We start from the raw sequence: 144,179 nt of genomic DNA, 5'->3' as shown, positions 1-144,179 counted from the left end.
AACGAAGTGTCTGCATCCAAATCAAGGCTCAATAGCTCTCAAATAGCATATCCGGGTATAAACCATGATGACCAAGCATCTTACATCTAACATGACACCCGAATGTCAACAAAGAGCATTATGCATAAGCCATCCTTGATAAAACCTTCATGCTGCCCAAACAATGTACATCAATAAATCCCTACATAAATTGAGCTACGGAAGCTCAAACCAAGTCTCAAAGCATCTCAAAACATTGGGCAAACATCCCCAAAGCATCTCGGCATCAAAAATCAAGCCTCGGGAGCATCACATAAGCTAAGAGCATGACATTTTCTTACTGTAAATCAACTCATATCTATTGCAGAAAATTTTAAGATCAAAACTTGGCAAATTTGACATCGCCTCGCGTCCGGATCGTGCCAAAACCCCAAGCTAGACTCTTATCTTACCTAAATCGGGTTCCGGATACCGAGATATGAGAAAAAAATGGGATTTTTGAGCCAGATTTTGAAACATGCGCAAAAAAAAACGTGAGTTGCTACTGTAGGGCCTGCTAGTTATGCTAAGGATAAGGGGGAAAATGGGGGTATATAAGGTGCTCAATGAAGTCAAGGAACACCTGCAAAGAGCCTATGAGGGCCGAGGAGAGGCGGAGATGAAATCTTACCTCGGGGGGAAGAAGCCATGGCATGGCTAGCATTGAAGCTCCAAGCTCTAGGTCTTCAATCCGGACTAGAAGTAATGCCGGGCCAAGCTCCATGATCAAGCTCTAATTCAAAGATCCAATACCAGTTGAAAGGTGAGAAGGATTGAAGCTTGCTTGGAAGTGAGCTATGGCAGAGAGCAAGAGCAAGAAGAGAGAGAGACACAAATGGGAACTCCAACAATCACAATGTGTGATCGGGCCTTCCTTTATTCAAACTGTCACTAAAAGAATAAAGAATAAAGTGATGGTGACGCGCGCCCGTCACCTATAGTGTGTAGTGATAGGTACTGTCAGTGTAATAATACATGGGCAGCTAAGCAGAGGTGCCTTTACCCCCAACAAGTACTTGAATAATTTCTATGCCTAATTTATGTGCACACTTTAGATAAATAAAAGAATAAGTAACTCTGCAATCTATTAAAACTTGGAAGGGTTTACCTTGATAGTTTGTTGGCATCTAAATCAACAAGAATCACTACTTCTTATCAAGAGCCTCCTTAACCATACTACTTCACATGCATATGGCATATGGGTCCATAATAACTCCCATGTTGAAAGATATGACAAATGATGTATGCTCTAGGAAGAGATGCTCAGTATCCCATAAGGACAATGAGGAGAGTGGAACAACCCAAAGGTTACATAACCATGTAGTTGGTTCTTATTTCAATGCAATGTCATTGTATTTTTTGTCCCTTCAATCAATGTCATTGTCTACACACAAGATTGTGTTTATAAGTCCAAGCTTCCATCTTGGAACCTAATTCACTTGTGTGACATTCAGTCCTTCTTGTTTATGTTATCATTGTTGAGAGTGGAAAAAGACTGAAATTTTGAGTGATTTTTGTTGTTTTTGAGGTTTGAATGATTGATTTTTGATGGATTTAGAGTGATGTATAGTTGTTAAAGGAAGTATTTGAGAATGTTTTGGATGATATTGATTATGTTTTGGAAGTTCATGATGTTTCTTAGTGGAGATATGAAGCTCTGTGATGTTCTGGTAGGTTCTGTTAAGCTTCTGATTGGTTCTGTATAACTTCTGTTTTGTTCTGATTTTCTTCTATATGAAGCGTGGATTGATGTTTGATGAAGATTGAGATATTTTGGAAGCCTCTTGAATAGTTTTTGATAGTTTGGAATGGTTTGAGTATGAGTTATGAGGTTCTGATAACCTTCTGTAACCCTCTATAGAGCCTCTGTCTCTGCTCTGTCTCTGTACTGTAACTGTACTGTAACTGTTCTGGTACTGTACTGTAATTGTTCTGTAGACCTTTTGTAAGTGTTTTATAGAATGTATGTGTGACTTTGAGAAATTTTTCTAACCTTTGGAAAGGATGAATCTAAGCTTAAAAGAGTTAAAACAAGTGGAAGAAGCAGCTGTTGAAGACTAAAGCGTTAGAACAAGTCCAGAGGTACGTGAGAAGAGAGAAGGCAAAAATCAAAGCTGAGAACGACTTTGCAGCAGAAGCCTCCTTTGACGCCCTAAAAGCACTCTTTACAAAAGTCCCCATGGTGACTCAAAGTCCCCTTTCTAGTCAGATTCGTCCTGGAAATATTGATGATAGGCTAGCAAATGTAGTCCCATTGCCAGTCTTTAAGGGAGAGTACAATGAAGACCCTGATCTTCATGTAGCAGAGTTTATGGTAGCATGTGTGGCTAACAATGCCAGAACCCCTGAGCATTGGTTAGCAATCTTCCCCGCCACTTTCAAGGGCGTGGCATTTCAGTGGTATGAGAGACAAGGAATCCAAAAAGGAGTGTTTCTCAGGGGCCTACAACCAGAAGTTTGCAAGTTCGTGGAATTGAGAAGACCAATCAATCTGCAAGCTACAATGGAAGGTGCAAGATTATACGACGAAGTTGAAGCAAGGCTGTCAATGACTCCAGGAAGAGGAGTCTTACCTTCTCCCATCCTTGGAATGGCATACCCACCAAATGCAGTCCCAGGGACAGTTCCCTACCCCTATCCCCAGATGCAAATAGTACCGCAGTATAATGCACCTAATCCAATGTGGTCACCGCAGATAACAGTGCCTCAAATGATGGTTCAACCACAACAACAATGGCCTCAAACAGTTCCTCCAATGGCGACTCAACAACAGTGGAATCCTACCAACTGGAATCAACAACCCCAAGTCTCAACAAGAGCTCTGAATCAGAGTCAGAACATAGGACCTTTTGGATCGACCCAACTAGTTTATGCAATAATTACCGAAGCTTCCCAAAACCCTACTACAAGTACTTCAGGAGGTGAAAATCTGAAGGACTACTTATCTAACTCAGTTGCAAGTATCAAGAAAGAGCTTCTGGATGTGATTACAGAGAAGCTACAGACGCTGAAGGTGAATACTACCAATATATCCACTCCTGTGGGAGCTGGAAGAGATGTAATGCACTCTAATACATGGTGCAGAAAGTGTCATCAAGCGGGACATCTAGCCACTGAATATACCCAAAAACCAACCATTCCTAGAGCCTTCTATTCCTACTATTTGTGGAAGAACCATACAGAGGATATTTGCTCTCTGAAAGAGATGCATGAGCAAAGATAGAAGGATGAAAATGCAAGATTCAACTTGCTGGAATCCAAAATGACAACACAGGATATTGGACCAAAGCCTAGGGAATTTGGTCCTAATTTTGGTATGAGAAGGTTTCCCTCTCAAAGTTATAGAGGACGATAGTGTGGCGGTGGTCAGAGATCAGAGGTGGAATGTGGGAGCTTTCGCTCAACCGCCAAGACCCACGGACTGCTTATTGTTTCAAGCGTTCCAAGCGAGCTCTAATGGCTATCTCTCACCTAGCCGACGCACCGTCGATCCTACGAGTGTAGTGAGCTTACCTTGATGCTCGATCGAGTACCCTCCTCTCTCTTACACTCCAGTAGCTCCATGATTCTTGATGCTAGCTCAAGCATCCTCAAGCCTCCTCCATCTCCAAGCTCCATCCTCCATGGCTGCGCGCGCAAGAGAAGAGAAGAGAAGAGAAGAGAAGAAGAGAAGAGGAGATGGTGAAGAGCTTCACCCTCTTGATCCCTCACTCTTACACACACTCACTCCCTCACACTCTCACACTCCCACTCTCAAGAGCACACACAAGCAAGAAGGAGAGAAGAAGAGAGGAAGAAGAAGACTCTTTTTGCCATACACCAAAAGAATGAGCTTCTCATTCACTTTTCAACTTTATATACAAAGCCCTAAATCCTTTTTGGGTGGTCATCCCCTTTTCCCTCTTTTACATGGCCGGCCGTAGCCTATGCCCTTTTTCCCATTTCCAACCATTCTAATTTATCCTATTCCCAACTAATGCGTACACTTTGCACAGGAGCAAGCCTGGCACTCTTTTACAAAGATTTGGCGGGCACTTCCGCATTTTAATTATTTTGTTGCCTCGGGCCGACACCGAAGCTTCCTGAGGGTTGTGCCCGAACATTTGAATTTTTCAAGGGCTGATTCCCGGTCAAGGTGCCTTTTTCTGCTTTTATCCTGCGCCTTTTTTGCTATTTTTATTTTTTCCATTTTTCGCTCCTCTGTGCTGCGGAATAACTTTTTCTGCTTTTATCTTGCACCTTTTTTGCTATTTCCATTTTTTCCATTTTTCGCTCCTTTGTCCTGCGGAAACGCGGTAACATTACCCCCCTCCTAGCCAAGTGCCAGTCCCATGGCACTGCGGTGGGACGGAGTAGCTAGTTAGGTTGGCTGCTTGCCGGAGCAGGTAGGTGGGTGGTTGGGGGAATGATAGGTGATGGAGGTTGGGGACGATGACCAGGAAAGATTCCGGTGTGCTTTAGGCTCCATGAAGATACTTGGCATCTTGCACACTGTTGTGGCACCCCTTATGTAGCCGGTCGTCTTTTGAGTATCAGAAATGCTAGAAGCAATAAGCAATCCCTTAGGAGGATGGTATTGGAGGGATTTATTCTGAGAAACCCCCCGAACGTTGTTTGTCTTGAAAACCCGTGGCTTTGATTGAAGATCCTTGTCTTTGAGTTGAAAGTCTTCAGGCTTGTGGAATCAATAAGCAATCCGTGGATCTTGAGGCCTTGGGCACAGATCTTTGGACGATGAGGTTCCAAGATCTATGCCAATGGCAGTTCCACCTTGCCTTGGTTCGATCATGGTGGCCATCAGTAGGCAGATGGTTGGAGGCCGACGCGTATGAAAAGAAGTTTGGGTCATTAAAGGGTGCCGTGGGTGATCTTCTTCTGCGGGTAGCCATTTCTTGAGAGTCGAACATAACCTGCAAGAAAAGTTGTGCACTCCCTAAGGGGTGTGTCTGCTCCCCGTGTAGCATGTGATGCTCGTGGCAATGGAACTGGGAGATGGGTCTAACCTTGGGTAAGCCCTTGGTAACGGCCCACACTTGAGGACCCAGTTCGTGCTTCATTGGAGGTGCGGTGCGAGTCTTAGGGTGACAGGTCTGAAAGTCCTGCCGTTGATGTGCCCTAAGCGTGAAGTGGGGGGGGGGGGGGCTAGGGAGAACCCTAGGTGCAATGACTGTGCTTCTCTTTTCTTTTCTTTATCTTTTTTTTTAATAATAATACATAGGCCTAATTGTCTTGATCGGAATGAGGAGGAGAAGGGGGTCGTAGAGACTTGCTCAAAAATTGGTGATAATCCTTCAGATTCATGCGTACATGAAGGGAGGTGGTGGAGAGGAAGGGGTGGTTGCATCTAGTGAATTGGTTATCATTCATGTCTTCTAGGAGGGCTAGGCAAAAAGAGGGAAGGAGACTAGCCCTCATCATGAGATGAGCCATGATGCATTTATCTATAGTGTTGGGGTCAAAGAATAGGGGAGGCAGGCCGCGCTCTTGTGGAGTTGGGTCCTGCTTAAGAAGTAGCCTAAGTAAACTAAGATAATTACAAGTGGTTATAAAAACGGGGTCAGGACATGAGGAGAAGTCCGCAAGGAAGCGCATCATAGACTCGTCTAGGCTTTCTGCGGTAAAAAGAAGGGCGTGCTCAAAGGAGACTACAGTGGAGTTATAAATCATGGGAAAGTCATACCGCCCGTGGAGGGTGGCATCAAAATCTACCCCTACCCTTCGAGGGTACGCCATGTAGGTAGGGTCCTTCCACTCGAATGGTAGGGTATTACAAAATGCCATCCAGGCGAGCATGCTTATGTCGCATACTCGTCTCCTCCACAAGGGTTGGCTCTTGTAGTTTTGTACAGTGCGGGGGATTTCAAAAACCTTATCTTGCCAGTAGTCAGCCCCTTCCGTGCCCCAAGAGGTTGGGGTCTTTTCCCGCTCTTCCAGCCATTTTTTCCCCAACCGGCCACCGACCGTGATCACCTCATCCATCACTTTGAGAGGCAGGACCCTCCGCAAACTTGGGTAGGAGGAAACTGAAGGGGAATGGATCCTTTCCTAGTTCTCGTACCTCCCACACCACCAGTTCTGCGTGGAATCCTACGGGAAGATCATCTGGGCATGGAGGGAGAGGTGCCGATGGTAGCACAGCTGGCTTGGCTCTCAGTTTCTGTCTGGCCTCCTCCACCAGCTTTTTGCGTCTTTCTTTAGAGATGGCTTTTCTTTCTGTAGCTGGGTCTTCTTGTGGCGGGTCTTGGGTCTGTGGCGAGGGGGGTTGTGGGACTACGTCTTCCCTGAATCGGTTCACATCGATTTCCAGCTCTGCTTCTTCCCCCTGCCGTTCTGCGTGTGTTGCTTCTTCCTCGAATCCAAGGGCGTCTATCTCCTGGGGGGTTAGGTCGGCCAACATTAGGTATTTTTGATGTTCATCCAAACTCAGCCTAACCTCTGCAAGTAATGGTGGCATCTGTAGTCCAGCGTGTAGGGCTCTTCTTGCCATGCCGAGCTTTCTTTGCATTGCCTCCAGTGGCTCTCCTTGCACTGCGTGCATGGTGTCCAGGATAGTGTCGAGGAAGGACTTCTGTTGAGTGTTGAAGGCCACTTGGGCTGCCTCCGCCTTCCTCTCCGCAATGATTTTCTCCTTTTTTGTCAGAGCAAGGTGCCGCACCAGCATCTTCACCCTCTTGTCGTTGTGCGTAGCCCACTCCTCTGCCCTTTTGTTCATTACTTCCAAGCCCTCTCCTATCTTAAGGTCAGCATCATGATTTTCTGCTCATAATCCTCTAGTTCCCTGACTAGCCTCTCTTGTTCTCCTCTTTCAGAGGTCAGCTGATCTGTTAGGCGCTTGAGTTGGCATTCAGCTCCGTCACGAGTGCATCAATCTGAGCAGATTGCGCAGCAAGCTCTTGGTATTGCACTATTAAGAGCTTGTGCTCCCTTTGCATGTTTACTAACTCTTGAGTCTCGTTTTCGAGCAGCTACCTCCAGTGTTCCTCCCTCTCATCCCTAGCCTTCAGTTCTTGTCTTAGATCTACAATCTCGCACTGCTGCAAGGCTATCATTCTTGTCTTGTCCAGCTGGAAGGCAGCCATTGTTTCCTTCTCGGCTACCAACTCAGCGGCTATCTTGCATTCCTCTGCTCTCTCCAATTGGAAGAGCAGTTCAACGACGTAGTCGTCATAATTAGCTGGTAGCGTCATCGTTGTGTGAATGGGCGAGGTTGAGGCTTCGACTTTTTGCTTTTTGGGCTCTTGCCTGGACTCTGCATCTGTGGCTGGCCTCTTCTGTCCTGTGGCCGTAGTCTCCGTGCTTTGCCCCTGGCCCATCTCCTTGTTGATGAAATACTGCATCCACGCCACGAAGTTTGACACATCTGCGCTAGTCGGGATGCTGGGGGTGATGGTGGTGAGTTCCACGGAAGGCACCAGGAGGGTAGGGATCGGATGGAATGGGGCCTTGCCCTTGCCTTTAGGGACTGGAGGTGGCACAAACTTTGGCACCTGCGTGCTAGACCCTGGCTCCTCTTCTCTGTGCGGGCTCAGGTTCCTTAGTTCATATGCTCAGCACTGTTGTTCAATGGACCGGCAGGTGGCCTCCGGCAGGTCCTCTTCCTCCTTTCTTTGTAGCTCCTCCTCTTCATCATCCACTTTTCTCTTCCTTTCCTCCTCTCTTTTTTTCTGCTCCTCCTTCTTTTTCCCTTTCTGTTCTCTTTCCCTCCTTTTCTCCTCTTCAGCTTCTTGTTTTGATGCCTCCTTTGCTTTCTGTAACTCCTCTTTTTCCCTCTCCTCCTCCTGTCTCTTTGTTCTCTCTCTCTTCTTTGCTTCTCTCAGGGATTCCTTCTTCGCCCTTTCCAAGTCTTCCTTTTCCTTCTTCCTGCCTTCGTCATTCTTCTTCTTCCTCTGTGTCGCTTTCTTCTTCGTTGTCCTAATTGTCTTTTTGCTAGTCTGCCCCTCCCCTTCTTCTTCTGTTTCCGTTCTGTCAGTGGACCTGTCTTTATCCTGGCGAGGAGGCGACCTCTCCGGCGTTTCTCCTTCTCCCTCCTCCGCCTCCTGTGCTTCCTTTACTGCCTCTTGGATGAGTGCAGTCAGAACTCCTCCGTATCCGATGAAGGAGGCCTTGGAGGAGGCTTTCTTCCTTTCCGTAACTTTAGAAGCCGGAGATTCTCCTCCTGTTGGTGCACTTCCTAGGGCTAGCGCTTTGGCCACTTGATCAATCATTTTCCTCACGTAACCATTCCAATCTACCTCGTCCAGGGTGTGAGCTGCTACGTTCTCCAGCATTGGCATGCTAATTCGATGCACTAAGGAATTGTAACGTTGGCTGGAGAAGAGCACGTGCACCAACTTGGCCTGCAACCTCGCTTCTATGTCAGGGATGCCCTGGATGCTTATGCCGTCGTTCATAAGCACCTCTTCCTTCTTCATTTTTAGCAAGGCATAAACATCCCTTTTTTATCTCCTTTCTGTCCTTGGTACCAATCCCAAAGCCTTTTCCACCAAGGCTGGATCCAACCGGACTTGCACCTGCTTTGCACCCTCTCCTCGGCCCACTGTTACAATGCCACCTTCTTGGTTCGGATTGTATGTTCTGAGGAATTCTACGCATTTTAGGTGATCCGGCTCCTGCGAGAATTTTTCAATATACTTTGTAAGGTTGCATTGTTCCACTACCCTCCTGGCTGCTTCCTCCTTGGCCACCATGGCTTCGATGTTGTGGATGGTTCGAAACTTGAGCTGGCCGAAGGCGCGGTTCTCTAGATTGATGCGATACTGCTCCCTTTCCTTGTCTGTGAATGGGAGTCGATGGGCGCGGTCTTGCTGCGATATTTTTTGCTCCTGCCATAATTCGTAACTTTCGTTAGCATTTTCCACATATCACTTTGATGTTTACATGAGAATAAAAACTCTTGAATGAATTTCACTACCTTTACTTTTTTGTACCCCCTTTTTATTCATTTCCTCTCTGATTCCTTTCACCTTCACCACATACCCACATACCCCCTTCCCTTCTAGCTTAGAAAAGAATCCTTCCTAGGATTGGGGGTTAAAAGATGAGGGCTTTGGGCCTGTTGGGGTAGGAGTTACATGTGAAGAAGCCACGTGTAGAATTTTGGATTGTATTCTAGTTGAGCATGACAATCAAGAGCAGACGGTTGGATGGAGACTTGGGAGATGTAGGTCAAGACATCGTGAAGGAGATCTCCAGTATTAAGGCGGCTGGCAACATGTAATTCCTCTTCCGTGAGGAATTGGTCAATGTAGGGGTGAGCGAGCACATGGTCGTCTAAATGTTGATTGCGAGTGATGGCCAAAACCCTAAACGAGATAGGTGCCACATAAGTAGGGTCATGTTCGATGGTTTTAACTGCCCTATGTTGTTCAGCATTGGTCATTATCCGGCAACCTTTTTTCTCCCATTGGATTCTCAGAGCAAACCATTGCTGCAAGAATGTGGAAGGCGAGCTTGCCATCTGTGTGAGCTCTTGCAACTCATGTTCAGGAACAAAACGAGGAGGCTTACGATATGAAGTGATTAGTCTTCTGAGGGCAGCTTGCTCCTTTGAGATTTCGTCGTTTGCTATCAGTTCGGCAACAATTTTGGGGAATTTAGTGGTCATAAGTTCGTATTCTTCCCAAGTGCATGGTAATGCACGAACATCCAAAGCAAGTGTTTTGTCAAGAAGGCCTAGGTCTAGCCTCTCATAACTTCTAGCGAATGTAGTGAAAGTTTCATCCAACATCTTGATGCAGGTTATTAAGTCATCCCCAGAAGTCGCGGCAAGGCCTTTAGCCAAGGAGAGGAAAGGTCGTACCACGTAGGAAGGTTTAAGACCTGCCGGTGGGGATGGTGCAGATGGACTGGATAGTGGTGATTCCATCATTGGTGTCACAAGTTGGGCTTTGCACTCCAAAGCACTTTGAGGTGTTGTAGGAAGCTCTGGGGGCATGGGAGTTGTGCTGGGTTCTCAGTGAGCAGTCATAGGGGTTTTTAAGTTCTCTGGATTAGGTAAGTTTAAGGCTTGTGGCATTTTCTTTGGTCAATAGATGAGCTGGGGCTTACTAGCCACAGTTGGCGATGGTTTGCTGACTATGCCCTAGGTACCACGTGTGCAAGCCTCCCTCACTGGGGTGAGATTGCTTGTAGATGAGCACCCAAATCCAGGGGTTGCCCTCGTAGTACCCTTGTGCTCGCAAGAGATCTTTGGGGATCCATCAAGGCGTGGTTGTGTGTCTACGTCGATAGCGTCTTGACTGCCTCTTAGGCCGTGATGGCTGATTATTTTGGCGTTTAGAATCACATTTGGGTGGTCTACCCGGATGTGGTCTTTGCCGTTTTGGCACCCATATAATCTTGCACTCCTTGGCCTTGTGAGCACTCTTGGTGGGTTTGGGCCTAGGGTCAAGAGCCTGACATGAGGCCTTAGTTTTCATCTGTTTAGACTCGGGCTAAAGCGTGGTCATAAGGGTTTCTACCGGTGGCTTCGTAATGTTGGAGGAGTCGGGACAGCCCTTGTTGAAAGTCGTCACTATACGCACATTGCCTATAGCAAGATGAATGCAGTTTAGGTTGTAATCCACATTACAGTTCGTTTGCTTCTTGAAAGTACGACCTAATAGTGACGTATTACTGGCTCCTTTAGTGTCAGGCAACACATGGAAGAAAGCTGGTAAACTTTCAGACTCGATAGAAACGACTACCTTGCACTTCCCTAGGAGTGAATAAGCATTATCCCCAAATGGGGTGAGTTTGGCATTAGTGGGCTGTAGTTTCGGTTGACCAATGCGTGTCCAATGGTCATGTGTCAAGATGTTGTAGTCGGCACCTTCATCAATCAAGGCATCGAAAGAATACGTCGCTCCTGCTGTGACTGTGATTCGTAGATACGCCCGTGCCACTGCTTCTTCGTCCTGATCTGTAAGGTTGGTTATAGTAGCCATGCAGACGTTTATTGGGGGTTCTAGCATGGGTGGCTCATGTAATGGATGGGAAGGAGGATAGTACTTCTTTATGCGGCTGCCATTAAAAAAGCCTATTCCTTCGCCTTCAAGTGTCTCTAACTCAACATTCCCTGTTCTACCAATCATGCGTACTCTGAAAGGCCCTAGCCCCCGAAACTTCATCTTCTGTTTATGTCCTTTTACAGAGTATAGCAGAACAAGGTCCCCTTGTTCAAAGTCTCGCTACTTGACATGCTTGTCAAACCACATCTTTCGTCGAGCCTTCTCACAAATCAAAGAGAGAGTGGCGAGGAGTCGGGTCTCCGTTAAGCACTCTAGCTCCACTAAGCGATTGGTCCAAGCCTCTCTTCCCTCCCAACGCTCCTAGACTACTATCCTTAAGCTAGGGATGAAGAATTCTAAGGGTAAAATTGCATCAGTTTCGTACATCAGCCTAAAAGGCATCTGTCCTACAGCCGTTTTACAAGCCGTGCGATAGGCCCACATGGCCGCCATTAGCTTGTTGTCCCAGTCACTTCTTGAAGTAGACACTACCTTTGTAAGCACGTTGACTAAGATTTTATTCGTGGATTTGGCTTGGCCATTAGCCTGAGCGTAATAGGGAGAGGACTTCCAATGAATTATTAGGAAGGTAGAGAGCAAGTGGGAAATCACCTCATTAATGAAGTGCATGCCTTGGTCGCTTACAAGTTCGATTGGACAGCCAAACTGCGAAATGAATTGCTCCTAAAGAACTTTGCAGTGGTTCTAGCATCATTTTTCCTCGAGGCTCGTGCCTCTGCCCACTTCATTAGATAATCGGTTGCCACTATGATGTAGCGAGCTTGGGAATATTGTGCCGCAGGACTAATAGGTCCAATAAAATCGATGCCCCATTTTTTCAAAGGGTTGTCGGGCTATGACAGGGGTCAACTCCATCTTGTCTTTCCGCACAGGCACTTTGGTCCTTTGGCACTCATCGCAGTGCTTTACGAATTTAGCTGCGTTGCGAAAAAGGGTGGGCCACCATAGTTGGGATTGTAGCACCTTTCGGGCTGTTGTGTCCCCACTAAAGTGTCCTCCAGCGATTCCGTCATGTGCTTCTTTCAATGCGTCGTGCATCTCGTGCTCACACATGCATCTACACAATAAACCATCTTGTCCCAACCTGTAGAGTTGGCCTGCTATTAGTTGGTATGGCTGAATTTTCAGGATAAGTCTTCTCAGCCTGGCCTTTTCAATGGGTCGCTCAGGTAGTCCGTTCTCTAGTACTTGCACTATGTCATCGGCCTAATACAGCGTCAGATCAGCTTTGAACAATTCTCTCTCGCTCAACAGGTTAAAGAGATGAGCATCCGGTAAATCGTCCGGTATGCCTTGTCCAGCGGCTTCTCCTGTGGGTATGCGGGACATGTGGTCAGCCATGTAATGCTGCTTTCCTTTGTGTACAACCGCAGAAAAGTCAAACTCCAGTAGAAGGAGTAACCATCTAGCTATGCGTCCCGTAGCGCAAGGCTTGTTCACAAGATATAGCAAGGCTTGATGGTCAACAAAGAAGACAAAGGGAGTGGCCAACAGGTAATGCCTGAATTTCTTTACCGCAAATACCATGGCCAACCCCTCCCTTTTTGTCGTGGAATAGTTCATCTCGGTCTCTGTGAGCTGCCTGCTGGCAAAACTGACCGGGTAATCTAAGTTATGTTCACCAAGCTGGCATAGCACGGCTCCAATAGCAAACTTAGAGGCGTCTATGTGTACATGAAACGTTATGTTCCAGTCTGGGGCTCGTAAGATTGATGCAGTAGTGAGATCCTTTTTCAACTCCTCATATGCGCGCTGGCATTCCTCAGTCCACTCGAACACTATCAACAGCTTGTACAATGGTCTAGCAATTAGTGCATAATTTAGTACAAAGCGTCGATAATATCCAGTGTGTCCTAAGAAGCACTGAACTCCCTTGTAGTTATCGGGTGGTGGTAAGTCAACAATGACTCTGACTTTAGAAAAGTCAGTGGAAATGCCGTTCTTTGACACTACGTGCCCTAAGATGCATCCGTGTTTCACCCAGAACTGGCACTTTAAGGGGTTCAAGGAGAGACGATATAAGCGGCACCATTCAAAGACTGCGCGGAGTTTGTCTAAGTGTTCTATCCAGGTCAAATGGACACACAGATCGTCGACAAAGACCTCTAACTCCTTGCGAATCATGTCTTTAAAGATGGTGCACATGAGGCATTGGAAAGTGGCAGGGGCATTGGTCAACCCGAAGGGCATGACTATGTATGCAAAGACACCCCACTCAGTGGCAAAGGCAGCCTTGTGCCTGCTGTCTACAGGATGCACTTGCACCTGGTTGTACCCTGAGAAGCCATCCAAAAAACTGTAGGCTTCCTTGCCTGCCACCCTCTCAAGCATGTGCTCGGTGTAGGCAAGGGATAGTTGTCTCTCTTTGTAGCAATGTTCACCTTCTTGTAATTGACGCACACTCGAATTTTGCTGTTCTTCTTTATCACAGTGACTATGGGTGATACCCAATCTATGTGCTCAATTTCGTAAATGAATCCAGCTCTCATCAGCTTGTCAATTTCCTATTTGACAGCATGAGCGTGTTTTGGATTCATGGGGTGCAGTCGCTGCTTGATCAGCACCAATGTTGCATCCGACGTCATGGGTATGTTGTGAGTCACAACACTCGGATCTACCCCCCGTAGCTCTTCTAAGGACCAAGCAAATACGTCTATGTACTCCCGCAAGAGAGCGACAAGACTCAACTCTTCTTCACCAGTCAAGTCATCGGCGATGAACACTGATCAGGGTATCTCCCCTTCCACGGCTAGGTTTACCTCCTTGACCTTGGCTGGTCCTTCAACTGGTTCGCTTGTCTGCCCTTGACGCTTGGCACCTAGCAGAACCACTACCCTATCCCCTTTTTTGAATTTAGTAAAGTGTTTAGGGAGGTCTTGCGGCTTTCACCGTTCTTCTGATCGTGCATCCCTGGGGTGCTTTGCCCCATCCTGCCTTGACCGTCTGCGCCTCAGGTGGATGGGTAAGTCCCCCTTGGTGCGTCTTGTCATAGGCGGCCTAGGGATCTCTAGGTCGCTATCCGAAGTAACTTCCGATTCAGAGTCAAACCCTCCATCTTCGCTAGAAGAGGTGGTCTCCCCTGGTGGCCGCAATTCGGATGGCGATTCGGTTCTAAGTATTGATGTCGTTCTTGATTGGGCTAGGCCTGCTTGCTCAAGGTCTATGGCTCCTATACATTCCAACCACGCACGATCACATTTCATGCGAATAACTCCTTGCTCCAGTCTAAGGGCCTGCCTTTTCTGCGACTTGGCGTCTGCTCGTATCTGCTCAATTTCTCGTCCTTCAGTGTCGTACTCTATGGTATCCACTTCACCCTCACTCTCATCACTGAAGGATTGGCAGTCTTCATATTCATCGCAGGAATCTTTGTCATTCGACTGCTCATCGTCTCTTAGGGCTTGGTATGCCCCGTGTCGTTGGTCAGGAACCAGGGCCCAGTTATACATGAGGTTCAGCTCGTGCACCCTGGTCCATTGCCACTTGGAATCCTCTAAGAGGTCCTGGAGTGGTTTGAAGTTGGCGGCTGGGTTGCCAGCTAGCTGGTCTGTTAGTATTCCAGTACCCCCTGGAGTTCCCTTTTGTTGGATGGCACTTGGAAGGTAACAGGCTTAGGCCTTCCATGGAGGCTTGCTGCCATCATGTAGACTGGTGTAGAGAGTGCTTCGTTTATCTTGCCGATCGTTTTGATGGCCTGCTCATATGCCTCATGGTCTGAGAATGGCAGGTCAATTGTAGCGAGAACATGCATCCAATCCCGCTCATCCTCTGGGCATGGGATATACTTGGTCAAGGACCCATAGGGCTTCCTGAACTGAGTGTTTCCTTTGAGCATATCAAAGATGGTGTCTAGGTCGACTGGTGAGGCCTTCCAAGTGTCCATCTCTATTCTTACGGCATCAGTTCTATTGCCAAGGAAGATCAAGCTGTTATCCCAATCTTCAATGACTCTAGCATTGCGCATCCAGGGTCGGCCTAATAGGACATCGTAGTGCACTCCCTTCACGACTATAAAGTCGACAGAGAACTGGACACCTGCGATCTTCACTGGCCAATTCTTCAGGACCCCGAATGGCTTCATTCAGCAGCTTCGACAGGCGGGTTTCCCCAAGTTTGTAGCACTGCGTGGCTAAGCACACTAACCTCGGTCCTGTGTCTACGATTCCCTTCCTTGTTCTGTCACCCAGGGCTAGGACTGGCAGGACTGCGTGGATCTCAGAGCCTTCCCAAAAGGCGTTGATGTGCAAAGATTTAGGCACGGAGTGCAGCGTTAGGCTTGGCAATTGTTTCTCCATCCTGGTCTCGAGGATCTGTTGTGACCTGCTCTTGTGATCTCTCGACCCACTGCTTAAGGCCTTGCCATAGGGCAGGATGCTGCTTAAGCAGATCCCCCAGGCTAAGTGTTACAGGGGTGGTCACTAGCGTGGGCAAAATATCGTTAGATACCCGTCCTTCTTTTAGCCTAGACTCGCTGGGCCAGTGGCAGCGGCTGATCTGCGGCTCTATTGCGTCTAGGCTTGGTCTCAGCGGCACTACTTGTGGCACAGTGGCTTAGTCCAACTTAGGTTGAGGTGGTGACATTGGCGTGCTTATGCTGGAGAGATCATCGATCTCGTCCTCTATGATGGGTTCAGCATATTTGAGATGCTGTTGAGCCTCCCTCACCCACTCCTTCACCTTTTCTATGGCCTCTAATTGTCGCTTTGGATGCAGGTATTCCCCTATCTTAGCGCTTCCCTTTTTGGCTACCTTAGGGGCTGAAGTCTCAGCCTCCGCGTCTGAGACTTTCTTCCCAGTAGGTAAAGACGTAGCACTCTAGGTCTTTAATGCAACCTTAGCTTCCGATCTCTTCTTTTTCCGCCAGCGGCTTTTCTTTCCTATTGAGGTTGCATCAAGATTGCTAGGTCCTGGCAGAGAGATGCCGGCCTGCTTCGTTTGGGCTCGGATCATAACTCGCAAGGGAATAGGTGTGGCCTCCCCATCGGGGTTTTCGACACCAAACAGCCCCAATGGGACGGATGGCAAATTAGCTGAGCTAGAGGACGGCTTCCGCTTTGGGCAGTCAATGAAAAGATGGGTGATTCCGCACTCTGCGCACCTTTGGTCAGCCTTGTCCTTGCTTTGTTGCTCTCTTTCAGGGCAGCGTGATGAGACATGACCGGGGTGTCCGCAAGTCCAACAAGTGACTGGATCCTGTGGCTGCCCTCCTAGGCCTCTACCCCATCCACATCCTAACGCCATCACCGGCACGGGTCGATAATCCATGAGGATTGCGTTGCCCTCATCTCATGCGAGACGTAAGGGTATATGTAGGTCTCTTCCTTATTTGGCTCCTCCACGTAGTGTACTGGAGTGTCGCTCGGTGGGTGGATCACATAAGGACCAGGCGGTCTAGGAATGCCTGTAGGATTTATGTCCATTCTAGGGACAGCTGGTTTCATATCGTTAGGCGCGGGTAGAGCCAATGGGGCTCCCCTTCTGAAGAATGGTTGTGGCCTGTTAGCTAGGTAAGGCTGGCTGTAGGGTTGCGAGTATGGAAGTCTTCGTGTGGTAGTCTGCAATGTGCGATATCGTGGCCGAATCTACCGTAGTTAGCGCAAGGTCTTGACCTAGGGTCTTGACACTCGGCCAACAAGTGGTTTCCGCCATAGTACACGCACTGGATATGCGGGCGCGTTGGTTGTCTCAACATGTCTTGTATCTTGGCTAATTCCATCTTGACCTCAGCCAAGCCTTGGTCTGTCTCGGTGACCTTCCCCTTATCTTGGCATGATGGGTTTGACCGCTCAATAGAGGCTGACGTTCTCTCTAAGCTTTGCGGGTTGGTCTCTTCTAGATTTGAGCTTCTAGAGCTCTGCTCTTTCAGCTGGTCATCGACTCTGATGGCTTCCTCAAAAACTCTAGCCAACACTACGTCCTGCTGCAAGCTTAAATTACCTGCCAATGCCTTATATAACTCCTCGTCTCTAATTCCACTGATGAATACAGTTGAAACTGCTCTGTCAGTCGGTCGCTCACCTAGAGAGATTCTCTTAAAGAGACTTCTCACATGGGTCACGTAGTCGCGGATGTCCTCCTTTTCTTTCTGCTTGACATTCATCAAGCGTACTAGCAGGTTATCAGAGTATCCGGGCTCGGCGAACCTCTTGACAAAGAGATCCTTGAGATTATTGAAGTTGGCTCATTCTACGGCATCTAGGCTTGTATACCACATCCTACCCTTATCACCTAAGCAAAGCCCGAATGCTTGCGAATGTTGAGTCTGGTCATTGAGGCCATTGGCTTCGCAGACTTGCTCAAACTGCTCAACAAAGCTGTATGGATCGTCATGCGGTTGGTACTTGTCGAGTTGCTTGGCAACAATCAGTATTTTGGCCTAGCTCTTTGAGCCCTGATTTGCCCCTAATCCTGCAAGCAGAGACGTCGCTAGTGCAGTGGCACTCTGCTCCACTGTGGTGTTATCAAGTAGCCGTTTCATGAGGAGCTCGCTCAGTGTCAAGTCTCCCTCTAGCGCTCTCTCATGGTCTGTTCAGTTTCGGCCAGCCAAGTTTAGCACTTGCTACACCTCATGCAGCTCCATTCTTTGCCTTTGGCTCCTAGCCTGTTGATCCCTATTATAATTAGCTATGCCTTGCAGGCTAGCCTTCTCTTCTTCTCTAGGTCTGCAATGATTGCATCTGCTGTCCTGCCGCGGTGCTCGTACCAGGCATGCACGTTGTAACTGCTCACCATCTGTTGTATAGCATCTGGGAATACACTCAAATCAAGCTCCTCATTAGACCGAAGGTCTGAGCTTTCTTCTGTCATGGTCGAATTCTTCCGCCCCGCTGTGCTGTCGATCAGGTTGAATAGTCGAGACAGATCCTCATCGTTGGCGCTCCTTGCTTGGTTCTACCCTGTGCTTCACGTATTTGTCTATGTCTTGGGTCCTCTCCTATTGGTGGGTTCCTTGAGTGATTTATCTCAGTGATTTCCTTTGATTATTGAATACAAACCTCAATTTATGGTCACTCGATGAGTGTGTTGTTTCTCGTGCACTTGTGCCCAATCAGGCTTTCAGCTTTCTTAAGTGTACTTCAAGTGCAGAAATTCAATGTGAGTGCACCAAGCAATTCCTTGGCGTCTTACTCACTCTCGCTCATTTCGGGCCTGATAGGCTTGTAGGTCCAATTTTCGGCCATTTCATCAGGGTTTAGGGCTTCCTTGCATGTTGCCTTGTTCGCTTCCGATCAATCAGGTTTTACGATTCAACGACTCGCGTCCAAGTCCTTGGGTCCCTCAACTATCTACTGCCAACCGCTAAGCGGCTGTGTACTACAATTTCTCTCATCACATGTGCCAGAATCAAGTTCTGAGCACCTGAAGGGTTTCGACAAGTTGTGCTAATGCGTATTTGCCGGGTCGGGTCAAATTTCTGATAGGTTTGATAAAAAGTTGCACTCGAACCAATTGGTCCGAATTGCAGGGTCCGAGTAGGTCACTCGAATGGGCTGAGCCACGGGATTGAGGGCCAAATTTCAAGACTTGACTCGAACGATTTTTATTCGGATGGGCCGAATGGCAGGTTTGGACAGGGTAATTTGGATGGGCTGAATGGCAAGTTTGGACAGGTTAATTCGGACAGGCCGAATCCCGAGTGTGGCTGAATCTTCGAATTTGGGATTCGGATTGGTCACTTGGACGGGCCGAATGGCAGATGTGCCACGTGGCAGAGAGCTTTGACTCAGATGGCCGAGTGAGTTAACTCGGACAGTTGCCTCGATCGGGCCAAGGGCCAACTAGGGTTTCGGGCCAAGTGGCCGAATGGTAAGGGGCCGAGGGCCGATTCTGGGACTCGGCCCAGAAGCGACCGCTCAGACGGGCCGAACGCGGCGCGACGGAAACAGCGCAATGTCGATCTCACTCGATTCTTGGGATTTACGCAATCATACCAAGCACAACCCTCCAGATCCTATCTAGGGGGATAGAGGGAGAGGTTTGTATACCTGAACGGGTCGGTAAGTGTGTCGGTGATGCGATCGAATCACACGGACTAGGGCGCTCTCTCTCTCTCTCTCTCTCACTGAAATGGCACAAATGAGCTCTCTATTGGCCTCTTGGCTCTTATATGCCTTCCCAAATGCAGCGTTGCCATTCCTAATCGCTCTTTTGTCGATCTTAGGCCTCATTTAAGAGCATTTTGCGCATTTTGCACGATTTTTTCCCTGTTTTGCCTTGATTTGAAACAGTAAACCCTACCCTTTTCCAGTTCGATTTCCTAACTCTAACCTACGCTAAATGCAACGAAGATCGAGGTAAAATACTGAAATAGATCCTCCATGCTTTCCAATCATTTGAATGTGTCCAAACATTTCTCAAGTACCTCATCAACAAAAAGAGATATGTATTGCCAAATGATATTCAACACTTCTTTATCTCAAAGAATATTACTACTTAGCAATCCTTGCAGGATGGGGCCAAAATGACAAGAATTTTATAGGTTATGAACGGGAATTTCTAGCAGTGTCTTGATGTTGAGGGAGAGAATTTTCAAGTCAGCTTTATAGCCTTGCCTTCATGTATTAATCAAATCGTGGAAATATGAAAAGGAGGGGCTACCTACAGAGGAAGAGTTCTTACAAATTCAGCAGAGACTTGGTATTCATGACATGGGTTATAAAGAGAAACTAAAGTCTCCATCGGAGGAGAAACCAAAAAGTTCAATAAATCTTTATGATGATAGTCTTATTGAAGAAGATGAAACTTTAAGGTATGGAAGATAATTCTAATATATCCTTTGTGGTTTATGCTAGAGTATGTTATGCATTATAGACAAATATTATTGGATAGTTATCTATTAACAACTTAAACTATTGTGGTTTATTTTGCAGATAGAAATTGAAGATGTAGACAACTTTCTTGGAAGAGCCAAGGGCTCAAGGCCATTGAAGCTTGGCAAAATTCAACACCTTGGTCATTATATTGGAAGCTTAAATAATCAAAGAGTTGCAATTTATCGCAATGGCAAATTGTCAACTTCTCCAAGCCTACCAATGATAGCTTTGAAAGCTCTCTCTAAGGTGATTGGATCCCAAGTTTTCAATAGAGGATCAAATAAGATAATTTTGTATGAGTACCCTACTTCGATGCTCGATATGAGGTGCGCAAGTGCTCAAGCTTGAATCCGTTGGTCCCAGCAATGGAACCAAAATGTGGGAGCTTTCGCTCAATCGCCAAAACCCATGGACCGCTTATTGTTTCAAGCGTTCCAAGCGAGCTCTAATGGCTATCTCTCACCTAGCCGACGCGCCGTCGATCCTATGAGTGTAGTGAGCTTACCTTGATGCTCGATCGAGTACCCTCCTCTCTCTTGCACTCCGATAGCTCCACGATTCTTGATACTAGCTCAAGCATCCTCAAGCCTCCTCCATCTCCAAGCTCCATCTTCCATGGCCGTGCGCGCAAGAGAAGAGAAGAGAAGAAGAGAAGAGGAGATGGTGAAGAGCTTCACCCTCTTGATCCCTCACTCTCACACACACTCACTCCCTCTCACACTGTCACACTCCCACTCTCAAGAGCACACACAAGCAAGAAGGAGAGAAGAAGAGAGGAAGAAGAAGACTCTTTTTGCCACACACCAAAAGAATGAGCTTCTCATTCACTTTTTAACTTTATATACAAAGCCCTAAATCCTTTTTGGGCGGTTATCCCCTTTTCCCTCTTTTACATAGCCGGCCGTAGCCTAAGCCCTTTTTCCCATTTCCCACCATTCTAATTTATCCTATTCCCAACTTATGCGTACACTTTGCACAAGAGCGAGCCTGGCACTCTTTTACAAAGATTCGGGGGGCACTTCCGCATTTTAATTCTTTTGTTGCCTCGAGCCAACATCGAAGCTTCCTGAGGGTCGTGCCTGAACATTTGAATTTTTCATGGGCTGGTTCCCGGTCAAGGCGCCTTTTTCTGCTTTTATCCTGTGCCTTTTTTGCTATTTCCATTTTTCGCTCCTCTGTGCTGCGGAAATACTTTTTCTACTTTTATCCTGCGCCTTTTTTGCTTTTTCCATTTTTTCCATTTTCCGCTCCTCTGTGCTGTGGAAATACTTTTTCTGCTTTTATCCTGTGCCTTTTTTGCTATTTTCATTTTTTTCATTTTCCGCTCCTCTGTGTTGCGGAAACACGATAATGTGGAATATTACAGGTGTGGAGAAAAGGGACATATCTCCCCGAATTGTCCAAACCCTAGACGACCTGTGGATTACAAGCCCTTATGCAGCCGATGCAAAGGAGAAGGCCACACTGCAAAGGATTGTCCCAGTCCAGCCCCTGTAAAGGCCAATGCCATTGATAGCCAACAGAAGGTACAAGAGTCTACCTCCAATTTGGTAGAGTTGGAAGTTGCCGCTGTTACGCGCACTAAGAAGAAGGAACCAGTTGTTCAAAACGAAAATGACTCTCCTACCAAGACTGTAAAGTTCAACCTACCTACAGAGGGACAGAGCAGTATAGAACAGAACAGTGCAGTACAGAGCACTACAGTGCCACAGAGAGTTACAGAGAGAGTCCTAGAGACAGGACCAGAGGCCCAGGAGATAGAAGATACAGAAGCACTTCCAGAGACAGAAGAAGTGCTGATGCCGCAATTGTTAGAAGAAAAAGAAAAGATGAAAATGGGTGCAGTCCCCTTCCCCAGCCGGCTGGAGAAGCCTATGGATCCTATCAAAGATTATGACTTGGTAAAAGACCTAGACACTTTTAAACCAAACTTAACATTCCGACAGTTGCTGATGCTGTCTCCCAGCTGCCGAAAGAGATTCAAAATCATCTTGACAAGAAGGCGTGGACTAAGGATCACTCCTTCAACAGCGACCAAGACCAATAAGGCCCCGGAGCCTGTAAAGGAAGTAGATGTGGCTAATGCCTTCCTAGATCCTAGAACCCCAAAGATTAGTGTATGGATAGAAGGATGCTTTATTTCAGATGCATTGATTGATGGAGGCTCATCAGTCAACATAATGAAGGTTTTAGGGTTGCAAGGAATTCAACCTACACAGTGGCTTATTAGATTGGCAAACCAAAGGGCATCCTCCCATACATAAAAACAACCCTTGCAGGAAGAGATTATTAGCTGACATATTTGGTGGTCAAACCAAATTCTTATTTGACCTCATACCGTCTGCTATTGGGAAGACCTTGGCTTTTTGAAGCAAGAGCCAGGATGGACTGGTTCAAAGGAACCCTAACCCTAGGCAGAGGACCCAACAAAGCGGTGTTAAAGTTGTATGGATCGCAAAAAGGCAATGGATTCACATCCATTAAAGTCATAACTGACTCCTCTAACGAGGTAACAGATGGTACATCAAGAGATGAAGAGACTGTTAAGCAAATCTTTCCTAAGAAAACAGAGGCATAATCCCTAACAGTGGGCACTATAAGCTAACTGCCACGGGATGTAAAATCCTTGTCCATGGGTGAATACCTCCTGCCTCAACTAGAATTAACTTCTGAAATCACCTCTGATAGTGAAATAGAAGTATGGATGTATTGTTCTCCCTATTACATGACAGAAGCAGAGACAGTACAAAGACAGTACAGTTACAGAGCAGAGACAGTACAGAGGCAAAGCAGATACAGAGCGGCTACAGAACAGAGACAAAGCGGATACAGAGACAGTTACAGAGACAGTAACAAATACAGAGCCAAAGCCAGATCCAAAGCTAAAAGTAGAGTCAGAAGCTCTAACAGGAGCAGAAGCAGATGCAGAGGCAAAAGATATGTTCTTCTCCTACAGAGCCTCTACAGAAACAGAGACAAAGCCTCCAGAGGAAGAGGATGAAAATGATGAGGAAGAAAATGAAGTAGATTATGAAAGTGCAGATGAAGAATTCTCTCTGATAGAGGATGATCTTATTGATGTCCCTACAGAGATCTCAGAGGTCGAAGATCTCGAGGTGCTGGAGGGAGTGACTATGGTTCCATTTGGGTTGACCACTAGACCACAAAGTATGCAGAATCTGTATAAGCAATGGATTAAAAGCATAAAAATTAAGTTCACCAGTGGCTCCTATCGCCCTGACTGTTCAGCCCAGAGAAAAGATGATGATGAGGCCCCTGCCAACAAAAGCCAAAGCCCTCCAAGCCACGGCCTCTAAAAGGTCCGTGCTATGTGACATTCCTAGATGCATCTTCTGAAGATGGATCCCTAAGTCCAGAAGAAATTACCACTTACACAAAAGCAAATAAAGCTCTGATACCCTTCCAGCAACCTAAATAGATGAATGAGTCATCTGTACAGAAGGAGGACACCGGTTCTAGTGGGACATCAGACGAGGATACTACTCTCTTGAAAGAGTCAGATCTCTATCCAGAAGCAATCCGTGGAACGTTTATCCGCAAAGTGGAAGGTGAAAGACAAGTAACGTTCTTGGATGCTGACGGTACTGAACATCACCTGAAAGTGGGTCTCAATCTTCCAGAAGAAGAACTAATGGTCCTACGAGAACTACTAAAGGAGAACTTAGATGTGTTTGCTTGGTCGTACAAAGACCTGAAGGGGATTGATCCCACAGTATGCCAACATCACATTGACCTAGAGCTCGATGCCAAACCTATAAGGCAAAGACAAAGATGGATGAATCCTAATTATTCTGCTCTGGTGAAGGCTGAATTATTGAAACTTCTTGAAGCAGAGTTCATCTATCCCGTGGCTAACAATGAATGGGTTTCGCCCATTGTGGTAGTACCCAAGAAGAACAGGAAACTTCAAATATGTGTCGACTTTCAAAAGCTCAATTTGAAGACGAAGAAGGATCATTTCCCTATCCCTTTTACAGACCAACTGTTGGACATAATGGCACGCCATGAGATGTATTCCCTCTTGGATGGGTTCAGTGGATATAACCAAGTCCAAATCGCAAAAGAGGACCAATCCAAAACGACCTTCACCACGGAATGGGAAACCTATGCCTACAGAGTGATACCATTCGGACTCTGTAATGCTCCTGCCACCTTCCAACGAGTAATGATGGCTGCCTTCCAGCATCATCTAGATGATTTCATAGAGGTGTATCTTGATGACTTCTGTGTCTATAGTTTGATCCGTGAGCACTAGGGACACCTAGAGCAATGTTTTGATAGATGCCGAGAGTAGGGATTTCTCTCAACCTCGACAAATGTGTCTTCGGCGTCTCCTCATGGTGCGCAGATCGGATGCTGTACGCTCGCGCAGTGAATGCTAAAAGGTCCCCAAGAACAAAAGAACTCTACTTTTTGCACAAAACTCAAAGTAAAAAGCATGCACGACATGAACAAGAGACCAATTGGGTGCAATCTCCCCCCATGCCTTGTGTGAGCGCTCCACAAAGCATATATTTTATGTATTAATTATCTTCAAGCTCAAATAATAGCCCAAATTACAAAATAGCAAGCTTTTAGCTTTTGAGTTTGCTTTAGCACAAATAGAAATAAAGCTAATGGGCGGTGCCCAAAGAGTCTGGCATGCCCAATACAATGTCCAAGTACAAATAACATAATCGTGCGCCCATGCGCATACAAAATAATAAATAAATATCCAACGCCTCAATAAATAGGCGTGACAAAATATAGGCGCCATGCCTAAGGTATGCGCCCATCAAAATATAAATGATAAATCGAATACTCGCTATCCTCCAATGCTTTCCTCCGCCACTGCTGCTATCTCTACACATCAACTAAAGCATTCACAATCGTTAGTAAAATAATACAATTAAACCGACAAAAGTAAATACCTAGCAGTGTTCAACTACATAAATAAATCAACTGGTTAGAAATCAATCCTAACCTTAATTTATTATGAGTGCACACTCTAAACTCATAAACGTTTATTAATTTAATATGCATTTTGCGGAATTACCCGCTATGGAATCATCCATGTACACACTAAATTAATGAAACACCCGAAAAGGATAGGCGTCCCCATCAACTTCTCGCACAAAGAATCCACTTTGTGTATGAGCCCCGGTCATCAAAGTTTACGAAATCCACCATAAAACCTCACGGAATCCACCGTGGCACGGAATCCACCGTGAAATATGCCTCCTGGCATCATACCCCCGGGGTGGGATAGCAATTGACCTCAATTGCTATTAGCTCAATTTGGAGCTAACAGAGTGGGGAAAGCATTTAAGTCTCTAGCATGCATCCATTGGGCTTCCTCTACATGATGGTTCTTAATTTTGACTAGATATCTAGAATATCTTCGGCCAGTTCTAGTGGTCATAAAATCAGTATCTATGATAGCTTCAGGTTCAAGTATTTCAGTCTCTTCCTCTAACAAAGGTGGGTTTTCATAAACAGGGTGTACAGGTAATTGGCATCTAAAGGGTCTTAATAAACTAATGTGAAATGTGTTGTGAATTTTTCAATGAGGTGGTAATTCTAACTTGAATGCATTGTCATTAATTTTATAAATGATCCTAAATGGTCCATAGAATCTAGGAGCTAATTTCACAACTGGGTGTCTATCTACACTTTGTAATCTACGTTTTTCTATTCTTAACCAAACATAGTCATCAACTTTGAAATTCATTGCTTGTCTTTTCTTATTGGCTTGTTTGGTATATGATTGCTGGGCTTTAGCAATCATGTCTTTAACCTCATCAAAAATAGTATTGTGCATACTAGCAATATCATCAGCACTCTGAATTCTATTTGACAAAGATGCAACAGGTGTAGACAATCTATAACCATAAATCACTTCAAACGGTGCTTTCTTTGTAGATGTGTGTGGTGTATTGTTATATGCAAAGTATAATAGATGCAAGTGTATGTCCCATGTCTGTGGTTTAGAAATAGTGTAAGCACGTAAAAGATCTAGTATAGTACTGTTAGTGGCTTCTGTTTGTCCATTAGTTTCAGGATGAAATGCAGATGAGAAATCAATCTTTGTGCCTAGGTTAGCAAACAAAGTAATCCAAAAGTTGTTACAAAATCTAGAATTACGATCAGAAATAATAACTTTTGGTAATCCATGGTTAGTGAAAACAGTTTTCAAAAACAATTGTGCTGCCTGTGATGCTGTTAAAGTTTTCTTACATGGAATGAAATATGCTTGTTTACTAAACCTGTTTACTACTATCCAAATCATATCATGGTTAGATTTAGTATTAGGTAAACCAGTAATAAAATCCATAGAAATTTGTTCCCATGGTCTTGATGGAATAGATAAAGGCATAAGTAACCCATACTGTTTACCATGATGTCTCTTAACTCTTTGACAAATCAAACATTCAGAAACAAAGTTAGATACATCAATGTCCATATGCGGCCAATAAAAATTTTCAGCTAATGTACGTAAAGTAGATATGATACCTCTATGACCTTGATATGGAGGACAATGAATCTCATTCAAAACAAAAGATCTGAATGGAACTGTAACACATAATCTCTTTTCATAAAACATGAATCCATCATTATAAGATAGTGAATCAATAGGAATCAAATTATTTTGAACTAATTTATTCCAATCAGCATGAAAAGTAATGTCCTGATGATAAGTATCTTTCATAGCAATCAAAGAATCAAATGATATAACAGAAATATTATGAATGGCAGGTCTTCTACTTAATGCATCGGCCACTACATTTTCTTTACCGAGTTGATATTGAATGATAGGATGAAAACTCTGAATAAAGGCTGCCCATTTGATATGTTGGTCAGATATTTGGGGTTGGCTAAGTAAATGTCTAATACTTTGTTGATCGGTCTTAATCATAAATTCAGAGCCCATTAAGTAGTGTTTCCACTGTCTTAAGGCTTGTACCACAGCTAATAATTCTTTGTCATATGTGGAATATTTCAGTTCAGAGGGTTTTAGCTTACAACTAGAATAGGCTATGGAATGATTGTACTGCATAAGTACGGCTCCTATTCCAGATCCACTAGCATCAATCACTACTAAAAAGAATGGTCTATTAAAATCGGGCAACTGTAGTACAGGAGCATGGGTTAATGCATGTTTCAATAAGTCAAAGGATTTCTGTTGATTATCGGACCAATGATAAACAATACCTTTCTTCAGAAGTTTGGTTAATGGTAAAGCAAGTAATGAAAAATTACGCACAAACTTCCTATAGAAACTAGCAAGACCTAGGAATGATCGTAACTCATGCGCATTTTTAGGTATAGGCCAGTTCAATATTGCTTCTATTTTCTTAGGGTCAACCTTAATTCCATCAGATGATACGATATGACCTAAATATTCAATTTTTGTTTTAAAGAACTCACTCTTTTCTGGATTGACATACAGTTGATTATCTTTTAATAACTGGAAAACCAATGACAAATGCTCATAATGTTCTTTCTCATTTTGACTAAACACCAAAATATCATCAAAGAATACAATAACACAATACTTATATTTCAAAAATATACGATTCATCATTCTACTAAATGTAGCAGGTGCATTAGTCAATCCGAAAGGCATCACTAAAAATTCATAATGACTGAATTGTGTCCTAAATGCAGTCTTGAATATGTCAGACTTATCTAGTCTCACCTAATGATAACCAGATTTAAGGTCTATTTTACTAAATATGGCGGAACCTTGCAGTTTATCCATAAGGTCATCGACTCTAGGAATTGGATACCTATTCTTTACAGTGATCTTATTTAAAGCTCGATAGTCAATGCACATACAATAGGTATTATTTTTCTTCTTTACTAACAGAACAGGTGCACCAAATGGAGAACTACTAGGTCTAATCAATCCTCTATTTAGTAATTCCTCAACTTGACTTTGAATTTCTTTTTGCTCTATCTGGTTATGCCTATATGGTGCTTTACAAGGTGGTTGTGTACCAGGAATCAAATCTATTTCATGGTCTTCTGGACGTAAAGGAGGTAAACCAGGTGGTAGATCTTCTGCAAAACAGTCTTTAAAGTGTGCAAGAAATTCTTTATGCCTAGGGTGCATATGGTTTTCTTTAACTTGCAGTTCATTCACCCAAATGAGATAAGATTTACTACTTTTGCGTAATGCACGTTTAGCTTGAGTATGTGAAAGCAGTGGAAAAGCATTAGATCCATGCATACCATACAATGTAATATGTTTTCCTTGAAATTGAATATTGATTGAATGTGTGGAATAATCTATATCAGGGTTATGCTGATGACGCCAAGGCATACCTAAAATAATATCATTGGACTGTAATGGTACAACTAGAAATTTTCTTCTTTCAATGTACTCACCAATTTGAATCTCTAAATCATGCACTTCCTGTGTACCATTATACCTAGTGTCTAAGAATGCTGCTTTGATGCGATAATGCATAGGTACAGTCTGTAACTTCAATTCTTTTACTAGCTTTGCAAAAATAAAATCATGAGTACTACCATCATCATGCAAAATAATATTTTCCTTTCCATGCACTAAATATTTCATTGTCAATAAAGAATGTGAAGTTGGCATACCAGGTAAAGTATCCAAAGGAGTAGTAATGTCATCTTCATCTTCCGTGAAATCAGGCATTTCTTCATGTTCTTCATCTTCCATTGCTCCAAGGTAGTTGATATGGACAGGTGGCTTCTTCGAATGGCAATTTGTTGCTAGATGTCCAGGTTGATGGCATTTATAACATACTATAGGCTTGGCTTTGGTTACGTTATTTGCAATGGCAGGAAGTCTAGGATATTAGGATTTGGCTGTGGAATGGGCTTAGGGTTGTGATTGGTATTGGATGGTAAAGCAGGTGGTTTTGCCCAATTTTTACGGAAAGATGATGAAGGAAAATGACCTTGATTAAATCTTCTAAAATTTGAGTTGAATTGCTTAGATCCATAGTTACCATTGGCTTGGAATTGCTGTGGACGCTTATCTCTTCCTCGCAGCTTGTCTTCAGTGTCATGAGCTAATGAAATTGCATCTTCAAGAGTTGCAGGCTTGAACATATTAACTTCAGCATAGTAATGCCCAAGTAGTCTAGGCATATACTTGCGCTTGTGTGTCGCTTCAGGTACGTCTTCAAGCATGCATAACTGGAGTAATGCGTTCCAAAAGCGCTCGGTGTACTGAGGAATAGGCTCACGATCTCGTTTCTGAAGAAGGTCCCATTGCTTTATGGCTTTTTCATGAAATTGTGGAGGAAGAAAATTCTGCATAAACTTCTTATTGAAATTCTCCTAGATAGTGGGACAATCTATACTTTTATGAACCACGGTCCACCAAAGAGATGCTCTATCCACTAAATGATTAGTGACACACTTGATTTTATCTTTTTCTGCATATGTTTCCTCATGAAAGTAGTCATCAAACTGGCTAATGAATGCAAGAACAGTTTTTCCTTCTCGAGTGCCATTGAAAGTACGGAATTTGAAATTTCTTTTACTTCTCTTTGTTTCCTTGCGGATGGATTGAGCTTCGAGAGTCGTATCGATGGTACGCCGGATAAGATCTTCAGATTGAGGTTCCTCTTTATCGGTAGTCGATCTTTGTAAATTAGCCAATTGAACTTGTAATGCTTGCCTAGCTCGTCGTTCTTCATCCAATTGCATTATAATTAAGTCCAACTTTTGCTCCATCGTAGGTTCAGGTAGATCGCCTTCAGCCATTAAATCATCCATATGTGGTTCCATCATCCTGCAAAACTCAAAAGACCTCTCACTCTCAAAATCAAGTTAGCAGGATGAGCGTAGCTCAAGATTGGGTATACAAGGCTTATATATTTTTGTGTGTGGCTTTCACAATCTTCGTCTTCGACTATTGCGGGATTCGCAATCTTTGAAAAATCTGCGTTTTATCCTTCTGCGTATGCTGAAAATGGTTCAGCAAACCTACGTATGCGAAGAATACCTTCAAATGAACAACTTTGCAGTTCGGAGTTTCTGCGCAGGAACAGCCCTTCTATGAGTTTTGAACAGAAGTCAATTTTGACTTCAGGTGACTTGTCTGACTTGCAGAGTTGCAGACTTATGTGACTTGCAGAGTTCCAAGACTTGCAGAACTTGGTTGATTTATCTGACTTGCAGAACTTGAACTTGGAAGACTTGCAGTACTTGTTGAGTTTGTGAGGCTTATGTGATTTAGAGCTTTGGAGACTTAGCTTGTGGCTTAAAGGGATCAAAAAAGGTGAATTTTTAGGGGGGGGCCGTTTTTTCAGCACGTCGAAAATCACGGGCTCCTCCTCTGTCACACAGTTAGAAGAGGAGGAGGCTGTTGAAACTCTAAAGAGGAAGCTAGAGATTGCCCGTAGAGCCATAAGTCATGGACTCTGTGTCCAACCATAAGGAGCGGGAACCAGCTTGAGCCAATAGGAGCAACAAGAGTATTTGTTAAGGACAGGGGATACAATTCAAGAGGTGGAACTGTTAGGCTTTAAGGAGGGAAAAGGACCATAAGAGCCAATGAGAGAGGAAGAGAATCAGGCATCACCACCAAAAGAGCGGCAATATTTTAAAGTAAGGCAACAAGATGAGAAAAAAGTCTCCCAACCACCCTCTCCAAGATCGGAAGCCCAATGGGAAGTGCCACATGAGGACACAACTACGGAAAGAAAAGAGGAGATCAAAAAAAGAAGGAAGAATATGCTAGAGCAAGCACACATAACACTGAGGGCATGACCCTTAGCAACCCCAGAAGCCCCCATTCTGCAAAGAGAAGAATGCTTTCCAGTCAACTGGAACCTAGAACTTGTAGTATGGGAACAATGGGAGAACAAGTGCAAGCCCTTCAAATTCAATATTCGATACCCATCCACACTAAGCGGGTATTATCCCCTAAAGCGGTGGAGGAAGTGATCAATATGGGCATAAGGCTTGGGAAGTGATGGAGCACAGAAAGAGAGACACATCCAACAAACACTGTGGGGGACAGAGGCACATGACTATTGGGAACACAAGGTCATGGAGGTACCCATGACTGTCAAAGGGTACGAATCATAGCCAAGATGGAGATGAAGAATCTGGGATGAGAATGTAGACACATGGATGTCATTTTTTGCAGCACCCTACCCTACAAAAGAAACAACCCAGTGTGCATGCCATATCCAAGAAGGGTAGGAGTGGACTTTAACCCCAACATCCATGGTCGCTACGACTTCCCTAAAATCTACAATGTAAATGCTACTAATCCTAGAGGAAGCTGTTGTATTCTTCGAAAAGGACCTAGTACCCTCCATCTCCCACTTCCTTAGTGAATTCTCCTCTTGCCCTGACATCCTTTATCACAACCTGTAACTACCTTAGGCTAATTAGGGTTTTGCTTAAGCAACCACCTACCTCTCAAGAGTATTGCCTACCACCCCTATTTTTTGATCTAAATGCCAGCATAGATAACAATGCCATGGCTAGGTTAATGATGTGAGCTGCCCTCCTTCCATCCTTTTGCAGGACCTTATTAGGAGACATGAATGAGAGCTGGTTCACTAAGTGTAGTCATCCATTTTTGGCAACAACTCCTCTGAATATACGCATGAACCTAAAGGACTATATGCAAAATAGGAACTTCCTTAGTAAATCGCTTGAGCCCCCAGCCTCCTCCTCCTCTCACGACCCATAATTTGAGGATTGGTTCCTCGCACACATTTTTATAAAAAAAGAAAGAGATAAAAATAAAAAAAGAGAAAAGGTAAATGAAGGAAAGAACAAGAAAACACAAAAAAAAAGAGAATGAAAAGAGAAAAAAGAAAAACAAGAGAATAAGGGAAAAGAAGATCAAATGGAAAATAGGAAAACGTACCTCACTTGATGAGTGCCACAATCATTACACCTAGAGGTCCTCAAGTTATGCACATCCGGTGGCCTTGCTGGTCGGTCCAACCCCCTAGCCCTTTTTGTTCCCCACTTCACGCTTAGGGCATATCAAGGGCAAGACATACCTAGGGAATTCATGCTCGTATGATTAGACCTGTCTCCCTGAGCTACACCCACCGCACCTCCCCTATACACAAACTGGGTCCTCAAGTATGGGACAACACCCTAGGCTTGCTTGTGGTTTACCCATCTCCTAGTTCCACTAGCATGGACATAATGCACCACATGATAAGGTAGACACAACCCCTAGGCAGTGCACTTTTCTTTTCCTTTTTAGGTAAATATGAATGCAATCAACCACCAACCTCTCAAAGGCCCTTGTCAACCACTCAATATACCCTCAATCTCCAAATCCTCGACCATTCTGACGTGTTTCTTTTCCACGTCAAATCTTTGCAAGAGCCCCATCATCAACTACATGAAAACCCTTCAATCACCAAGCCCTCACCAACAAACAAGTGCCATGGGACTGAAACTCAACTAGGAGGGGGTAATGTTAACCCTGCTGCAAGACAAGGAAAAAGAAAGTAGAAATAAGTCCAAGAAAATTCAGAAATGTGGACCCGATGGAGGAAACAAGAGAAGAAAAGGCAAAAGGCGCAAAGGCAACCTTAAAGAAGGTAAAGGGGAAAGACACATTTTAAAATGCAAAGGTGCCCCAAAATTTTATAAAAGAGGACCAATCTCCCTCATATGCAAATTGTAAAGAGTAGACGGGCATAGGTGAAAAGATAATGTAAATAGAAGGGAATAGGAAAAGAGGACCTTGGCAAGATGTCCGGTCATTTAAAAAGGGGATGGGTGCCCAAAGGGATAAGGGCATGTATAAAAACCAAAAAGTGAATGCAAGATCTCATTCTTGGTGTGTAGCTAAAGTGGCTCTTTTATTCTTTTCTCCTTGCTTTTGCTTGTGCTGTGCTTGTGTTTGAGAGAGGGAGTGAGTGTGTGAGGATGAGGGACTGTGATGGAGAAGCTCTACATCTTCTCCTCTCTTCTTCTCTTATCTTCTCTCCTCTTTTCAAGTGCGCATAGGGCTATGGAGGATGGAGCTTGAAGGTAGAGGATTGAGCTTCCTTGAACTCGCATCTCGGATCGTGGAGCTACCGGAGTGCTTGAGGGAGGATGATACTCAATCAAGCATCAAGGTAAGCTCACTACACTCATTGGATCAAGAGCATGTATGGCTAGGTGAGAGATAGCCATTGGTCGCTTGCTTAAAACACTTGAAACAATAAGCACTCCATGGGTCTTGGTGGTTGAGCGTGCGCTCCCACTTCAACGACAAGCTTTGATACATCAATGTGCACGAATGTTATGTTCCAATCTGGGGCCCATAGTATTGGTGCAATCATGAGAGCCTTTTTTAATTCCTCATAGGCGTATTGGCATTCTTCGATCCACTCAAATACAATCAACAATTTGTAAAGGGCCCTAACAATCAATGCATAGTTCAAAATGAATCACTGATAGTACCCTATGTGTTCTAGGAAGCATTGAGCTCCCTTATAGTTCATGGGTGGTGGTAAATCGGTAATGACTCTAACTTTGGAGAAGTTGGTGGCAATGCCATTCTTAGACACCACGTGCCCTAGGATACATCCATGTGTCACTTAGAACTTGCACTTTAGGGGGTTCAAGGAGAGACTATATAGCCTACACCACTCGACACAAAGTTTTTTTAGGTGTTCCCTCCAACTAGAGTGAATGCATAGATCGTCAACAAACATTTCCAATTCTTGCCTAAGTATGTCTTTGAAGTTGGTACACATGAGGTGTTGAAAGGTAGCAACTGCATTCGTTAGCCCGAATGGCATGACTATACAGGCAAACATGTCCCATTCCATTGCAATTTTATGCCTATGGCCAAGGTGTACCTACACCTGGTTGTAACCTGAGAAGAGGAAACTGTAGGACTCTCTTCCTGCTACTCTCTTGAACATGTGCTCAGTGTAAGGTAGTGGATAGTTATCTCTTTTTGTCACAGCATTGACTTTTCTATAGTTTACACACACTTGAATTTTTCCATTCTTCTTCAAGACAGTCACCATGGGAAATTTCCAGTCCGTGTGCTTGATTTCGTAGATGAATCTGTCTTTTAATAGCTTATCTATCTCCGCCTTGACGGCATGTGCATGCTTCATATTCATTGGGTATGGCCATTGCGTAACGAGTGTTGCATCAGGAGTCATCGGGATGTTATGGGTTATGACTCTCGGATCGAAGGACCAACAGAATGCATCTATGTACTCTCATAAAAGAGCAATGAGATCAACCTCCTCTTGCTCAATCAGATTGTCAACTATGAATACAGGTCGAGGCTTTTCCCCTTTCCCTACCAAGTTGGCTTCCTTGACCTTAGCAAGCCCTTCGATAGATTCATTTGCTTGTCCTTGCCTCTTAGCTCCTAACAAGGTCGCTACCCTATTACCCTTTTCGAACTTTGTGAAGTGCTTAGGAAGGTCCTGGGACTTCTGTTGCTCTTTGACTTCCAATCCCCTTGGCTGCTTCCTCTTGTCCTCCTTCAATTTCTAGCACCTTAGATGGATTGGGAGGTCCCCTTTAATGTGTTTGGCCTTAGGTGGTTGAGGCATTTCTGATTGCTTTCAAAGCTCACTTCTAACTCAGAGTCAAACTCGTAACCTTCGCTAGAAGGAGTTTCCCCTGGTGGTTGCAATTTTGAGTCGATTATGTTCTAAGGAGTGGTGCAGTACTTGGCTGAACTAATCCAACTTGCTCGTGGTCTATCACCCCTAGGTGGTCCAATCAAGTATGGCCACATTCTATTCTAAAGACTCCTCTTTCGATCCTAAGGACATTGGATTTCTGTGGCTTGGAGACTACTCATATCTATTTAAACACTTGGCCATCTATGTCATACTCTATTGTCTCAGCCTCTTTCTCACTTTCCTCATTTGTAGAGTAGCAGTCTTCATACTCATTGTCCGAATTGTTATCTTCTTAGTGCTCATCGTCTTGTAGGCTTCTAGCCTCAACCCTCTTCTCATCCATGTTCAGTGCCCAATTGTACATCAAATTCAAGTTGTGCACTCGTATCCACTGCCACTTTGGCTTATCCATGAGATCCTTGAGGGGTTTGAGATTGGCTATTGGATTACTTGTCAACCCTTTTGTTAAGTATTTAAGGATCCCCTAGAGTTTGAGTTTATTAGACAGAATGTGGAAAGGGATAGGTGCTAGTGGTTGTCTCCTAGGGCTCTTGGCCATCATGCAAAGTGGTATCAATGGCGAGGTCTTACCCTTCAGTAGAGCTGAGATGTTGTGGCCCTATGGGACTGAGTGGCTGTCCTTGTAGCATGCTTATAATCCTCTTCATCATGTGAGAATGACATGTTGATGGTAGCTAGCACATGTATCCAATCCTGCTCATCCTCCCCTCAAGGCAAGGGATATATTTCGTTAGTGGCCCGTAAGAATTCTTAACCTATGAGTCCCCTTTCAAGATAGCAGAGATGGCACCTAGATCGATCAGTGTGGTCTTTCAAGTATCCATAACTCTTGCAGCCTAAGAATATGAGACCTTTGCCACAATCTTCTATCACTCGTGCATTTCGCATCCAGGGTTGGCCTAGTAGAATGTCGTAGTCCACTCCCTTCATGACTATGAAATTCACTGAGAGTGGACTCCCACTATGTTCAAGGGTTAGTTCTTAAGTACTCCAAATGGTTTGACCTTCATTCCATTAGCCAATGTGACAACCTTGTGGTCTCCATGAGCGGTTTACCCCAAGCCTACAAGACTACATGGCTGAGCACACTAACTCGAACTCCCGTATCTACAATTCCCTTTCTTGTAGCATCTCCTAATGCATTGACAAGCAAGACTACCTGCATCTATGTGCCTTCCCAAAAGGCATTTATGTGCAAATACTTGGACATTGAGTTCAAGGTTAATCTTGGTATGTGTGTTACTACGTCATGGTCAGGCAAGTCAGTCACTCCAAGCTCGTCATGTCATTTTATCCACTGCTTCAACCCTTGCCATAGCATTGGGTTCTACCTAAGCAGTTCTCCCAAAGGTAGGGTCACAAGGGTCAATATCAACATCATGAGCAAGTTGCCAACTGCTTGCTTTTCATTAGGCTCTACACTCTTTTGCCAATGATCTTGGGCATTTTGCCCACCTATGACATCTAGGCTCTATCTATGCAGTGTTACATGGGGTGTACATGTGTCTTTTGATTTGAACTGAGTAGGCAAGACTGGTGTGCTCACGCTAGAGAGCTCATCGATCTCATCTTCCATGATGGGTTCTGCCTCCTTTAGGTGCGCTTGGGATTCTCTCACCCACTCCTTGACCTTATCAACCACTTCTAATTGGTGCCTCAGATCGGGATATTATTCTCCAAACTTGGCACTTCCCTTTTCTACTATCTTAGAAACAAATGTCTCTGCTTCTGTTTCTTTGACTTGCTTCCCCTTTGGTAATGTGGTGGCACTATTTGTCTTAAGCGTAATCTTTGTCTCAACCCTCTTTTTCCTTCTTCTATGACTTTTCTTCCCTATCGAAGATGCATCGAGGTTGCTAGGTCATGGTAATGAAATACTAGCTTGCTTAACCTATGCTCGAGTCATGACATTCAACGGAATTGACATGGCTTCCCCATCAAGTGTTTCAACTTCGAACAATCCCAATGGTACAGATGCACAATAGTTGAACTAGTGGAAGGTTTTCGCTTAGGGTGCTCGGCGCACAAGTGTATGATCCCACACTTAAGGCATCTCAAGTCAACCTTATCTCAATTGTCTTGCTTTCTTTTGGGGCATCGTGACGATGAGATGTGTCCTAGGTGACTACAAGTCCAACATACGATGGATTCCTGGTTCTGTCCTCCTAGATCTCTACCTCTTCCCCTACCCAACCCCATCGCTGGTACTAGTCTAAAATCCATCAAGATGGGATTGCCCTCTTTATCATATGAGATGTAAGGGTTTACATATGCTTTGTCCACATTCGGCTCCTCTACATAATGTATCAAAGCATCACTCGATGGATGGGTCATGATGGATCCAAGTGGCCTAGGTATCCCTATGGGCTCAATGTCTATCCTAGGGAATGGCTAGCTTTAAATTGTTGGGTGCTAGAAAAGTTAGTGGAGCCCCCTCCCAAACGGTTGCAATCTATTCCCTAAGTAGGAAGGCTGATTGTATGGCTGTGAGTATGGCAATTGCCTTAGTAATCAACAATGCATTGCATCATGGTCAAACCTACTACAATTGGCACAGGGTTTGGATCTAGGATCCATGCACTTAGTCGGAAGGTGGTTTGCTCCACAATGCATGCATTGCATGTGAGGTCATGCAGGCCTTCTCATCATCTCTTGAAGCTTATCCAACTCTATCTTCATGTCCACCAACTCCTGGCTCTAGTCGATAGTCTTTCCCTTAACAAGGGTGCTCTGATTAGATATTTCACTAACAATCATAGCTCTTTTTGAGCTTCTAGAGATAGTTTTGTCTCGGTTGTGGGTCTCGAGCTCCTCTCCTTGAGTAGGTCATCCACTCATATGGCTTCTTCGAAAACCCTAGCTAGCACATCCCTTTGCAGGGTTGAGTTGCTCACCAAGGCCTTGTAAAGCTCTTCACTTCCGATTCGACTTATGAACACATTGGAGATCCCTCGTTTGCTAGGTCACTCTATGACGGCTAGGATTCTCTTAAAGAGACTCCACACATGGGTGACATATAGCCTCACATATTCTCCTTATCCTTTTGACTAACGTTCATCATCCTAATGACGATGAGGTTGTCAGAGTATCTCACTCAGAGAATCTCTTGATGAAGAGACTCTTGAGGTTATTAAAGTCATTGTGTTCAACATTATCTAGACTAGTCACATCCATCCTTTGTCTCCTAGGCACTGTCCGAAAGCTTGTGCACATTGAGCAAGGTCCATGAGGCTATTAGCCTTGCACACTTGCTCAAACTGCTCCACAAAGCTATATGGGTCATTGTTGGGCTGCCACTTATTGAGTTGCTTGGCAACCACATGTATCTTGGTCTGGCTCCTAGAATTTGGGGTGATTCCTAGTCCTGCTAGCAACAAAGTTTCCAAGGCTGCTCCACTCTACTCTGCAACTATGTTGTCTAAGAGTCGCTTCATAAGAAGCTCACTCAATGTAAGATAGGCTTCTAGTGTTGTCTCTCTCTCAACATTTGGTCCTATCCTATTTTAGTTGATGAATGCTAAAACGCGTTGGACTCTACACATTTCTATGTCTTGCCTTTGCTTTTGAGCTCATTGCTTTTGGTGATAGGCAGATATGCTTAGCACCGCTTTCCTTGCCAACCCTCCTCTAGATTGGCTACGATGTCATGACCTGGTCTATCATGATGCTTCATTTTGGTTTGCGGGTCATAGTGGGTCATCAGTTTACTAGATGTCCACTGAGATTTCTCCCAAGTCAAGCTCGTCATTTTTCGGTTTGGTGCTTGCTCCTAACATATTTCTACTTTCTTGGGCAACTAGGGTATCAATTTGATTGGTCAAGTTAGGTAGAGTTGTGTCCCTAATTGTGCATGTTGCTCTTTCTCCCTAAGCAGCTTGACGATTCAAGTCTCTCAGTATTCGATGATTGGTGTCCTTGGCCACTATTCGATGCTTGGGGTCTCCTTATAGTGGGCTCATTCAGCTTATCTTATCTTACACAAATTCCTTGTTATTTAAAACAATCCTCAATGTTACAAGCACTCAGATGCTAGTGATGTGCTCCTCAAAGTGTCATGTGTGGAATCAGGCTTTCAGCTTTTCTGGTGTGCATCAAATGTTCACTCTTTTTTTTTTAATGATGGAAAGACGCAATCGGACTTTGTATTTTTTTTTTGTATGCCTATTTGTAAATTTGTATCACTTTTTAATTAAATAAATAGGGGTTTTTAAAAATAGAGTGTGATCAAGGAAAGTGTAGTTTCAATGGACTTTTGTTTTGTTTTTTTCATTAGGTGTCTTGTCAAATATGGCATGGGTATACTATTGTGTATTACCAAGTTTTGTATATTTTATATGATTCTCTCTTTTTCTTTTTAAAAAACTCAATGTATAAGGTTTTGTAGTATTTTTAAATGTCACAATAGGTTTTTCTTATTTATTTTTTCTATTTTATTATTAAAAATGTATATTTAACATGATTTTTCTACTTAGAATTTGATTTGAGTTTTTTTTTTTTGGTTGGCATATGAACATTCGTGTCGTGGCATAGTCAAGACCACAGCACGTTCCATATGTGAACAATAGTTCAAAAAACATGGTAATGAGCAAAAATGGAAACAATACATGAAAAACAACTCACAAGAATCTCAAGCCACCACATAACCCATCACACACGAATCCGACAAATGTGCAAAAAATGACTACAACACCCCACATGTGAACAACATGCATGAGCATGGTGAGGGAGGAGTGGAAGTTGCTACGAGTTAATGGTTGCTTAGGAGATGATGTGTTTTTTCTTTTGATTTTCAAGGTGGAAAGAGGGGGCTTGGGGGAGGGTGGCTTTGAAAAGTGGATTGAGGGGTGGGGGGGTTGTGGAAAGTAGTTTTTTGGGGAATGGTTTTGGATAACGTGGTTTAGGAGGAGAAGGTGGTATTTGGATAAGGTGGGTTAGGAGGAGGTGACAGGTGGAAATGAGGGAGGACAAGGGGGGTAGATGGTGGAAGAGGGGGAGGAGGGGAGAGATAGGACAATGAAGGGTGGCTAGGGCAGAGGGCAATCAATTGGCAAGGTGGTGCACTGGCTAAGGGGTGACATGGTCAATTGCAAGGAGTGGCAATGCTACAACAACAAAGTTGGAGGTATGCAAGATGAATAGCACCCATGGTGGCATGGCATGGCACTGAAACAATGGATAGGTTAGGAGATAAGATGGCAGCAGTGCAGGCAACAAATAAGAGTGGTGGTTGCTTGAGATGGCAATAGTTGATGGTGAGCAAGGCATGGCGATGAGCACTAGAATGGCGATGGCACAAGTGATGTCAATAGTGACGATAGCAAGGGTGGTGCTACCCAAGGTTGTAGTAGGTGGCAGAGGAGGAGGAAGAGGGTAGGTAGAGGAAAGGAAGAAGGGAGGAGGAAAATGGAAGAAAAGAAGATGGAGGAGGAGGAAGAAGAACAAGAACAAGAAGGAGAAGGGCAATGGGAGAAAAAGGATGAGGAAGAAGAAGAAGGAAGGAAAGAGAAGCAAAAAAATGGAGGAAGGAGAAGGTGGCCCATGGCAGGGAGGGGGGAACCAATGCATGATCGGGAAGGGTTTTCTTTATTTAGATTTTGATTTGTTTTCCTCTTTATTTTTAAATTTGAAATGGAACATGAACATAAGTACCTCCCCCTCCTGACTCATCCCATTAATGAGCTAGCACTAGGTGTCAGAGAGAGAACTAGGGAGAGAGAAAGAGGAGAGAGAAAGACTGCAGAGGAGAGAGAAAGACTGCAGGAAGAGAGAGAAATAGAGTGACGAGGAGAGAGAAAGACTAGAATTGGAGAGAGAAAGACAGGAAAGATGAAGAAGCCATGGAAGCTTGGAGCAAGAAGGGAGAGAAAGATTGTAATTGTATTGATATGTCAAAAAGATCTGGAAAATTACAACTTATCTCCTTATATACCAATGTCAGTGTGACATGGCATATTATCAACATTTTAACTATTTCCAACTTCTTACAATCCATCCCTTCCCAAAAGTTTTTTGTCCTCAAAAACAAACCTAGAAACAAGCTAAAAAGGAGATGGATAAAACAGAGTACTACTCTGTACAGCATTACAAGGGATAAAGGAAAATATTACCTAATACTCAATAGTAGTACTAATCTATACAGGAGGTCAAAATCATCCTGTAGCCTCCCGGATCAAAAGGAAAAGTTGTATCTTTGCCATGCATAGGATCAACTTTCATAAGATCGAAATCAAATACTCCTGGAAACACGATCATCATGATAGTACTCACTAATAAAGTCTCCATTGCATGATGGTCTTCCAAGTCCACACGCTGTCCATAATCTGCCTTCTTGAACTGAACTTCTTGTTGTTGAACTTCTTGTTGTGGACTCATACCAGAATGGTCTTCAACAAGATGTTCTTCATCATCTTCAACACGATGTTCTTCATCATTTACATCATAATATTCGAATAGCAAGATTATTTTGGCAGACCTTGCACTACATGTGGCTTGGTGGTTACAAAATAGTGGCTTAGCACAACGATAGCATAAGCCCGCAGCATGCAGTTCCCGTATTGTATCACTAGTAAGGTGTCTAACACGTTTAGATTTAGATAGCAATTTACACACCTGTTCATCACCATTAGTCAGCTCTATGATATTTTTGACATGCTGCTCATAGTCATCTTGCTGCTCATGCATAACAGATGGCTGTCCATGCTCATCATGTACAACAGATGGCTGTCCATGCTCATCATGTACAACAGATGGCTGTCCATACTCATAACCATATTGCTCATGCTGTCCATACTGCATATGGTGATAATAGTCCTGCTGCACATCAGAGGGACAATTAGGTTGAGCATATGCAGTTGTTTCCACTGCAGTTTGCTGCTCACATTCATAAGCATGTTGCCTTTGATCATTGATCCCACTGTATTGGTCATAATCACTTGCTTGCTGTTGATCAAAGCTAGAAGTGTACTGATAAGCATAACCATTTCTGTTACATCCATAAGAACTATGTTGCTGAAGAGATGGATGCTCATAAACATAAGCATGTTGACCATAATAACCATTCTGCTGCCAAGGTTCAATGGAATGATACTCTGCATTATGATATGGTACATCATATTTATAAGCATTAACATGCTGTCCAGATGTACTTGCATACTGGTCATATTCATTTGCATATTGTTGCTGTTCATATTCATAAGATGCATGTGGATCATAGTGTGTACCATCAGCATATAAATGCTGTCCATAAGCATGAACATTTGATTCAGGTCCTGCTGTTTTTCCCATAGGAGCAATACACTGTTGAATCGAAACTACAAGTTTGTCAATATTAGCTTTTGTTTGAAGCTGATCTTGTACAAGTTTGTCCATTTTAGCCTGTGTTTGAAGCCAACCTTGTCCAATTTTGTCCATTTTAGCCTGTGTTTGAAGCCAACCTTGTCCAAGTTTGTCCATTTTAGCATGTATTTGAAGCCAACGTTGTTCACTAGAGCTGGAGCTATTGTTCTTAGTTACTGCCATTGCAGTCAAGTTGAAGAGATATGCTGTTCCTTGAAAAATAGAAGTCCAAATAAGGTGTATGATAGCTTGACTCGAAGGTTAGGATGTCTAGTATCAAGTAGAAATCCTGGTTTGAATTTAGGAGTAGCAATACCCCTCTCTGTTTAAGAATTTCCAGAACTGTCCACAGTAAACTGCTAGTGAACTGCCAGTACCAAATAGGCTCTAACTCAAGAAATATATGTCCAAAAGAGACGTTTGATGGCTCCACTCGAAGCTTATGATAACTAGTATCACTTCCAGTTGTTCCTTTGTCGTTAGAATGATGCTACTAATTTCTGTAGCAACTTTTTCCAAATCTGTCCCTGTTTGGACTGCACCCTGTTTAGCACTGTAATGCCCCTATTTTGCCTCGTAATCATTACCTTTCATCTAGGGAAAGTTGTAAGGCACTTAAAATCAGTAAGAACACTGACTAGACATGCACAAACCCTGCAAATACATCCTTGATACATCCAAGAAGTGCTCTACAAATAGCCCAACTGATCCTTACTACATACTCTCAACCATTTGATCAAGCAGAACCCATAAGCATTGAGAACTCCAATAGTTGCTTCAAAATAGAGCTAACCAAGAAACAAACTCCAATATAGCTTGAGTTGGTTGTCTTCTATGGCATAAAACAGAATGCAGATTGTGCTGGGTATGCATTCGCACTTTCAATCGTGTGACAAAGCTTCCTTCTGAGTTTGTGCCTGGTATTTTAACTACCCTAACAGGCATGTCCAAAGTATCACATTTTGAAGAGAATTGTGCAATCATTAAATGTCCAGCAACAACTCGTGGTTGAGCACCCCAGAAATCTTGTCCTATTTTCTGACAGCAGCAACAGCAACAACATCAACAGGCACAACAATGCAACTACAACATTCTGGTGCTATCATGCAGGAGGGGCCTACTATACAGCAACCTGTTCAGCACCAGCAACAGCAGCCAATCTCACAATCAGTACAACTCCAGCAGCCTCAGCCACACCAATCTCTCTGCAACAGTTGCCACATCCACATCCACAACAATCACATGCCCAGCAACTTCAACATCTACAGGCACAGCCTCAGTCACATCAGCTTCAACAGCACCAGCAGCACCAACAGAGTGATGAAGAGGACGAAGAAGATATCGATTTCAATCCACTGTCACCCAGTAGTACAAGAGCACTCTTGAAATTTCTGCAACATGGAGTTCCTCCTGTTTTTCAGTTACTCCAGCATTACCAAGCCTTTTCTTACTTCAAAATCCTGAGCTACACATGCTTGCTGCTTGACATGAATTATATCTGTCCCAAATGCTTTTGGAAACTCTACATTTTCAAGCTGTGATCTTTCAGTATCTTCTGATCCATCCTGAAGACATGTCTTCTGGAAGAATTCTGCAATAAGCTCTTCTATAGCTCCCTTTCTAGTTCAATGCAAGGTGATCTTGAGTATACTCAGTCCATTAGTACAAGTCATTCTGAACTTCTGTCAAGCATTTCTTCTGCAACTGTAGCTCCTAATGTAAGCCTGAACTCAAGGCCAGCAAGGATGTGTTTATGTCTTGAATCTGAAATTGGAAAAGTCTGCTACGCTAGCATCACTTACATTCCGAGCAACAATCTGTCATCCAATAATGTATCTCCTCTTGATGGGCACAACATGAGTTGACACGGGTGGGAAGCTTAAGAGTCACTTAGATTGTTGTAGGCATGGAGAAGCCTCAAAAGGTTCATGAATAGCATCCTTAGATAGAAGCTCTATGTCATCGATGGAGTGCAGGTCCAATACTTCACTGCAGAGTGAGGATTTCTCCTGAAGGCCTGCTCCTGTCGATTGTTGGGAACTCCGGAGAAGACTACACCTACACCCTCGACACTAACAGTGAAGCCTTCTCATTGCGCCTCCAAAGCTCCTGCCGCTTCACGGAGTGCCTTTGCTATATCTTCCATGTGCCGGTGCATCAGGAAGTGGACGCACTGCAGTAGATGCAACATCAGTTCACGTATTGCAGGAGACGGATCCTGCATCTGGAATGCGACCCTCCTGTAATCCATGGAGATGTTAAACCGAGTAATGTGCTGCTAGATCAGAAATTTTCTGCATACATTGCCGAATTCGGACTTTGATAAAACTGGTATGTCTAGATTTGGAAGCTCTTCCATCTCCCAGCAGCAGGACTCCTTCCAATTCCCTGCAGCATCATCTGTAGTACCAGCGGCTGGCCCCATCAACCGCAACCCCAGCTACAAGAATGTGCAAACATCTACCATGTTATCTGATCATGATCGGTGCCAGAAATCCTCCAGCAGCGATGAATCCATGGGCCCACCCGAAAACAGTACCATGACTAACACCACTGCCATCAAATACAAAGCTCAAGTACGATGGACATGAAGCTGTACCTTCCAATGCAACGTTGTTGATTGAGATGGAACTAGTATCTTGGAAATCTGTTGAGACTGTGACAGATGACAAAAATAGTTGTGAAAAAGGTCCTTAAACCTGGGGAAGGATACAAAAAGCCTAATGATGGATCTCATGCACAGATTAGATATGTTGCCAAGCTTGCTGATGGAACAGTTTTTGAAAAGCAAGGTCACGGTGACTCTGGACTCTTTGAGTTTGTTACAGATGAAGAGCAAGTAATTTTAGGTTTGGACAAGGCTGTGGCCACCATGCATAAAGGGAAAATAGCACTTGTCACAATACCTCCTGAGTATGGTTTTGGCAATTTAGAAATAAAGAGAGAGCTTGGAGTTGTTCCACCTAATTCTACCCTTACCTATGAAGTTGAATTGGTCAATTTCAAAAAGGAGAAGGAATCATGGGATATGGACACACCTGAAAAACTTGAAGCTACTAGAAAGAAGAAAGAAGGAGTGCAACAAAGCACGGGCTAGGATATTCTGCAACATGAAGCTAACAGGCAGAGTTATGGAGGACAATGGGACTACTGATGTTCTTACTATCTCTAAGTCAGGAGACAAGATCACTGCAGATAATCTGTCTGAATTGTTAATCAGGAGCGCTTCTGTCTCGAATGGTGAAGGTAAAGGAAGGACAGATGATGAAGCCTAAGCAATGATCTGAACAGGAACTTCTCTCATCTGAGTGATTCTACGGATGTGAATATGCTTTTGGAAGATCTGATGAAGTTGAAAGAAGGAGACCCGGGAGGTGACAGCATGGAGGACTTGCAATATGGCCCTCCCTGCACATCCGATGAGAGAGAGATGGCGAAGGAGCTAACGGGTCTGCGTATGGAGACGATGAAGATGAGGATGAAGACGATGACTCAGAGTCTGACGAAGAGGAGCTTGATGAAATTCTTGTCCAGGAATCTCGCTCCAATGCGGTTTACAACTCCGTCGTCCTCCATGAAAAGCTTGAAGAGATCAGCTGGCCTGGTGACTTAGATTGATTGCAAACTCTAACAGTCACATACAGTGAGCCTGGTGACATCAACATTAACGACGACTTAGCCAGAGAGATGGCCTTCTACACGCAGGCCCTTGAAGGCACCCGCGAAGCTTACACGAAGCTGCAGAACCTCGGGATTCCCTCAACAAGCCCTTCGATCTCGAGGAGGATGACGGGGCTGTGGACGTTGCTGAAATGCTCGCCAACGAACCCTTCCCCCAAGCGAAGGAAGGAGAAGGAGAAGGAGTACGGAATGCTTGCCAGTAGAAAACGGAAGAGGAACTGCGAGGAGATCATCAGCAGAACGTTTTCTGCCCCGCCTATACGCCTTCGTCTATCACAGGAACACCTGCCAAGAACACAAACTCCCGGAGAATGAAACACTTCTTCAGGGGCATCAGGCACGCAGCGGCCATGGGGTAAATGGGCGGCGGAAATTCGAGATCCACAGAAAGGATCAAAAGTTTGGCTAGGCACATTTGGCACAGCAGAAGAAGCAGAACATTGAGTCGGTGAAGAAATGGAGGAAGATGAGACACTACAGCGATTTTGCTCTCTCTTCACCAAAATACCTCCAACCAGAGTTGTGTAAATTCCCAAAAAAAAACTGCCATTAATGCTCCTGCATGCAGTCCTTGTGGTCTAGAGGTGTAAACTCCCAAGAAAGCTGCCATTAATGCTTCTGCATGCAGTCCTTGTGGCCAGGAAGTGTAAACTCCCAAGAAAGCTGCCATTAATGCTTCTGCATGCAGCCCTTGTGGTCCAGAGATGCTTTGGAAACTCCCCTACTGTTCCTGTACTTGTGTACCTGTGACTCAATATTCCATGTAACTAGAAAGTTGTATCTAGGTGAAAATGAGGGACTAACTGGGACCAAGAACCAAGGCTCTGATACCACTTGTCAGAGAGAGAACTAGGGAGAGAGAAAGAGGAGAGAGAAAGACTGCAGAGGAGAGAGAAAGACTGCAGGAAGAGAGAGAAATAGAGTGACGAGGAGAGAGAAAGACTAGAATTGGAGAGAGAAAGACAGGAAAGATGAAGAAGCCATGGAAGCTTGGAGCAAGAAGGGAGAGAAAGATTGTAATTGTATTGATATGTCAAAAAGATCTGGAAAATTACAACTTATCTCCTTATATACCAATGTCAGTGTGACATGGCATATTATCAACATTTTAACTATTTCCAACTTCTTACACTAGGCAGGGGATAAAAAAAATTTGTCGTGATGGGAGGTGAAACTACATTGGCAGCACAAGAAGATACTGACTAGAAAGAGAATATGATGCTCAAAAAGATAAAAAGAGGCATTCATGTGAGAACACACTAACAAAATCTTAAAACAAGATGAATATTAATTCTAAGAAATCCATATGTGGGATTGCAACACCATAAAAGCAAATAAGGGATTATTTGAAGGGCCAAATAGGGTGGTCAAGTTGAAATTCAATTCCAACACCAAAAAGTTGCATTTGCATGTAAAACAGTCAAAAACCACAAGAAAAACATGTATGGTCAGAAAAAAATAATGGACAATCCACTAGTCAAAACAACAAGCACTAAAAATTAAAAACATTCAATTTGAAAAGGTGAACAAGACTATAATGGCAAAACCACCTTTCGTCGACAAGGAAACAACGTGTTCACATGAAAAGTTGTAAAAATATTTTTTAAAAACCTGTGAAATTGTTTGAGAACAAATTTAAAAAATGAGACGTAGCTTGGAATGAGGAGCAATAAAAAGGAAAAATGTTTGATCTAAAGGGACAAATTGGCTTGGAAGGTCAAACCTTAATTTTGATGCCAAATGGGCGTGTTCATATAGAAATATGTCAAAAGCACATAAAATATTACAAACATTAATATTGAATTATTTGTAGCTCATAACAAGATACATTTATATAAAACATGGAAAGATAACCAAATATCCATGGAAATACCTCACTTGGGAGAGCTAATGTGATAGTGAATAGGAAAGGGGGGACCCTAAAAGATATGAGAAAGTTCGAACACATGCCTTGTGAAAAGTCAAAGAGGGCATTTTTATGAAAAAATGCAAAGACATTGCCTAGGGACAAGTCCCCACATTTAAGACATAATGTGGTGGATGGCTAAGATAAATAGGGCCCTATAGACCTCTGACCCACACATCCTCACACTTAAGATGATAGTCCTATGCAAACATACGCTAAAGGTACGGTTAGAAACACTTGGACCATTTGAAAAGTATTTGTTTTGATTATGATTATTTGGTTGAAGAAGACTTTGAGAGGTGTTGTGGCTTGCCACAGTATGCATCAATCATGAAAGGGACCATGAGACAGCATTGAGGGAGGTAGGTTTTCTATTGGAGATCACCACATTGTTGGCAGAGAGAAGTGTGCATCACTCAACTTACCAATCACCTAGTTTATATTTATAGAACACATGTCACCCCAAATGCTTACACAACTCAAAGAAGAAAGATAAACCCTTGTTCCACACTTGTTTTAGAAAGTGAAAAGATGAAGGAATTTAGGAAATGATGCTAGCATGCACAATTGATGGCTCAACAATGTAACCCAACTGACTGGCTTCGGTGCTAGAAAGATGGCCATGGAGCCTTATAATGTAGTACATAGAATAGAGTGTCATATTGCATTGTATCTACAAAGATTCATCATGTATGTGCACAAGAAAATGAGAATGTACTTGTCTCCATTTGTTGTAGTGTCCCTCAATCATCGTCTCTCAATTGATCGAAATAAAATTGGTCACACTCAATCCCCCCACTATCTTGCACTCCATTGATAGATATTGAAGGGCCATTTGATTCCTAATGTCCATTGCTTGAATCCTTATACAGCCACTTGTGCAGGTTTTGTATGCCTTGCATACAATTGATGGTGGAGTCGTGCATTCCACCCTGTGTTGGTATACTATGAGAAATAGAAGGCCAAGGAGCCTTATAGTGTTGTGCACAAAATAATTATGCTTTGTGCATTGAGAGACCTAATCGTGCATGCAATACTCAAATTCATGCAGCTCACTTTCTTAGTTGATTAAAAGGGCAAAGGTTGGTCACTCGCCTCACCCCCTATCTCACACTCTATTGTTAGGTAGATTAATTACTAAGGATGAGGCATACTTAGGGAGATAGTCAATTAATCACAAACTTGTTGGTAATGTTAAAGAGCATATACTCTATAGGGTTCAGAGGTATAGGAGCTGTTAGATAAGGATGTTACAAAAGGAAGTATAGCAGAGATTCAGATGTACAAAGGAGTTGCAAGATATACTGCACCAAGGGAGATGGCTTCGGAACTACATTTTGGAAATATCAATTAACAATTCAGAAGGTCTAGATTGTGGGGTGTCACCAACCTCTCTGCATCTAGCTTTCCACCCCAAGGGTGTTGCCACATTTTCTTGGAATGAGGCCTATTATGATAGGGAATTTCTTCCTTTTCTCCATAATAATTTATGTTTTCTTCTCCTTTTTTCTTCCCTTTTTTCCTCCTATTGAGGACATTTCTACATTTTCTCAAGGAATAGAGTAGCATGGTAGGCACTGAAGTCCTTTTCTCCCATAGCATCCCCACCTCTCACCATGTCCTTTTATTCTTATTGTTGTTGACTTTTTTAAAAAAGATCCAACCCTACCATGTTTGTGGAACTAAAGGGAAAGACAATAGAACAATGGTGGGTGCTAGAGACAAGGGGACGTACGAATGGTACCACCATAATAGAAGGGAAATCATAGCTATCAATAGTAGGATTAACAATAGTAGGAAGCGATTCCTAAGAGGAAAAGGGACTTGCCACTATGATTGTCAAGATCCACACGGAAGGAAGTACTTCATTAGGCAATAGCCATTGATTAAAAAGTGATCATCTAAAGCATCAATAGCTTGTACTTGGACAAAGCCATTAGAATTCATTGCAAGTACCTTGTAGGGGGCCATCTAGTGTTGTTAGAGTTTTCTAAAAACTTTTCAAAGTGTGAATCACATGATAGAAAGAGATCTCCTTCTTTGAATTCTTTGTGCTTGATGAAGTTATCATGGTAAGCTTTGTGACAGACCTATGTGGCTTCTATATATAGTAAGGCCATTTGTCATACCTCATCCAAGCATTCCAAATGTAGAAGGCGGTGTTGTAGGGATTCATCATCACCTAGGTGGTCCTTGATGGCCACTCACAAAGAGGATAGTTTGAGCTTGATTAGAAAGACAACTTTTGTATCACATACCAATTGAAAGTGTGCTTGTCCTATTGTGACTTTGTAAGAGGTTCTATAAGCCCAAAGGGCATGTGTAAGTCGATCATCCCAATCATGAAAATGGGTACAATTAGACATTCTCAAGATCAAATAGAGAATGCAATTAGTGACTTCGACGTAGCCTTTGGCTTTGGGATAGTAGGGTATGGACATCCGATCTCAAATCTTGTAGATCTTGGTTAGCTCTTCCATGATCTTTTTTAGAAAGTGGGTATTGTGACACGAGCTCTAGGGGACCATCAAAGCAAGCAATAATATTTGTGTAGAATAACAAAGCCACACTATTTTCATCATCTCGTTCATGAGCTTTGGCTTCACATAATTTCATTACATAGTTAATACATACCAAGCTTTATCAATTCTACTTCCTTTTGGTGGGAGCATCAATAGGTTTGATGAAGTTGATGCCCCATTTCTCGAATGGCTTCAAGGGAAGGATAGGTTATAGAAACATGCACTAGTTTTGGTGGGCTTCACCATGCATTGGCATGCATCATGGCACTTACAATAGTCATAGGCATCTTTGTACAATATTGGCCACCAATATCCTACAACCATAACTTTTCTTGTAGTCACTTTGCATGAAAAGTGTTCGCCAGCATGGCAAGCTTTTTGGACAATCCCAATCTCATCTCCTATGACACATCTTTAATGCACTTCATCCTTACCTTTTTTATATAGCGCAATACCTAGCATGGTGTAGGGAGCAAATTTCAATAAAAGTTTCTTCTTTTCTTGACTAGAGATGCCAAGAGGGTATTGTTGTGTAGCCAAGATATTGACAACCTCTACATAGCCAGTGTTACAATTTTCCCTAAGAATAGGGAAGAATCAAGGAGATTAGGATCATCTTACTCATTCTCTTTGCCTTGAGGGATCTAAGATAGATTACCTAGTACATGGGAGTGACCAAGCTTTGTCACCACTTCAAAATCGAACTCCTAGAACAAGAATAGCCACCTCATCATGTGGCCTTTCACATTAACTTTATTAATCAAGAATGATAATGCTTCATGAACCACATAAAACTTGAAGTGAGTTTATAGAAGGTAATCCCAATACTTCTCTAGGGCAAAAACCATTGCCAAGCACTCTAGTTCGATCACTATATAGTTTCTTTCCCTATGAGTAATTTTGTGGCTTGTATAATAAATAGGTTGATTTAGCTTTGAGGAACCTTTTTGCCATAGGACTACACCTAACCGTTTGATTGATGCATTAGTGGCACATGGAATTTCTTCATCCAAACAAGAGGTCTGAAGGATAGATGTTGTAATAAGGGCGTGCTTCAAGATATTCAAAGCGTCTTCACAATCTAGCATCCAAATAAACTATGCATTCTTCTTAAGAAGCTTGTATAGAGGGGTTGCCTTTGGTGTGAAATGTGTAATGAACCTCCTATGGTAGCCCACATGGACAATAAAACCTTTTAACTGCTTGAGATTGTTTAGGGTTTAGGGTTGTTAGAGCTACTATCTTCTCAATCTATGCTAGATTTGTTGCTATTCCCTATGCGGAGATGATGTGGTCCAATAGAACTCTTGAAGAAACCCCGAATATGCGTTTGTGGGGGTTGAGGGAGATTCCATGCTCTTGGCATGAATTAAAGCACTATTGCAAGTATCCCCATTGCTTGTAGAGGAGGTTAAAGCTATGAAAGCCATCATGGAGATGGTTTTGAAAGGCAACTATCATCACTCGTTGAAAGGTGGTTCGGGCATTGCAAAGCACAAATAACATCATTCTATAGGCATAGATTCTCCAGTGGTAAAGATTAACTTAGACCGGTCTTCTTTTGCAATCTACACTTGATTGTAACCATTGAATCCATCTAATATGGAATATAGCTCATCTCTTGCCATTATGTCTAACGGTTGGTCTATAAAATAAATAGAAAAATGGTCAATGTTTGTCTTGGAATTCAGCTTTTGAAAGTCCACATATATTCATAGCTTTCCATTCAACCAATTCATTATTGGCCACTCAATAGATGAGCTCAATCTCTAAAAGCTTCTATAACTAAATCTTAATCAAGGCAAAATATTTAGAGTTTGTGTCCCTCTAAGGTTTCCATATAAGCTTGGCATCATGCTCCAAATCAATGTCGTATTGACATTCTAAGGGATCAATCCCCCTTTAGATCCTTATATGACCGAGCAAACACATCCAAGTTCTCCTTCACTAGGTTAGGGAGGACCAATAAGTCCTCGTTAGGAAGACTACTATCCACTTGGCGAGGATGTTCATTCCTATCTACGTTAGTAAAGGTCAATTGCTTTTCACCTTCCACTTCTCTGATGAAGGTTATTTGTGTTTTGAGAATACGTGAGTGCATCCAAGAAGCAAGCTTTTTAAGTGAACATTTCTGAGTAATCTCCATTTCTTGTTCCACATAGTCCACTTATTCTTCCTCTTCTCTTGAGCATATATCAAGTACCACTACTGCCCCACCACCACCACCATCTCTACCATCGCCTCCACTATTGTTGTCACTACCACCTCCACCACCACAAGCTCCATCGCTTCCAGTGCCACCATCCCCACCCATGTTTCCCCCCCCCATGTTAAGTACCTAAAGTACATGTCTCTCTCTCTCTCTCTCTCCCATCTCCCACTAGTTATTCTCTCTCTATTTTTCCTCCTCCTCCTCTCTCTCTCTCTATCTATCTATCTATCTATCTCTCCCAATCCCATGTAGCTCTCTCTCTCCTTGTGTGGCTCACAAAGTCATATACACACACATACACACTCTCTCTCTCTTGTTCTCCTTTCCTCCCCCCCCCTCTCTCTCTCTCTCTCTCTCTCTCTCTCTCTCTCTCTCTCTCTCTCTCTCTCTCTCTCTCTCTCTCTCTCTCTCTCTCTCTCTCTCTCTCTCTCTCTCTCTCTCTCTCTCTCTCTCTCTCTCTCTCTCTCTCTCTCTCTCTCTCTCTCTCTTGCATGGCTCGCAAAGTCATACTGTAATATTTCCACTCGAAATATTAAGTCGACTATAAAACTTGCACATCTTGCGCAAAAGTAGTACAAAATAATGCCCCCCCCCACATCGAATAATGTCGGTGGCTAAGTGTTCCCTCCGTGCACAATGTTAAAATCCAGCTCTGTGTCGCGCAAAAGAGGCCCGGGTTTAAAACTCGCAAGCCGCACGAGAAACACCCCTTACATAAAGGAAAATGGATAAATGATTAAAGTAGTGCAAATTTTTTTATTAATTACCCCTCCCCTCAGTCGATGCATGGCAAGGGGAGAGGGAGTGTGTGGAGGAGTGAGTTAAGTGGAGAGAGGGAGGAGTGTGGTGTGGGGATGCATGAGGGAGGGAGGGCATGAAAGCCCTCCATGTGGTGGATCTTCCCCTCCCCTTACACACTATAAAACCTCCCGCTTAAGCTTGGGGGGACACACAAAGGGAGAGCACCAAGCTGCCACCTGTCGTGGAGAAGCCGCCGAAATCACTGTCGCCCAAGCTGCCGCCTTGTCTCCACCTACACCACCATCATCAAGACCATCGTCAACGTCCTCTCCTTCATCCTCTCCTCTCAAATCATCCCCCTCCACGTAATCCTGTTCAGAAGCAGAAGCTTCTATAGTTAGGCTTCTATAAGCCTTGTTTCCACGAGCCTCCGTGGTTTTAGAAACTGGGCTCATAAGCCCAATTCGTGTGCAAGGGGAAAAGTAGTCAGATCTTGAAGTTGATAGCCAAGGGCTGGAGAAAGTTCATAGTTCAGTTAAGGCAAAAAAATGAGTTGCGGAGTCAAGAGTCTTCGAACAAGTGCCATAGAATGGATTAAGATAACAATAGTCTTATGACATTCGTCATGCACAAACTTCATTCATCGAAATTGTACCTAGAAAAGGTTGAATGTCATATTAAAGCCTGAAATTCAATTGCATTAAACAAAAGGTTGTAGGCATAGCTCCTTGATGTAAATCTATGTAGGTTTTATGCAAGTTATTTCCCAAATTGTCAATCATCATGATTTTAGCAAGGAAAATAAATAGTTATTGCAAACCTTATAGTTGCATAGAAGTAATGAATCGCATATTTACATGTAATGTGATGTCTTGTAACTATTTATACCTTTAGAATAAGTTTAGCATCTCTAAGAAAAGATCGTTTCTTGTCGCCAGACAAGTAGACCGATTTGGCTAGATCACTTGTAAGGGTATAACCCTTAAGGGATTCGTAAAAGCATAACTAGTTGGTACGATGAACACTTCAAAGTGCTAGGTAGGGTTTAGCATGTTAGAAATTCTGCCTAGTATCACACTTGGACGCCAAGTCGAGACCTTCAAACCCAAAGGTCCTACCCACATTCACAGAATGTTTGGGTTAATTGGATGCCCATACAATAACGATCTAGGGTTTTACCCTAAGGATCGATCGAGCTAATACTAAACTTCCAATTGAGTTTAGAATCCCTAGGCCCAAGCGTTGTGACCTAGTAAGGTTAGGGATTGGGTTGGGTAAGAAGATACCCCAAACCCTACATCTTGACTAAACATACTTCTTGACCAAGGAACGTCATTGATGGGAGATTGATCCCACAAGTTAGATGCGACTCCTATGCAGCAAGTTGCAACGTCGCATGGCTTCGTGTTGAAATCACAAGATAGATTTGCCACTCCTTGGAACAAGGTTGGCGGGATTCTAGTGCAAGTCTAACTTGCAAGAGGATGAGTAGTCATCCTGTTACATCACCCTTCTTGGGTTGATTCGCCAAGTTAGGGAAAGTTATGTATTGCCTAGCAAGAAATTGACCATTCAAGTTGGGCGACGAGCTTGCCCACGAATTACCATCTTAATTTAAGGAACCTAAGGTGTTTGTTAATTAGGTTGACATGGTATAAACCCTAACCCAAGGATAAAGGGGTAAACAAACAAACCCTTGGGGATCTTTCCAAGTCGCAATTGATCCTGGATCGAATGTTGGATGCATTCGGAGAGAAGGATTCCCTCCTTAGCAGTTGGCCAAGTAAACGACCACTGGTTTGATTGTGTTTGTACAGTTTAGGAGCACTGTTTGTATTGTTTTGCTCAAGGAACTAAAAGATGGAAAAATAATTAATGCTTCAGGTTGAAGGCCTGGAGGGAGAGGCAGCATCAGTTACCCTCGACTGTCTGCCTGACCCTAACCAAGGGGATTGTTAGCCGCGCCGGGAACGTGGACCGAACCCACCGAGAGAGGTCTCTCCGTTGGGCGTGCTACTTGGAGCAGGAGGACGCTTGGGTGCCAGGGGGGCTCTAGCCGTAAATCCCTTGCCTTCCAGGCCCTGCACAAGAGGCCGGCGAGATTGGATCTTGAGGCCCGCATACTAGTCTACGGGCAGAAACTTGGATTAGTAATCCGTGAGGATTGCTGGATTGTTCAGGCGGATTATGGATTTCCTTCGGGTGGATTATGGATTAGCCTTTGGGTTGGATTATAAGATGTATTTCAAAGATAAATAAGATCAAATGTTGTAAAGGAACTTGCTTGACATTGTTTTTCTATGTCAGTGCTAAGATTATGTGAAGGAACCAGTGACTAATTAGCTAATTAAGGAAGCTGTCTTATGCATGTCCAACTAAATATGGTAGGTAATTGGATAACTAAAGCAACCCTGAGGAAAGTGCAGTGGATGTGGCCATGGGTCCGTCCTATGGATGGGTGGTCCCGGTTAGCCGAGAACTTTTCTCGAAGGAAATGAACAACAAGGAACATTGACCTAGAGTCTAGGTTACTAGAATCCCGATTTATGTTGTTTTAGGGGAATGGAATGGGACTATGCCTTATGGGAAGAGAGGTTGAGATTTGCATCCTCTCGTTTCCCATTCTCCTTGAACCAAGTGCAGCATGAATCCGCTTCGACCCTGACGTTTCTGCGTAAAGTAGTTTGCCTAGGGTTCGACGCTAGCTGCCGTTCTAGGAATCTGACCACTAGGAGAACCCTGATTCATGTCGGTCTTAAGTGGGAACGGCCGGAATGCTTCTGTTTCGTGGCAGACTCGGGAGGACCTAGATTGCAAACCTTGTGACATTCCATGGGAGTGCCGGGTGGTGCTTTCTAGACTCTCTTCCCGATGGGCTACTAAGACGTGTCCTGCAAGCGAACATGTGGACACGTTACAGTTCGTATAGAGCGAACCAACGAGGAACTAATATTTACAAGAAGAGTTAATGAGGAGAAGTAGAGCAAATGTTGCTGTTAAGAACATTTCCTTACTTATCGATGATGTCTTGCAGAGTCATGAAGCATGGACTAGATTCTTGGTGTTCCAAGTTATGTTTATGGCCGCGATGTGTGCTTCAAATTATCAACGGAGGATCGATATGATGAATATCCTAGACCGCATCTATAATCCATCACCTCTGTACGTGGAAGGGAGATGGACGGGTGATTCAGGAATCTATTACATAGCTGCCCATCGATTTGCGTACCTTTGAACCAACCTAAAGAGAATCAAGTGGCTGGAGGACCTGAAGATCATGAAGCTGTTCATCTTTGTTGAGGCTCACAAAAATGCAACCCTACATGTCGGAGGTCGAAAGGTCAAGCTGAACACATATGTGTACGAGAAAGTAATCCAAATAATCCCTGTCGACAGAATCAAGGTATTGGGACGTTACGAGAAGAACGAGTACCAAAGGAAAGGATACCCTAACCTTCCAATGACCTATCGATTTCTGAAAATCCGTGACCCCAATCCATATTATTACTTAGTTCCCATAGCTGAATGTAACACAATCTTATTCTCCCCGAATTAATGTATCAGCTTGTTCCGTCTTCCCAATAATAATTGTACTCTGAAAGGGCTATGCCCATATGAATGAAATAAGACTCTTTTTATCAATGATTGTCTTGATTGTGAGTATTGATAAAAAAGGTTAAGTGATTAGGTCTCTTGGCTGAAAGCTGAATTAGGCATGAAATGTAATGTGAGAAACGTTTAGCGAGTTGTTAACATTAAGAATCTCAATGCCTAGGCTCAACCTCAGGTGCAGATTTCTAGTCTGACCCCTACACCAAGTACGGCCGTGATTCAGGAGAAGAAGTTTCTCCAGAATTTGATGGCAAGGGAAGGACCGTCCAAACTGATGCGGAGATCTGGATCGAGTCCATGGAAGATTACTTTGAAGTGGCCGGTACTGCACCCGCTAACCAAGCAATGCTCGCCAAGCTGAAGCTTACCGATGAAGCCAGACTTTGGTGGAAGCAATGGTGCAAAGATCAAGGGATCTCGAAAGGGTCTGTTACTTAGGAGAAGCTAAGAAGAGCTGTGCAAGGAAGATACTTACCACCTACATACCGCATGCAGAAGATGAACGAGTTCTATGAGCTGAAATAGCTTGGTCTATCTCTTGATGCATACTACTCAAAGTTTGTCTCTCTTCTAAAGTATGCGCCACAAATGGATATGACACAACAGGTGTCGAAGTTTTGTGCCAGATTAAACCCACCCGTAAGCACTCACCTCGAGTCAATGCACCCATCAGACCTTCAGGATGCGCTCATTCGAGCTGCGCTCATAATTCAGCAGGTGCAACCAGGCCAAGAAATAACAAGACTTGGTCTTATAAGGATCCGAAAAAAGGAGTATATAGGTCCCAGGCGAAGAGAGTTCAAGGTCAAAACCAGGGACAAAGGAAGAAAGCTAGGACCAACAATGTCAATAATTTTGTGCCAACACAGGGTAATGGCTGCAACCTCTGTTGCTTCCATTGCAATGAGCCCGGTCATTTCAAAAAGCAATGTCCCAAGCTTGGCAGAGGACAACGTCGAGGACCATTTCAAGGAACCCCCCGTGGCCAAGGAGCCACCACCTGGGGCAGAGAAGAACCGCCTGTGTTTCCAACAGGGAGATATGCGAAGAAGAAGACCCGACCATGGAAGCAAAACTTTGAGAGGGCAACAGTCCATACGCCCTTCACAAGAAAGGCCCAAATTGCCAGTTTTCGGTGATTCAGACACCATCAGATTATCAAGGTAAAGGCTTCAAAACCTTGATTGATTGTGGCAGTACGCATTCCTTTATTTCACCAGCTTGTTCAAGAAGATTAGGAATAGCCACAAAAGATGCACCTACCTTGCTTGTGGAATTAGCAAATGGTTGTGAGGTCACTTGTACCATGCAAACTGCTAAGGTGGAATTCCTACTGGGAGGAAAGTCGACTTCGATTAGATTCAGGGTTATGAACCTAGGTATCCATGAGTGTTTACTCGAAATGGATTGGCTTAAACCTAATGATGCCCACATTCATTGTGGAAAGAGCCAAGTTTCCTTTCGAAATTCTGAAGGGGAATTGGTCACAACTCAAGGAGAGGCTGGAAAGCTGAAAATTAAATTGGCCAAAGCATCTCGGATAATAAAGGGAGTTGTCTATTTGATTAAGCTTAATAAGCTAGATCAGAATCAGGAGTCTAATGAAGAACCTTCATGGCTAAAGGAGTACTCAGACATATTTCCTGAAGAGCTGATAGAACTTTTGCCTAAAAGGGAAGTTGATCATGAAATCAAGCTAGCACCAGGAGCTGCACCAATTGCAAAGAGGCCATATAGAATGTCCATTCCAGAAGTAATTGAGTTGAAGGAGCAACTGTTAGACCAAGGCTACATCCATCCTAGCAATTCACCATGGGGAGCTCCAGTGCTATTCCAGAAGAAGAAAAATGGAACACTTCGGCTATATATTGATTACAGAGGGTTGAATCAATCAACCATTAAGAACAAGTATCCTATTTCAAGAATAGATGAACTTCTTGACCGTCTTCAAGGTGCGAAGATCTTCTCTAAGATTGATCTCAGGTCTGGATATTATCAGATTAAGATCAAGGAAGAAGATATCCCAAAGATGGCATTTAGCACAAGATATGGGCATTTTGAGTTCCTGGTCATGTCATTCGGGCTGACAAATGCACCAACCACCTTCAATAGGTTAATGCAAGATATCTTTAGACCATATCTTGATGACTTTGTACTCGTCTTCTTCGACGATACCTTAGTCTACTCCAAACAGGAAGAAGATCATGAACCCCAGCTTCGCATTGTCCTTGAGACAATGAGAGCACACAAGCTTTATGCCAAGAAGAAGAAGTGTGCATTCTTCAAATGACAGATTGAATATTTGGGATTCATTTTATCAACGAAAGGAATTTCAGTAGACGACCAAGGTCAGAGACGTTCTAGAATGGCCAACACCAACAACTGTCAAAGAAATACGCAGTTTTCTTGGATTGACAAGATGGTACAGGGTCTTTATCAAAAACTGTGCCCTGATTGCAGCGCCACTGACCGAACTACTGAAGAAGCAAACATCAATTGTATGGTCAACTACTGAACAATCTAGCTTTGATAGACTAAAGCAAAGTTTGGTATCAGCACCTATCCTGAAACTTTCGGACCTTAGTAAGGAGTTCGAAGTAACTGATGCTAGCACACTTGCCTTAGGATGTGTGCTTATGCAAGAAGGTCATCCCGTAGCATACTCTTCAAGGAAACTGAAGAGCCATGAGAGGAATTACACTACCCATGATCTAGAGTTGTTAAGTATCATCCATGCTCTCAAGCCTTGGAGACACTACCTGTTGGGTAACAGGTTTACCTTAGTGACGGATCATAAAAGTCTTAAGTGAATCTTTACCTACAATGAGCTCAACATGAGGCAATGTCGATGGATTGAAGTGCTGGAGGAGTATGATTTTGAAATCAAATACCAGCCGGGAAAGGAGAATGTAGTTGCCAATGCACTCAGTTATTGCAAGGCATTTCTAAATTCTCTAATCTTGCAAGATCCATCAATAGCTAGATCTCTAGCCACAAAGGTATCCATGCCAAACAACCCAATACTTGAGCTAGCTAGAGAAGAGGCATGCCATGATCCAACCTATCAGAAATGCTAAGGGAGATCCCTATCAAGGATCGAGACCCGAAGCTACATGCTAAGTATCAAGAATTCTCCATCAATGGTGGACTTGTCTACTATAGAACGAGATTATGTATACCGGCAAGCCAGTCACTCAAGCAGAAGATACTTTGGGAAGCTCATGACTCCCCTTTCTCAAATTTTTGGCTTACCAACCTCTCCTTGAGTTGTAACTAGATCCCCTTCACAGAATTTTGGAAGGAGACTTGACCCTTTCCATAGTGGATGTGGGCATCATTGGGTATTAGCCAATCCATTCCGAGCAAACATTTGTGGACACCTAGGTTCGTTACCTTGAATCTCACCGAAGTCGACTTTCCACCCAGTAGAAATTTCACCTTAGCAGTTTGCCTGGTACAAGAGACCTCACGACCATTTACCAATTCCATAAGTAAAGTAGATGTGTCTATTGTGGCTATCCCTAGTCTTTTTGCACAGGTCGGTGAAATGAAGGAATGTACTGCCACAATCGATTAAGGTTTTGAAGCTTTTACCTTCATAATCTGATGGAGTTTGGATCACCGAGAATTGGCGATTCGGACCCTTCTTGTGAAGAGTGGCGTGAACCGTTGCCCTCTCAATGTCAACATCCATGGATGGATCTTCATTGCCCAACCTGGCTATGCCAAGACCCTCAATGCAGTCAGAAAGAACTATTATTGGGAAAGACTTAAAGGTAACGTTCTCAAATATGTCACTGAATGTTTGTCTTGTCAACGCATTAAGGCTGAACATGTCAAAATGCCAAGAAAGTTGCAACCACTTGACATTCCCCAAATGAAATGGGATTTCATCAATATGGATTTTGTTGTTGGCCTGTCCCAAGTTCAGGGAGGATACAACTCCATTATGGTTGTGGTTGACATGCTCACCAAGGTTGCACATCTTATCCCTGTTAAGGCAAACTATAAAGCCTCGGACATCGCAAGATTATTTATCAAGGAGATATTCAAACTACATGGGTTACCCAGAAGAATCATTAGTGATCGTGATTCTCTCTTCACATCACACTTCTGGAAAGCTATCTTCGAAGCCATTGGGACTCAACTCTATTTCAGTACATCTTACCATCCCCAAACCGATGGTCAAACGGAGTGAGTCAACCAAGTTATTGAGGATATGCTAAGGGCACACTGTTGCTGTGGACCCAAAAAGTGGATTCAATACTTGCCACTGGTTGAGTTTGCCTACAATGCCTCTTATCAACAAAGCATTCAGATGATCCCTTTTCAAGCATTGTATGGGCACAATTGTCGAAGTCCTTTAAACTTCTCGGATCTAACCTTAAAGGTTGAAGCTTCAAAGCAAATGCTGGAAGATATGGATGACCAAATGAAGTCAATAAGACAGGACATCCAAGCCTCCAAGGATAGAAAGAAGGCATACGCGGATTTGAAACATCAAGATAGATCCTTCGCTGAAGGAGATATGGTCTTCATTCGCATACGCCCAAAGAAGAGTTCCCTATCCTTGGGTGAATGCAAGAAGCTAAGTCCAAGGTATTGTGGACCCTACAAGATCCTCAAGTGCCTAGGACCTAATGCTTACAAACTTCAACTCCCTGAGAATCTAAAAGTTCATAATGTTTTCCATATCAGTCTACTGAAGAAGTATGTACCTAACCCTAGTCATGTGCTTGATGATCAACAAGTTGTAATGCCTAGCCAAGGAGTCCTTGAGCAAAGGTCTGACAGGATCTTAGATGTTAGGGAGAGATATTTGAGATCCAGAACCTTGAGAGAATATCTCGTCCAATGGAAAGATTATCCTGAGGAGGATGCCACTTGGATGGATGAAAGTGCACTCAACCAACAATACCCCCAGTTCTTCTCGAGATGAGGACATCTCGATTCCTCCAAGGGGGAGAGAATGTAATATTTCCACTCGAAATATTAACTCGACTATAAAACCCGCACATATTGCACAAAAGTAGTACAAAATAATCCCCCTCGCGTCGAATAATGTCGGTGGCTAAGTGTTCCCTCCGCACACAATGTTAAAATCCGGCTCCGTGTCGTGCAAAAGAGGCCAGGGTTTAAAACTCGCAAGCCACACGAGAAACACCCCTTACATAAAGGAAAATGGATAAATGATTAAAGTAGTGATTTTTTTAAATTAATTACCCCTCCCCTTAGCCGATGCATGGCAGGGGGAGAGGGGGTGTGTGGAGGAGTGAGTTAAGTGGAGAGAGGGAGGAGTGTGGTGTGGGGATGCATGAGGGAGGGAGGGCATGAAAGCCCTCCACGTGGTGGATCCCCCCCCCCCCCCCTTACACACTATAAAACCTCCCCCTTAAGCTTGGGGGGAGGCACAAAGGGAGAGCGCAGTGCTGTTGCCTGCCGTGGAGAAGCTGCCGAAATCACTGCTGCCCAGGCTGCCGCCTTGTCTCCACCTACACCACCATCATCAAGACCGTCGCCATCATCCTCTCCTTCATCCTCTCCTCTCAAATCATCCCCCTCCATGTAATCCTGTTCAGAAGCAAAAGCTTCTATAGTTAGGCTTCTATAAGCCTCATTTCCATGAGCCTCCCTGGTTTCAGAAACTGGGCTCATAAGCCCAATTCCTGTGCAAGGGAAAAAGTAGTCACATCTTGAAGCTCATTGCCAAGGGCTGGAGAAAGTTCGTAGTTCGGTTAAGGCAAAAAAATGAGTTGCAGAGTCAAGAGTCTTTGACATCGATGGCCCCCAAATAAAAGACACAAAGCGCTCACACAGGAGTTTCTTCCCCGAGCATACGCGTGGACATCCCTACGAGCCCTCAAGCCCAGGTTCTTAAAAGAATGAATTCGTCTTAAAGCAATGCATTAGGCACATTAAATTTTCATGGAAGAATGCATTTACGCATGTTTCGAATTCACGTAGTCTAGCTAAAATACATTTGGGAAATTATCTCCTTGAACGATTTGCAAGAGTTAGTGCATGTCATGAAATTGGGTTGCTTGCATTTCCAAGTTGCAAGTCCTAAGTGCATATTGCTTGGGTTTAAAAGGATGAAATTTTTTTAATATACCTTTGATTGGCCGTGGAAAAGAAAAGCGCATAAGGCATTTAGATAGTAACTTTCTACTTGTAGATTCGTATGACATAATCATTATCGATGTTGTCCAAGTAGTTGTATTGCATGGAAATGAAACCATGAACTTGCCTATTGCATGCAATGATGCTTGTATTTTAAGATGGATTAAGTGCTGTAGAATGGATTAAGATAACAAAAGTCTTATGACATTCATCATGCACGAACTTCATTCATCGAAATTGTACCTAGAAAAGGTTGCATGTCATATTAAAGCATGAAATTCAATTGCATTAAACAAAAGGTTGTAGGCATAACTCCTTGATGTAAATCTATGTAGGTTTTATGCAAGTTATTCCCGAAATTGTCAATCATCATGATTTTAGCAAGGAAAAGAAATAGTTATTGCAAACCTTATAGTTGCATAGAAGTAATGAATCGCCTATTTACATGTAATGTGATGTCTTATAACTATTTACACCTTTAGAATAAGTTTAGCATCTCTAAGAAAAGATCGTTTCTTGTCGCCAGACAAGTAGACCGATTTGGTTAGATCACTTGTAAGGGTATAACCCTCAAGGGATTCGTAAAAGCATAACTAGTTGGTACGATGAACACTTCAATGTGCTAGATAGGGTTTAGCGCATTAGAAATTCTACCTAGTATCGCACTTGGACGCCAAGTCGAGACCTTCAAACCCAAAGGTCCTACCCACATTCACGGAATGTTTGGGTTAATTGGACGCCCATACAATAACGATCTAGGGTTTTACCCTAAGGATCGGTCGACCTAATACTAAACTTCCGATTGAGTTTAGAATCCCTAGGGCCAAGTGTTGTGACCTAGTAAGGTTAGGGATTGGGTTGGGTAAGAAGACACATCTTAACTAAACATACTTCTTGACCAAGGAACGTCATTGATGGGAGACTGATCCCACAAGTTAGATGCGACTCCTATGCAACAAGTTGCAACGTCGCATGGCTTCGTGTTGAAATCACAAGATAGATTTGCCACTCCTTGGAACAAGGTTGGCGGGATTCTAGCACAAGTCTAAGAAGAGGATGAGTAGTCATCCTGTTACATCACCCTTCTTGGGCTAATTTGCCAAGTTAGGGAAAGTTATGTATTGCCTAGCAAGAAATTGACCATTCAAGTTGGGCGACGAGCTTGCCCAGGAATTACCATCTTAATTTAAGGAACCTAAGGTGTTTGTTAATTGGGTTGACAGGATATAAACCCTAACCCAAGGATAAAGGGGTAAACAAACAAACCCTTGGGGATCTTTCCAAGTCACAATTGATCCCAGATCGAATGCTGGATGCATTCAGAGAGAAGGATTTGCTCCTTAGCAGTTGGCCAAGTAAAGGACCATTGGTTTGATTGTGTTTGTACAGTTGAGGAGCACTGTTTGTATTGCTTTACTCAAGGAACTAAAAGATGGAAAAATAATTAATGCTTTAGGTTGAAGGCCTGGAGGGAGAGGCAGCATCAGTTACCCTCGACTGTCTGCCTGACCCTAACCAAGGGGGTTGTTAGCCGTGCCGCGAACGTGGACTGAACCCACCATGAGAGGCCTCTCCATTGTGCGCTACTTGGAGCAGGAGGACGCTTGGGTGCCGGGGGGGCTCTGGCTGTAAATCCCTTGCTTTCCGGGCCCTACACAAGAGGTCAACGTGACTCGTGATTGGATCTCGAGGCCCGCATACTAGTCTACGGGCGGAAACTTGGATTAGTAATCCCTAAGGATTGGTGGATTGCCTTCGGGCGGATTATGGATTGCCTTCGGGTGGATTATGGATTAGCCTTCGGTTGGATTATAAGACGTATTCCAAAGATAAATAAGATCAAATGTTGTAAAGGAACTTGCTTGACATTGTTTTTCTATGTCAGTGCTAAGATTACGTGAAGGAACCAGTGACTAATTGGCTAAATAAGGAAGCTGTCTTATGCGTGTCCAACTAAATGTGGTAGGTAACTAGATAACTAAGCAACCCTGAGGAAAGTGCGGTGGATGTGGCCATGGGTCTGTCCTACGGATGGGTGGTCCCGGTTGGCCTGGAACTTTTCTCGAAGGAAATGAACAGCAAGGAACGTTGACCTAGAGTTTAGGTTACTAGAATCTCGATTTATGCTATTTTAGGGAAACGGAATGGGACTATGCCTTATGGGCAGAGAGCTCAAGCTTTGCATCCCTCTCGTTTCCCATTCTCCTTGAACCAAGTGCAGCATGAATCTGCTTCGACCCTGACGTTTCTACGTAAAGTAGTTCGCCTGGGGTTCTCGACGCTAAGCTGCCGTTCTAGGAATTTGACCACTAGGAGAACCCTGATTCAGGTCGGTCCTAAGTGGGAACGACCGAAATGCTTCCATTTCGTGGCAAACTCGGGAGGACCTAGATCGCAAACCTCGTGACATTCCGTGGGAGTGCCGGGTGGCGCTTTCTAGACTCTCTTCCCGATGGGTTGCTAATACTGTTCCTGCAAGCGAACAAGTGGACACGTTACACATACACGCACACACTCTCTCTCTCCCACTCTCCTTTCCTCTCTCTCTCTCTCTCTCTCTCATAGCAACTCCTCTCTTTCTCCCTCTCTTACATACACACACACTCTCTTGCTCTCTCTCTCTCATAGCAACTCCTCTATTTCTCCTCCTCTTACACATGCACACACACACACACTCTCTCTCTCTCTCTCTCCTTGTGTCACTCACAAAGGCATACACACACACACACACTCTCTCTCTCTCTCTCTCTCTCTCTCTTTCTCTCAAGTAGCAACTTCTTTTTTTTCTCCCCCTCTTACACACACACACACTCTCTCTCACACGCACATGCTCTCTTTCTCAATTAGCAACTTCTTTCTCTCCCCTCCTTTTAATTTTGCAAGGGTCATGCATTCGTTTTTCACAACCCTCTTAATTTTGTAAGGGTCATGCATTCGTTTTTCACAACTGTCTTAATTTTGCAAGGGTTAAGGGTTTGCATGAGGTGCATTGTCTTAAACACTTTTGGTTGTTATTATGAGGACAAAAAGAATGTCACATTATTACTCCCACATGCATATAAATATTCGTGTACCTCTCACTTTTATGTGCATGATTTGCTATTACATCCTAGTATATTACTTCCATCGTGCACACACAAGAAGAAACTACATCGCACATGTTTTCGCTACTTTCAATTGAGCATTATTGTGCGGACTTCCTATAAGAGGATACAATATCAAGCAGTTTGTTGCACTTACTACAATAACATATGATACTATTGTTTTTCACATTGTTCAAATAGTTAATATCGGGACAACAATATTACCTCATTGTTACTCAATCCATTGTGCATATATACATTCACATATGCACATGTATCTACACTCCACTTTTCCCTAGATATTTCACACATGCTTTATTTACACATCTTATAATATTGCAATTCAGCGAATGCCTATACACAATCTCCTTCACTTACACATTCCCCTCTCTTTTTCCTCTTCTCTCTCATCCTCATTTCATTGTACTTGTAAAAAAACACAATCAAATAATTGTACATATTCATCATGCACATCAAATATCAATTGAGTTCCATTGCTAGAGGGTGGAATCAGTGATCCCTAACAAAGTCTAGGACTAAAATATGAAAGCACTCTAGCTTAGTCAAGTAGGGAAGCATGTGCTCTAGGACGACTATGTCCACAGCGTTTCCCTCAAATGGGGGTGGGCATATAAAGCATTGGATGGGTTTATCTGCATCTTCTCCATTCTATCATCCACAAATAGTGTCGTTGTTGGATGGCTAATCAATGTCATCAAAACATTTCAAGAAAAGAGGCTTTATGCAACTCCTTCTAGAAGAAGTGGTTATGGGAGTTGCTCTACACTTGCCCTGTTCATATTGAAATACAAAGGTAAGTGCTTGCTTTGACAACTTCACACATTTACTTCTAACTAGTTGGAGTGACTCACTTAGGTTGTCTTCCTTCATTGAGCTCCAAATGGCAATGTCAAACAATGTGAATATTTCCTTCAAAAAATTTGCAAGCCTTGGTTGCAAAATCACCTAATTTTTGCCCACTTCTAGGGGCTTCATCGATAATGATCCGTTTTGCTTTGGCCACCTATGTAGAAGCACCCCATTCACGTCGAACATAATTAAATTTTGCATTGTAAGAGGTAGTTGTACATGCACACATGGAAAGGTGAGTTCCTATGTATTGATATGATAAAAAAGAGCACTACATTATAGTCAAATATTGTACAAGTTTATGCAAACATGTTACCTTCTCTTAGATATCTTCCATCTCGGCAAAGCAATACAAACATGTAATTTGTCTATTGGAATTTAGCACTACTGATGCAAGGTCACCACATCCTACATTGCAATATAAAATGGTATCCCCCTCTTTTGTATATACGTTTGTAAGAATGAGCTCCAAAAAGCCCTGCCACATTGCATATGTGGTATCCATATAAAGGATTAGGAATCTACTAAATGTCTATAAAATATCTATACAGTAGTTTAACAACATTGGATCTCATACTGACCTCTCACTAGGGATCTTGATGCATCTCACACCCACTCATTTGCAGTAATGTCATCTTTTATGAACTTTGGAGGGACAATTTCATTGTAAGTGACATCTGAATGTATGTATGCTAGAATATATATCACATGTACCTGGATTTAAAGCACTAAATATTAATTTTAGCAATTGCACTCATTGAATGAAGCCAACAAGTGTGCATGTAAACAATATCCAGCATGACCATATCATGACTTAAAAACTCTCACCTCTCTACCTCCAATGACACAGACAAGTGTCTCTCAATGAGCAACCTATGCCATGTATAAGGCCCAATACTTCGATCCCAACTCCATCCATCATCTCCATACTTCATCACAACCTACGCAATGAGCTCTACCATGGAGTGTGTTGTGGTAAGGAAAAGTAATATCCATGTATCCTTGAGTACACGATTAGCAAGATGCATGGCATTGACTAACTCTGCCTTAGTATGGGAGTTCCATGACAGAATTCCGTCCCTCAATCCATGCATGGCACTATCTTCAAGGAGACGAACCACCGTGATATCACATGTTGTATTTGTGGTTTCTTTGTCAACCTCGACCATCTTGTGATGGTTGACCTCCTCTAATGCCTCTACCAATCGGGAGAATGTCTCACTTGGCTAATCATTTTGTAATGCATTTCTTGTCTTGAATGGATCGCACAAAATAGTATGTCACTCCACCTTCGTCATTGTAGTGACATGGGAGGCAACGACTTGCAAGGGGTCTTCCATGAGGCTTTCAGTGTGGACCTCTACACATTTGATTCCTCAATTAGTAACATATTCTTCTTATTGAATGTTATTATAGATAATATTCTTGATACACGTTTGTTTACTTGTGTGTGTGGCTAGCATATCTTGCACCATTGTAGCTTCATGGTGGGAGACAATGTCTTGCAAGGGGGCTTCCACGTGACTTTCAGTATGACCTTTTGCATGATGACCTCACAATTAGCAACGTACTCTTCCTTCAAAATGTTACTATAGATAATTTTCTTAAGGCACATTAGTTTACCAGTGTTTGTGGTGGTTGGCACATCCTCCACCATTATAGGCTCATAATTTGAAATTGTATCCCCCCCTATAAAAAGATAGAAGACCATTCTTATTGACATTATATTTTGGGGAAAAAAAAAACATGTCACACTTATTTACTAGTAGTTGCCACATCCCATGGCACAACTAGTTTGTGTTCTTGCATTCTTTCCTTCCCTCCACAGGGAGACACATGATTATTAACATCGTATAATGATAGAATGTTTTTAAGCTCTAACATCATCTTATCATGGTATGTGAGAAATTCACGAGCACTGTTTATTTACCTCTCTACGTATACGGGCTGCCACGTCCACTATCACTGCAAATCCAATACCTTTAGTTCTTTCACCCTCTGCACAGTACAAAAACATTATTGTTGTTACTTTGGTGATGAACGAGATTTACATGCTTTCACATCATGAGTTTTGTGCATGAGCAAGCTTACCATCTCGACGCTCTTTAAAACATGTATCAGTTCGATGCAATGTCATGTCCTTGGTTATTGCCTCACGACTTTTCATCATTATCGTGCATCTCTCTATAGTGGTGTGTAAGGTGATCCTCTCCACTGAAGATATTGAGGAACTTGCTCTATCCTTCTATCTATGCCAATGACACAGATCTCCTTAGTGGTGCCTTCCACTACAAATCAAGTTTATTGAAAACATGTCAAGGGATGGAACAATATGCTCCACTTCATTTGCTCCACTATCATTAAAATGATTGCGAAGCAATGTGACTTGGTTCTGGTATCCTATTACAAGTAAATCATACTAATCAAGTCCCATTGCATGCCATGCATGTAACTTAAAGCTGATGATCTCGGAAGCCTTGGATGCTTCCCCCTATCCTACTCTTTAAGCGCGAGTGTGTAGTGTATTATGTGATGTTAAAGAGCATAATGTCAAGACTGTCCATCCATCAAGACACAAATAACCATGAGGTGCAATGAGGCATGTGTAGAGCTAATGTCAAAGAGGTGCAAAAGACCATAGAGAAAATGATAAGAGACTTTAGTGTAGTTGGACTTCGACACTTGTAAATGATTGTGGCTAGAAGGCTAGTGACGAATGTCCTAATTTAGTAAGGTGTTTCCATGTTTGACACTGAACTCTTGATGATGCTCAAGAAGCTCACTCATTCAGAGGAATAGGCAATATATTATTCCATTCACAACACATCCCAAAATGTATATTTGGATTGCTTGTATAAATTGACATGTATTAAAGTTCTAAAAACATAGAGTTGCCACACAAGCAGTTGCATTATATGAGAGAGAGAGAGAGAGAGAGAGAGAGAGAGAGAGAGAGATGTATTTATGATTTAAGGGAAGTGTTTATTACAACACATGTTGTAATCCGATGTGAGGCATTATTATACAATGTGGACTTGATCGCATGCATGAGAGAGAGAGAGAGAGGAGACAAACACAGAGAGTGACTGAGATTTACATACATACATACACACATACATACATACATACATACATACATGTATGTATGTATGTATGTATACATAGGCGTTTATGCAACATAAAGAGAGAGAGAAAGTAGAGTGAGAGGGAGAATTTGCATGTACAGAGAGAGAGTAAAGAGATGGAGCAATTTGAGAGAGAGAGAGAGAGAGGTGGACCGTGGTGTACCATTTTGTGGTGATCGCATGAATTTACCCATGTTACATGCTAGAGAGAGAGAATTGTTTACACGAGATAGAGTGTTATCTGAGCGAGTGTGGTAGAAAGAGAAAAAGGGAATATACATGCAAAGAGAGAAACTAAGAAACTTAGAATGAGAGATGGGAGAAAGAGAGGTACACAGAGTGAAGGTAGTGGTGGCGCTCGTGGAGATGGTGAGGGTAGTGGTAGTGGTGGTGGTGGTGGAGCTGGTGGTGGCAAAGATGGTGGAAGTGGTGGTGGAGGTAGTTGTGGTGGTAGAGGTGCTAGCGGCGGTGGTGGAAATATCTACGGGTGGAATAAGAGATGGAGGTTTCCAAGAAAAACTTGCTTTTTTACCTCCCCCAATATAAGTTAGACTCCTTCAATGGAGTTGCTCCTTCTTCAGTTACACCACTTGGACTAGACTTTTCTTTCTTCAACTATAACTCCTCTAATAATGGTGGATATTGAAATGTTACAAGGACTCTTTCTGATTCTGTTTCTAGGAGAATCACTTATTGACCTGAGGATTCATCTTTTGAGGATGCATCCAAGAATGTCACCTAACAAGGACCACCCAAGTTTCTTTTCTTTTTTGACAATGGTGCTCATTAGCATGGCCTCTCAAATGTTAGAAAAATAAGAAAATGAATGCTTTAAATGATCTCATTTCCATGGTGCACCATCTCATTATCTTTTCTTGAGGAGGGTAGATCAAGATAACAAGAGCCACTGATGAAGGAAATCTTTGTTTGCTTTATCCATTTCTTGTACAACCTTTGCAAGCTTCGAGAACCATTAATCAACCCTAAAGGGACCATCGGCATTCCATCCAACAACAAGGGATCCTTAGCCTCTAAAGTCTGTGTGATTGCATTATCATTTGTATTCTCTCCTGATTAAATCAATTATTTTGCTTTACTTTCATAACCTTCCTCGTAAGACTTACATCATCTTCCTTTTTAGACCTTGTTTTTGCTTTTGGAAAGGCTCTGTAGGAGAAAAACAAGCTCTCTGTTTTGAAGATTTCTATTGTCTACAAGTTGAAAACAACCATGTAATGGGGAGAACAATACATCCATGCTTCTACCTTGGGGTTAAAATTGATTTCAAACATCATTTCTGGCCTAGGCAAGAGGTAATTCACCTATTGAGAGAGACTTTGCTTCCTTAGGGATGTGATTCACTGTACCTATTATTAGGGACTATGTCTCTATCTTCTTTGGAAATATCTATTTTATAGCTTCTTTTTCTATTGATATTTCATCCGTAGCTTCATTACAAGAGTTAAACAAGACTTGAATGGATGTAGAGCCATACTTAGAGGCCATCTATCCAAGAAGGCATTGGCCATGGTCCCAAGTCCTTCATCAAATCACATCTATCATAATGCTCATTGAAGAAGCTCCATCTATCAATGAATCTGCAATGAAGAAACCTTCTATCCATATGCCAATCTCTAGGGTGCTAGGTTCCAAGAAGGTGTTGGCAACATCCACTTCTTTCACTGTCTCTAGAGCTTTATTGCCTTTTGACATAGACACAGGGTTAGCAATTATTGGTCCACGTCTTCTTATTAAAATGCATTTGAACATTTGCAAAGGCATCTAGGGGACGACATCATCAATCGATAGAATGTCAAATTAGGACAGAATGTATCGAGGTTCTTAACTAAATCATACTCTTGATATGGGGTCCACCAACTTGTCTACCACTAAAGGTGTATCCACCTCTTTTGTCTCTTAGACCTTTGGTCCTGCTTTCTAGATTGTCTATATTGGAAAGATAGTTTCTATGTTGTATACCAATTGAAAGGGTGTTTGTCCTATTGTGGCCTTGTGAGAGGTTCTATATGCCCAGAGGATCTCTATAAGTTGATTGTTCCAATCATGAAAATGGGCAACAATCGTCCTTATTGGGATCAAATAGAGAATGTGATTGGTGACTTTGACTTGCCAGTTTAGCAGGGGGATAGTAAGATGTGGATTCTAGTGTCGGAACTTAGAGATCGATTAGCTATTCCATGATATTGTTCAAGAAGGAAGTGCCACAGTCACTGATGAGCTCTAGGGGACTATCAAAGCAAGTGATAATGTTCTCATATAGGAATAGAGTCTTGCTTTCTCCATCATCTTGCTTGAGAGCTTTTGCTTCACACCATTTCAGTACATAGTCAACACATATCAAGATGTATCTATTTTGCTTCCTATATCGAGGTTCTTAACCAAATTATACTCTTTTATGGGGTCCACTAGCTTCTCTAACTAACTAGGAAATAGGGCAACACCCACTTAAATTTTCCTCTTTCTTTAAGAAGCGGCTACATTCCTACTTCCTCTACTACTAGAGGTATCTCTTGTATCTCTACTCTTGTTTCTAGGATTGTCTATGTATCCTTTAATGGAACTAGAGTGCTCTACATTGTAGTATCCTATATTATATTGCTATTGGCTCTGTTGGAGCTTAAATTTTATAATTCTAGTGGGGTTTTTTTTTTTTTTTTGGGAACTAATGGTTCCCTTTTCTTAGCACATATAATTGCAGTAACATCCAATTCCATTAAATTGGATGCATATAGTTGATTCTTTGACTGATTATCTGTGGCATTAGCCTTCACAAGGCTTGTAGAACAATCCTTAGTAATGTGGCCTTCACCTTTGCATTGGCTAAATGAAGATTTGTACTCCATGGACCTTCAAGGGTTTGGACAATTTGGGGAAATATGACCCTTCTCTCCACATCTTTAGCATTCCACTTCTAGCCTTTGACTACCTCATAATTGTCTTTCTATGTAGCTTTGAGAGGGGAGCCTCCTTGGCCCAAAATTAGGTCCAAACTCTCTAGGCTTTGATTCAATGTCTATCCTTGATGTGGCTCTTTCTTTAGGAAATATGAACAAAAAGCTCCAAGAATGGTGGGTTTTTGGGGTACACTTACTGGCTAAATGTCCCATTTGGTGACATCTTTCACATCAAGTATTATAGTGTCTCAAGTTGCTCCTATGGGATTAGAGATGCTAGTAGTATTCACTTTTAGAGTCTTTGATCGCTCTCTTGTCACATCCATTAATTCCTTCTCGATATTCACAATAGAGTTGGACATGTACAATTTGTGAAAAATATGACCCATCTCTTCATATCTTTAGCATTCCACTTCTAACATTTAACTACCTCCTGATTGTCTTTCTAATTGGGTCCAAAATCTTGAGGCTTTGGTTTGATATTATGGGTTGTCATCTTGGACTCCAGTAGATTGAATCTTGCTTTCTTGTCTTTCTTCCTTCGTTGATGCATCTCTTTCAAGGAGTAGATATCCTTGATCTGGTTCTTCCTTAGACAATATGAACAGAAAGCTCCAAGAATGGTGGGTTTTTGGATACATTTAGTAGCTAAATGTCCTACTTGGTGGCACCTTTCACATCAAGTATTAGACCTTATGGTGTCTCAAGTTGCTCTTATGAGATTATAGATGCTAGCAATATTCACTTTTAGAGTCTATACCTGCTATGTCATCACATCCATTAATTCCTTCTTGATATTTGCAATAGAGTTGGATGGGTACATATGGCATATCTAGTACCAATGTATTTGGCTTCTCTTATTGAGTGTTCCAAAGCAAACAAAATCTATTTCAAAACGGACTTGCGAGCAAGGAAATGTAGAGAGTTTTATTAAGCCCTTTTGCGATGTCAAGCAGTAGTTCCATATGTATATAGGGAGATCAAGAATCTAATACTCAACTTTTGTTCTTGATGAGATCACACCCATATCAATGGGCTGCCACAATGTAAGGTACAATAGATCAAGGCCCCAAAAATGCACTCCTTGTTGAACCACCTTTTACACAACCTCTTTGTTGTCAAAGATAACCTCAAATAGTCCTCTATCCTTGTAGTAGATTTGCTCCTCCTTCCCCTCTCCTTTTAGGATTGCATTAATCTAGGTGGCAATGTCCATAGGCTTTGGTAGCTTGCCATTGATGAACAATAGCATTGCCTTGGTATTGAAATGAAGCACATTTGTGCACGCTTTGTTAGTGTTAAGGGCCACCTTCTTGACCACCTTTTCTAACTTTTCTTCCATACTTTTGTTGATGTGCTTTGCCCATATTTCCGACAAAAGTTGAGGGCTGGCCTCAAGGTGCATGTTGTGATATTTCTCAAGCCAATGGGCTTGTGATTCAACTCCTTTGTTTCTTTTGCCGAGGCTTCATCAATCTTAGGACTCTTCTCTCTCTTCTTCTTGGATGCTCGAGCTTGCTCCATTGCATCATTACCTTCTACATCTAACATATCTTCATCCTCTCCTTGCTTCCGATGAATCCTCCGTAAGAGCTCTGGCATCATGCCCAAACTACATGAGGAGTACGGGTCATGTGGTGGGATTATTAATTATTAAAGGAGATTAAAGAGGAAAACCTTACCGCGCGTGTTTTTATTCCCCCTCCTCCACTCTTTTGAACTTTTGAACTTTGATACAATTTACAGCTCTCGCAAAAAAAGGAAAACGTTTAGGCTAAGCCTAGCCGTGTACGCGGCGGGAAAATGTGCACTTTTAGACGCGATTGAGAGAGAGAGAGAGAGAGAGAGAGAGAGAGAGAGAGAACGAACGAACTTGCTGATGCCTCGGTCCGACATCCATCGCCTAGCATTTGTATAAGGACTCTCAACGTCTCGTAGCAGAGGCATGGCCGCTGCCCAGCCATTACCTGTTTGGGCCAGCGCGCCTTGTCTCTTGGGCATCGATGAGGCGGGGCGCGGTCCAGTTCTAGGTGGAGTGCTCTATGCAGACATCTGCCACACACAGAGAGAGAGAGAGAGAGAGAGAGAGAGAGAGAGAGAGAGAGAGAGAGAGAGAGAGAGAGAGAGAGAGAGAGAGAGAGAGAGAGAGAGAGAGAGAGAGAGAGAGAGAGCTCTTTACTTTCTTTCTCTCTAGGTCTTTTAGCACAATTAATTGTGCGACTCCTTGAAATGTAATCGAATTGCTCTTTCTGATTTAGGTCCCATGGTTTATGCCTGTGCATATTGTCCTGTCTCTTACGAACAAACCCTCGCAACTCTCGAATTTGCAGGTGCCATGTTTCTGTCATTATTGTTTGTTCAATAATCTTCGGTTACCGCTTGAATTACTTACTCAAATTTGATATCAATATGCATTTGAATGGATTGCCATAAGTTTAAATAAATGTTCTCACTCAGCGATTGCAAGTGATCAAATTAGAAAAAAAAAAAAGATCACAAGTGACAAAGAACATGCCAACCTGATGCCAGATGGATGACACTTCCTGAAAATGGCGCCCTACTGCCCATGCGGCACAAATGAAATGCATTATACCATAGTGATCAGCGTGTAGTGTGAACAGGCTAAGTGAACTGATAGATGAAATGGAGAAGACACCCTAATCTCCACCTTATTATGTGATGCTAGAAGGATACCACTTGCTGAAAATTGCGCCCCACTGCATACATGGCACAAATGAAATGCACTATACTAAAGTGATTAGCGTGCAGTGTGAACAGGCTAAGTGAACCGATGGATGAAATGGAGAAGAAACCCTATTCTCCACCTGATGTGCTTGAAATGGAGAAGACTAACACACAAGATTGACCAATAGGCCATGATAGTGATACAACTCTTAATATCCTTGTCCTACTTGGTTTGAGGCTCACAAGTAGGAGATGTATGCAGAAGGTGATATTGAATTACATATTTGCTATCAAATACATCCCCATGTATTGGGCAAAATCATCCACAATGAGAAAATAGTATTGTGACCCAAGAAGTGATAGTGTATATGATTTATCACTTAGGTCAATGTGAATTAACATTAGTTGTCCCTTGTTTTATGATTCAACTATTGTGAAAATTGTGTTCATAGCTAACCTAGTCGAGAGATGATAGTTAGGAACTATTGAAGGCACCATAAGTTGTATAGAAACACTAGGGACCAAGGGCCAAGTGGCAACGAATGGGGGACTTGATGACAAAGAAAAGGGATAGTTGCATAAAAGAAAAGCCTATAGTAGATTGGAAACCTTGAAACAACTTTTCACAATCATGGAAAGGCCCCTCTAAAACACAAAGGACCAAGAAATCCACAGTCGCATCACCAATATTGTCCTTTGAAAGGGATGGAAGTTACAAGGAAACCATTGGAGGAGATGGCGGGGGATGGGATGGAACTTGTGGAATAGATGGTGCACAAGCGTAAATAGGTGCGGCAATAGAAAGTCGCCTTGGAGGGCTCTACACAATGGAAGGGGAAGGGAGTAGAGATAGCTCCCTCTCTTGCCAACTTGTCACAAAAGTGGCTCTCGTAGAATAATCCTCAACATAAGTGTCTCGATTCAGAAGAGAGATGCTAATCTTCTCTAAATCTTTGCAGTGGTGTGGAGATGTCTAACATGCATGATTACAAAATCTGTACAACTCAAAAGAAGAGAAGAGCGGGCTTTGGTCTTTAATTGATCCCATAAAGTTGTGGAATCTGTGGTTACATCCTCATGAGGATCCACGGTAGGTCAGAGTATAGGGACCGTAACAAAATTTCAAAGGTCACAATCGTTGAGGAGGCACTCCATGGGGCTCGACCATAGAGGGTAGTTTGTCCCATCCAGCTTGTCAGATGCAGAGAGAGAGGGTAGGATTGACACTTGCTTAGGAGATGCTATTAATGCCAATTGAGGACTAAAAGCTGTGGAAGAATGTAATGGAAAAGAGTAATAAAATGGTGGCCGGGGTCTGAATGATCTCGAACCACATGATCTCCCATGGCATACATGTTGGACATATTTGTACTTCAAGAAATACTTGCAAAAAAACAAAAGATGTTGTCATTGGAATGAAGGCGACCAATAAGAGGTCCTTGGGATAATCGGGGTTTGTCTTGGCAAGCCATGATACAAAAGAAGACCGATTGGGGCAATGTAGATGGGGAGTATTCAATGTTGAAGAAAACACACAATACCTGGCAGAGAAAAGGAGCAGTAAATGTAGAGGAAAACATGTCTTCAACTTGTAAACATAGTTAATCAAGGGGTTGGTCAACATGTCTTCAACCTATAAACATAGCCCAATCCAGGGGTTGGTCAAGGACTAAGAGTGCTTGGAAAGAGACTCCTAATAAATGCAAATTTGCTTTGCTCTGTTGGCTTGAAAAAGAGGTTGCCCAACACCAAAAAGAAGTCGCCTTGGTAAAAAAGACCAGTCAATTTGAAACACAGTAGAGAAAGGATGTTGTTCACCTGTAAGCAGGTGGCCCAACATAGATTAGTACCGCCCAGCTGAGAAGAGCTGTTGTGCCCAGCCTTAAAGGCTGTTGCCTAGTGGAAAGGAGGTTGCCTAGCAGCAAAACGTAGATTTAGCGGGGGGTTGCGTGTAGAAAATGCAGATAATGCAAGGCCTATTCTTACAGCAAGTGTGTTGGGGGACTATCGGCATAAAAACGGAAGTGATATCGGGGCCTATTCTAGTGGACCCAAAAATGCAGTAGACAGGGGATTTGCCTTAAAAAATAGACTTGAATGATCTTACTACTAGGGTCAACCTCTTGAGTAGAGCTTCTTGTAATGATAAGATCATCCATGTATAAGATGAGCAAAACACACCTGTTACCCTCAACCTTGAAGTATAGGTTGCGATCATGAGTTGATCGATGCAAGCCACTTTGTAGAAAGAAGTGATGAATCCTCTGGTACCAAGTACGAGGAGCCTTCTTTAGGATATAGAGGGCCTTCTGCAATTTGTAGATATGGTCTTCCTTCCCTTGCACAAGAAGTCATGGGGGTTGTGAAACATAAATCTCCTCCTAAAGGTCAATCATTCAAGAATGTAGACTTTATATCCATCTGATAAATAGGCTAGCATTGGTGGGTTGCAAGAACTAAAACAAGTCGAATAGTAGACATCTGAGCCGTAGTTGCAAAATTCTCAAAATAGTCCAAACTTGCCCTCTGAGCAAAAGCCTTGACTACAAGCCTAGCTTTGTGCTTGTCTAAGGAACCATCAACAAGGTACTTGGTCTTGTAGATCCACTTTACACCTATCACCTTTTGCTTTGGAGAATGTGGAACCAACTCCCAAGTTTGATTACACTTAATAGAATCGAGCTCCTCTTGTATGGCCACGCCAAATATCATGTGTGCAGGAGTCTCTTCAACTGTAGTAGGCTCATTGGCACGAAGAATTGTGACATAAGAGAATAGTTCACACAAAGTGAATTAGTCTGTTGGGCCTATAAGCGAGCGGATTTGTGTGGATCTATAGGAGAAGCAAGGAAGTGAGAAACACCTGAATCGTGCATGAGTTGTTAGTACCAATGAGAAATTTGAATAGGTTCATCTTGTTGCGAGGGAGATTAGATAGCCTTCGGTACTTGCAATGCATGTGTTTGTGAAAGGGACTCCTTGCTTAGGAAAGGTAAATCCTCCTCATTTGGAAAAGGCTCCCCCCTTTGATGGTTGATCGGTCCTAGAAGACTTCGGAGGGGAGATTGAAGGGACGGAAGTATGCGACGACGTAGTAGTAGTCACATTTGCCAATGGTGGGAGGAAAGTCGGAGTGGAGGGTGGAGGAGGGGGAGGAGCCAAAGACGAAGGGATGCTAAGAGACAATCTGGAAGGTGTAAAGAAATACCCTAACACAAAAACACAAATAGAAACTATACAACAAAGCACAGACTGATAAAAGAATACAATTAGGGTTAGGATAACTCAGAGACAATGAATACAAAAAATAAATGAAGTGATATGATTGTTGAATATACAATGCTCATGCAGCAAACACACTATGTAGTGAATGAATACTGAACCACCAGCTCTTGTATCTCAAGGATCAGAGCAAGGGTAATGAGCTAGAAGTTGTACTTCGAACGGATCGTGAATCACAGCAAGGTAGCCTCCAGATGTCGAACATCAGCAAATGCATCCGTGGAAGGTTGGATCTGATATAGGTGATAGTGCAAAAGAAAAAAATGCTAAAAACGTAGGTGAGGAGAGAAAGACTAAAAACGCAGGCTGCGAGAGAGAAAACAGCAAATGCAGCTAGTGGAGGAAAAATTTGCTGCAACTGACTGAGGAGAGAGAAAAACAGCAACGATAATAGAGAGGAGAGAGAAAATTGAGTAGGCAGTAGAGTTGGAGTGTGATCAGCAATAGTTGCTCTGCTGTAAACAGTTGCAAACTATGGATGGAAGGCAAGAAATAAGCGCTAGATTGTAGATGATAGCAAGCGACAAGTGAGATTGCGATGTCCTTTGCAAAAGGGGTGTAGGCAGCAAGTTGAAAACACCTGAAACTTGCAAAAACGAGATCTGGGCTGAATGGAGGGCAGTATACCTATTTATAAAAACTTTAGGCCCTCCCAAGTGGGTTTGTACTTATTGAACACAGACACTCTCTAGGAATGCATTTCTTTTAAATAAACAAGGTTACTTCATTAAGTAAGTATGTTTTGGGGCTGTTTAGGTGAAGCTAATGCATTTTTAGCTCAACACCTCTCTCAAGCCCAACAACGGTGCTATGAGAATGAAGGCCAGCCATGCCATTTTCCTTTATCTTCTACCCTACGGTGTCTCACCCCAAAGCAACAAGAGTATCGGACAAAGGGTGTGCATCGGTTGCCCAGTGGCTTTCTAAGACTATAGAGGCGATGATTATCTTACCAAGGGAGTCCAAGTGATCGCCCTAGAGAGGACAAGGCATCGGACAAAGGGTGCACGTTGGTTGTCTAGTGGCCTACCAAGCCTTTCGTGTACTATCCCTACCATTACTAGGTATCGGTGAAGAAGAAAAATGACTAAGTTGTGGGTATAGCAAATAAGTGAAGCAAGCAAGACAAGTAAAGCAAGCAAGCTAGGGAAAAACTGCATTCTTAGAGATTGCCATGTGCAATGCCACGAATATGGTAGATCCAGAGTCGACCACTCTAAAAGATCGAAAATGGATAAATGCGTACAGATACATGTTTACATGAACAGATCCAATGCATGAAGTAATGCGAAGGGAGATGAAAGATGTTATGCTTATGCAAAATGCTATGCAACGATGCCACTTGGACAGTGTTCTCGTAGGGGAATTGTTCACTTGCCCAAGCGCCCTTTCACAATTATATCATCCTGACAGTGTGAATAAAGTTACAAATGTCTATGATATAATACAAAAGAATAATGAATGTCTAAAAACTACAAGTATCATCACTGTCATTATCAAGAGAAGAAGCCGTTCCCTCTCAAACTGAAAGGGAAAGCAAGAGGGAAGCACTCTCTCCTCGTCAATTTGAAGAAGTAGAGGAGGGTGTATCCATGCCGATCTTGGGTAGCAGGTATTGAAGAACCGGCCGGTTGGTCAAGATGTTTGCAAAATTAGCTGATAAAGGCACAAACTCTAGGTGGATAGTGCCTAGCTCAACCTGCTCTGTGGAAAAGTGAAAGTAGACTCTCACATGCCGTGTCTGTGGTGGATGATCGGATTGCTTGCAAGGGCAATGGCACTCTGGTTGTCGTAGTAGACAACGGCGAGAGAGTCGCAAGGAAAATGAAGCGCCGCCAATAAACTCCTCAGATAGATGGCCTCGGTGGTGCCATCGAAGAGAGCCCTATACCCAAACTTGGCCATGGAACCGTCTCTTGTTTACGACTAGATCAAGAAATGGGAACTGTGCCCAAGGTAAAGAGATATCCGCCATGGGAACGCCAGCTGTTAGGATCTCCTGTCCAATCAGAATCAATGTACCCTTGCAAACATAAACCAGAACCATATGTCGCGCCATAAGAATAAGTACACTGTAAATAACGCTACACGAAGATCTGCAATCCAATGTGACATCTTAGGTGCTTTGAAATATTGACTGTGTATGTTAACTAAGTAAGCTAAATCTGGCCTAGTATGAATCAACCAAATAAATTTTTCTACAAGAGATTGATAGGTGTGTGCATCGAAGGGTTGACCTAGGTTATCCTTCGACAAGTGGATAGTAGGATCAAGAGGTGTGGCCACTAGCCATCCGTAGTGTATTGTTCCACAAGTTGAAGTGCGTACTTTTGCTGTGACAAAAATACAATCCCCATTTCGAACTACCTCCATCCCCAAGAAATAAGACAACAAATCAAGGTCTGACATCTCAAAGGTAGCACTAAGCTTTGTCTTAATTTCTCCAATGGCAGCAAAATCCGAGTGTGTGATGAGTAAGTGATCAATGTATAGTAGGATATAGCTGACCCCCTCTGGAGTAGATCGAACATATAAGTTCGTAAGAACTCATTCATTCTATGGAACCAAGATCGCGGCGCTTACTTCAGCCCATAAAGTGTTTTTTTGCAAGTGGAATACTTTATCTCGCGGGTTTCTAGAAGGAAAGCCCGGTGGTTGCTCCATATAGACTTCCTCCTCGAGATAACCATTCAAGAAGGCACTTTTAACATCCATCTGATGTATCGGCCAACCGTGGTGAGCGGCTAGCGCGAGAAGCAACCGGAAAGATGTCAACCACGTAGTAGGGGCAAAGGTCTTTTTATAATTAATGCCATGCTTTTGTCGAAACCCTTGCATTACAAGGCGAGCCTTGTACTTGTCTAAAGTTCCATAAGCTTTTAGCTTGGTTCTAAATATCCACATTGTCTCGATGACTTTCTTGTGGCTCGGACGAGCCACCAATGTCTAAGTCTCATTTCGGACAATACTTTCTAGCTCCTCTCCATGGCCTCTCGCCATTGAGGGTGCTGAAGAGCCTCCTGCCATGTATCCATCTCAGAACGTGCTATGTAATCAACTGTAAACAATGACACAAATGATGCTTGAGGAGCAAGCCGAGCAGATCTTCTAGGTCCCTCCAGAGTGGAATCCGGTGGTAAGATCCTCGAATCTTGCATGGTTTGTTGGTACTGGCAAGGTAACGGGTCTCGCGGAGGGGGCTAGGAGTTGAAGAATTTGTAGGAATGTCAAGAGCGAGAAGTAGACCAGGCTCAGTAGGCACTATTTTCAATGATGTGGAAGGAGGAATCGGATCGGAATCTGGTACAGAGGATTGCTCAATATCCCTCTTGTAAAAAACGATGTCCCTTTGAACGATCACCTTATTTGTTCGAGGATCGAATAAATGATAGACTTTCACTTCAGAGGAATATTTAACAAAAATAAGGAGATCAGCTCGGGGAGTGAGCTTTCCTATCTTATCATCAGGTGTGTGTGTATGCACGATATCCAAAGACTCTGAAGTGGGAAATAATAGGAGAGCCAAAGAATGCCTCATACGGGGTTTTTTGAGGAAGAGCCGTTGTCGGATATTGTTTAAGGATGTACATTACAGTGTTAATAGCCTAGACCCAAAAGCGCTCAAGGAGCTCTGCTGTGAACAGCATAGAGTGTGACATTTTCATGACTGTCTGGTTCCTACGCTCTACGACTTCATTTTGAGAGGGGGAGTTGGCGAGAGATGCCATGTTGCTGTAGAAACTCAAAAAACTCATGGGAGATAAACTCACCACTACTATTCCTCATGCAACCAACACGACGTCTAGTCTAGTTATGAACCAACAGCACCCAAGCAGAAAAATATGTGAAAGCATTTGACTTATGCTTGGGAAGTACACCTACATGTATCTAGAATGATCATCCACTATAAAAAAGAAGTACAACTTGCCATTCAAGGCGGCAATGGATGTTATCCCACAAAGATCAACATGGATCAATCTAAGAGGCGTCTCAGCACGATGTGTAGACTGTTGAGGGAAAGGAGTATGATGCTGCTTCTCGAGCTAACAAGCTTTATAGACATCGCGAGCTAGCTTTAGGTAGGGAAGGCCCTCAACCAGCTCATAATTTGACAACTCATTAAGAGAGTCATAACCAAGATGACCTAAGCGAAAATGCCAAAGACACTTATTGTTCGTAGGCTCTCGAGATGTGGCAAATGCTTGGAAGCTATGGAACATAGAGCCCTCGGCTGTTGGCTCGGTCAAAAAGTGTGTCATGTGGTATAGGCCATTAGGTTGTGCGTCATTGCGACGAGCAATCACTAAACCAATCTGAGAGTCAAGGATCTCGATTGTGGTTGCTATAAAGAAAATTGCTCGCCCCAACTGGCAAAGTTGCTGAACAGATAACAAGTTTACCCCAAGCTGAGGAACTTGATATATATTGTCTAGCAAAGCTAGATCCGGACCCTTGCAGTGGCAAAGTTGATGCAACCTTGAGCTTGAATCTTGATTGAGGAGTTGTTTCCTACGCGGACTCGCCTAGTTGCAGGGAATTGGGTACAGAAGATGTCCTCTATAGGAGTCATTTGATGTGTAGCTCCACTATCCACAGTCCAAACAGGAGTTGAAGTGCTCGGCTGCGAGTGGGTCTCTTCGGAAACCTCGTCAGGAGGTAACTCATAGATATGGACGAGACTCGCATTTGATGTCTCTACGGAGATGATGTGGGTTGTTGCAGACCAGTCAGACAAGCCCTTTGGATTTGAGAACGTTGTCCATTGAGATGGTTGATGGGTGGCAGTGTGAGTCTGAGCTTTATCCCCTTGCCATCACCTTGCCTCCCTTGCTAGGGGTTGCTCGACTAAGGGGCTAGGGTCTGAGACTTAGGTTTTGGTGATGTGCCTCTTGCCTTTGATTGACACTCGTCGTCAAAATGGCTAGCCCTTTGACAATGTTGACGATACCTATTCTTTTTAGGTACATTTTGCCACCTTGGTTTGAGTTGTGACTGGGAGTTTCCTTGTGATTCCCCAGATTGATTTTGTTTTTGATTTTGATTGGAAGTTTGATTTTGTTTGCCCTTTCCTTGCTGCCCCGTCTGAGAATGAGCAACAAGAGCCTATTCTGAGGGATTATTCATATGAAATTGATCGAACAGCCGTGCATAACGCAACAGTTGACACTCAAATTCATAGAAAGTAGGCATGGTAGGCTTTGAAACTATACCTTCCATTAAATTGAAGTATTTCATGGGGAGTTTATTTAGAAATAGTGTGACTTGATCGTCAAAGGACTTGGGAGTCCCCGTAGTGGAGAATTCGGCAAGAAGACGACGATACTCAGCCAACTTGACTTTGAAGTCATCCCGGTTAGAGATTTTGAAATTTTAAAGCTCATGGTGAAGATTGATATGATGGCGGGTCCTATCCCGAGCCGCATAGGGGTCAGTCAAGTGTGCCCATCGCTTTGACGCTAAGTCAAAATGTTGAAGTTGAGAATGAAACTCAGGCAATAAGCCCTACATCAGCTCAATAATAGCGGAGGCATTCCTAGCCTTCCACGAGCGGACAACCTTGTATGGAACAAGTGTGGAATCGCGTTGGGGTTCCAACCCTTGCACAAGATCCCATAGATTTTGTGAGTCAAGGGCATGTCTCATCAAGTTTGACCAAGTGGTAAAGTTTGACCTGTTGAAACGAGTCTTGGCATTGAATGCATGCTTGGCAGAAGATGAGGTAGAACCATGAGGTGTCGGGAAAGTGGGGTAAGATGGATGGGTGGAATAAGATGGTAGTGGTGGTGGAGGGGTTTGATAAGAAGGAGGGGGAAGAGGTCGGTAGGCAGAAATGGACTGTGAATGTCCAACGAGTGCTGATTGAGGTGGAGGCTCTGAAACATGAATGCTTCCATAAGGTGCCGGTGTAGGCGGAGGCACTGGGACACGGAAGCCGCGATGCCCAAAGCTCGGTTGAGGCATAGTAGGATGACTAGAAGGTTCACTAGGTAAGGCCATGGAGGCAAATTGTGGTACCAGTTGATCCACACTCAGGAGAGACTGGGAGGGATACCCAGGTTGCAATGAGCTCGAAAGTGTGTGAGAAGAAGGTGGAACACCACCCGGCTGAGGCAAGGATGAGGTTCTAAAAGGTGTGCCTATGTTTCCATAACCCCTCGGTGTGATGTGTGGTGCGGCATGAGGTGTTTGAAATGGGAATGTGAATGTAAGTGGAGAAGCAACGGAAGAAGATGGTGGGATGGGTGGGTTTTGAATTTGTGGACTGAAAGGTGAAGATGCACCACGTAATGAAGGAATAGGAATACCAAATTCATTCTGATTTTGAGAAGTAAACTGAAAAGAAGGAAGGGTAGAAGAAGAAGTACTTGGCTTTTTCTTATAATTCCCATGATGTGTGTTAGTACATAAGAATTGGTCCTCAAGAGAACCTTTTCCATAGACAATAGACTGTACTTTTTCTTTTTCATGATTTCTACCAATATATTGCAAAATAGAAGAGGTAAAAGACGAAGGAACAAAAGATGAATCTAAAGTACCTTGCACCGGAGTAGATGAAAGAGGATGAAAGAATGGAATATACTTCGGATCTCTTTCTCCAACAGGGGCTCCATCCTTGATGGAGGTCTCAACAGCCTTGTAACATCATCAGACTTATGCGCAAAATCTAAAGAGAGGAAAACTTGTATAGCTTCATCGAGTAGCTTTTCGTAAAGGGAAATCCTTCGGTTGAGCTCCTCAATCTTCTTTTGTTTGTAAGCCATGGTCATGTGATATTCTTCATCGGACAACTTATATAACTTTGTTTCATCCTTGTGGTCAAAAGCGTCTTCCTCCATGTCGGAACTTTGTGGAGCAAGTTGATCTGCCCACTCTCACTTGGTTCTCGGTATAGATGTTTCTGGAGACTGAACTGGTGTTATGTTCGAAGTCATCTGAACCTATTGTTGTCCTTGCTTTTGCGGAGAGCTTTAAGATCAAGGCCTAGGTTTCTCTCAGAGAACCTTGCTCTGATACCATGTAAAGAAATACCCTAACACAGAAACACAAACAAAAACCGTACAACAAAGCACATACTGATAAAAGAATACGGTTAGGGTTAGGATAACTCAAAGACAATGAACATAGAAAATAAATGAAGTGATATGACTGCTGAATATACAATACACATGTAGCAAACACATTATGCAGTGAATGAATACTGAACCTCGAACTCCTGTATCTTAAGGATCAGGGCAAGGGTAATGAGCTCGAGAGTGTGTCGTACTTCGAATGGATCCCGAATCACAGCAAGGCACCTCCGGATGTCGAACACCAGCAAATGCAGCCAAGGAAGGCTAGATTTGATGTAGACGACAATGCAGGAGAGAGAAAGACTAAAAACACAGGTGAGGAGAGAAAGACTAAAAACGTAGGTTGCAGGAGAGAGAAAACAGCAAATGCAGGCAGTGGAGAGAGAAAATCTGTTGCGATAGGCTGAGGAGAGAGAAAAACAGTGGCGACAGTAGGGAGGAGAGAAAATTGAGCATGCGGTAGTTGGAGAGTGACCAGCAACAGTTGCTCTGCTGTAAACAGCTGCAAATTGTGAGTAGAAGGTTGAAAACAGGCACCAGATTGTAGAAGACAGTAAGGGACAATTAAGATTGTGATGTCCTCCGCGAAAGGGGTGTGGGCAGCAAGCTGAAAACACCTGAAATCTGGAAAAAGGAGATCTGGGCTGAATGGAGGGCAACATACCTGTTTATAGAAAGTTTGGGCCCTCCCAAGTGGGTTTGTGCTTATGGGACACAGACACTCTCTAGGAACACATTTCTTTTAAATAAACAAGGTTATTTCATTAATTAGCATGTTTTGGGGATGTTTAAGTAAAGCTAATGCATTTTTAGCTCAACAAAAGAAAGTAGAGAAACAAAGGGTGGGGATGAAACCGGTCTATGACTCAAATAAAGCGGTAGTTCCTTCAATTAATACCTGGTCTTTTCTCACATACACACAAACATAGAGACCTCACTCCCTCGCTCAACACTAGATTGGCCTCGAAGACCGGCGCCCCTCTTGGTATTTCTTTATCAATTAAAAGATGGAAAGTTACAAAAACGAAATGTTCCAAAATACATAACCTGTGAACAGTTGGTTTTCATTTTTTTCTGAGTAAATCCCAGTTGCATAAGGACAGTTCAGCATGACCAGATCAACATCCCTTTTAGGAAAGCATTTTCTGTAACCATAACTCAATGATTCATGTGCAGAATTGTAGTCTGCAGAACTCTGAATTCACTGTTCTTACTGTCCAGCATGTCCAGAACAACATCCCTTTTAGGAAAGCATTTTTTGTGACCAAATCTCAATGATTCATGTGCAGAATTGCAGTCACCAGATCTTTGAATTCATTGTTCTTACTGTCAAGCATGTCCAGAACAACATCCCTTTTAGGAAAGCATTTTCTGTGACCAAAACTCAATGATTCATGTGCAGAATTGCCGTGTGCAGAACTTTGAATTCACTATTCTTACTGTCCAACATGTCTAGAACAATATCCCTTTTACTCTGGCATCATTCCAGCAGTTAAACAGCCCCACGGACAACACTAAATTAGAGCTGAAAAACCCTGTTCCTGTGTGGCATGGTCATTACTTTCTTTAGTTCCTGCATTGGATAAGCCAACTGTTGCTCCTGAAGCTAGACAGTCAGGCTCTTACCTCAGCAGAAGTGCAAAGAAAACACAGAACTGTACCTTCAATGGAATCAGCCCATCATGTAGAGCATTTTCCCTGAGAATAGAGAGAGAGTTGAGCAGAGGGAGCAAGCTTTACCTCTGTACATGAGTCAGAGACAAAGAAGTACTCTCCATAGATGATAAACTTGCAGCAATCTGTCCTCAGCTCCTCCAAAACTTCATTCTCAGATCTGCCCCTTATGCCTATTACATTTTGTTTAATGCTCTCTCTCTCTCTCTCTCTCTCTCTTTTGGGAATTTGTGCCACATTGCATACATGTAATAATTTTCTTATTTAAACCTTCCAGTCTAAAATTCTCCATGATCGGTGCAAAATTTGACCTCGGCACAGACCAGAGAATTAATCCTTGTGCAAAAACAAAGATAATGACGCGAATAGATTTTGGGGTCCAAATTTAGTAATTTTCTAAATTTTAGGGATGTTGACCCTTGCATTTCTCAAGTTGTTCTGAGCAACTTTTATCATTGCAACCACATCAAAAAGTGTAATGTTGCTCAGTTACCGTGACTTTTATTTCGTGAGCATTCTCACATGTGCATCTTCTGTCTTGGCCAGGCTCATTGTTCTGCATCATCTCTAGTGGCTAAGTACACAGTCCCAAACCACTGGCATTCTATTCTTCAGTGCCCATTCAATATGGAACCGGTCCTAAGGCTCAGACAAACCATTAGTTCAGTTTGTCCCAATGGTTGTCTCTTTTGGCCATGCAAAGATCTCAGCTTAATCCAAGAGAACTTTGGGGGTAAAAAACAACATCAACTAAAGAAAAGAAAAATAAAATATTTATATAAGTAAATGAAGAAAGCAACTGCAAAAAGTATCATCACTTGGCAACAACTAAAGAAAAGAAAAATAAAATATTTATATAAGTTAATAAGGAGAGCAAGTGCAAAAAGTATCACCACTTGGTGACAAGGGATGGGCCAGTTGATGATAAGGAATCACTTACAATTGAATCATCAATAGGATCCTTGAAGGCCGAAGTCTCGTTGAAGATCACATCCTTGTTCACCTCAAGTTTCCGTGTCATCGGGTGGTAGAGTTGATAGCCCTTCGTAGTAGTGCTATAGCCCACAAAGATGAGCTTGTTGGACTTTGAGTCAAGCTTCGTCTTCCTCTTCTTCTTGTTCACATGGACAAATGTATCACATCCAAAGTTGTGGAAGTGAGACATAGAGGGCTTTGGACCAAAGAAAGCCTCATAGGGAGTCATATCCTATAATGCATAAGTTGGGGAATGGTTGTGGATGTGAACCGTAGTAGCCACCTCCTCACCCCAAAGGGTATGTTGTCCAATTTGCACGCTTCACCACACCATTCTCCGAAGGTGTATTTGGATATACTTTACCTAAATGTTGTGATTTCTGTAAAACTGAGAAAAGAGGTTAGAAGTAAACTCATCACCATGATTTGCTCGTATACCACGAACTTTGGAAGTAGTTTGTGTCTCCACAAACACCTTCCACTTGTAGAAACAGGAGTATGCCTTGCTCTTGTACTCCAAAAAATAAGGCCACATATAATGATTGAAGTCATCTATAATCAACATTAGAAACTTGGCCTTTCCAAGGGAGGCCGTGCCCATAGTTCCACAAAGGTCGGTATAAATCAACTCAAGTGGAGTACAAGCTCTCTAGGTGAAAAGGTGGGACCCATGTTACTTGCCCCGCAAATAGCTAGGGCACAAAGTGTGAATAGGAGGGAAATCAGGAAGTCCCTCCACCATCTTTTTATGAGAAGCTTGTTGTATAGCATTAAAATTTAAATGACCATAAGAGCATGCGAAAGAACTCTAAGCTCGTGGAAAGACCTTGTGGCTAAGGCTATGAGCATGTAAAGTCCACCCTCCTAAGATTCCGTCCAAAGAGCAGCACCTGTAGAAGCATCCTCTACTGTCACCACATCCTGTGTAAATATCACGCAGATACTAAATCGTGTAAGACCATGAACAAAAAATAGATTAAAATCTAAATTCGGGATAGAGAGAACTTTGGCCAAAGAATATTGCCAGTTTGGCAAAAAACTCATTTTTTAGCAAACCAAACTATTTTCAGCTTCTGCCTCAACTCGAATAGAATTCTCCACTCCTCAAATGGAGACGATAGAGTTATCACCAATATTGTCAATGAGCTAAGGCTTCTATTGAGCAGAAGAAGCAAGGGTAGTGTCCTTCTCGGCATGCACAAAGATAGACTTCATTGTCACCAAGATAGCCTACATATACTTCGAATTCTTCTCCTTTGGCTTCAAATGGGGGTACTTTTGCCAACACTTCTCTTCGGGATGAGTGTATTTCCCTTAGTGTGGGCACTTGGGCTCATTTTCCTTATTCTCATTCTTCTTGTTCTTAGCCTGCACCTTCTTCTTCTTCCCTCCACTTGTACCTGTAGTAAATGCCTTGGTGGAACGAGAATCATTGGTTCCTACCTCTCTGAGTCGATTGTCATGCTCTAAGCTCCTCCCATAAGAGTGTCTCACGGGTCCTCCATGTGATAAGGTTGGTGTAGAAGACATCAAACTGAGGAGATGGCAGCTGAGTAAGAAGGATCATAGCCATATCTTCAGAGAATATCATCCAACCTAGAGAGGCAAGCTCACCTCTCATGTCCTCCATCTTTGTGATGTGCGCCTTTATAGAGGAGGAATCATTAAAATTGAGCATCCACAACTTCTTCTCAAGGGAAATCTTGTGAGCAAATGTCTTGTGTTGATACAAAGACAAGTTTCTTTCACCGTTGTAGTCTTCAACTTGCGAACATACACAAGGACAGAATCGTGCAAACTCATAAAGAGAAAGGATCGGGCTCGATAGTTGAGCGGATCCCACAAGGCTGCTCGATCCATAGAAGTCCCATCTGTTGGATCCTCCTTAGGATAGGGGATGGAATATGAAACAAGAACCCAAAGATCAAGGGTGTCGAGTACATACTCCACCTTACATGACCACAATGAATAGTTTGAACCATCGAGTTTGTCTTCTTTGGGTAATGAAGGTAAGATAGGCATGTGCACCAAGGGTATCAAGGATGGCATCTTCACTTTGGATGGAGCCTTCTACGATAGATGGATATAAGGGGATGGTTGCGAACGGGGGACTCCTCTCATCAACTATAATCACGATAATTGCATCTCCGCTTAGAAAAGTGTCTTGAAAGAAGCTCCTCTTGTGAATCATCAAAGCTTGTGAACTAGTAAGATATCTTGAATCTTGCAATCACCCAGAAAGCAAAGTTTATGAAAGAAAGGCTGTTGCTTGCCACCAAAAGGGGTCGCCTACACTAGAAGTCTATTGCCTATGCCAGAGAGTTGCCGCCTGTACTAGGAAGTTGCCACTATCAAAACACAAATTTGGGTTTGCTGCAAAACACAAAAAGTTGGAGCCACCTGATGTCTGGACAAGGTTGCCTAGTCCTAGATGATGTTGTTTGGTCTCCGAAAGGGTTGATTGGGTTTTGGATCACTTGTACAAGCTGGAAACGCAGTAAACACAGGCTAAAAATCTGCGTTTTGAAGATTTGGGCTGCTCCTCCATGATGAAAACCTACTCTTTTGCAAGAAATCTCTAGACTGTGTCCTCACTAAGGCAATGATACCATGTGGAGTGCGCAACTAAAGAGAACATAGAGTGACATAGAGAGAGAGAAAGAGAAAGTAGAAGATGAAGGAAGAATGTTGCTCTGACTCTGAAGAAGAATGTTGATATAATGATGATATATTGATCACTCCCAGGAATTTATTGAAACAAAACCGTGGGCGCCAAGTGCTTGAACCATATTCAAAAGGGCTAATTTGCTGCAATTCAAAAAATTAGGGTTTTGAAACTCTAATTCTGCAAACTTGGGTAGCAAGCTGATTTTCTTCTTTACTGCTTGGATTAGATCAAACTGGGTAAAAAGTGCTTCTTGGATGAGAGATAGATAGGAGAATACAAAGCATATGGCTGAAATTTCAGCAAAAAGCTTATTTCAAATGAAAAGAGAGATCTCCAATATTTAGGTGTGGGGCTTGGGTTCTCAAAAGTGGAAAGTAGAGGTTACAAATGACAAGTGTTTGCTGAAATGACAAGCCAAGCCTAGGGACACTTATCTTTTCAAAATGATATATGTCATCTTTTAGATGTCACATGTCACTTTTCTAGAGAAAAGCTTTCAAACCTTCTACTCTAAAAATCTCTCAAATGGTTAAGAATTTGAGATATTTGTTGAAGATAAAATTGTTACTCATCAATTTCAGAGCCTTTGTTGCAAATAGAATTTCCATTTGAGCAACTTTCAAAAATAGTAATCTCCTAAATTTTAAGAGTCACCAAATTTAGCTTTTGGAGAGCTTCATTATATAGGTTTGCCGGTTCATGGTTTGTTTCTTCGATCATGAGAATCTGGTTTTACTTTTTGAAACTACTCATTATATGGGCTTCTAGTCAATGTGACTATCTGATTGTAAAAGTCTTAGTTATTTGAGCTTTCTAGTGAATTTGACCACCTGACTAAACTTTTAATTTTTCTTGGGTATCTCGTCAATGATGACCTAAGTATAATTACAGGGTGTTTTGGCCATTTGCTACTCTTTAATAGAAAAATGAACATTTAATTATATTTTGAGACACTTAAATAATATAAATTGCCTTTCAAAGTACATGAGCATAAAATTAATTTGGGATCATTGAGTTAGTATATCTTGGTAGCAGTTGATATACAAAAGGTTTGTTACACTTAGTGGTTAGCTGTGAGAGAAACTAGGCCACCAAATAGAGGTCATTAGATTATACTTCATTTTGAACTAGACTTGTCATCAATGATCTCAATTATAGTTGCAATGAAGAAGATAACTTCTTCTATGAGATAAAGCTAATGAATGGAAAGTATATTTGCTTCAAGTTGGGGTACTTAATACACATTGTTCAATTTAGCAAGATCTAGACCTTAGTCAATATCAAACTTGACTTTATCAATGCCTCATATTGCTTAAGGAGTTATTGCCGCATCAAGTACCACTTGTCATTGGCTCATGGGAGATGATGTCCTCAAGCGGTGATACATGGTTTGTAGCTCAATTATCCATTGTCCATTGTCCATTTAGAAAGGTGGAATGAGCCTCTATAAAAGGTTCGTCGAGAGGCAGCTTGTAGATGTGAACTAATATCTTAGCCTTGTGTATCTTAGGTAGGCTTGTGGATCGAAATCCAAACCAATCCAACATCCCCTCCAAGGTCCAAAAGTTGAGAAGGACATGAATTGTGATGGGTATTGAGTGGTAGCATGACCTCAAGGTTGCCATTGGCCTTGTGAATCAGTTGGAGAATTACCATCGTTGTGCCTTCCTTGAGGGTTGTTACTTGTAATAGGTGGGATGTAGATCTATGACGAGGAAGGGGGGTTTTGGGCTAGGTGTCCTTGTCTTAGATTGACAAGCATTGTCGAAATGGTGTGCCTTTTGACAATATTGACAAAAAGATTCTTATTCGGTACATTTACTGATCCAATTTTAGGCATGATTGGGTGACGCCTTGCTCTTCACTAGTTTTTTAAGGTTGGGCATTATTCTTGCCTTTTCCTTGGTTTTGCTTATGGGGAGAGAAAACAACGTTTGCTTTGAAGATAGTAAAGAGGGTTCCTTATGAACTTGGTTGAACAATCACGCATAATGCAACAATTGATACTAAAAAAACTCATAGAATGTTGGCAATTGAGATTGTGAAATAACTTGTTGCATGAAATTGAACTTTGAATTACATTGGTAGCAACTTGTTCAAGAATAAGGTTATTTGGTCATCATCAAACTGTTAGCCAATCATTTCGTGGACAGTACGGATGTCAGTGCCACGTCAGCACCTGCAGTCGGACAATTTTTACTGCAGTCGGCTGCATTTAATGCAGCCGACCTGTTGCAGTTATTTCCTATTTTTCGGCTATTTATAGCCGGTTTTGTGGGACACTTCAACATTCATTATTCAGATTCTGATCTTGAGATCTGTTGGCTGAGACAGACTGTGCTCGGGCTGACAAAGATCGAGGTCATCAAGTCGGAGACATACGCAGATATTTCCTTTGCCCCCTTGTGTATTTCTGCACTCTTATACAACATACTACACTGCAGATTTTCTGCATTTACAGTGTCTCCTTTTCTCTCTCCCTCTTTTCTCTTTGTGTTCACTCTCTCTCAGTCTTTGTCCTACACTTCCGCATCGCTGCACTCTGACATGGTATCAGAGCGGTGAAGATGGATTGACTGAGGGTTGAATCTATCTGAAGAGGAGATTTCAGCGCGACACAAGGTTGCGTTTCCAGGATTTGAAGGCGAGCAAGAGGGTTGCGCATCGGATCAAGGTTGAAGCGAGTGTGGACGTGCGGGAAAGGAGTCTAATCGGTGAATTTGCTGCAGGTTATTGTTGTTCGAAGGGGAGAAAGATGCGTTTGAGGCCTTCCATTGCAGATTTTACCTTTTCATCGCCTTCGGCAGGTGAAGAAGGTTTGGGCAATGGAGGAATCAGTCCTGGAAGGTTGCGTTTTCACAGTCAGAGGGGGTTGCTTTTGCGTTTGTGCAGGTATTGCAGGTTAACATGCCTACAGAGACTGATTTGGAGTTCTAGGCGATCATGGACAGGAAGGTGCCTGTCCTATCGGCTCTTCCAATGGATCAAAAGCTTGATGGTGACAATTACTGCATCTGGCGGGTGATGATGTTGGCCATTTTAGTGTCTTATGATTTGGCGGAATTGGTGATGGAGGAGATTAATAGGCCCTCGATGAGGGATGAGTCCAAACTCTCTTTCAATGATCGTGCGGAGTTGACCAAGGCCCAGTCTCATTGGGACAAACTGAATGCCAGGATTCGATCTTTTCTGTTTCTGTCTTGCACCACAACCGTGATAGCTCACAACGAGCAATTAATGGTGGCTCGTGAGATATGACTCGAGCTCGACCAGATGTACAACCTGATGACCCTGATGAAGAGGGTTTCCTTTGGAGGTGCAGATGTGGACTTTGTCCATTTATAAGTCTTCTTCACTTCGGGAACACATCAACAAGCTTCGGCAGCTTTAGATACAGGTTCAAAATGCGGGGAAGCCCATTTTCTTCGAAGATATGGTGATCACTTTACTATCCTAGTTGCCGCCACGATTCGGTACTTTTTATTCCGCTTTTATTGCTTCAGGGCGGGAGTCAACTCTTCAATGGGAAGAGTTGGTTCCTATGGTCTTGGACCAGGAGGAACAATTGAAGGGACAGAATGCTTCCAAATCGGAGGCATTGGTTGGTCAAGCCTCTCAGAAGAAGAGGAAGGACCAAAAGAAGAAGAATGAGGACAACAAATCCAAGAAGGACAAGGAGAAGGAATCAACTTGCCATATTTGTGGCAAGACCGGTCACTGGAAGAAGGATTGCTCCGACAAAGACAAGAAGGATACCAAGAAGAAGGACACGAAGGACTCTGGAGCGGTGGCTGCACCTGTTAGAGAGATCATAGCCAGGGCTGCACCAGGGCTGCACAGTCGGACTGCCACGTGGCAGTCCGACTGCCTGCAGCCCAGTCGGCTGCATTTAATGCAGCCGACCTGTCCTATTCTTTGGGCAGATTTCGGCTATTTATACCTGAGGTCTCCAGCAGTCTTCCCATTCATTCTCTGTCGCAGATTACAGACCGGTGCCGTGCAGATCTCTGTCTCTGTTCGCAGATTTCTGACAGCAGACAGTGCAGACTGCAGCAGACTTCGAGGTGGACAGCAGGTCGCATCGTCGAGGTGGAGACACGCAGTCCAGCGCACTGCGCCCGTGTATATCTTTGTATTCAGCATTCTTTATACAGCAGATCTTCAGTGTACACTGTCTCTTTCTCTCCCTTCTCTCTCTGCGTTCTCTCACTCTCAGTCCTACGCTTCCGCACCGCTGCACTCTGACATGGTATCAGAGCAGTGTTTGAGGGCTGACTGAGCGCAGAATCAACCTGAAGAGGAGTTTCCATCGCGACACAAATTTGCGTTTTTTGCGTTTAAGGGCAGACAGGAGGGCTGCGCCTTGGAACAAGGCTGAAACGAGTGTGGGCGCACAGGAAAGGAGTACAGGTGGTGGATTTGCTGCTGTTTACTGCTGTTTGTCGCGGAGAAAGTTTGAGTTTTCAACCTAAAAGTGCAGGTTTTGCTTTTTCATCGCCTCCGGCGGGTGAAGAAGCTTCGGGACGCTGAAGAGCCTTAGCAGGCTGAGTCTACTCAGTCAGAGGGGGCTGCTTTTGCGTTTGAGAAGGCATTGCAGGTGAAGATGTCTACAGAGATGGACCTGGAGTTCCAGGCGATTATGGACCGGAAGGTGCCTGTCCTACCGGCTCTTCCTACAGATCAGAAGCTCGACGGCGACAACTACCGCATTTGGCGCGTTATGATGTTGGCCATTCTGGAGTCCTATGATTTGGCGGAGTTGGTACAGGAAGATATTGATCGGCCCTCGGTAAGAGATGAGTCCAAACTCTCTTCCGATGCTCGTGCGGAGTTGGCCAGGGCCCAGTCTCATTGGGACAAACTGAATGCCAGGATTCGATCCTTTCTCTTTCTATCATGCACTACAGCCGTGATCGCTCACATCGAGCACTTGACGGTGGCTCGTGAGATATGGCTGGAGCTTGATCAAATGTACAATCGGATGACCCTAATGAAGAGGGTTTCTTTGGAGGTACAGATGCGGACCTTGTCCGTCAATAAGTCTTCTTCGCTAAGGGAACACATTAATAAGCTAAGGCAGCTACAGATGCAGGTTCAGAATGCGGGGAAGCCGATCTCCTCCGAAGACATGGCGATTACACTTTTGTCCCAGTTGCCGCCACGATTCGGTACATTTTACTCTGTCCTTATTGCTTCAGGGCGAGAGTCTACTCTTCAGTGGGAAGAGTTGGTTCCTATGGTCTTGGACCAGGAGGAACAGTTAAAGGGACAGAATGCTTCCAAGACGGAGGCGTTGACAGGTCAAGCCTCTCAGAAGAAGGGGAAGGACCAAAAGAAGAAGAAGGGGGATAACAAGTCCAAGAAGGACAAGGAGAAGGACAAGGACAAAGACTCCACATGCCATATTTGTGGAAAGACTGGCCATTGGAAGAAGGATTGCCCTGATAAAGACTCGAAGGACACCAAGAAGAAGGACACCAAGGATTCTGGAGCGGTGGCTGCACCCTCATCAGCTGCATTTCTACATTTAGTTGTCATTGAGGACGCTTCACCGAATGCTTCTGATGCTGCGATGGCGGCTTCCCAATCTCGAGAGTGGATTATTGATAGTGGTGCCTCACGGCACATGACTCCTTCATCAGATGGTGTTGCCCAGCTGCGACCTTCGCGTGGGCAGGTTCTCATTGGAGACAGCTCTTCAGTTTCTATTGCAGGTCGGGGTAAGATGCAGCTTATTCCGGATGGACGAGGTGGCACCCATACTTCAGAGGTTTTGCATGTACCAGGATTGGGGTACCATCTCCTTTCAGTCCATAAGATTTGTTTCCTTGGTCTTCTGGTGGAGTTTGACAGTTCTACAGTGCGAGTCCTTGATCGTGAATCGAGGAAGGTTCTATCATCTGGATATGAGGAGAACGGCATTTACAAACTGAAGTCTTCCACTGCCCTTTCTACTCTTCTTCTTACCTCACAGTCACAGTCTGAATTATGGCATGCTAGGTTTGGTCACCTGAACTATGACTATCTTCGGAAGGCGTCACGGGGACAGCTTGTTCGAGGGTTGCCGGATATAGTGGTGAGCCAGCAGCCATGTGTCTCCTGCATACGGGGGAAGCAGCATAGAGATGCCATTCCCCACACCGCTTCGCGGCGGTCTACTTCACCGATGGAGTTAGTATCTACGGATCTATGTGGCCCTATGAGGAATGAGTCTCTGCGTGGGAGCTCGTACTTCATGCTGATCGTGGATGACTATAGCAGGATGACATGGGCCTACTTTTTGGCACTAAAATCAGAAGCTTTCTCGCACTTCAAGGATTGGCTTCTCTTTGAGGAGAACCGATCAGGCCGGAAGTTGAAGACCTTGCGATCCGACAAGGGAGGTGAATTTGTCTCTAATGAATTTGCTCGGTTTTGTGCAGATAGAGGAATTCACCAGGAGTTTGCCAATACGAATACTCCACAAGAAAATGGTATTCTCGAACGGAAGAACCGCAGTGTGATCGAGATGGCGCGCACCATGATGGAGCACCGACAGACCCCCCAGGTTCTGTGGGCCGAGGCTGTGGCTACTGCAGTCCACATTCTTAACCGATCTCCTACTTCGGCCGTGGAAGGGATGACTCCATTTGAGGCGTATTTTGGGTCGAAGCCAGATGTTTCTTACTTTCGGGTCTTTGGGTGTGATGCCTATGTTCACATCCCCAAAGCTCACCGTGACAAATTCGAAGCGGCTTCCCGCAAACAGGTATTTGTTGGCTACAGCTCCCAGTCCCAAGGCTACCGACTCTATGATCCCGTCAAGCGGAATGTATATACTAGCCGTGATGTGCGGTTTGTGGAGGTTCCGGCTTCTTCAACGGGTGAGGAGCATCCCGTTCTTGGAGATCCAGGGGAGAGCTTGGCTCCTTCTACAGTTCCACTGGAGCCTGTGCCGTTTGATTATGATTCTGTTTCTGACACAGAGTCTACAGTTCCACCGGATCCTTCTGAGGAGTTACCACCGGTGGACATTCCAGAGTCTTCTACTGATGGAGAACGACGAGGGGAGGTTCGGCCTCCTCCTCGTTGGGCCCGTGACACACTCCGTGATTCAGGGATGGAGGGGGTTCCTGAGGAGTGGGGACCGCAGGATGGTCCGCGGCGGTCACGGAGGCACCAGGCGCATTCTTCGGAGCTTGTGTGCTCCAATTATTGTTTGATGTCCCGAGTTATGTAGGATCGAGAGCCCACCTCCGTGAAGGAGGCTTTACAGTCCGCCCCATGGAAGAAAGCTATGGAAGCTGAGTTGGAGGCTATTGAGAGGAATGGCACTTGGTCACTTGTGCCACGCCCCCCGAAGAAGAAGGTGATTGGAGTCAAGTGGGTCTTCAAGACCAAATATCTCAGTGATGGTACTTTGGATAAGCACAAGGCTCGCCTTGTTGCTAAGGGTTTTGCGCAGCGCCCAGGGATTGACTGTCATGACACCTTTGCCCCTACAGCTCGTATGGCAACCATTAGAGCTGTTCTTGCTTTGGCTGGCCATAGGAGATGGTCTGTTTATCAGCTGGATGTGAAGTCGGCCTTCCTGAATGGTGATTTGAAGGAGGAGATCTACGTTGAGCAGCCTCCTGGCTTTGGTTCTTCAGATGGGAAAGTCTACAGGTTGAAGAAGGCCCTGTATGGTCTCAAGCAGGCCCCGCGAGCTTGGAACGAGAAGATTGATTCGTTCCTCCAGACTCAGTTGGGATATCGGCGGTCCAAGGCCGATCCGCAGCTGTATGTTCACACTTCCGAGGATGGTTGTGTGCTGTTTGTATTATATGTTGATGATTTGATTGTCACAGGTGATGATGCACAGCAGGTCCAGGAGACAAAGTCAGCTTTACATCGGACGTTCGAGATGACGGATTTGGGGCTACTCCATTTCTTTTTAGGACATGAGATTTTTCAGTCTCAGAGGGGGATCTTTCTCTCCCAACAGAGATATGTACAGGAGCTCTTGGTGTCTTTTGAGATGGAAGATTGTCGGGCCCTCTCTACTCCTATGGATCCGAACTGGAAGGCCACTTCCCACTCAGCTTCTCCTTTGGCGGATGCTTCCCGCTATCGACAGTTGATAGGGTCTTTGATTTGGCTTCTCAACACCAGGGTTGATCTATGTTTTGCTGTTGGGCTCTTGGCAGGGTTCATGAGTGAACCTAAGACGGTGCATTGGCAGGCTGCTCAGAGGATACTTCGGTATCTGAGGGGGACGTCTGATTTGGGGATTCATTACCCCGCAGGGACAGATGGGTCAGATCTTGTACTTGCAGGTTGGAGCGACTCGGATTGGGCCGGTGACGTGGACCACAGGCGGTCTACAACAGGTTACTGCTTTACTTTGGGTGCAGGTGTTATTTCTTGGAGTAGCAAGAAGCAGCCCACGGTAGCCCTTTCGTCTACTGAGGCGGAGTATCGGGCCGCGTCTTCCACCACATGCGAGGTTGTGTGGCTTCGGAGACTGTTGGAGGAGCTTGGGTGCCCCCAGACTCGTCCTACATTGCTGCGATGTGACAATGAGAGTTGCATTGCCTTGGCAAGGAACCCTGTTTTTCATGCTCGGACGAAGCACATTGAGATCCAGTACCACTTCATCCGAGAAAAGCTTCTGGATGAGACCATCACTGTGGAGTATTGCAAGACGGAGGATAATCTTGCGGATTTGTTTACGAAGGCTCTTCCTCAGGCTCTACTTCGGCAACATTCCAGATCCCTCAGGCTTCTGCCCTGCCCAGGCTCTGAGAGGGGGTGTTAGAGAGATCATAGCCAGGGCTGCACCAGGGCTGCACCAGGGCTGCACAGTCGGACTGTGCAGTCGGACTGCCACGTGGCAGTCCGACTGCCTGCAGCCCAGTCGGCTGCATTTAATGCAGCCGACCTGTCCTATTCTTTGGGCAGATTTCGGCTATTTATACCTGAGGTCTCCAGCAGTCTTCCCATTCATTCTCTGTCGCAGATTACAGACCGGTGCCGTGCAGATCTCTGTCTCTGTTCGCAGATTTCTGACAGCAGACAGTGCAGACTGCAGCAGACTTCGAGGTGGACAGCAGGTCGCATCGTCGAGGTGGAGACACGCAGTCCAGCGCACTGCGCCCGTGTATATCTTTGTATTCAGCATTCTTTATATAGCAGATCTTCAGTGTACACTGTCTCTTTCTCTCCCTTCTCTCTCTGCGTTCTCTCACTCTCAGTCCTACGCTTCCGCACCGCTGCACTCTGACAGCACCCTCATCAGCTGCTTTTCTACACTTAGTAGTCATTGAGAACTCTACACCGATAATTTCTGATGTTGCGATGACAGCTCCCCAGACTCGAGAGTGGCTTGTGGACAGTGGTGCCTCATGGCACATGACTCCTTCCATTGGTGTTGCCTATTTGCGACCTTCGCGTGGGCAGATTCTCATTGGAGATTGCTCTTCTGTGTCTATTGCTCCGCGGGGTGAGATGCAGCTTATTTCAGATGGACGTGGTGGTACCCACACCTCTGAGGTGTTGCATGTGCCAGGATTGGGGTATCATTTACTTTCGTTTCATAAGATTTGTGCTCTTGACTTCTTGGTGGAGTTTGACAGTGATACTGTTTGAGTCCTTGATCGTGGATCGAGGAAGGTTCTCTCTGTAGGGTATGAGGAGAATGAAGTCTACAAATTGAAGTCTTCTTCAGATCTTACTTATCTTCTTTTTACTTCTCAGACACAGTCCGAGCTATGGCATGCTTGGTTTGGCCACTTGAACTACAAGTACCTTCGGAAGGCATTGCGAGGGTCCTTTGTTCGAGGCTTGTCGGGGACATAGCGGTGAGCCATCAGCCATGTGTCTTCTGCATTCGTGGGAAACTACATTGGGATGCGATTCCCAACAAAGCTTCTAGGTAGTCTACTTCACCCATGGAGCTTGTATCTACGGATCTTTGTGGCCTGATGAGGACCGAGTCCTTGAAGGGGAGCTTGTTTTTCATTTTGATCGTAGATGACTATAGCAGGATGACTTCGGCCTATTTCTTGACTTTGAAGTTGGAGGCTTTCTCTCATTTCAAGGATTGACTTCTTTTTTAGAAGAACCGTTCTGGCCGGCGAGACTGAAGACCTTGTGTTCAGACAAGGGAGATGAATTTATGTCTAATGAGTTTGCTCGTTTTTGTGCAGATAGGGGCATTCACCAGGAGTCTGCTAATATCAACACTCCCCAAGAGAATGGCATTTTGGAGCGGAAGAACCGAAGTGTGATCGAAATGGCACGCACCATGATGGAGCACCGGCAGACATCTCAGTTTCTGTGGGTTGAGGCAGTGGCTACCGCAGTTCACATCCTTAATCGAACTCCCACTTCGGCCAATAATAGGATGACACCTTTTGAGGCTTACTTCGGGACTAAGCTTGATGTCTCTTATTTCAGGATCTTTGGGTGTGACGCTTATGTGCACATTCCGAAGACGCAACATGATAAGTTCGAGGCGGCTTCCCGACAACAGGTTTTTGTTGGCTATAGCTCCCAATTCCAAGGTTATCGTTTGTTTGATCCCGTTAAGCGGGATGTCTACACGAGCCGAGATGTGCGGTTCGTGGAAGTACCGGCCACAAAGGGGGGTGGGGAGCACCTTGTCCTTGGAGATCCAAGGGAGAGTTGGACTCCTGAGACAGTTTCTTTGGAGCCAGAGCCTCTTGATGGAGATTCTTCTTCGGATTCAGAGTTTTCTCTTTCACCGGCTACTCCCGAGGAGCTTTCTCCGGTGGAGGTTTTTGAGTCTTTAGCAAATGGAGAGCGACGGGGAGAGGTTCGTCCTCCTTGTTGGGCCCGTCACCCGTGACACCCTTCGAGATTTAGGGATCGAGGGGGTCCCTGAGGAGTGGGAACCATAGGATGGACCACGGAGGTCACGGAGGAACCAGGCGCATTCTTTGGAGCTTGTTTGCTCTAGCTATTGTTTGCTGACCCGTGTTATGCAGGATCGAGAGCCCACTTCAATGAAGGAGGCTTTGCAGTTTGATCATTGGCGGAAGGCCATGGAAGCCGAGTTGGAGGCTATTGAGAGGAATGGCACTTGGTCTCTTGTGCCTCGTCCCTCTCACCAGAAGGTGATTGATGCCAAGTGGGCCTTCAAGACCAAGTACCTTATCGATAGTTCTTTGGACAAGCACAAGGCTTGCCTTGTTGCTAAAGGTTTTGCTCAGCGCCCAGGCATTGATTTCCATGATACTTTTGCCCCCACTGCTCGTATGGCGACTATTCGAGCTGTTCTTGCCTTGGCTGGCTATAGGAGATGGCCTGTTTATCAGTTGGATGTGAAGTCGACCTTTTTGAATGGTGACTTGCAGGAGGAGATCTATGTTGAGCAGCCTCTTGGCTTTGGATCCTCGGATGGGAAAGTTTACAGATTGAAGAAGGCCTTGTATAGCCTCAAGCAAGCTCCGCGTGCATGGAACGAGAAGATTGACTTGTTTCTTCAGCCGAAGTTGGGATATCGGCGCTCCAAGGCCGATCCGCAGCTTTATGTGCACACTTCCGAGGTTGGTCGTGTGCTGTTCGTGTTATATGTTGATGATTTGATTTTCAAAGGGGATCATGCACAGAAGGTCTGAGAGACCAAGACAGCTTTACATCAGGCATTCGAGATGACGGATTCGAGGCTTTTTCATTTCTTCTTGGGTCATGAGATTTATCAGTCTTAGAGGGGGATTTTCATCTCTTAGCAGAGGTACATTCAAGAGCTCTTGGTGACTTTTGAGATGGAGACTTGTCGGCCCATTACTACTCCTATAGATCCGAATTGGAAGGCCACTTCACACTCAGATTCTCCCGTGATTATGGATGCTTCACGCTACCGTCAGTTGATTGGATCCTTGATTTGGCTTCTCAACACTCGTGTTGATCTTTGTTTTGCTATGGGTCTTTTGGGAGGGTTCATGATAGAACCCAAACAGGTGCATTGGCAGGCTGCCTTGAGGATTCTTCGGTATTTGAGGGGGACCTCTGACTTAGGGATTTCTTATCCCGCAGGTACAGATGCTTCCGATCTGGTTCTTGCAGGTTGGAGTGACTCTGATTGGGCTGGAGATGTGGACCACCGACGATTTACTACAGGCTATTGTTTTATCTTGGGTACAGGTGTTATCTCTTGGAGTAGCAAGAAGCAGCCCATGGTAGCCCTTTCTTCTACTGAGGTGGAGTATCGGGCTGCATCTTCCACCACATGTGAGATTGTGTGGCTTCGGAGATTGTTGGAGGAGCTTGGTTGCCCATAGACTCGTCCTACTCTTCTGCGGTGCGACAATGAGAGTTGCATTGCCTTGGTACGGAATCCAATATTCCATGCCCGGACGAAGCACATTGAGATCCTGTATCACTTCATTCGGGAGAAGCTTCTGGATGGGACCATTGATGTGGAGTACTGCAAGACGGAGGATAATCTTGCAGATTTGTTTACGAAGGCGCTTTCCCAGGCTCTTCTTTAGCAGCATTCCAGATTCCTCAGTCTTTTGACCCGTCCAGGATCTGAGAGGGGGTGTTAGCCAGTCATTTCCTAGACAGTACGGACGTTAGTGCCACGTCAGCAGGTGCCACATCAGCACCTGCAGTTGGACAGGTTGCTGCAGTCAAACAGTTTTTACTGCAGTCGGCTGCATTTAATGCAGCCGACCTGCTGCAGTTATTTCCTATTTTTTGGCTATTTATAGCCGGTTTTGTGGCACAATTCAGCATTCATTATTCAGATTCTGATCTTGAGATCTGTTGGCTGAGACAGACTGTGCTCAGGCTGACGGAGATCGAGGTCATCAAGTCGGAGACATACGCAGATATTTCCTTTGTCCCCTTGTGTATTTCTGCACTCTTATACAGCATACTATACCGCAGATTTTCTGCATTTACATTGTCTCCTTTTGTCTCTCCCTCTCTTCTCTTTGTGTTCACTCTCTCTCAGTCTTGGTCCTACGCTTTCGCATCCTGCACTCTGACACTAACTTGGGAGGCTCTATAGTTGTAGATTTGGATAAATATCGCCAATATTTTGGCTAGTTTGGATCTTTAGATAATCTTGGCCCAGTATTCTAAGCTCTTGGAGCTCATGGTCAAGGTTGATTTATCGAGTCCTCACAAGCCTTATAACAATTAATGTGTGCTAACTGGTTAGATGCAAGATTAAAGTATTGTAATTGAGAGTGGAATTGAGGTAATAGACCTTGCATGAGCTCGACTATGGCTATAGTATTTTTAATTTTGCGAGTGCAAACTACCTTACGAGAGGACTATTGAGGGTTTGGTTGGGTTTCTAGCCCTTGAACAAGGTACCGTAAATCTTGTTAGTCCAACATGTTGCATAAGGTTTGACCAAGTGGTGAAGTTTGATGTATTGAAGTGAGTCTTATTGAAAATGATATTTTGCCATAGGGGAAGGATGAAAAGATGAGCGAGGTATGGTGTGTGTGGTTTGTGGTGCGTAATGTAAATGTTTGGCTTGATACTATAGTTAGCACCAAGGTGGTTGGTACAATGCCTTGTGGGAGTTGACTTATAGTAGGTGGTATGTTTGATAATATGTAATGGCCCACCAAGCATAGGCATTTGTGCAAACTATGTAGCTATTTAAGTGATGTTCAAGGCTTGATATATGTGGGGTGGATACCCTTTGCATAGGTTCCCTAGGTGCTTGGTTTAGGGGGTATACCCCCATCATTGCCCCATCATTGGTGCATCCCCATTGTTGAGTTGCAGGATGGTGAAAGAACTTATGGGATACATATCTAAAGGAAGTTTACCCTTTGAGTGTGATGAATTGAGGAATGTGTGAAGGTGAATATGGATATGAATGTGCAACAGAAGGAATGTGAGCAACAATTGGGATTGATGGAATTTGTGATAATGTAATGTAGCAAAAGAAAAATCTCTAAAATTTGCAATTGAATGAGAGGGCTACCTATTGGTCTTGCTCTTTAGCCAGCTCTATTAACACTCACATACTAGTATAGATCAAGTTTATCATGAATACTTGTATCCATGGCTTCACATTAGACAAAGTTAACAAACAAAGACTAGCTGAATGTTAAACATGTATTTCTTGCAACAATTCTTGTGGGGTGGATAGATTGGGTGTGGTAGTGTTTTGAATGTTACTATGCCCATGTTGAATGAGGTTTTGGATCCTTGACATACATGGATTGTTGTGCATCTTTCTCTTGGATATAAACATGGTCATTGGGATGATCTGGCGAAGGGGTAGGAGTGTGATGAGATAGATCTTGAGCACAAGGGCTCAACCCTCGTTTGACTCTCTCATATCTTTGCTTTAGAATCTTTGCATGTTCTTTAGTGAGAGAGTACATGGATGTTGGAAGGATCTCTTTGATATGAGGAATGCCTTGCTTTAGGAAGAAGATTTTGGGTACTATTTTCTTAGAGCCTCCAATGAGGAGGATATTGATGCCTAAGAGATAGGCTTCAAGAGGGATTGCTTTGGTGACGATGGTTGAAACATCTCTCCTTGAGTGTTAGTATGAGCACCTAGCTCTACAACTATGTAAAGAATTGTTAGGGCAAACAAAGAGACACAAAACATATAATAATAGTGGAATACATTCTATAGAATGCCCAAATGAAGAGGGAATGAGTATGAATGAATATGATACAGTAGGGGCCTCAAACCCTCGTGTCTAGAGGATGGGGGATGAGGTGAGCTAAGACTGGTGTCAAAGATGTTGAGAATAGCTTGGAGAGTGTGTTATACTCCAGAAATATCTAGAAATGTAGTAGCAATATAGTGACAAGGAACAATTGGAATAGGGTCTGTTAGAGATCAGATTAGATCAGATCAGGGCAGCAGGTGGCCTGGTGCAGTCGGACTGCACTGCCGACCTGCAGCAGGCAGTCGGCTGCATTTAATGCAGCTGCCTGGCCATTTCTGGCGCCCTATTTTCCCTCGGTTTTTCGGCTATTTATACTTGACATTCTCAGCAGTCTGGTACACTTCTCTGCTCGCAGATTACAAACCGGTGACACGCGCAGATTCGGTCTCTGTTCGCAGATTTCAGACAGCAGACAGTGCAGATTGCAGCGGACTTCGAGGTGAACAGCAGGTTGCATCGTCGAGGTGGAGACACGCAGTCCAGCGCACTGCGCCCGTGTATATATCTGCATATCTTTGTATTCAGCATTCTTTATACAGCAGATCTTCATCGTCCACTGCCTCTTTCTCTCTCTTCTCTCTCTGCGTTCTCTCTCTCTCTCAGTCCTACGCTTCCGCACCGCTGCACTCTGACATGGTATCAGAGCAGTGTTTGAGGGCTGACTGAGCGCAGAATCAACCTGAAGAGGAGTTTCCATCGTGACACAAATTTGCGTTTTTTGCGTTTAAGGGCAGACAGGAGGGCTGCGCCTTGGAACAAGGCTGAAACGAGTGTGGGCGCACAGGAAAGGAGTACAGGTGGTGGATTTGCTGCTGTTTACTGCTGTTTGACGTGGAGGAAGTTTGAGTTTTCAGCCTACAAGTGCAGGTTTTGCTTTTTCATCCCCTCCGGCGGGTGAAGAAGGTTCAGGACGCAGAAGAGCCTTAGCAGGCTGAGTTTTCCCAGTCAGAGGGGGCTGCTTTTGCGTTTGTGAGGGCATTGCAGGTGAAGATGTCTACAGAGATTGACTTGGAGTTCCAGGCGATTATGGACCGGAAGGTGCCTGTCTTACCGGCTCTTCCCGCAGATCAGAAGCTCGACGGCGACAACTACCGCATTTGGCGCGTCATGATGTTGGCCATCCTTGAGTCCTATGATTTGGCGGAGCTGGTACAGGAGGAGATTGACCGGCCCTCGGTAAGAGATGAGTCCAAACTCTCTTCCGATGCTCGTGCGGAGTTGGCCAAGGCCTAGTCTCATTGGGACAAACTGAATGCCAGGATTCGATCCTTTCTCTTTCTATCATGCACTACAGTCGTGATTGCTCACATCGAGCACTTGACGGTGGCTCGGGAGATATGGCTGGAGCTTGATCAGATGTACAATTGGATGACCCTAATGAAGCGGGTTTCTTTGGAGGTACAGATGCGGACCTTGTTCGTAAATAAGTCTTCTTTGCTACGGGAGCACATTAACAAGCTAAGGCAGCTACAGATGCAGGTTCAGAATGCAGGGAAGCCGATTTCCTTCGAAGACATGGCGATCACACTATTGTTCCAGTTGCCGCCACGATTCGGTACATTTTACTCTGCCCTTATTGTTTCGGGGCGCGAGTCTACTCTTCGGTGGGAAGAGTTGGTTCCTATGGTCTTGGACCAAGAGGAACAGTTAAAGGGACAGAATGCTTCCAAGTCGAAGACGCTGACAGGTCAAGCCTCTCAGAAGAAGGGGAAGGACCAAAAGAAGAAGAAGGGGGATAACAAGTCCAAAAAGGACAAGAACAAAGACTCCACATGCTATATTTGTGGAAAGACTGGCCATTGGAAGAAGGATTGCCCTGACAAAGATACGAAGGACACCAAGAAGAAGGACACCAAGGATTTTGGAGCGGTGGCTGCACCCTCATCAGCTGCATTTCTTCATCTAGTTGTCATTGAGGACGCTTCACCGAATGCTTTTAATGCTGCGATGACGGCTCCCCAGGCTCGAGAATGGATTGTTAATAGTGGTGCCTCACGACACATGACTCCTTCATCAGATGGTGTTGCCCAGTTACGACCCTCGCGTGGGCAGATTCTCATTGGAGTCAGCTCTTCAGTTTCTATTGCAGGTCGGGGTAAGATGCAGCTTATTCCGGATGGACGAGGTGGTATCCATACCTCAAAGGTTTTGCATGTACCAGGATTAGGGTACCATCTCCTTTCAGTTCGTAAGATTTGCTCCCTTGGTCTTTTGGTGGAGTTTGACAGTTCTACAGTGCGAGTCCTTGATCGTGGATCGAGGAAGGTTCTCTCATCCGGATATGAGGAGAACGGCATTTACAAACTGAAGTCTTCCACTGCCCTCTCTACTCTTTTTCTTACCTCTCAGTCATAGTCAGAGTTATGGCATGCTCGGTTTGGTCACCTGAACTATGACTATCTTCGGAGGGCGTCACGTGGACAGCTTGTTCGAGGGTTGCCGGATATAGTGGTGAGCCAGCAGCCATGTGTCTCCTGCATACGGGGGAACCAACATAGGGATGCCATTCCCCACACAGCTTCGCGGCGGTCTACTACACCGATGGAGCTAGTATCTACGGATCTATGTGGCCCTATGAGGAATGAGTCTCTGCGTGGGAGCTCGTACTTCATGCTGATCGTGGATGACTACAGCAGGATGACATGGGCCTACTTTTTGGCACTAAAGTCAGAAGCTTTCTCGCACTTCGAGGATTGGCTTCTCTTTGAGGAGAACCGATCGGGCCGGAAGTTGAAGACCTTGCGATCCGACAAGGGAGGTGAATTTGTTTCTAATGAGTTTGCTCGGTTTTGTGCAGATAGAGGAATTCACCAGGAGTTTGCCAATATCAACACTCCTCAAGAAAATGGTATTCTTGAACGGAAGAACCGCAGTGTGATCGAGATGGCGCGCACCATGATGGAGCACCGACAGACCCCTCAGGTTCTGTGGGCCGAGGCTGTGGCTACTGCAGTCCACATCCTTAATCGATCCCCTACTTCGGCCGTGGAAGGGATGACCCCATTTGAGGCTTATTTTGGGACGAAGCCAGATGTTTCTTACTTTCGGGTCTTTGGGTGTGATGCCTATGTTCACATTTCCAAGGCTCATCGTGATAAATTTGAAGCAGCTTCCCGAAAACAGGTATTTGTTGGCTACAGCTCCCAGTCCCAAGGCTACCGACTATATAATCCCGTCAAGCGGGATGTGTACACTAGCCATGATGTGCGGTTTGTGGAGGTTCCGGCTACTTCAACGGGTGAGGAGCATCCCGTTCTTGGAGATCCAGGGGAGAGTTGGGCTCCTTCTACAGTTCCACTGGAGCCCGTGCCTTTTGATTATGATTCTGTTTCTGACACAGAGTCTACTGTTCCACCGGACACCTCTGAGGAGTTACCACCGGTGGATATTCCAGAGTCTTTTGCTGATGGAGAACGACAGTTACCACCGGTGGATATTCCAGAGTCTTCTGCTGATGGAGAACGACGAGGGGAGGTTCGGCCTCCTCCTCGCTGGGCCCGTGACACACTCCGTGATTCAGGGATTGAGGGGGTTCCTGAGGAGTGGGGACCGTAGGATGGTCCGCGGCGGTCACGGAGGCACCAGACACATTTTACGGAGCTTGTTTGCTCCAACTATTGTTTGATGACCCGTGTTATGCAGGATCGAGAGCCCACCTCCGTGAAGGAGGCTTTACAGTCCGCCCCATGGAAGAAAGCTATGGAAGCCGAGTTGGAGGCTATTGAGAGGAATGGCACTTGGTCACTCGTGCCTCGCTCCCCGAAGAAGAAGGTGATTGGAGTCAAGTGGATCTTCAAGATCAAATACCTTAGCGATGGTACTTTGGATAAGCACAAGGCTCGCCTTGTTGCTAAAGATTTTGCACAGCGCCCAGGTATTGACTGTCATGATACTTTTGCCCCCACAGCTCGTATGGCGACCATTAGAGCTGTTCTTGCTTTGGCTGGCCATAGGAGATGGCCTGTTTATCAGTTGGATGTGAAGTTGGCCTTCCTCAATGGTGATTTGAAGGAGGAGATCTATGTTGAGCAGCCTCCTGGCTTTGGATCTTCAGATGGGAAAGTCTACAGGTTGAAGAAGGCCTTGTATGGCCTCAAGCAGGCTCCGTGTGCATGGAACGAGAAGATTGATTCGTTCCTCCAATCTCAGTTGGGATATCGGCGGTCCAAGGCCGATCCGCAGCTGTATGTTCACACTTCCGAGGATGGTTGTGTGCTGTTTGTCTTATATGTTGATGATTTGATTATCACAGGTGATGATGCACAGCAGGTCCAAGAGACGAAGTCAGCTTTACATCGGACGTTCGAGATGACGGACTTGGGTCTACTCCATTTCTTTTTGGGCCATGAGATTTATCAGTCTCAGAGGGGGATCTTTATCTCTCAACAGAGGTATGTACAGGAGCTCTTGGTGTCTTTTGAGCTGGAGGATTGTCGGGCCCTCTCTACTCCTATGGATCCGAACTGGAAGGCTACTTCCCATTCTGCTTCTCCTTTGGCGGATGCGTCCCACTATCGATAGTTGATTGGGTCTTTGATTTGGCTTCTCAACACCAGGGTTGATCTATGTTTTGCTGTTGGGCTCTTGGCAGGGTTCATGAGTGAACCTAAGATGGTGCATTGGCAGGTTGCTCAGAGGATACTTCGGTATTTGAGGGGGACGTCTGATTTAGGGATTCATTACCGTGCAGGCACAGATGGTTCAGATCTTATACTTGCAGGTTGGAGCGACTCGGATTGGGCCGGTGACGTGGACCACAGGCGGTCTACTACAGGTTACTGTTTTACTTTGGGTGCAGGTGTTATTTCATGGAGTAGCAAAAAGCTGCCCACGGTAGCCCTTTCGTCTACTAAGGCGGAGTATCGGGCCGCGTCTTCCACCACATGCGAGGTGGTGTGGCTTCGGAGATTATTGGAGGAGCTTGGGTGCCCCTAGACTCGTCCTACATTGCTGCGATGTGACAATGAGAGTTGCATTGCCTTGGCACGGAACCCTGTTTTTTATGCCCGGACGAAGCACATAGAGATCTAGTACCACTCCATCCGAGAGAAACTTCTGGATGAGACCATCACTGTGGAGTACTGCAAGACGGAGGACAATCTTGCGGATTTGTTTACGAAGGCACTTCCTCAGGCTCTACTTCGGAGACATTCTAGATCCCTCAGGCTTCTGCCTTGCCCAGGCTCTGAGAGGGGGTGTTAGAGATCAGATCAGATCAGGGCAGCAAGTGGCCTGGTGCAGTCGGACTGCCACGTGGCAGTCCGACCTGCAGCAGGCAGTCGGCTGCATTTAATGCAGCCGCCTGGCCATTTCTGGCGTCCTATTTTCCCCCGGTTTTTCAGCTATTTATACCCGACATTCTCAGCAGTTTGGTACACTTCTCTGCTCGCAGATTACAAACCGGTGACGCGTGCAGATTCCGTCTCTGTTCGCAGATTTCAGACAGCAGACAGTGCAGACTGCAGCGGACTTCGAGGTGAACAGCAGGTTGCATCGTCGAGGTGGAGACACGCAGTCCAACGCACTGCGCCCGTGTATATATCTGCATATCTTTGTATTCAGCATTCTTTATACAGCAGATCTTCATCGTCCACTGTCTCTTTCTCTCTCTTCTCTCTCTGCGTTCTCTCTCTCTCTCAGTCCTACGCTTCCGCACCGTTGCACTTTGACAGTCTTGGGTTGTTGAAATGGTGTGCTCGACCAAATATGGGTTGGAAATGTGTACCTGTTGGGTGGGATGCTCCTTGTCCCATCTTTGACAAGGGAATGCTAGGGACCATGCTTGGAGACATCACTTACTTGGTGAGAATGTCATAGGGAATGCCTACCTAATCTTAATTTTGTCGATATGAAAATGCTGAGAATGTGAACATTTTGTCTCATTGCACATGTTTGCCTTGGCTCTTGCTTGTTACATATTTTCTTGGATTTGGGGTTTTCTTATCTCACAACCTTGTTGCCTTAGCCTTTGCTTGTACTTCTCTGTGTGCGTGTGCGTGCGTGTGCGCTTCTAGTTGACATTGATGCTCCTCTCTTAGCTCTCCCCTCTTATCTCTGCCACTTGCTCTCTTCTCTCAACTCAACTCTCTCGGCTATGCTTGCACTTGCCTTGTTCTCTCTTGAGTCTCAACTCTCTCCTCTCTTATCTTTGTCCTCTTTTCTCATTTCCCTTTAGTTAAGTTACTAGATGTTTCTTGAATCTTTTTCACCTTCAATCTTTTGGAACCTTTAGTCCAATGACATGGCATCATCTTTCTGTCTTGTGTGTTGTGTGGAGGGTTGAGAAAGATGGTTCAATGATTGGTCAACTGTCATGGTGGGACAAGGCAAATGTTGGCCGCTCATTGAGGGGTGGAGGATCATGCTTGTGGACATATAAGCTTTGCTCATACAAGCAAACTAGTGAAAAGCTAACATAGCAAATAGAGTATTTTTATCTTTATTGTTCTTTCCAAAACAATAAAGATATAAGCGAACTAGCATAGCAAACATAGTAAATGGAGTATTTATATGTTTATTTATGGTTTCATGTTATGTATAATTAGGTACAAGCATATCTTCAAGAGCCACAATTTGAGATGCAATTTTGTCCTGATGTGGCCTTAGAGAAGCAAAAGGAGTTTTGTTTTGTGATTGTGTGGCAATCGGCAAGCTTATTTTCATGGGGAGATGTGTTCCGTATCTTCACATGATGCATTTGGGACAGGAAAAAGTGCAGATGTACTTGCATTAGATTGTATTACTAGTAACTAGCTAATTGGCCCAAAGCATGTTGCGAGCTTTGTTGTAGATGGTGAGGATGCAAACAAGGTAGTAGGTACTATCATATCGTTGTCTCATTTTGTATGGCACATTGCTTGAATAAATTACTAAAGGATATTGCTAACCTACTATGGATCGCACCCATCATTGAGCAAGGAGCTCACATGGTGGGCTTTATCTTGAATGACCAATTCCTTCCCCATCACTTCTCTCTAAGATCAAAGAAGTTGTTTTTGAAATACTTTGCACAAGGTTTGCCTTTAACTTCTTGATACCAGCAAATTGAGGGAACACATTGGTGTCTTGAGGTAGTTGTTGATGCTCATTGCAAAATTGGGATAGCTTTGTTGTGGGAGGACTATGGTTTTGATGGCCTTGAGTTGCAACAATAGGCCATTCGCATTTTAGCCAGCTCCTATTGTTTGAGCAATTGTGGAGCATATATTTTGACATTGCTTCAAAGAAGAAAAAGCGACTTTGTATAGAGAGGTCAAATGATTTAGTATTTCTCAATGTGAATTTATGAATGTTATACAATAGTATGACTATAAAGCTCAATCCTTTCATAGATTGGAGATGCAACAAGAAGATGAGAATCCAAATGATGCATAGAGGGATGCATCATTTGTTGATATTAATGATCATGAGGTTGACACTTCAGGAGTAGTTGGGGAAACTTCATATATGATGATTTTTAGTGATTTAGCTTGCAACGTGGAGGCTGGATATCATGTATGGCAATGATGGGCCATTGGGCTGCCTGTCAGCGATGTTGCCATTGATGATCACACTTTTAGTTGCCCTTTGGGCCTTTATGCTTGAGACTAATAGCTTTGTAGCCTTTTTGACATGTTAATTGCAGCTTAGCTCACTGTTTATGGCATATGCAGTTTACTAGCTTGTAATTCAGTCTATATTACTTTACTTACTGGTATTTACTTTTTGTGATGTATTGGAGTTTGTTGGATCATGGATGTTAATAATTACATATTGGCTGTTAAATTGATATGTCCTTGTGTATTATGTCTTCTCTTTAGTAATAGATAATGAATTGTGAGAAAAATGGTTAGAAAAACACTGAAGAACATTGCAAAGAAGATAACTAAAAAGAAAAAAGGAATCCATATACCAAATATGAGACAATCGCATACAATAGTGAGTCACTGGCTTGTAGGCATTGGCATTGGCTCTCTCTCTCCAATAGAACCTCAGGTGATGAATGATTGACTGAGGAGGGAGCTCTTGAATATAGAGGCCAAAATAGTGCCATAAATGGTAGTAGGTCGGCCAGCATAAGATGCCTAAATAATCATCAAGATGACCAAAATAAAATGCCTAAATACCCTAGTAATGCTAGGCATGACCCAGACTCACATAAGCTATTTAGAGTGCTAACACGTTCTCTTAGATCATGGGCAAATTGATACAATAGAAGGACGTAATGATAATGACTTATCATAGCCCATTCAACAAAGACCACTAGAATAGGACCATGGATACCCAAGTAGTGGGTGAGCAAGCCACACCACCAGAGTGCCTTGGAGAGAACATGATGTTGATGTTGATTATACTTGCTCCTAAAAATAGAGAACCATAATAGCTTTTTGTGTTTCTCAACAATGTCTCGTAGTAGCATACAAGACCAACTTGTTAAAAATGCCTCTGAATATATGTGACCATGGATTCTTGGTCTTTGGCTAGACCACCAAAGTGTTCCTATACACCTGTATAGATGAGGCTCAGTTGCCCTAAGTCACCACCCTCTTAGACTCTCTCTGGCATTGAAGAGTCCTGAGGAATGACTGCATCACTGGTACTAGAAAGTAGTAGAAGGAGGGGTTGCTAAGCCCTTCCAACGATCTGAAGAAAATCCGGTTTGAGCCTTGGCCCTGATCGACTAAAGAGTGATGGCATGCATGGTCGAAGGGGCCTTGTACAACATCTGAAGCTTTGTTCAAATCCTTGGAGCAATCTTGTAGGAGGTGATTGTTGGAAGGACTTCTTTGGAGATGCAATGAAGAAGAGTAGAATAGGCACGAGCATCATCATTATCCCATGTGAGCACAACTTCTTCACACTTGTTCTTGTCAAAATTAGCTAGAAGAGGAGTAGGGCGTTCAAGATGCTTAAAAACTCCAGAAATGACGTACCATAAGTGCTTCCATACAAACCATGCTTTCATAACAGCACTCCATGTTAGGTAATCAAGGCCATGTAATTTTTCATCAGTGGAACAATAGGGGGGAGCCATCTAGAGAGGATGGAAAGAGAAAATAAAGGAACAAGGAGGAGAGAGTGAGTACTACCAAATCAACAATATAGATTGTACTAAACAGAGTTCACATGCAATGTACACCAGCAGCTGATCACAATAATGATTGCAAAATCAGAGAAAAGAGATGGATTACAACCAACAAACACTATCAAAAGCTGGAAATTGTTGTCACCCAGCCTGCAAAGGCATAAAATGCAGTGAATGCGGCCGTTGTGTATCAAAACGCAGATGCATCAGCAATAAAACAATGCAGAAGTTGAAACACAGCCTGCCGGACTGTGGAGTAATCAAGAAAAGTCAACGATCAGCAGTGGAAGACCTACAATCAGCAGAAAAAAGTAGCAAGAGCATAGATCTTGAAATTTGGTACCATGTAAGAAGTGGATGTAGCAATGGAAGCACAAGCAGATGCTGAAATGAATTGTTGAACACAAGGATAGAAGAGAAAAACACAAAAGAACACTACAAAGAAGAGAACTCAGAAGAATGCTTGGGAAATAGAATCCATATACCAAACATGAGATAGTCACATACAATAGTGTCAAAAGTGGATGCAGCAATGGAAGCATAAACATATGCTGTAATAAACTGCTGAACTCAAGACAAAAGAGAAAGGAAAGAAGGAGCACTGAAGAACACAATACAGGTGAGAACTCAAATGTATACTCGGGAAATGGAATCCATATATCTAACACGAGACAGTCGCATACATTGGTGAGTCACTGGCTGTGGGCATCAACACTGGCTCCTCTCCCTAGTAGAAGATCCACAAGAGTGATTGACTGACTAAGGAGGAAGACCTTGAATAAATAGGACAAAAATATGTCCTCAATATGATTAGGTTGGCCAGCAATAAATGCTAAATATGATCAATATGAAGCCCAGCCCCAAATCATGCACATACTTACACATGAGTTGACATATTTGCTAACAGTAGGCACTGGCATTGGCTCCCTCTCTCCAACAGAACCTCAGGTGATGAACTACTAATGTAGGAGGGAGCCCTTGAATATATAGGCCAAAATAGTGCCATAAATGGTAGCAAGTCGGTCAGCATAAGATGCCTAACTAATCATCAAGATGACCAAAATAAAATGCCTAAATACCCTGGTAATGTTAGGCATGACTGAGACTCACATGAGCTGGCTAGATTGCTAACATCCCCATTATCATTTATGTCTTGGTTTTCCATTCACATTCCCTATCTTATGTCTAGGAGCAACAATCCATTAGTGAAAAAAGGGAAGCACAGTCCTCAAGGCAGCAAAACACAGTATGCTGGCTGTATAGACAGCTCCACCACTAGCACAAACACAATGTGGCTGATGAAGAATGCAGTGTGCAGCAGGTCACCTGACTGGACAGCAGCTATAGGACTTGTGAGGGCAAAAAGCAAATGACAGCGGACTGGAGATTGCAGTAAACAGCCAGGCAATGTTTTCATGGTGGTGGTAAAGGCTGAAAACTGCAGGGCAAGTGTTGGAGTACGAGGGTGAAGCCTCCCAAATGATAGTGACAGCAGCTGGATGAACTGGAAGGGCTGGTGATGGCAGTTGCCAGTTGGGTGAGGTAGTAGGAAGCAGGGCGATGCCTGGAGCAGATCTCCAGCGCGCCGGTGATGTCCTCTAGAGGGTTTGGGCGCTACGTGGAGATGACTGCCTGCTGGTGTAGAAGAATCCAGGATAGGATGGATGGCCACAATATGCTCTATTTATATATGATTTTTAGGCATTTGTCTTGCCTTTCAAAAATAAAGCCTTCTATTTTTGACAATCAGCATGTAATTGCTGTTGAGGCTGTTTTAAGGAGAATAAAATAAGCATTAATGCATAGTAATTTTTAGTGGCTCAATAAAAGGGTGGTTGAGGGAAGGCTTGGGGAGGAGGCAAGCCCAGCGGGAGAGGTGACAAGTTGGTGAGGAGGATAACTATATGCGAGGGTTGAGCAAGGCAAGCACAGTTGAGGTTGAAGGATGGTGGGGAAGCTAAGGGATGGCAAGGCAGGGAGAGGGCAACAATGGTGGTGGTGGGGTTAGGGGTTCAACAATTGCATCTCAACTAAATCTCAAGATGTTTATTTCATATACATTAACTTTTGGGGGATCTACTCTAAGTTGTTTTTGGCATGTTGAATCTGAGCTCCTTTACTTTTGGAACAAATAAACAAGTTTGCCCTCCTAATGATGAAATTGACTAATCTAAAAGATCCCCATGGAAAAACAAAAAAAAGGACCTATTATCCAATATGCTTCCATTGGTTTCAGAGAGGGGTTGATGCGATGATTTTCATTCTTCAAATACTTTGTGCTGATCCTTCTTATTAATGTCCTCTTCATTACAGCCCTCATTCTTTGACATTGCCATTGAGGCATCCTCTTGGTCCCTCTTGAGATTATATTTGACCGTTCTTTAAGCAATACATAATTCAACTGATAACTTGCTGATTCAGCCATAATGTATAATTAGTTAATCACATATCGCATGTAACATCATAGTGCATAACAATTCGTATATCAGGTGTTGTGTGTCCCTACACAGTTAGGGGTAGGGTTTCTCATTCACAGTAGGGTCACAGTTTCTACATGTACATCAAGCCCTAGTCTGTACTTAGTATTCTGAATGCAAAATTAGGATGTTGGAATACTTGACAACCCTAAAATTGGGCCATAATGTGCCCTCCAAATCATAATATCTAGTGAGCACCAACTTGTGCTCCATTCAGAGAGTGCACACTGTAGGATTGTGTTTGATAGGTATGCTAACTGTTTCAATTAGGCATAATATGTCAAATGCAAATGCTTAATGTGAATGTATATATGTGGAAATAGCTCTTATAGTGCAGAGCTACTTGATTTGACACTTGTATACATAATAGCCAGTTCTTTTTACGTGAAATGTCATTATTTTGCTGTCTTCATCAATTATTATCCTATTCATGTTGTTTATACCAAATTATTTGATGGAATCTAGACCAAATATATTTTATATTGCAGAACTCATCTCGAATAATCTTTGCATGTGTAGATTCTAAGACACTGAAAGAGTCAAAGAGGGATGAGCTTTTTGAGAGTATCAAATCAGATGCATCGATGGGATGGGCTGTAGACGTTATAGATCCAAGAGTCCTTTCTTCAAAAATGCTTGCTAAGTTCGTGAGCTATCAAAGACCTCAAGTGGATTCTGGCAATTTTTGTTTTACAATTTTTACTTGGAAACTTTCGTACTGAAACTGTAGAAATATGAGTATTATTAAGTTGTAGTGCTTGGCTTTCTATTGGTTTCACGCCATATTTGTATGAACTGCCCTCTTAACAGGTTTTACACACATTCATATATCTTAACAGTTGTGTTTTCTGATAGCAGGGACAAAACAAATCTCAACCTTATTTCATATAATTCAGCAATGGGACTTATCACTAATGTGCTGAACTCGGGAATATTTTTGACACAGGTAAGTCGTATGAAGTGATTATGATCCATTGACTTCTAAAGCATTATGAAATCTACATTCTCTTGAAAAGTCAAAACATGATCAGCTGTTGCTGATGATCACTTTGTGATTGATTGTACAATGTCATATCAAATTGATGCGGATGTCAGTTAATGTTGAATAAGTCTTATATTGCTGCTTTTTCTAGAGTTTATGCAACAGTAAAGTGCTGCAAAGAGTTCGGAAGCAGAAGGCTATCTAGGGACAATGTGGATCATTCATGAACTAAAGAATTAGATGGCAGCTTTTAGATGATAGAAATCTTAACAGCTTGTGTGGTAGATTGCAACAATGGCCAGCCTTGAGCAACCATTCATAGAGATTGGAGATTGCATTGGCAAGGGTGATACATCAATAACATTACTATATGATAGATGGAGTTGTGGCGATGCCATTCAGGGTCAGTTTTCGTGCGCAAAATTATCCCTGAAGTGACTGGACATTTGATGCAATAGTTTCTTTGGTACCACATCCACCCACAATGGATAATCCATGTCTAGTAATCATCCCTCAACAAAAAATCTTACCTTGCCATCTCAAGTCAGCCAGATCTCTCTTTTGTAGCTAATAAGAATCATCCCTCTACAAAAAATCTTACCTTGCCATCTCAAGTCAGCCAGACCTCTCTTTTATAGCTAATAAGAACAAGTTCTTGAGTATTAAGCAGTTCTTATGCCACCCAAACAAACCCCAATCAACCATAGCTCTTTCTACATTATTTTTCTCAGCCCTAAGCAGGAAAGAGTCATCAGCCAATGCCAGACCAATCAAGTTCACACCACTAGGAAGGGGGAGACCCACGATATTGCCATTGAGAGTGGGCTTATCCTACAGCTCAACGCAGGATGAATTGTTAAAGCAAACAATAACAATAAAGGTATTAGAGGACAATCTTGGCACAAAGAAAAAGAAAGAGCTATCTCTTCGGCCATGTACCCAACACCCAAACACCACCACCACCACACACACCTCCCACACCACCATCCCATCAACCAACAAACCCCTCACCCCACTACCCCCCAAAAAAAATGCCACCACAAAAAGAAAGAAAACAAGGCACAATTCATGCAACCCACCTTGGTTAATAGGATTTATTACATTAGGGCTAAAATCATCAAATTTTGGAGACAAGATCAAATGCATGATCATATTACGTAAGCTTTTTCTCTCTCTCATTAGACCTTGACCACTTCTTGTTTAGATGCTTGCGCATGATCAATTCCCAATTGCACATCAAGGATACTTAGAAGTTTGCAAAACATTCAAATCCTTAATATAAAGTCATATTATCGTAGGTGAATCAATGTGGGGAGTTTTTTGGTGAACTTTCTCTTAGTCCTCTTAGTCTCCCCCCCTCGGTGCCCTTCCCCTTTAATGCACTGCCCATTCCTTCTCCTTTACTATCCTTCTCAAATGCATTTTTTAAACATATTTTTGTTCAGCATTACGTTGAAGGTTTTGGTGGATGTTTGTTTTTACAATGAGGAGTTACCATCGATGTTATCAATGATTATTGAAGTGTATGTGATACAAGAGCTTATGAATAGTCATAGATGCCTAGTATTCAACAATTGGAGATGCCCATACTTGTTAATTCCCAGCTACACATCTAGGATACTCTGCAAACTGTTCTTATCCTTAATAAAGTTGTATTATCGTAGATGAATAAAATTTGGAAAGTATTTTTTCTAAACTCGCTCTTTTTCTCTCTTTGAGCCTTGGCCCCCCACACATTGCCCATTCCTTTTCCTTTTCTCTCCTTCTCACATGCATTCCTCTTGCACATTTTGCATCGATATTGTGTTGTAGTCTACTGTGGATGTTGGTTTTCCTAGCAAGGATTTACCATCAATGCTGTCAATGAATATTGGAGTATTTTATACGAGAGATTATTAATGTGTCAAAGGTCGTAAGGAGGGAAACTTTATCTCGTTGCACAAATGGGCTTTAAAAGAATAAGCAAGAGGAGTCTTAAGAAAAGCTCGAATGAGCTTAAGAAATAAGAAATTTGATAAGCATATAAAAATCATCTCTTTCATGGAAAAAGTTATATTAAGGACATAAAACCCATAAAATTCAAGCTTTAGGCCTAGATTTGATGTAAGTTGGGGGTTGGATCCATTCCTTGAGAGAAAGCAAGTGTAATTTGTTGTTGCAGGTTTATTAGGGTTACTGTCGAGGATATAAAATTAAAGGCCTTTGCGCAGGTTGTATCTATGTTTTGTACATACCAATCAGCCTCAAAGATCTTATCCTTTGTGTGTAAAATAGGGGGCACATAAATTAAAATGCACACTTTACCTCTTATATCTTGGACAATGGACAGCTTGTTGGTTCCAAAACTGGTGTCCCTTTTAGTATTTCTTTATCTTTTATTGCAAATGGATGGAGTACAATTGAGATTGACCGATCTCCTTTGCTAATCTAAGTGCTACTTCTTGTCATTAATGATTAGTAAGTCTTCAAATCAATTTGCTTCTTGGTTTACTTGGAAAATTGGCCTTTGCTTTGCTCCTTGTAAGACAAATAAGCCTTCGAATCAATTTGCCCCTTGGTTTACTTGGAAAATTGACCTTTACCTTACTCTTTGTAAGACAAATTTAGCCCCAAATTGAAATTGACTGGCTAATCTTTTGAATCCCCTTGAAATTTTTCAATTTTAGCTGTTGGAATTCAAGTCTTAGGCCTTCAATACTCAATATGCCTCCCCTCTCGAGGCAACTATTAAAACCCTAATTTTTACTATAAATTTACTGCAATGATTGATTGAAATCTTTGCCTTTGATGACTCAAACTATTGGAAAATGCTGAGGGGAGTTGGGAAATGGCCGGAGAATGAGAAAGAATGTTGTATGGGGAGAAATTCCTGTTTTTCTTTGTGAAAACCACCTCAATTTTTCGTTGCCTTGATGAGAAGAGGTTAATTTGCAGTCACCTTCAGTTTGGGAGCCCAAAATGGCAGTCACGAGCCTCCAGCAATTGTCACCTACTTGTTTTGGTCCTTTTGAGGCTGCCACTTGTTGTTGTAGGCCTTCAAACCATTGTTTTCAGCTTTTGGGCAGGTCTCCAATGCTGAAGAACAGTTCAACAGCTTGTCCTTCCTCTTCAACAGCCTCTTGCTCTCTTAAAATGGTTGGAATAGACTTCCGTTAGTTTTCAAAAACGTTTCTTTCACTTACATGGGCAAGTTTTACCAAGTGGTATCCTTCTAATCCCATTTTCAAGCACTATCCATCATCCTAAATTAATTTTTAGAATATATAAGTCAAAAAATTAATTTAATAATTATTCTAGTGCTTAGAAAATTACTTTCACTAGCCAATTAATGATTTTCACAAAAATTACTTAACGAAAGAAAGCTTAAGACAATAATTAGACAACATAACTTATGAATATTGGAAATGTTTAATTCGAAACTCTTAATTCTATTTGTAACTAAACTAATCCACAAAGTGTTTTTATCACTTTTGGCTAGGCTTGTTGTGACAGAGAGCGTGAGAATCGATACATGCGATGCTTTCTCATAGCAGAGAGATAGAGAGAGAGAGAGTGCAGAGTAGAGAGTGGAAGTGAGCATGACTTGTGGGTACAATGACGAGTGCACCTCTTTAGGTTTTCAGATATATATATATATATATATATATATATGAAAATACAATGTGCTAGGGTGTGTTCACACCCATGCACATATAAAAGGCACAATGGTCCTTTATTCCCAACAACCTCCCACCTAAAGGCAATGTGCCTTAAGAGGAGAAAAGAATCAGCTAAGTCTAGGTATGTACAAAGCTGAAATACATATATCTATCCAACTCCCATCATCTGTCGGCAATGAGCAAACCGCTCTACTGGAAGATCCTTTGTGAGAAGATCTGTAGGATTGTCATATGTATGCACTTTGACAAGCTCAATGCTTTAGCTGTCAAGTACATCTATCTAATGAAGTGATACTTCACCTGTATGTGCTTTGTCTTTGCATGAAAGACGGGATTCCGTGCTAGCATGATAGCACTTTGACTATCACAATGGAGAACAAGTAACTCTGTAATGCCAAGCTCTCCCACTAGACATGAAAGCCATAAAGCCTCCTTGCATGCCTCAGTGGCAGCCACATACTCTGCCTCTGCAGTAGACAATGCAACACACTTTTGTAGCTTGGAGATCCAAGAGATTGTTCCTCCTGTGAAGGTAAACACATACCCAGAAGTGGACTGTCTGCAATCCGCATGACCAACATAGTGTGCATCCATAAAGCTAACGATAGATGCCTTCTGCTTTCCAAAGCAAATGCACAAATCCTTTGTGCCTTTGAGGTATATTGTAATACCTTTCACTGCTTCTCAATGCCTTTACCAGGGTTTGCCATATATTTGCTAACTATTCACACTGCAAAGGCAATGTCAGGACATGTAGCAACCATAGTATACATCAAGCTGCCAACAGCTGAAGCATATGGTATCTTGGCCATTTCAGTCTTCTCATCATCAGATGTAGGGCTGTCCTTTGCACTGAGTTTCACATATGGAGGTAATGAAATCCCAATTTTTTTCTCCCCTTCCATATTGAAACGTTGCAAAACCTTGGAGATATACTCCTGCTGAGATAGATAGAGTAATCCTTTTGACCTATCTCTAAGTATTTGCATGCCAAGAATATGATTTGCATCACCAAGATCCTTCATGTCAAAGCTGCCATGAAGACTTTGCTTCAGTGAGTCCAAGGCACGAGTATCCGTGTCAGCAATCGGCATGTTATCAACATACAGAACCAAGATAATCAGGCTACCATCTGTTGTCTTCTTGGTGTACAAGCAATGATTCACTTGACTTCTATGAAAACCTTGAGACTGCATAAATGTATTAAACTTATGATACCATTCTCTTGGTGCTTGTTTCAGCCCCTACAAACTTCTTTTGAGTTTATATACCATTTTTTATTTTTCTTTTTTCACAAATCCTTTAGGCTGCTGCATATATATGTTTTCATGTAGATCACTATGTAAGAATGTAGTCTTTACATCCATTTGTATGAGCTCCATATCTTCAGCTGCAACCAAGCCCAAAATGGTTCTCAATGTAGTCATCTTGACTACGGGAGAGAAGATCTCATCGAAGTCAACTCCATGTTCTTGCTTGTACCCCTTCGCAACCAATCTTGCTTTGTACTTTGGCGAGGAACTAGAAGTGACCTTCATATTGTAAACCCATTTATATGGAAGTGTTTTTTGCTCTTTAGGCAACTGCACCAAGTCCCAAGTGCCATTTTTCTCAAGAGATTCTATCTCTGACAACGTGGCTTTATACCATTTCTTGCTGTCTTGTCTGTCCATTGCTTTCTTGAAGCAAGACAGTTCACCATAGTTTGTCAACATGACATAATCAGTCACATTGTTTGCACCAAGAACGAATCTATCAGGTTGTCTAGTAGCCCCAGACGATCTCCTAACCCAATGATCATTATTTGTTGGCTGTTCTTGCAAATTTCCATGTTCAGCTTGCTGTCTTGGCATTTCAGCTTGCAAATCAATATTAATAGCTTGTTATCTTGGCTATTTCTATACATCCAGTGGCTCATCGTTATGGGCAATAGCTGGTTGATCATTTCTAGCATTATTTTTTGCATTTGCAGGCTCATTTACAGCAAGTATTTGCTACTGTACAACGGGCACATTTTGCTATCCAAAAGGTATTTCTTCTTGGAATACAACCCTATGGATCTCCTCAATCTTTTCGGGCTGTTTATGTATGTGATCTTCCCGGAAGATAACATCATTGTTGCGTACTATTTTCCTTTTCTCGGGATCCCATAATCTATACCCCATTTCACCTTTATCACCATATCCTAGGAAAATATATTTACAAGACTTTGGCTCAAGTTTGCTGCGTTTTTCCTTACGTATGTGCACAAATGCTTCGTAGCCAAACACTTATAAGCGTGCATATGAAGGTGGCTTGCCTGATTACGCTTCTTGGGAAACTCCCCCCCCAAAAGACTTGTTTGGTGACCGATTAATCAAGTGTACGGCTGTCATAACAGCCTCTGCTAAAAAAGCATGGGTAATGTAGCATGAGATAGCATCGTACGGACCTTATCCTATATGGTTTGATTCATACGCTCTGCAACTTTATTTTGGGGTGGATTACGAGGGGCAGTGAGCTCCCTTTTTATTCCTTTGCTGTCACAAAATGCCTAAAAGGCCTTGGACACATATTCCCCACCATTGTCAGACGAAGATACTTAAGTGTCTTATCAGTTTGATTCTCAACTAATGTCAATAAATTTTTAAACTTGTCAAGTACTTCATTCTTGCTACGAATAGGGTAAACCCATACTTTTTGTGTAGCATCATCGACAAAGGTGACAAAATATTTCTTTTCTCCTAAAGATAACTTTGGCATTTGACATACATTGGAATGTACTAACTCTAGAGGAGAAGATTTCAGCGAAAGGACTTCTTATGAGACGTTTGTGCATGTTTACCATAAACACAATGATCACAATGCTCAAAATCAGCATCACGAAGACAAGGCAAGTAATCCAAACGAGAAAACACTTCATTCTAGTTTGACTCATGTGTCCCAACCGGCCATGCCATGAAGAAATACTTGGCTGCTCGGTCACTACAACAACATGGTTACGCATACTAGATACATGGAGAGGATACAAGGTATCACTTTTACAACCTCTGGCAATCACCCTAGATCCCTTACAGATCTTTCATTTCCCATCTCCAAAGGTGGTATGAAATCCATTGTCATCTAGCTGCCCTGTGCTAATCAAGCTCTTCTTAAGCTGAGGTACATGCCGTACATGTTGAAGTGTGAAGACAGAACCATGCTGAAACTACAACTGCACATTAGCAATACTTGCAATGTCATATGCATAGTTGTCCCCAAGATTGACAACACCATGTTGACCCCCCTGTATAATAAAAAAACCACTCACGATGAGGGGTGACATGAAAGGAAGCACCTGAATCTAGAATCCAAGTATGCATGTCACCATCTATATCTGCAAGTAAAGCATGTGTACTAAAGTGTGAAGAGACCAAGAGCACGTCATTCCCACTGTCATTGTCATGAGTGACTATATTTACCTCTTCAATTTTGACACTGCTCTTCTTAGGTTGACTCTCATTTTTCTACTTCTTGCTATCATCTGTCTTCTTGCCTTTTCCTTTCTCTTTCTTCCATTTGTAGCAGTCATGTTTAAAGTGGCCCTTCTTGCCATAATGATGGCATTCAACATCCTTACCATGTGATTTACTGTGTCCCTTGCTATCAGATTTGCCTTTCTGCTATGATCTGTCCCCAGTATGCAAAGCATTGGAAGACTTATTGGATGCATTGTTCTACCGATTCATTTCTTCCATGAGTAGAGCACTCTCTACATCAGCATATAAAAGGATCGCATTAGAATTGCTCATAGCAGTCCTGAATGTATCCCAACTCTCGAGCAGAGTACAAAGCAAGAACCTAGCCTTAAATTCCTCATCAATCAAGAACTTCAAGGCAACTAGTTGACTGAAAATGGAGTTAAACTCACTTAAGTGAGTAGACATTGCTGTACCCTCTTTCATACGCAAATCCATAAGCTTTTTCAGCCAATACACTTTGCTTGCGGCACTCTTCTGTGCATACAGTTCTTCCAGCAGAGTCCAAATAGCATAGGTAGAATCCAAACCTTCAATGTTAAACATCAAGGCATAAAAAATCGATAGCTCGATGGTTGAGTGTGCAAGCTCATTTAACTCATCCCAATCTTCTTGTTCCATATATGTGGGCTTTGCCCCTTTGGTCTTAATCGGGTTTGCTTGCTTCTTTTGCAACAAGATATTATAGCATTGTTTTTGCCAGATTGCAAAGCTATGTGCTCCTTCAAGTTTCTTTCTTAATGTGCATGAGATTACTACTGTTAGCCATGATTTTCAGCCCAAAATGTGCTTCTTTAAGCTTCTTAATGTGCATGAGATTACTGCTGCCAGGCATGATTTTCAGCCCAAATGTGACAAAAAAATTCAGCAAATGCAGGCCCAAACTGCACACAAGTGACCAAGGTACAAACATGTACCAACCAGCAATAAATAACCACGTAGAAGCAGAAATTTCAGATCTGCAGATAAATTTTCAGAAGCACTAAACCTTGTGCTACAGCACTCCGCAATTGATTACAGTTGTTTCAAGGGCAAATACATCACATTACATGATAAGTCCCAAATTTTAGCTGCAATTTCTGTTGTACATGTACCAATGGGCACAAAATTTAACACGCATGGTTAAAGCCCCAAAATTTTTGTGCTCAAAGCATCAACCATAAATCTGCATTGTCTTTGACATGCATAGAACATGCCAATTTTGCCAAAATAGAACAATTTCAGCAAAACCCCAAATTTTTCCAAGTGCTAGATGTCCAAATTGTATGGAATTAAGATTGCATGTACATAAAATGACCAAATGGCGCACAAATTTTGCCCAAACAGCAAAAGCCCCAAATTGCACGGGGTCCAATGTGCATCAATGTCGAGAAATTGGATAAATTTCAGCCCAATTTTTGCATGTACATGAAAAGCTCCAAATTTTGGAGGCAAAATGTTACAAATTCTTGCAATTTTTGACACAAATGGTCTTGCGCTGCATCACAATCCCCAAATCCAGAAAAAGCCCCAAATTTCGGGCCAAGATTGCACAAATTTGTACTTTGCGATTATGTGCGCGAACCCTCGTCGAGAAAGAGAGATAAAAACTGATTTTTTTGAGAAAAAAGAAAAGAAAAGAAAATGTGACCAAGGGGGAGGGTCTGTTGACCCGTCGTGCAATCGCCACGCGCCTGTCGGCAGGTTGTCGCCTTCACTTGTCCGCCACTAGTCCATCATGTCTTGGTCACCTGCAACGATTGCCCTGTCGCCCTCAACGGACCTGTAGACTGTTGCCTGCAGTTAGATGCTGGTCACGTTTGCTTGCTATTAACGTTCACCTAAGAAAACGTGTCCATTGGTCCAGTTGCCTTTGTCAAGCACTCGATTGTTGACTCTAACATGCGCTTGCTGCTAAGCCTACGCACGCTTGTCGACTGTCTTAAGACGTGTGCACACTTGAGCTGTCTCTTGCCCACTCTGATACCAGTTTGTTATGATAGAGAGCGCGAGGATCGAGACTCGCAATGCTTTCTCATAGCAGAGAGACAGAGAGAGAGAGTGCAGAGTAGAGAGTGAGAGTGGGCACGACTTGTGGGTACAATGACAAGTGTACCTCTTTAGGTTTTTATATATATATATATATATATATATATATATATATATATATATATATATATATATATATATGAAAGTACAATGTGCTAGGGTGTGTTCACACTCGTGTATATGTAAAAGTCATGATGGCTTTTTATTTCCAACAAGGCCAATTTGTCTCCCAAGTGTCCTTGTGTAGTTATTGACCCTTAGATTTGCATTAGTTAGTTAATGAATGTCTAGTCTCTAATGTCACTTCTGTCAATAGTGGCCAATAAATTGGTCTAGGCCCAAATATGACACTAGGTACCACCTAGTGCTTGCCAAGTATAACTTATTATAACTATTATCTTTGGCACCAACTGATATCTCGAGGTCTTGGGTCCCATGCAGTGAAATAATTGGTGTGCACCTTACATGTGTAAGTCACATTTGCACATTTGATCAACTTTTAATCAAATGCTGGGCAAGGCAATAAAATTTTACGTCCTTGTGATAGTCTCTCAAATTGTTTCTCAAATAGTGAGGGATCTTCTTGAGATGCAATATTCTAATTAAGATACTTGATTCTAGGAGATATCTTCTCATATCCCATGTTGCCAAGGGGGATGTGAGGGCTAGTGAGGCATATTTCTTTACTATAGTTTGAAGTTTTTGGTTCATATTTGTAGCTACATTCTAGCTCTTAGTTTTTATATGCTGGTCCAACATTTCCATTGGTAGGGGAAACTACGTCAATGTTGATTTTCTTTTTCAGCAAGGCTTAAACTTCTTGAGCATAGTAGCAAGTGCATTTTAGTTTCGAGTTGTTATAAGATCCGAGATACATGCTCGACTTTCTTATATACTTAAAATATATATGACGAATATTATGCTGGCACAGAGAGAGAATAGATGAGAGAAAAGAAAGGTGTAGAGAGAGAGAGAGAGGTAGAGAAATTGGCAACACACTAGGGATTGGAAGATGGGCCAGTCTCCCCCCTTGTGGAGTTATATTATTGACAAGGAGCAAGCTCCTTCATTACACATAAGCCAGTTCTTACTTGTAGATCTTGGAAACAAGATCACGGTTCCTTGCACGGTATATAACCGACTAACACTTGCATAACTTGAAAGTTGGTACCTTTTGATCCTTTTTGAGTCTCCTTCTCTCCTACACAATATGTGTAGGGCTCTTCTCTTGGCGCTTGATTTCAGCAGAGCTTCCGCAACACTTGCACCTTCTCTTCTTCTCTTGGATGCATGCAAAGTGATGCTTCCTTTACCTCTCTCACACCCAAGGAGAGTCTCCTCTTTTATAGGTTTTCAAGAGGTTCTCTTCTTGGAGAGAGATTTGAGTTGATCTTCATGCAAGATGTGGTTGTTCCAGGATCTACTTTGGAGCACTAATTTCGAGATCTCTCTCTATGCGTTGTTCGGATGAAAAAATGTCCAACACGAAAGTTGTAGATCTTGCTGTTTTTGATAACCCTTGCAGCCCGTTTTTGGAGATCGTCTTTTTATCGCGAGATATTTTAAAAATGGATTCACCATGTCTTTTTTAAAAAGATCAGCTTCTCAAAGTGTACTCTTAACTTGTGGTCCATGCAACCACCTTAAGGAGAGTTTATTAAATTGCCTTGGGCCTCAACCTTAAGTTTGACTTCCACACAAAATATTGTGTCTTTTTAGATCTTAGAAAGAGAAAACCACTTCTCTTCTCACTTCTAAAAGATAAGCTTCTCAAAGTGTACTCTTAACTTGTGGTCCATGCAACCACCTTAAGGAGAGTTTATTAAATTGCCTTGGGTCTCAACCTTAAGATTGACTTCCACACAAAATATTGTGTCTTTTTAGACCTTAGAAAGAGAAAACCACTTCTCTTCTCACTTCTAGAGGATCACGTCTCTTGTCTTTCTTAATGAGAGAATTACCTCTCTTGTCTTTTTTAATGAAAGAAAAGACCTTAAACCTTGACTTGTAAAGGAGAGGATGACCCCAAATGAATTCAGTGCTCATTACACACAAGTAAACTTTCCCAGGCGTTCTCGGATGCACACATAAATACATATACACAATGCTAATGCACTTCCTCTTCTTAGAACTTAATCTATCTTCATTTATGTATAACTCCTTGGTTCTTATGTACACTCTTACACTTGGCAGACACTTCTTTTCCCCTTCATAACTTGTACTGCTTGTACCAGATATCCCCGTCACAGTACTCTGATCACCCCATTAAGTAATGCACTAGGAATATTGGTCTCTAAATGGTCTCATGGCCATGCTAGATTATCATCAACACTTAAAGAAAAGTGAGTCATTAATTTATTGAGTGACACCAGCCAGTTGGATGGTAAGTTGAACCACCAAACACGGTAGCTGGGGAGGTAGGTGATGGACTGATACAGACCTTAGAGCAATGGGAGGAGAAAACACATGCTGATTGATTGTGAAACAGCAAATACATCAGTCTGTATTGTATAGCAGTGGCAGCAGATGATGAGGGGCAGCAGCACCAGCAACAGAAACACAGCCTCCAAAAGTCTTTACAAGCAGGGTGGCACTTGCAGCAGCAAGGAGGCAGCTTCAGGAAGGTGGGTGGCAATTGGCTGAGTGGGGTGGCAGCAGTAGCTGGCAGAGTGGAGTTGATGATGATGACATTGAGAGCTAGCACAATGTGAGATGAGGGAATGCAGATCAAAGTGGGGGTGCACCTTGAGTCCCCTTTTATAGAACTTTTTGAGTCAATTGATGCATTGAAAAGTCTTGGTGGCATCTAAAATGAACATTTGCTTTTTGGGAAATAATTCTTAAGAAGGTTTGGTACAGTGATTTACCTGTTTTATGAGTTGCTTTTTTGTGATTTCTTCAACATGAGCGATCATTCAAAGTATTGGCAATCAAATACAAGCATTTTTAACCATTTCCAACCAAAATGTATCATAAAACGATAAAATCAATGACTTACTCATAAAATCGCGCATTATGATGCACATAATTTGAAATTGGAGGCTCCCTGGAGATCTTCAATGGCCACTGATGATCCATCCAACCTTGATTTATGTCTCTTTACACTCTCACATCATCGCATGATCAAAATCTTTCCTCTTAGCCCACCTCCTTCTCTCATACACTAATCCATGAGAACAAACCACAAGAGGAGAGAGGAGAGAGAAATACTAAAATCAATATCTTTTTACTCAGTGGCTTTCTGGTTGTTATGCATTTTTTCCATTAGATTTTAATAAAATTGGTTTCTTTGGTTTTACTTATCACTCCTCTAAGAACTGCTGAAAATTGGCAGTCATTGACCTTTCTACGCTCCTTTCACTTTCTTGCCAAGGCTAGGTATTGTGTCTGTAGTCAGTAAAGCAAGTAGCCAAAGAACCAAAAAAATGAGTTCTCACAGGTAAATTATGCTACAGAAGGAGTTATATTGAATAGTCCAATGTGCCTTCAGTCCCAGCTCTTCAAGTGGGCAGCATTGATGTGGTAATGTTAGAAAACCTTTTACTGCTTTGGACTATGTGTTCAGAATCATGAACATTCTCAGCATGAGCATGAATGAAGGCTCAAAAGGTACTTAACTATCTTGAGAAGTTGGATTTGGACTACATCAAATCCCTATTTTGTGGAGGATTTCCAAATAATTAGAGAAAGTACTATGGGTTACAATAGTTCTACATGGAGAGATCGAAGATGAGCATGTGTTCAAATTTGCTCTCGTGCTTTGTGATTTTCACTTTCCATTCTACTTCTCCTGGAAGCGATGGTTGTAGATCTTCACTTCCTTTGGAGTTACCAGTAACAGTAAAAAAGTGGTGGCAGTTTCATCATGTGAAGAAGTGTCCTTGCTCTCTTTCCCTGTTAAAGTGTGGTGGTGTCATCATGGGAAGGGGGGTCATTGCTTGCTTTCCTTGATAAAGTGGGAGATACTTTTGACTCTAATCATAAGAAAGTTGGTCTGTTTAGCTTTTGAATGATCCCACTTTGCAAGTTTGTCCTAATTTGCATTTAATTATCATGGTTGTCTGCTGTACATTTTGTATAAAGCTTTGGTTTTGTGTCTTATGGTTGGCATTGTCCATGCTTACGCAGGTCTTTGTGGACACAGTGGGGGATGCAGAGAAATATGAGGCTGAACTATCAAAAAAATTTCCTGGAATAACCTTCAGGGTTGCTAAGAAGGCAGACAGTCTTTTTCCTATAGTTAGTGCTGCAAGTATTGTAGCTAAGGTATTCTTTTGTCTAGTGGGTGGATTCTTCTTTTCTACTATAGATGAACTCTTACGCTTGTCTGTGAATCACACTGTAGGTTACAAGGGATAAAATGTTGAGGGATTGGACTATTGAAGAGAGAGGCCAGGAGATCAGTCGGGATTTTGGTTCTGGGTATCCTGCAGGTAACATTTGCAAGTTTTGGCCTTGGCTCACTCTCGTGTCTGAATTGGATATCGGTGAGATTCTAATTTGCCTGTTCCACTCAGTTCTGCATGCTTATGAAAGGTCAATAAACTAGTAAATGTTTTACTGAGTGAGATACATCTTAAAGAGCACTCTTCTTTGTTTGAAAAGATAGGGTGATAATGGCTCTGAGTATAGATGGCATTGCAAAAGCTTCAAATCTGTGTCTTGTAAGGAAGTTTCAGGACTTATTGCTGACATTTGGTCAATTCGTGGAATTATGTATTTTTGAACAGAAAAGTTATCACCCCATCTCTCTCGCTTTTTCTTGCTTTTGGGCTCATGCTCGTACAATATGCAGATCGAGAGCAATGTGATGCTTGACCAAAGATGACTAAAGACGGCAAGGCTAAAAACAAAAACACAATACTGCTAGACATATATGTATAGACAAACCCAAAATTGGTGTAACCAACTTGAGTGTTTCAAAACATGGTTGTCATTGAGGAGATTGGCCCAAGAGAAATTAAAAGTATAGTCAGGCAGTTAGATTAACTTGAAAGCCTAGATGACTAAGATTTTTCATTGGGGTAGTCACATTGGCTAGAAGTCCATATAATGAGTGGTTTCAAAAGTGAAATTAGATGCTTATGATCAAAGAAACAAACCATGAACTGGTGAACCTATATAATGAAGCTCTTTAGAATCTAAATTTGGTGACTCTTAAAATTTAGAAGGTTACTATTTTTTTGAAAGTTACTCAAATCGAAATTTTGTTCACATAAAATACTTTTAAGTTTTGCAATGAATAATTTTGTCTTCAATGACTATCGCAAATGTTTAACCATTTGAGAGATTTTTAGAGTAGAATGTTTACAAGCTTCTTTTTCTAGAAAAGTGACATGTGACATTTAGAATAGGACGTGTTATTTTGAATGTACAAGTGTTCTTACACTTGTTATTTTGCTCAATACTTATTATTTTTAGCAAACACTTGTCATTTGTAGCCTCTATTTTTTAGTTTTGAGCATCCAAGCCCTATACCTATATATTAAAAGTCTCTCTCTTCATTTTCAATAAGCTCTCATGTTGAAAATTTAGCCACATGCTTTATACTATTCTATCTACCAATCATTCAAGAAGCACTTTCTACTTAGTTTGATCTAGTCTAAGTACAAATAAGAAAATCAGCTTGTTGTTTGGAGTATACAAAAATGAGAGTTTTAAAACCCTAATTTTCAAAATTGGAGCAAATCAACCCTTTATATATGGTGCAAGTAGTTGGTACTTTGATTTGTTTTCATAAAATTCTATAAGGGAGGAGGGATCAATTTCCCTCTCAAAGTAGTGTTGATTCTCTTCTTTCTCTCTCTCTCTCTCTCTCTCTCTCCTTCTCTCTGTCTTTTGATTTTCATGGTGATAATTGATCTTGCATGTGTATTAGAGTGAGAACTTCTTTCTTGTAAGAACTTTTTTGGGGTGACAAGATCTTTGGGCTCAACTTTCTTACCATGTCAAGAGATAAAGAGAAGAATTTTGATGAATGACTAGAGGGCTCTCGACACTCTGTATTTGTATGTATCTTTGATATTGAGAAGATACAAAGATATAAGGAGCTGGAAGTGGATCCAAAAATCCAAGCTTTGATGGAGAGAAGGGTTAAAGCACTGGCTAAAGCGAAGGTCTTTGAAGATTTCTTGATTGAGAAGACTCTTAAGATAGACAATATTATGGTTGTGAAGGTCTCACCTTAGTATGAAAGGTATCGATGTTATTGCTGCAACTAAGTCTATGAAAGGTGACACATCACCTACATTCGACGATCCACCTAAGTGGTGACTTCAAAGTCTCATCATACACAAGCTATGTTCTATTGTTCCAAGAATCCCTCCATGGAGAAGGACAAGGAGAAAGTCAAAGAATCCGCTATTTCTATGGTAATTGAATTTTTGAAGATGCTTTTAGCAAAGGAAAATGATACTAAAAGAGACTTTAAGCTTGGAGAGAGAAGTAAGTTTAATATTTTCTTTGGTAAAAGAGATTCTCAAAAAGTTGAGCTTTTTACTAAACAATTTGATTTTACTTTTGGTGGTGAGAATTATGTAGAAAAATCAAAGATTAGGATGATTAAAATGTATTTGAAGGATATTGTTGCTTTAAATTGGTGACTTAAAGTTGTTCAAGAGCGAAAGGAATCAAGTCTTGGAAAGAGTTTAAGGAGATGTTCAACAAGAAGTTTCTACCTTTATCCTTTGAATACAATGTGTAATAAGAATGGGATAAGTTGAAGCAAAGCCAAGGAGACAATGTTGAAATATACATCAATAGGTTTGTAGCTGTTACTCTTAAATTTATCTCTCTTAATGGAGTTTCTCCCAATATAGGGATGAGAAAATTTATCCATGGGTTGCATTCAATAATATGGTGAGTTGTCAAGATGACAAAGCTTGATACATTGAAAGTAGCCCAAGATGCGGCCCTAGAAGTTGAAGGACTATATATGTCGTGGATGCTTAGTAAATCAAGTAAATCTCCAAAGAAGAATCACAAAAGAAAAAGATCAAGATATTTGACCAAAATAAATTAGACAAACAAGAGCCAAAGCATAAGGATGGAGGTATACGACCTTTGCCATCTAAAAAGAATGTAATATATTAGCAGTTAGCAGAATATACAAGAGAAGGGTGATTTTTCTCTTGTGGAGAAAAATGTCATATGGCTAGTCAATGTACTAACAAGGTTATGAGGGGAAACCAGCCCCAAAAGACACCTCAAGCAGATGTTGTACTTAAGGAATCCTTACTCTAGGATGAAACTCCATCAGAGAAAAGAAAGTGTTTTATGGCTTGGGGTAAGATTACTATTCAACTTGTTCTCATTCATTTTGATATTGATATTGATATAGGGGCTACATATCATTATACCATCATTGGATTGTTGAAGCTTTATATCTACGAAGTGAGATGTTTGGAATACTAGAAATGTTAGATGTTGCTTTTTAAGGAATGGAGTCTTAAGTTACTCCTATTTTTGGGAAACTATGAACTGAGATTGGAGATTATATAGATCATGAGAGTTTTGTCATGGGAGATCTTGGTTATTATGATGTTGTATTAGGAATATCTTAGCATAGAAAAGTAGATTCAGCCATTGACTGGAATCAAAGTAAATTTAGATTTCCTTTTAAGGTTTTTTTTTTTATTGCAATTCATTGTGTTGATTTGGAAGAGTACACAAACAAAATTTGGATAGTTTTGTCACGAGTCAGCTCTTTTCATAAAGTCATGATGGTTGAGCAAATAAAGACTTACTATTGTGATCTAGCCAAATATATCTGTGACTATTACACAAAGAGAAAAGTGACCAGCATGACACAATTGGTTGAAAATGCAAACACATCTTATGCATTGATGAAAGGCCATGTCATAGGGTTTAAGGGTAGCTAAGATGCTTCAAATGACAATGCTATGAATAAGGCTAGCAAGCCTAATTTTTGGGTAGAAAGTCTAAATCTTCAAAAAAAAGGTTGAGAAGTTGTAAATCAGTCTAAGCCATTCTTTCATAAAGAACAAGCAAGGCAAAAGGTCATTTGCTAGTGCCAAGAAAGTTGCTAAAAAAGGATAATGCTATAAATAAGGCTAGCGAGATTGAATTTTGGGGCAGCAAGTGTAAATCTTCAAAAAAGGGTCAACAAGCTGCAAATCAGTCTAAGTCGTTCTTTCAAAAAGATGGACAAAGCAAAAGGTCATTTGCTAGTGTCAGAAAACTTGCTTAAAGGAATGCATTGTAGGATCCAAACAAATGCTTTGTTTGTGAACAAGAGGGCAATATAGCACATGAATGCTAGAACGTAATTCTAAAACCATGATGACAATAACGATTGGAAAGGCAAGAAATTTAAAACTACAGCTGGATTGGTATTTGATCTTGTTAGTGAGCAATCAAATATAGATGCTTTGGAGCTATGGGGCGAAGTGAGGGATCAGCATGCTTTAGTTTTCTTTGATGTAGGTGCTCGTGCCAACTACATTTCTCCAGAATTAGCGGCCAACCTAGGCATCGGAAATGAAGAGATGGGTCTCATGGTGAGGCTAGTTTTGGTGTCTTGGACATGTAGAGCTAGTGACATCTATCATTGGAAAAAACTCTATTCATTTGCAGTCATATGTGGACAATGAGGATTTTCACATTATGCTGTTAGAGGAATGCAAAACATTGTTGGCTACTTCATGGTGTCATAGAGTGCATGCTATGATTTATATATATAACAAGAAAATGTTAAGCGCATCTATTTGCTTCTTTATTTGTTAGTCATATTCTAGCAAAGCACAACAATGACTGCAAGCAATGCCTGTTCACTTGTGCATGCATTGTTTGGAGACATCCTGATGGCTGTCAGTTATCTGATGTAGAAAGAGTCATTTTTCTTAGACCTCTGTACAGTGAAATTTTCTCCTTAGTATCTCCCAATACATCTGCAGGCTTGAGATAGGTCCTCTCTCTTACTTCCTTTTGTGTTGCCATTCAAAGATCTGGCATACTGTTTTGGGACAACTTCAATATCAGACATTTGTTAGCTTTTTTTGTCAAGCTCTATAATTCAAAAGTTCAAAGGTGTGACTCTTACTTTGTGACACTCTTGAAGGATAAACCTTTTTGTAATTTGATTCAAGCATTTCCCACAAGCTATTGGCATCCATCCAAGTGGTCATACCATCAGCTTGTAGCTGCAACCCATTTCTCATTGCTTATGTAAGCCTTGACTTTCAGCTTGTTCAGTTTAGATAGATTAAAGTTCAGATGGGATTTCTAGGATCTAAATGTCTCAGCACAACTGTGGTCTGGTGGGATCCTTACGTTCATTGGACCTCGAATTGCTAAAGCATGATGGTTTTGTTTGGTTTGGTTGCCCTTTAAAAACTTACAAGCTACTGTCTATCAACAGAATAACTGATTGTAACAGTTGCTTTCAGATTTCAAATTATTCTGATGCATTTACCTTTGGTTATTCAAGTTGTAACTTTCAAGCTATTGCTCTAGAATTCAAACAGGATTGTAAAAATTGGATGGATATAATTCTAAGCTGTAAAAATTTATGACATGTGATTGGTTGCATGGATATATGGCATGACAAGACAAGTGACAAAGCTTCATGATTTTAGTTATGAAGCTATACCTTATTTTTGTCTGTCCAGATCCTGTGACAAAGGAGTGGTTACAAAAACATAGAAATAACATTTTCGGATTCCCAACTCTTGTGCGTTTCAGCTGGGAAACCTGCAAGTCTATCATTGCGAAGGATGGAGTTCAAGTTCACTGGTTAGATTCATTTTGTGCTTCTAGTTTTTGAACTCTATGGCTGCATGTGTCTTTTCCCGTAGCTGGAGGGTTTGGCTAATGATGCCATTTTTTTCAGGGAAGCTGAGCAGGATGACAAAAAGGATGAAGGCAAGGCCAAGTATCCTAAAAGCGTGTTACTCGAGTCTAATGCCATTGGTCGGCACGACTTCTTCGTGAAGAGGAAACTTCAGCAAGTTACTACCCGCTTGTAAATATTATCAAGCTCCTCTGAAGAAGTAGTCAATTTCTTAAGTTCCTTGAGAATGGATCCATGTTGCTGATATCCTTTTCATCGAGCTTTGGCTTGGAGGGTTGGTATGCTCTTGCTAGATCTACTCTCTACTCACTATTATATGCTCTCCCTAGAGGTGCGGATCCTTGTTGGCCCACAATGTGAGTCCTGCAATGGTATCATCCTAGTGATTTGCTTTGTTCTAGACATTTGTACTAGAAAGTAAAAATACAATGTTAGAATTCCATAAGGTAAAAAGGTCATTGGATGGAAGAGGCCAAACAACTTGCAAAGCACTAAGAGGGAAAACCGAATAATGCAAGGGGGGTTCCTTGAGATTTCAGACATCTCCCATGAGTTGTGCAGTACACCTTGGGCGAGTGGGCGGGGGGAGGGGAGGTCATCGAGATTTTGGATCCCTTGTCTTCATGTTATGGTGTACACCCCCCAGACTTGAACAACATGAGGAGGGGGCCAGACTTGAACAACATGAGGAGGGGGCTCCTCAAGATTTTGCGCCCCGCCTTCTTTTCACACATTGTGCTATGCACCTTGTTGAGGGGGTGGGAGCGGGGGGGATGAACAATGTAGGAGGGGTCATTGAGATTTTGAATCCCCCCCTCGTAGTGTATTGTGCTGTACACTTCCCAAACTTGCGAACAACATGAGAGGGGTCCTTAAGATTTTGGATCCCCACACCCTCACATTGTGCAGTGCAACCTCAGCATCGAATAACATGGGGGAGGTGGGGGTCATGGACATTTGAGACCCCCACCTCTTCGCATTGTGTAGGGCATGGATTGGAAGAATGCGAGGAGAGGGTGCTCTTTGAGTTTTTATTAGTGTTATTGTGTTGTGAGAGCTTTGTAGGTGGAAAAGACTCACCATTCAAGAGCTCCAAGAATCATTGGGATGAGAAAACTGTGTACTTTCGATAGCATGCAATGTGCAAAATAAAAATCTAAATTTCAAATTTGAGTTTTCCAAGGAAATTTTATGTGTCGATGTTAGTCGCCATGTCATAAAAAATGTAAGATGACACAAGTGATATTTAATAGGGGAACATAGATATGGTTACACATGTACTTGCTATGTGTTCAATACACGAGGTTATAAATAACTGAGCCAGTAGCATATTTGCTTCTATTTTCATGATCTCTCTCTCTCTCTCTCTCTCTCTCATTTTTATGATCTCTCCTCTCTCATTTTCACGATCTCTCCTCTTCCTCTATTCTCTCTCTCTCTCTCTCTCTCTCTCTCTCCACAGCTTGTGGTACATGTCCACACGCTTTCTCTCTCAAGTGGTCAAAGGTACAACCCTTGTTCTAGTTATTTTTTCATTAATTTTCATTGCATCACAATGGAGTGGTGAATCACACAACACGAGAGGGGGGCTCAGGATTTTTACAGCTCCCCTCACGTTGTGCATGTCTTGTAGGTTGTTCACATGATACAAGGGATATGCCTTAAGTTTTTTGCGCCCCCCTTCATGTTGCAATATAAGGCGCGCATGCCTTAAGATTTTGGCACCTCTCCCTTTCCTTTCGCATTGTGCGGCTCTTGGGGGTGGCCCATATAATGTGAGGGGGGACCCTCTACGCATTGTGCAAGTACTAGGGATAACTCGCATGATGTGAGGGGGGAGGTGTAATATTTCCGCATAATTAAAAGTTAGTTGGTTAGCTTAAAAGTTAGTTAGTCAATTAATAAGTTAGTAAGATTACTAACTAAAGACTAACTAAAGTTAAAACTAATTAACGTTAGTAATTAACAATTTTTATTTAGTTAAAAATCTATTAAAAAAATCTAGAGTCATAATTTGACATTTTTCTCGGATTGATAAGGATCGTAGCTATCCTTCATGGAATTTACAACGTGAATGAGAGTTATGAGCTACATTAATCACTAGTCTTAATGTGTATAGTATGGATGGTTTAAAAAGATTAGATTTTTGGGTAAAACTAGCATATTTTAGATATATTAGAAATTACTTATTGTAAATATCTTAAAAAGATATGAAAATTTTTAGAATTGGATGTCATGTAAAAAAAAAAGTGATTTTTAGTTAGTTTTGGAGATTTTATACAAAAAAAAGAAAAAAAAGAGAGATTAGTCAAATCGCAAGCGTCGTGATCGTAGTCTACATGCAGTAAACAATACTTCGAATAGGAAGAAAAAGGAGTGATTTGAAAGATTTCTAAGCAAGTGTCTAGGAGTTTTATCCCCCTATTGGAGCCAATGGAACCATTAGATTTATTATTTGAGTATCGGATCATTGATTTTTTTAAGATTCCCTTTATAAAGAGCTCTTTTCTCAATCGCCACAACCTCTCTTTTCTAATTGACTATAAATAAGAGGTATGAGGAGGTACAAGAAAGCACAAGGAGAGAGAGAGAGAGAGAGAGAGAGAGAGAGAGAGAGAGAGAGGGAGGGAGGGAGGGAGGGAGGGAGGGAGGGAGGGAGGGAGAGGCTACAAGGGAGAGATTAGCTCAATTCCCCCTATCTCAATCTTTAACTAAGCCATCTTTTCTTAGGCTCTCCTATCTCAAATTCATTTTTCCTTTATCTCTTGAATCTACTTGCGAATGATGGTTCCCAAGCGAAGAATGTTGCGTACAGATGGCAATCTCACAATCAACAACAAAGCTTCGGACGCTTGATATAAATAATATATTTCTAAGTTGTTAAGTTGCTCTTTTTAGTTTTGCATGAGACATATCAGGCCCATACTATGTCGCACGAGAATGGGTTATTCGAAAGATGGAGTTTGCGAAGTGCATGTATCAAGGGAAGTTAATTGCACCTAGTTGCATATGGCTTATTCGTTGATAGAGCAATTACAAGGAAGAATTGGTCAGGGATTATGAATGGTATAATCGTAAAAAGAATGACATTAAGAATTGTGCATATAAGTGCTACGTAAATTTTGCATAGAATCGCTCTTTGATTCGAAGGGGGAGAGCGAATATGCGATGGAATTGTTATCGCATCTATTTTTGTATTGTTTGAAAAAAATACTATTAGTTTTTGTTGGTTGATCGAACATCCTAAATGCTCGTACATTCAACTGATTGTTGGATTGTGGTTTGGATGATTATTCCAAGTGCTTGTGATTGGTGGTAAGTTCATGGCAGGGGTCTGTGATGACAAGTTGCCATGGAAATAAAGAAATGTTTTTTGAAAGATGATATTAGGGCTGATTGCCTTGATTGTGCTTGATTTCCAAATGAATTAATTAAGAAAAGGATATTTTGCATGGGTGGATCATCTCCAAGATCGCACCACGGCTTAACCCGAGAAGGGCATTATTTGATTCACGGGACCGAAGGTCGAGTGGTGAAAAGGCTAACCATGGAAATGATGTTTCACTCCTAGGCTGCTTGTGGATCAAGTGGAGCTTTGGACATCCCTTGCCTAGTTCGGAACGGAGTTGAAGACTCTCATGACCCCAATGTCTGTGGCGTTGGAAGATCTTATTTTAGATAAAAGATGGAAATTATGGTGCCATGTGATTTGGACCGGGTACTTTTGCAGGGCAGAAGGGACATATGATTTCTCTTGTATGGGGGGGAGACAAAGATTAACTTGAAGATAAGTTAAGGAACTTGTTTGTCAAAAGGACTGCTTGCTTTGTTTTCGTGTTAGTGCTACAAGTTATGCAAATGAACCTTATTCTCTAAAAGGCTTAATTAAGGAAGTTGATTTTAAATGTCACATAATTGTGATAGGACCTAATTAGATAACTAAAGAATGCCTATTGAGGGAAGCAGATGGGTGGAACCCCCAACGGGTTCGTCCTATGGTAGGGTGGTCCCAGAGAATTGGGAGGATTCTCCCAAGGTTTTACCGACATCCGGACCCATAGAAATTGTTAGGTTAGAATCTCGATTCATGTCGTTTTAAGGGACCGGAATGGGACTATGCCCTACAGGTAGAGAGGTCGAGTGACGCATCCCTCTTGTTTCCCATTCTCTTTGAACCAAGTGCGGCATGGATCTATTTCGTCTTGGATATCCCTACATAAATTAGGATGTTCAAGACCTGATGTTAGAATGCTGTTAGGAGACCTTGACCACTAGGAACCCAAAATTGAGGTCAATCCCAGTGGGTTCTGCCACGAATGTTCAGTTACGAGGCGGAATCAAGAAACCCTAGGTGACAAACCTCGTAACATTCCATGGGAGTGTCGGGCAACGTCGCTTAGATTGGACCGCTAGAAATATGCCTGGACAACTGATAGGCATGCACGTTACAGGAGGGCGCTGGAGATTTTTGCAACCCTCCCCCTCTCATTGTGTAGGTCTTGGGGAAAACCCTCACAATGTGAGGGGGGGTCTGGAAATCCCCCCCACATTGTGTTGCCTCTCCCCACATTTTACAAGTCCACCTTCAGACCTATTGTCGATTGAAGTTTCGTATGTAGTTGTGTTTGTAGATGGATACTATCAACTTGTAGCATGTGGAAGATGCTCAAGAGCTTACGAGAATTGAAGGCACTCTTAATGCATCTCCAAAAGAGCGCATCCTTGTAGATTAAAGATACTTGATTAGGCATTATGAAGATAATTTACCACATAATGGGTAATGCGTTAATCTGTCCATGCACTAAAAACCATTGGCTTTTTAAACTCCAATGCTAATATACAATTACTAGCATTACTAGCACCATAATGGTAGTATAGACAACCATTACTAGCACCATAATCCTTAATCTTAGATCTTTCTTTGTTAGAACTTCCCCCTTGAAGTACCTTAGCCATAAGTCCTTCATATTCTTTATCCTGAGAAATAGCTTGGCATACAAGCTCAAGTACAGGGTTATTAGGTATGGATACGGTTCTTAAGCTTCGAACTTCTTCAACGCTATTAAGAAAGGCTTTTCGGCTTAATGCATCTGCAACAACATTGTCCTTCCTTGGATGATATTTGATTTTAAAATCAAACTCTTGCAGTATCTCTATCCATCTTCTTTGCCTCATGTTTAGGTCCGCTTGGGTGAAAATCCACTTAAGACTTTTATGATCTGTCACTAAAGTGGATTCCTTTCCTAATAGATAGTGTCTCTACAGTTTCAAGACATGGATTACCGCGAGTAACTCACGGTCATGAGTAGCATAGTTAGATCCATAAGGTTTCAATTTTCTGGAAGTATAGGCCATCGGTCTTCCTTCTTGTACTAGCATTCCATTGATTGTAAGTCCACTTGCATCAGTGATGATCACCTCAAATGGTTGATTGAAGTCAAGGAGCCCTTTTCATTGGATGAGGAGGCTTTACCTTTCCTTAGTGATGGTGAGTTCCTTTCACAAAGAGGTGCTTTACAGGTATGAGAGGCCTCTCAGTCTCCTTTGCGGTAGGCTGAGCCTATCACCATTCCTTGGTGGTATCAGAGGATCATGCAAGATCTAGGGATTACCTTGTTCCTTGAGATGCCTCTTGGTCCGTGTAGATCAGCTAGGATTTAGTCCCAATGAGAAAGTTCACTTTGTGTGAACTATATCCTTATGTCACAGATTCTTTAGGACCATGAGTCTACTAGGGATTGCTTAATTCCCTGAGATGCCTCTTGGTCCATGCAAATCAGCTAGGATTAAGGCCGAGTGAGGGAGAGTCCACTTTGTTTGAACTATGCCATTATGTCATAGATTCTTCAGTACCATGAGCCTACTACAGTTGATGAGGCTCTTGCGTAAAAGGTTTGGATCAATGCTATGCAAGTTGAGTTCAATTCTATCAAGTGAAACTAGACTTGGGAGCTTGTTCTTGAATAAGCGGAATGTGATTGGTATGGAGTGGGTCAATTAGATGGAGTATCTTGTAGATGGAACCTTGAACTTGGATGTCCACTATTCGAGCTATCTTGGCTTTAGCCACTCATCACCATTAACCGATTTATCAGATGGATGTGAAGATGGCCTTTCTGAATGATATCTTGGAGGAGGATGTTTATGTCTCAACTTCTTGGATTTCTTGTGCAAGGGAAGGAGGACCATGTTTATAAGTTGTGGAAGGCCATCTATGGCCTAAAGCAAGCTCCTTGAGCTTGATAACATAGAATTGATCACTTCTTCTTATAGAATGGCTTTCATTGTTTGGATCATGACCCCAACCTTTATAACAAGGTTGAAGGTGGTAGGTGTGTGTTAGTAATCTTGTATATTGATGACCTCATTATCATAGGGAATAACTCATAGGAGGTTGATCGGACTCGGGAGATATTGCAACAACAACTCAACATGATGGATCTTGGGATGCTACACTTCTTCCTTGGTCTAGAGATTTATTAGATAGTACATGGAATCTTTATTTCCTAGCACAAGTACATCTCCAAGTTACTTTTGGAGTTTGGTATGGCCAAGTGTCGACATATTTCTTACCCCATGGACCTCGAGTCTGTCCTGAAGGGAGAATCCCAAGTAGAAGCATGAGCAAGCGAAAGCAAGAGAGATGTAAACTATGGGGGATAGAGCAAGAGAGCAAGAGAGAGAGACACACAAGATGTTGGACCTCCAATAGTCAGAATGTGTAATCAACCTTCCCTTATTTAATAGTCATTTAAAGAATAAAGAATAAAGTGACAATGATGGGCACCTACCACCTACAGTGTACAATGTGTGGTCATGGTGTGTGACGTAAATATAGGGCAGTGTAGGCATAATTGCCTTTACCACCAGCAACTTCCTACTTAAAGACGAATGTGCCTCTAGTGAGGAGAGAATAAAAATTTACATGAAGTACAGTAGGATGAGGAAAGATGCCATCTCATCCTACGTCCATTATCTTCCAACCATCATCTTTCAAGGGAAGGCAAAACATTATGCTGAGAGATTTTTAGTGAGGAGATTTGTAGGAATCTTGTTAGGACAAGCTC

General features: G+C 42.8%; 1 protein-coding gene and 1 pseudogene across 3 annotated transcripts; both read left to right on the top strand.

The window, feature by feature from the left end:
- The first annotated feature begins 44,433 nt into the window (after positions 1-44,433).
- LOC148016334 (peptidyl-prolyl cis-trans isomerase FKBP62 pseudogene) lies at positions 44,434-44,908 on the top strand (annotated as a pseudogene).
- Positions 44,909-74,417: 29,509 nt separating this feature from the next.
- LOC148016333 (Polynucleotidyl transferase, ribonuclease H-like superfamily protein) lies at positions 74,418-137,696 on the top strand. 3 transcript variants are annotated; one of them, XM_087663974.1, is made up of 8 exons: positions 74,418-74,628; positions 74,857-74,928; positions 117,655-117,778; positions 117,994-118,081; positions 131,430-131,567; positions 131,647-131,734; positions 137,004-137,054; positions 137,152-137,696. In XM_087663974.1, exons 1-8 carry the CDS (start codon positions 74,544-74,546, stop codon positions 137,250-137,252), a joined length of 747 nt encoding a protein of 248 aa, XP_087520100.1. In that variant the 5' UTR covers positions 74,418-74,543; the 3' UTR covers positions 137,253-137,696. The 3 variants fall into 3 exon arrangements, with proteins under 3 accessions (XP_087520100.1, XP_087520098.1, XP_087520099.1); XM_087663972.1 differs by having other exon boundaries at positions 131,647-131,788; positions 136,931-137,054; positions 137,152-137,695; XM_087663973.1 differs by having other exon boundaries at positions 74,419-74,628; positions 136,931-137,054; positions 137,152-137,688.
- Positions 137,697-144,179: the final 6,483 nt, after the last annotated feature.

The sequence above is a fragment of the Lygodium microphyllum genome, chromosome 23 (assembly GCF_053477565.2).
Source record: "Lygodium microphyllum isolate KBCC chromosome 23, Lygodium_microphyllum_v1.1.10, whole genome shotgun sequence".
Lineage (NCBI taxonomy): Eukaryota > Viridiplantae > Streptophyta > Polypodiopsida > Schizaeales > Lygodiaceae > Lygodium > Lygodium microphyllum.
This window is presented reverse-complemented; position numbering and strand designations above follow the sequence as displayed.

Coding starts and splice junctions, on each gene's coding strand:
- LOC148016333 (XM_087663972.1), top strand. CDS start 74,544: ATGGCCGCTGCCCAGCCATTACCTGTTTGGGCCAGCGCGCCTTGTCTC. Junction 131,789..136,930: donor CGTGTCTGAATTGGATATCG/GTGAGATTCTAA, acceptor TTGTCTGTCCAG/ATCCTGTGACAAAGGAGTGG. Junction 137,055..137,151: donor GATGGAGTTCAAGTTCACTG/GTTAGATTCATT, acceptor CATTTTTTTCAG/GGAAGCTGAGCAGGATGACA.